This window comes from Chamaea fasciata, unplaced genomic scaffold (genome assembly GCF_029207755.1).
Source record: "Chamaea fasciata isolate MVZ Bird 193981 ecotype frontalis unplaced genomic scaffold, bChaFas1.0.hap1 SCAF_7, whole genome shotgun sequence".
NCBI classification, from domain to species: domain Eukaryota; kingdom Metazoa; phylum Chordata; class Aves; order Passeriformes; family Sylviidae; genus Chamaea; species Chamaea fasciata.
Genome location: NW_027094092.1, coordinates 51,756,647 through 51,863,122, shown reverse-complemented (window position 1 = coordinate 51,863,122; position 106,476 = coordinate 51,756,647). Strand labels below are relative to the sequence as shown.

At 39.0% G+C, this 106,476-nt stretch overlaps 2 long non-coding RNA genes across 3 annotated transcripts; one reads left to right on the top strand and one right to left on the bottom strand.

Moving 5' to 3' along the window:
- Nucleotides 1-7,895: 7,895 nt before the first annotated feature.
- LOC136291823 (uncharacterized) lies at nt 7,896-9,046 on the bottom strand. Its single transcript, XR_010721754.1, has 3 exons — nt 8,944-9,046; nt 8,721-8,821; nt 7,896-8,499 (listed from the first exon to the last, which is right to left on the bottom strand). It is a non-coding gene; the product is annotated as an uncharacterized lncRNA (long non-coding RNA).
- Nucleotides 9,047-19,395: 10,349 nt separating this feature from the next.
- On the top strand, nt 19,396-72,871 carry LOC136291821 (uncharacterized). Of its 2 annotated transcripts, none has more exons than XR_010721751.1 (5): nt 19,396-19,456; nt 22,631-22,750; nt 64,475-64,605; nt 71,379-71,547; nt 71,748-72,871. It is a non-coding gene; the product is annotated as an uncharacterized lncRNA (long non-coding RNA). The 2 variants fall into 2 exon arrangements; XR_010721752.1 differs by lacking the exon at nt 19,396-19,456 and adding an exon at nt 21,701-21,792.
- Nucleotides 72,872-106,476: the final 33,605 nt, after the last annotated feature.

Sequence of the window (106,476 nt, the reverse complement as noted above, 5' to 3'; positions counted from 1 at the left end):
TTATCATGGTGAAATACAAATACATGACATGTACAGACACTAATTAAATTGTTCTAATTTTCAGAGACCATTTTTATCTTTTCCCCTGCTCTTTCCTCTCCAGCAAGCTCCCTCTCTCTTATTAGAAACCCCTGCTTGTATGTTCCTCTAGCCAGTTTTTATCCGTTTTTCCTTTAATTGGTACACATGGTTGGCCAGTTTACCTAATTTTCCAGTAAAGAGTTTATCAGTGAAAGAGTGTTTGGCGTGTGAACAGCACACATTGCAAAAGATGCTGCAGGAGGAAGGGCAGGATAGATGTGTATTACCACACTCCAGCTTAGGTCAGGTGGTCACATCTCTGTGTCTGAGGGGAATCTTCCACCAAAATAAACTTTGACGTTGACTAAAAAAATAAAGGGGGGTTCTCCCACTGTAGAAGAAACAGATTGTACTATGCAGGGAAATGAGGTGAGTCAGTCTCATGGTTTTCAGCATCACTCATAACTTGAAAAAAGAAGGACCTGGGGGGACCTTTAGATACCTTGAGTACCTAAAGGGACTGAAAAGGGAGCTGGAGAGGGAAGTTTTACAAGGGCATGGAGTGATAAGACAAGGGGTAATTGCTTTAAACTGATAGAGGGCAGGTTTTGATTAGATATTGGGAACAATTTCTTCACTATGAGGGTAATGACACACTGGTTGCTCAAGGAAGTTGTGAGTCCCTCATCCCTGGAAATGTTCAAGGCCAGGTTGGATAGTGTCCTGAGCACCCTGGTCTAGTGGTAGTTGTCCTTGCCCATGGCAGAGGGTTTGGGGCTGGATATCCTTTAGGGTTCTTTTCAACCTAATCCATTCTATGATTCTATGATTGAAAAGGGTCAGCTACATGTCATAAACTGCATCTTATTAATGTAAGGCATCTTGGCGTTTCCTGTTTGTGTCTATGTTAGAGAATTTGATGAAACTGCTTTTGTTTGTTCATGATTTTCTTTCTAAACATTTGTATATCATCAGTATATGTTATTTTTTCTGCAAAAAGAAAAAGAGCTTGCACTTTCATTTCCGTGAAGACAGAACTCAAGTTGTCCTATTCCTTTAGATTATAATTTTCATCTTGATTAAATGTGTAAGCATATAGACTTACAACTCCTGACAACAAGGGTTGTAACAGTTTACATGCTGATATTTGATAATTTATGTGTCTGTAGAATTTGATCACTAGAGGAATGTAGTATGATATTAGGCCCTTAATACATTTTGTGGAGGAAAAAGCAATTGTTAGGGTGAGTCCAAGTTAACACATGCACCAGACTTCACTATTTCCAAAGGGAAGGAAATTCTCTACTGCTCTCTCCACAATTTTTTCAAGACATTTGGTGACCTGAGGTAGCAAATATGTTCTCAGGATGAGGGTTGTCTAGACTCTGCTCTCCAGATTATTGTAAGCATTTTATTCAGCTGAGAGCTGGAGCTCTGTAAATGGTTGGTGGGATTTGAAAGGACCTCAATGTGCAAGGGGAAAGAGGAACCTGCTGTAGATCTTTTGGGTCCTCAGCTGCCAAGCGTATAAATATGGATAAGCATGTCCCACTGACTGCAGCAGAATTTCAAATTAGGTTTTTTCAGAAGCTTTTCCAGAGTTGGGATTTTAAGCAGTTTCTGTGTTTAGCTACAGTGTACCAAAGAATATGTGCTCATACAGTGAGCTTCCTTGAGCCAATGCAAAAAATCAGGGAGGCTGTTATGCAATTATTGCTGTATATCTTCCTGTTTGTAAACCTTAATTCTACTCTGATTTTTTTTGGTGTGCTTTGTTTAAATCCCTGAAAAGATGTCATTCTCTAGCTGAATGTGTTTTTCCTCCTAAACATAAGCTGTAAATACATTCACAGATAATATTATGTGATTTTTTGAGTCATCTGCCTGAAGTAATGTGTTTTATGCTAGGCAAATTTAGAAAATTATCAAACCTCATAAGCTCAGACATAAAAGCTCCTTGACTCGTCTTTGCCGTGGAAATTGCAAGTTTTAACATGTAAGTGTACATGTAAAAGAAAAAACCCCAGAGGTAACAGACAAGTAGAATTTTGTTACAGACACAGCGACATCTGGTTTATATTGCAGTTAATGATTCCTAATATTATGTGCCATTTTGTGTTATATAACCATTTATTATTAATCTGCATCTCCTCTTAGAAATCAATTTTCAATGCTTTTTTCCCCCCAGTCATATATTGAGAGATCATGTGGGTATACATTTATGCCTCCTAAAATAAAACTAAAGGTGTTCCTCTATATTAAGAATTTTTGAAGTACTTAGAGATGGATTCTGTGTTCCTTGTGAAGTAACTGTTGTCCTAATCATTACCAGGAATTGAACCTGAAACTACCAGAGTTAGAGAATAGCTTGACAATTTGATCTCAAAAAGGCTAAATCCTCTGGCTAACGGTTGTAGGAGAGTCATGCCTTTTGTGGCTCTGGCAGTAGTTACTACTTGGAGAGGGAATTATGCTTGTGCAACTCAAAATTGTTAGTGAAGTCCAAGGGAATTTGGGGGTTTGCAGGGAATGCAGAATTGGGCTCTTCCAGGAGCTTCCCAGTAAGCATGAAAGAGGTATTTTTTTGATTGTGTGTGTATGAGGAGTAGTGAGAAATCCTAATGTCTGACAATGTTCTGGCTAAGTGTGCTCTTCAGTTTTCCATTAGTGGTGGTGTAGTCCATCAGTAAATCCTTTTGGGAGTAACCATCTGGCATTTCCTAAACCCTTGTCTGTGTATCATGTAAAAATCAGTGTTACCACTCTAAAGAAAGACCTTGAAAAGTTAAATGCCATTGGAATTTAGTAATGTAGGCCACACTGTAAACTGTGGTTAAGTTGAGCTGAGGCCTTCTTTAGAGAAAGAACCTGTAATTGATTAAACCCTGCCTCTAGCTAGATAAAAATGAATTGAAGTAGATTAATATAAAAACAGTTAAAAGCTTCCTTGTTGTTGTCAGTTTTCAAAATTAAACTTGTCAAGAGTTTGGCAGAAAGATGTCAAAGGCAGAGCTGATCCAAACTGAAGAAAACAAACCCAAAGGAGCAAAGAGCAATGTGGACCTTCTCATTTTTGTTTGATTTAAATGAATTTTCTAACTGAAGGCTGTGAGCTTTAAGGTCCTTCCAACCCAAATGATTCCATAATACCATGACTTTATGGCCTTCATTCCAACTTGCCAAGCCATTTTTCTCCAGACTACCATCTTCCATGATTTGTGTCTCATAGCTTTGTCTAACGCAGAAATTTCTTCCATACTGCTTGGCCTATCTTCTCGTGGCCTTCATGAATCTTCTCTGACATTAAATGAGTGTAATTATTATGAGAACATAAACCAAGGGCAAAACTCAAAAGGCAGTCTTGGATTCAGTAAGAAACCATCTGAGAGAGAATTGAAATGGAGACAGCACAGGGTAATAGCTAGAATGATGTCAGGCTTTTTGCTGGAATCTCCTTCCATCTGTAACTTTGCGTGGCATGTGACCTTTGTGTCACACAGTTTGTCCTACTGCAGGCTCACCTGCATCTTGGTGGCAAGGTGGTGCAACTTTCTGTAATTGATATGGACATAAATTCTGTGGTCCCAACGATGAGTGAAAAGTGAGACTATTTCCAACAAATGTTACCAGAGTATTTATCAAAAAACAGCGTTGATTTTACTTAGTGTCACACTGGAAAGTCATTTTAGAACATGTTTGGACTTTGACACCCTTTCTTAGTATTTTTCCTCCATATCCTTTTGTATATACAACTGGGCCATGTTAGTGACCACAGGTATGAGTCTCCATTCCATTGCATTGGTTTTATGCCAGAGTAACCCCACTGTTTTTCACAGCATAAAAGTCTGAAGAAATGTGGTGAAAAATTGATCCCATACATATTCTAATCTCTGAGTGACTTAATATTTAGTGCTAAAACATTTTCAACCTTTAAAAACAACACTTCTATCAGTCATGTTACAGATTTAAAGTCTGCTGTCTCACGACTTGCCAGAACTGCAGCAAATGCTGGGAAGTGAATATGTCCTTAATCACAGCAAACCATGCGATATTTGATCCTTACATTTGACAGTCCTGTTGGAGGGTCAACTAAGTGCTCCTGTATACTGACCTCAGTATTGAAACATGCCTTTTCCCCCATCTCTATTTTAAGGTATAATAATAGAATAATTTCCATAGATGTAGACTATTTTTTGCTTTTTAATCATTGCAGTTACCTTTAAATGGCAGCAGTTCAAAATCTCCATCAGACTTGGAACCTTATGGACTGAGAGATAATTTAAAAGAGGCTTTGAGAAAGTAAACAAGGCAGAAGTCAGATGCAGGATGTTTCGTGGCTCTGCAGGTTGTTTCTGGCTACAGAAGTAAAACTTTAGTCTGTTGTTGTTACAACAGCGTGCATATTGTAAATGTACATATTTCTATTATGATATACACACATATATACATGGTCCTTCTACTGTTAACTAATCTGCTGCTCTATTTGCAATATAAAGGAAGCATTGTGGTATTTTTAGATTTCTGAATTCAGTGAGCCTGTTCCTGTTAAAATTAGTTGCAAATCTCCAGTTGATAGCAATAGGAGCAATCTCATTATTTTTAATGACCATAAGTTAACACTCCTGACAACTAACCTGGGAAACTGAGACAGACTGTAGTCTCGAAGGAGAGATCATTGAGGAGATATCGGTGTGTAAAAGGGGTGTAGAATTCTGTTGGATTTGAGGCTTTGCTACGCCACAGATTTCCTGCGTGACTTTTAGATTACTTAATATGGTTTCCATTTGAATCTATAAACTGGTCATAGCATCACATCCTTATATAAAAAAGAGTGATGTGCTCAAATAGTGATCTGTAGCACATTTTGTGACTGGGAGAGATTTCTTACAAGACTCAGATATAAGTTTGATCTGAAACAGCTGGGTAAATAGAACCAGTAATTATTAATTATTAGTTAATTAGCTCAGTTAATCAGTAATTGATAGAGTAACAGCTGTTGCTCCTGCTTATTGTGTAAGGGAATTTTAGAATCACAGAATGGCCTGGGAAGAGACCTTAAATTAGGGAGTTGGGGGGCTTGGTCTCACGTGGTGCTCCTAATGGCACTGAAGTACCACAGCGAAGTAATGATTCTGCAAATCAATTATGCATATTTTCATTTTTATATATATGTATTCAAATTACTGCAGATTAATGAGAGGTCAGTCCCTTCCAGCTTGAGGCATTCTATAGGTAAAACAGAATATAGGTAAAATAGAAGTATTTAAACATTTAGACTGGAGCATATTTAAGGCAATGAAACTTAGTTTAGCCAGTAACAAAAATGGTATGTTAAACCACATTGTCTTGTGCTACTTAAGGGCTGAGGATGTACAAAGACTCCTTGGTTCAGCTGACAGGTGGTGACTTGTTAAGCCTTGGTAAATTCAACTCATGTAAAGGTGGAGATAAGAAATTGCTGTTGTTCCCTCTGGTATCAACATCTGACTACAGGAAAACAAGTCTGGCGATATAAAGGTCTTGAGAAGTTTTATACTGGTTAACAGTACTCCTCCCTTCTTTCCTCCCTTTCACTTCTTACTGATTTAAATTGGCTGAAGAAGAGAAATTCTGGTTCATGGGAAATCTTGTTTTCTTTAATTTATTTTTGGGCACTGGGGGGAGAGGTTTTTGGTCAAAATTGATCTGGGAAATAAAAAGAAATTTTTCCGCCAACCAGAAAGTTTGCGAAAATTTCCTGCTGGAAACAACAAACATTTCATTTCTGAAATAAATGTGCTCTCTGGTTCCTGCAGCTTCTCAGTTAAAATGGCATTTGACAGGTGACTCTGGCTATCAGCTCTGTGGAGTAGTTGCAGAGCTACACGCTATCAATGGTGCTCTGGCAACCCTGCTCTGTGGGCTGTCTGGAAGTCTGTTGCAGGGCTTCCAAGCACCCAGCTGGCAATCTGTTCTTACTGTTCAGCAATCAGAAAGTCTGGAAAATACTGGGATTTCCATGTTTTCTGTACCCTTAGCAGGAAGTTACTCCTTTTATGCTCAGAGTTTCCAGAACTTCCAGTTTAGGTGGTTGAAACCATGAAAGCTTGGTGTTTTCTCTCTTCGGGACACTCTTGAGCAGATCTGCCTCCTACTGCTAAACTCACCTTTATTTCAAATGAGCCACTTCACACCTTGTTCTTCAGCACCAGAGTGATGTGATGTGCTGTGCTGTAAGATGCAGAAAGACGGGCCTCCTGATCGAATATTTCACCCATCTCTTCTCTCTGGAGATGTATTTACCTGGTTTTCAACTAACTTGCTGGAGTAGGGGTAGCAATCCAGCTGTGGAAATGTGGAATTTAGCGTGGGCTAATTCCTGCATGCAGTTTACCCAGCTTCTTTGGGTGTGTCCTGCATGGCTGCTAGACCACAATGGAAACTACCCACGCAGCTTCAAACAATGCTAATGAGGCGACCTCGCACCCACCACACCCAGGGACTGGAAGATTCTGGCCCATCTTGCAGAATAGCACTGTGCAGAATTACAGCATCTGGCTCTGGGAAGGCTGCAGGCACAGACGGTCTTTGAAACAAAAACAAAAGCATGCACTATTTCTTCCCATATTTACATGACTAAATGCTGCAATGCATACATGTGGGCAAGAGCAGGAAGAATGCACTCCACCAGTGATTGTGGAGGGGCTTTAGTGGCTCAGCACCCTGCAGGATCTGCTGCTTGAGCTGATCCACAGCTTTTTCTAGTCACATCAAGGATTTCACACATCTTAAGCAGAGTTGGCACTTGCAATGTGAAAGCTACCTAAAAGGTGTCAGATTTGGCGTTCCAAATTGAAGTTTATTCTTACAGGCAGATTGCAATTACACCTATGCTAAAGCCCTGAATATCCATACATTTCACCAGAGATGCAACTCTTTTCCAAGTCTCCTTCTTACAAGAGTGATACAGACCTCCTGTAATTGACATACAGGTACAAAAGAAAAAATGGATTTCTTGCAATCTTGCTTGCATTGCTACAAATATACGTCTCATACTGAAGAACTAAGCGCCTTCAACTTCTTTTATTGCCCTCATTACTCTTGGTCTGTGGATAGCTGGATGTGGCGGGAGACAGCAAATATTTTAGATAAAAGATGATAGAAGAAAGCAAGCATTGTTTTCAGTCTTCATTGGCACAGCAGGCCATTTCTGCATTTCACTTTCAGAAAGGCTTATTCTGACAATGTGAACGCTGAATGTACCTGATCTTTCATGGTATAAGTGATCTTTGCATGAATGCATTAAGTTCTGCTTGTGCAAGTACCTGTGTGGGTGAACAGACTTGAGCCCATAAAGACTGTTTTGGCTCTTCAGTTTGTCCTTGAAGATGTCTGCCAACCTTAGACTTTTACAGCAGGAATCTTGCATAAGACCACATGTGGAAGAAAATCATCCATGCAACATTTAAAACCCATTGTTTCTTCCATTAGTTAAAAGGAAACACAGACTAATTTCTTACTGAAAGTGTTTTTATGGCCTTCTCACAGCTTTGATGATCTTGTGGGAGCATGTAATCATAAATTATTGAAAGGAAAGCTAAGCTGCTCAAAGCTAAACACATCAGCTATCTTTTTAAGGAGAAAAATGCATGTGAATGGATCAGTATGATTAAATCACTGCAAGACATCATAACCTTCTGTTGTGATTACATGTAGAGAACCTGCTAATTTTAGTTGTCTCTGTCATAAGGGAGCATAAAGGTATTTTTACACATGCATTTTATTACATATTGAAACATGGTGCTCTAGGCAGAAAGTGGGGCAAGAGAGCTTGTGCAAACACATATGTACATACTTGTGCATACACACATGTTCTTTTGGTACACTTCCTTCCAGATGCACTTGGAATCCTGGCTGCTGTGAGGGTTTGGCAGCTTTCTTGTGCAGTGTGGGTGTTTATCATTCTACTGTGATTGTTCCTGTTGTGATGAGTTTCCCCTTGGGTGCATTTTTCAGGCACATGTTCCTGTCAACCAAGGTCACTGCTGAGCCAGAGAAGCAGTGCACAGGTGCTGTGTCAGACTTAGCTTCTTTCTTTTGGCTGCAGACAGTGACACTTCTTAATTTAACTTATGATTAAAACATTGCCCTGATACAACTCCAAATAGAGTCTTTCTGCATGGATTTTAAAAAAAGGTTCTTTACATAAACAAGGGAAGAAATGAGTGATCTCATATAAATCGACTGTCAAGACCTGACCAAGAGCCTGTTAAAATTGATGGAAAGACTCCTTGGATTTTAGCTGCCTTTAATGCATGCTCTAGTGTTTATAATCCCAGGTGGGAGTAGCTCTTTGTTAAATAGGAGGTGGTTTCTTACTTTACTCTCACTAGGTACAGTGCTGGTGGCAGTGGAGAAAGCTCAGGGTGATGGGAGAGTTCATGACAAAGAATGATCTTTTTCTTCGTGGGCGGCAACCAGCTTCTAAACAAAAAAGCCCTAAGGAGAGAAATGCATCGGGGTCATTACAACTGTCATTTGGCACTTACTAACATGTATTCTTGAAAGAAACTGTTAACACAATTTTGCTGTTTCTTGCCAAGCAGCAAGGGCAAACTGGCAATGTTTTGAAGCTGGAATTGGACTGCAGGCGTTAGAGCTCCTCTCTAGGATCAGCTGATCAAGAAATATGGGAAGCTGAACGTGCTTAACCCTTTTACCTGCAGAAATCCATGCTTGCCCACTCACAAACATGTACTGTGTTTCTGTCCAGCTTCAGATGTATAGTAGGGATTATGGAAAGGTCCATTTGGAATCAAATCTGGGAAGGGATGTCAAGGACAACAAGAAGGGCTTCTTCAAGTACATCAGTAGCAAAAGGAACACTAGAGAAAATGTGGGCCTGCTGCTGAATGGGGTGGGTGCTGTGGTGATGAAGGATACAGAGTATGTGGGGTTACTGGATGTCTTGTTTGCTTCAGTCTTTGCTGCTGAGGCCAGCTCCCAGGAATCGCAGACCACGGAGGCCAGAGAGAAAGTCTGGAGCAAGAAGACTTTCCCTTTATTAAGCAGGATTGGGTTAGAGATCATTTAGGCAAACATGACACCTGCAAATCCAGGGACCCCAAAGCGGATGCACCCACCCATGCTGAGGGAGCTGCCAGACGTTATTGCTAAGGCACTCTCCATGGTGATGGGGAATAGAAAAGGTGCCTGAGATCAGGCCACTCTCCAAGGTCATGGAGCACAGGGGAAACATGTGAGGATTGGAAAAAGCCAATGTCACTCCAGTCTTCAAAAATGGCAAGAAAATGGATACAGGAAACTAAAGGCCAGTCAGCCTCACTCTCACCTCCATCTCTGGAGAGGGACTGGAAAAACTCCTTCTAGAGGAAAGTGGTGGATGTTGTCTACCTTGACTTCAGCAAAGCTTTTATCACTGTTTTGCCTGACATCTCCATGGACAAGCTTAGGAAGTGTGGGTTGAATGAGAGGGCAGTTGGGTAGACTGAGAACTGGATGCATGGCAGAGCTGAGAGTTCTGTGATCAGCAGCACAGGGTCCAGTTGGAGGCCTCCAGCCTGTGGTGTTATCCAGGGATCAGCACTGGGTCCCATCTCATTCCTCTTACTTATCAGTGCCCTGGATGAAGGGGCAGAGTGCAGCCTCAGCAAGTTTGCCAGTGCTACAAAACTGGGGGGAGTGGCTGGTACCCCAGAGAGCTGTGCTGCCATCCCTCAAAACCTAGAGAGTTGTATGGAGAGGAACCTGCTGGAGTTCAACAAAAGCAAATGCAGGGTCTGCTGCTGGAGGGGAATAACCCACTGTACCAGCACAGGCTGGGGACTGACCTGCTGGGAAGCAGCTCTGAGGAGAAGGACCTGAGGGTCCTGGTGGACAACAAGCTGCCCATGAGCCAGCAGTGTGCCCTGGGGGCCAAGAAGGACAATGGAATCCTGGGGTACATTAGGGAGAGCATTGCAAGCAGGTTGAGGGAGGTGATCCTGCCCCTCTACTCAGCCCTGCTGGGGGTGCACTTGGAGTTATGTGTCCAGTTTTGGGCTCTGTTCAAGAAAGACAAAAAACTTCTGGAATGGGTCCAGACATAAAGATGGTGAAGGGAGTCTGGGGCATCTCTGTGAGGAAAGACTGAGGGAGCTGGGCCTGTTAAGCCTTGAGAAGAGATGAGGAGATCTTAGTGCATACAAATATCTTAAGTGTGGATGCCAAGAGGATGGGACCAGACTTTTCACTGATGCTCATTGACAGGACAAGAGACAACTGGCAAAAACTGAAACCCAGGGAATTCCATCTGACCATGAGGAAAGCTTCCTTGCTGTGTGGGTGACAGACCACTGAAACAGGCTACCCAGAGTGGCTGTGGAGTCTCCTTCTCTGGAGGTATTGAACATTTGCCTGGACATGGTTCTGTGCAACTGCTATGGGTGCTTTAGCGGGGGGATGGACTAGATGATCTCTGGTGGTCCCTCCCAACCCCAACTATTCTGTAAGAGTTAACCGATTTTTGCCTTTATTTGAGTAACAGTAATAATGACCTATGATGTGGTAATGCTTTAAGATCAAGGATGTTAATATTAATTGACTTGAAAGAAATTTGTTTATCTATTTAGACTTCATAATGGTTTTGCTTTCACTAAGAGTGGGTAAAAGGCAGATTCCAGTCTTGTTGGTCAGATTTTTCCTGTTAGGCCAGCACATACTGTCCAGAGTTAAGGAGGAGTTGTTTAATCCTCCCAGGACCTCGTACTTTCTGTGTTTGTCCTGTTTTTCCTGGCATAAAAAAGCTAGAACTTGCCTCTCACTGTGTCTAAATTGACAAGATCCACGGTCTGTGAGAAATTCAAGGTCTGAGAAGAGACACCTGTATCAAGAGTCTATCTCAACTTAGGATTTGCTGTGATTCCTGTACTGCTGTTGTGCCATGGCTGCATCAGCCTTTTTAGAAAGGCTGGTAGGTAAGAAATGGTAGACTGGAGCACAAAATCAACAATTTAATTTGGAAAGGGTAAAAACCCTTTTTGTGGTTGTTGTGGTTTAATCCCAGCTGGCAACTAAATATCATGGACCTGACTTTCACCTCACTAATTTCCCCCTTGTTAATTTCCCCCTCACTCTGGTGGGATGGAGAAATTGGAAAAAGATAAAAGCTTTATGTTGAGAAAAAATCCCTTTAATAGCTGAAAGAAATAAGTTAAAATATCATAATAATAATAATGAAAATGAAAGGTAGGATAATAAAATCCAAAAGAAACAAGTGATACACAATACAGTTGCTCACCTTCCACTGACTGATGCCCAGCCCATCCTGCAGCAGTGCCCAGCCCTTCCTGGCCAGCTCTCCTGGTTTATATACTGGGAATAGTATCCTATGGAATATCCCTTTGACCAGTTTGCTTCTTCTGTCCTGGCCATGCCCCTCCCAGCTTCTTGTGCACCTCCTCACTGGCAGAGCACGGGAAACTAAAAAGTCCTTGACTTCAGGTGGGCACTGCTCAGCAACAGCCGAAACATCTGTGTTATCAACATAACTCTCACACCAAACCTAAACAGCACTGCGCCAGCTACCAGGAAGAAAATTAACTCCATCCCAGCTGAATCCAGGACAGTAGTGGCAGGAGTGATTACAGTGTTTCACTAAAGCTGAATATAGAGATAAAATTGCATATTTATGTCAATTATATACGAAAGGATATATATATGGTGGGCTGGAATCTAACTTGCTATTTTCTCATTGCTGCCTTCATTCATTTGGGCAATTCTGATTTGTATCACTAGGTTATGTAAACTAAATATTGCTTAATGCCTGACTTCAGCAAGTTCAGTGCAATCCACTCCAATATATTAAGCAACCTCCTTGAAAGCTCACAGAACAGTTTTCTAATTGATCTGAGGGACTAGTTTTGTCGATATTAAGTTGGTACTTTTTAATGTGCTTTTGAATTTATTTGGAGCATTTGACTGTGCCAAGCTTTGCAAAACTGTAAGAAATGTAATTTAGTAACTGTACAGTATAGAATTTCTTGTATGTGCTGTGAATGTTGGCACAGATGGAAACTGGATTAGGTGAACAGTGCTGAACTCAGAGTATTTTGGATTTTTTTCTTGCACACATGAAGAAAATTATAATGAACTCATTTACTTGAGGTCATTCTGGAATAAATCCACTTTAATCAACGATGTTAAACTACTGAGGTGTGTTACTGATACAGCTGCATTTTATTACCTGCTTCGTAAACCACAAATAGCAGAGAGAACCAGGTAAAGGTTTTCAGTTTCAGATGCAGGATGTGTGATGCAATCCACTACAGGGCTTATGAATGTATGCACAGAGCATTTTTTTTGAGCTACTGTACTTTGAAATCTGTGCCAGACATCCATGTAGCCAGACAGTAAACAAAGAAAAAGATACCTTAGGCCAGGAACCTTCAACAACACAGAGGATTTTCCTCAGAGACTGGAAGGGGAAGTGTAGCATGTGTAAAGTCACAAAGGTTAGTAGGCCAACCAAGAGCAGCAGTGTGCCTGTGAGCTACATGTATGGGATCTGAAGTAATTGTGAGTTTTGCAACTAATTTCAAAAGAGGTAAGACTGCCCCAAGTGTTTTGACAGCAGTTTCATTCCACTGGTATTGACTGATTTACTTCAGATTTGGTCAAGGATGCAGAAGGTGAATTTCATCTGCTGTCAAAGAAGGTTGTGGAATTTTATATGTATTGCTTAATTCAAAAAACATTCTCCTTTGACTATCAAATACTTCATGAAAATTTTCCTCAGTCTATGTAAAAGTGCTTTGTAACTGAACCATGTTCCGATGCCATCGAACACAGACTTCACTGCACAATAAGGAATTCTAATTGCAGTAAATATTAACTGCAGACTCTTTCAGATCCCATCATGGAACTTTGTAGTTTAAAGTTTTGATATGTGTCTTGCATGTTTTTAGAAATTCTGTGAAATTAATGAAAAGATTAAAGAAAACACTGCAGTATTTTGAATTTTTTTCCTCCAAAGCCAAATATAAGGTTAAAAGCAAAGCTGCACAATTGGTTTTAGATTTAAAGAAGGCTTGAAGGATTATTTCCCATTCTTCAGTTGCAAGTGAATATAGCAGCTAAGTAAAAAATATTTCTGGAAATGGAATATTAAGCATAAAATGTAGTCATAGAAAGCAAGGATGCTGGAATAATGGTAATACTTCTGCTGATTTTGATTTGGCTTTTAAGGTGTGAAGGTTTTTTATTAATTTAGTTTTCAGGTGATTTATTTTTGATCCACTTGTAATGATGGTTATTATGACATGAATAGACTAATGTAGTGGCCGGCTAATGACAGTCTTCTGCACCATCAAAATCAATTTGTCATGCCTATTGGGAAATGTAGTTCCAAGTCTTTTCTTCCCATCATAATGAAAAACACCCATAGTGTCAAAAGTTGTTTTCCTTGTCTGTCAAACAGTACAATAGAGAAATTTGGAGAGGTTTTAGAACTCTTAACTTCTTTCTTTGGAACATCTGAACACTGGCTCTACTGAAGGAAGAAAATTAATGTTCTGCTGGAGGTAGAGAAGAGACTAAGTAGCAGAAGACGTTTAATTGCAAAGAAGACAAAAAGGAGGAAAACTGCAAAATGGGATTTCTTCCTGTGGATATTTGTAATCCAGAGGGTTCAATCTCTGAACATCATCCAAAATCTGAGGGGACTGGAAGGAAGTCTGACAGAGTTTGTACCAGTGATATGCTGTCTGGGAAAACAACGAGTATTACCAAGAACTGGTCCTTGTATTTTGGTGGCAATTTTGCTGAAAGAATACTCAGAAGTCTAACTGATCTATTTAAAGGTCTTAGACACAATGACATTGTCCTGTCTTCTTCTCTTTACTCCCTATATACTATCACTGCCTGAAAAGTAAAGAAAATAATAATCATTTATTGTTCCTGCTTCAGTGGGTAGGGGTGTGCTATAGTTGAAGGATGGGTGCAGTGCTGTGCAGAGTAGGGAGAAACCAAGTTTACAGTATAATATTGATCTGCCAGCTCTTTTCTAATATAGAAACAAAAAAGGATTTTTGCTTTAGAGTGATCCCCCCAGATGAAAGGGATTTTTTAAACAGAGTTTTGTGTTTGAGATTCTGCGTTTTCCTCAGGATTCATCACAGGGGTCACACGTCAACAGCCTTCAGCAGTAAATAGCTGGATGAGACCTGTTAAATCCAAGAACTGGGCTTTTTTTCGGAAATGCAGTAGATCATACCGTGCTCAGGACAAGAGAGGTGGCTAACCTTCCCAAGATTTTGCCAGCTGCATGGGAGCAACTGACCCTGATTATGTGAATAAGACATTTTCATGCCAAGGGCTGGATTTGCTCCCTTCCCTGCAAGGTAGTGGCCAAAACTAGTTTTCTAGTTTGGGAGCAGAGTTAGTCCTGAATCTGCAGTGTCCCTGTTCTTTCTGTGTTTGGGGTTGTATGGTGGTCGTATGTCTGGGTTGTAAAAAGATGATTAAGGTTCTTTAAGCACAGTACTAATAACAGAAAATTAAGGGCCCCCATGACTCTTTACAGGAAGCCTATTGAGCTAATACAAACAAAGCTTTTTTTCCCATTTTAACTAACATGGTTTTCTTAGTTTGTTTTAGCTGCTTTTCTTGTAATTCACTCTGGCTTTTTCTCAACCCTTGCATTTTGCCTCTGTGATCTCTGTTTTCTTTCCATCCAGAGTTTCCTTTTCTATGCTTCTCTCAGGCGGATTCCTTCCATCCACTACAAGAATAAGTCTCAAATCAATTGTTGATTGAAATCTTGGTTCCCTGGGTGTTTCTCTCCACTGCCTTTAGTAGTGTCAGGATTCAAGATACATTTGTTTTTCTTTCTTGCCATTACACAAATAATGCTCTCCAGTAGGACTTTGAAGTTCATATTGTATCCATTAATAAGGTTTTAAATCTTTTTGAGACAGTGTCTCCTAGCCCTTCTTCACCAGCAGGATGCGTATTGCAGCCCATTGCATATGATTTGATTCTGGGAGTGGGGCCAGGGAGTAAGGGAATGGGGCTGGGCCAGGCAGCAGGAATAACTGCTTCCCTAAGTGTAGGAAAAGGGATTTCTGAGTCCAAGCTTGTGAGGGTTGAGGACCTGAGAAGTGCTGTTGTCTGCGTTGGGCATGGCAGGGAGTGGGGTCTGCTAGGACCCTAGGAAGGTCACAATTTTTGAACCAGCTGTGATTTCCAAAGCTGGTTTGACCGAACTGGGATGAACGGTTTCCAGCACAGTTTTGGCTACCCACAACCTCTGTTGGCTTAGTCCTGTATTCCTGATGCCAATGCATTGCCCAATGATGTCAGTGGGTGTTTTTGGGTTTGCAAGGAATGCAGGAATGGGATCTCTGAAAACAGAATCTGTATGGTAGAAATGTTCTAAAACAGAAAGATGTTTTGCAGAAGCTTCCCTGAAATACTTTAGCAAGAAAACTGGGCTCCTTCAGGCCCTTGGCTATTGTTTTTATGAATTATCCTTGCAGGTAGCTTGCCTTCTTCCATGCTGTCATCAGACACTTTTGTGAAATGCTTCTGAAGGCAAATAATTCAGGAGACTCTTTCTGACCAAGGCACCAATTGCCTGGATACCACCGAAGTTTGTGACATTTCAGAAGTGCTTTTCTGAATTATGCCTTGCCAGATCATCATGGGTATTCCAGTGGATCTTTTGTGCAGCTGATAACATCTCTGAAGTGTTGAAGATTTTAGCTTTAATTGACTTTTGTCCTAGAATTTAACAGTATGCTATTGTGCCTTCATTGGCCTTTGCCAATGTTTTCTTTAGTTGTCAAAGTGGAGTGGAGTCACCACACTTCTTCCAAGAGTATTTTCTGCCAGAGCCAATAGTATGACTGTCTTTAACATTTCTTCTCATTCTTGGCCAAGGAGTAGACTTCCTTTTCTGTTTTTTGGTTTTACTCAGTGGCATGTAAGGTCTGAGACAGGAATTTGGTTCTTTGCAGTAGAAGTGTCACACATGGTATGAAGCAATGCCTTTGTCAGTGGGTCTGTAATGGACTCATTTCTGGATCTTAAAATCTGCAAGTTCTTTCCATGCCCTTCTGCAAAGAGCTGATTATAGTTTGATGCAAAGGACAGTGTTACCTTTTCTAATGCAATGCTCTAAATATTCAGGGATTCCTTATTAAGCGTCTGATATGCTTAATAAATTCACCAGGTTTATCCCTAATTACCTTTAGGATGAAAGGTTCTGAAGTGTGTCAGCTAGTTAGATGTTTTTATACCCAAGATGTCCTGGACACCAGACAGTTCCTGCTGTAGCAGTGTGTTGAATCAATTTCCATGTAGCCTTCAGCCACTGCTGTGTGTTGGTTTTTGTCAGACTGTGACAACCCCAACTGTGCTGGGGTTTCCCTACCTTCTGAGACAAATGTCATTGGCCTTTTCTGACCTCGCCTTGTTGTCACACATGAGATTTTGAAAGGTCTTTTGAAATTACTTGGCTTCTCCCTTGGTACGGTAATATTGCAGAGTACTACTTCCTGGATTTTCCTGCTAGGACATAACAGTTTTTACAGTGGTAAAGATTTAAATAGAATTTGAAATACTTGGCATCAGGATAGAGGTTTTTGCATGCAATATATCAATCAATGTAACTTTCTAAACCCCTAAAAAGAGTGGCTTGTACAAGAAACTGCATATTCCCTAGTAAATCATAGAAGTGTAGGAATGGGAGGGAGCTCAGGCAACCAGTCCATCTCTCTGTTTTGTGGCTGAGCCAAGGACTATTTTTGACAGTGATGTGTCTAACTTTTCCATAATGGACTCCAGTGATGAGGATTCCATGACCAGCCTTGGTGAGCTGTTCCAGTGTATGGCTGTTTTTGTTAGTTATTTTGTCCTAATAGCCAAAAAATCTTCTTTTACCACACGGTAAGTGGAACTATTCTTCTAACCTCGCTGAACCTGAAGAACAGTTGATCACTGTCATATTTATTCCAGCATCTTGCATATTTGAAGACTTATGTCTTCCCTCAGTCTCTTTTCTAGACTAAACAAATCCAAATCTTTCAGCTTTTCTTCCTAGATTGTATAGTCCAACCTTGTTTTTTTTTTTTTTTTTTTTTTTTTTGTACTTTTCTGGACTAAGTCTGCATGAATCTTGAAAGATATATTTCAAAACTGGACTTTATTTTTGATTTCAGATATCACAAGTGCCTAAAGGTGTGGATATTAGTTACCTCTCATAGAACACCATTTCTGCAAGAGAATTATACTTCTAACATAGTTTTCAAATGATTGTAATTAAGATTTTTATACAGCTCTGTAGCTAACTTGCTTTTTTCTGCTTTGTAGTTATTAATTTAATTTTCCTGCTGAAGTGCTGAACTTGTCTTTTTAATTCCATCCCATCAATTTCACAGCCAATGGTTAATTGACAACCCTTTCAACCTGTCCTATGAAGGTTTTCCTACTTTTCACAGCCAGATGCTCTGCACATTTGAAGTGTATCTTAATATTCCACCATTCTGCTTCTAGCTGGGCTTAAGTCAATCTTTTCAAAACAAAGTGATAAAAATACAGTTTTCATCCAGGAATGTTATGGTAATGTATTTTGAAGAACTTTCTTCTACTAGTTTCCTGATGAAAATGCTGGGGGCATGTTGTGCAGCTTGTGTCAGAATCTTTCTAAACTTGAGATCCTATTTTCTTTTTCTCCCTTAACCTGTGGGCCATAAACATTTAACAAAATAAAATGGTCTGAGATGATTTATTTTTCATCTCTATTAGGAAGGTTGTCCAGAATACTTCCTGTGTCCCTGTTTCCCCAGCCCTTCCCTAGAGCCAGTAGTCACTTCTGGTTGGTCTGGTCTGAGTCACACCTGACAGTTTTATTAGTGCTCATGAACAGCATTGGGCAATGGCTGGATCACTGGCTGAAACTTGGCAGAATGTCTGTAATATCACGGATTTGGGCTTCTGGCAGGCAGGCAGCTGACACCCTGGGACACTGGTTTGACAATGGACGTCTCTGTTCATCTCAGAAATAATTGTAACAGAAAAAAAAATCTTGCTGTGATAGTCATCTACAAAGTAGGAAAAAAAAAAAAAAGAAAACATAGCAATTTACCTAGTGTCTGGTCTATTCACTAACAGGTTTCTCAACACTGAAATGGTTCCTCTTTTCTTCCCAAATTATTTAAGAGCAATAAACATACTCATCATCTGACTTGTCCTCCAGCGGCTTTGAGAGTTTTTAAAGAGCTGCTTTATTTCCTCCCCTTCATTCCTGGCAAAATCACAAACATCTAACTGAACTCACATTACTTAAATAGAAACTAATAGAAGAGATGGTTGTACAAGTAGTTCAGGGTCTGGTCACAAACATGCACTAAGCTGCTGGTTCTCCTGGGTGAATTTCACCTTGAACAGAGAAAACAATTACACCTTGTTTGCTCAAGAAAGGTAACCATCTTTCTTGTATTTTAGTCAATCCAGCTATAGAGTGAAGTGGAAAGACAAAAGAGGAATCTAAAGAGTGTCAGCCTGATGGCTCAGTGGTTATTTATAGCAAAAGAGGATAACCATAAAATAAGATGAAAATATTTTTGTTTTAGATTGTTATCCTAAAACAAATCTCACATCCAATCCGAACCAATGAATAATGGAGAGAAGTGTTTAAAAAGAAAAATGCTAATGAAATATAACAGTATAACAATACTAATGATTTTTTTTTTTTTAATATTTCTTCTGGAAGCTTGCTGTGCCAGGTGCAGTAGTAAACACACTTGAGCTTAGATGGTTCCTATGGGTATATAACTCTTCTGCCTTTTGAGCATTCCGGAAAATACGGCACACAGATTTTTAAACTATGATTTTGGCTACAGAGGCACAACACATTCTTTTCTGTTTTTAATAAGTCTCTCTCTTTGTGCAACAAATCCTTCTAAAAAAATGGTACCAGCAGTGCTAACCAATGGGTAGCAGCTAGAGGCTGGGGGGAGAGGAATTGCTTTGGCTGGACAGAGACTAAGGGATTTGTACACCCAAATTTCTATTGTCCTCAATAAGAATTTGGCTTCAAAAGTCATAGCCCTCATATGTATTCAGTCTCTGAGAACTGGAGGTCTCCATGCATGCATTCCTATCTTGCTGGATCCAATCCCCCACTGGCTGGTGCACCAGCCAGGGAGGCAGGTGTGGCATTGCACACATCCCCTGGCAAGGCTCCTCCCTTGTCAGGTGCACGTGGCTGCTTTTCTGGTTGAGTGCATCCACCATCTGCTGGCTGGAGCTTACAGCTGGGGGGAGGAGGAGCCCACACCCCACCAGGAGTGCAGAGGTTACTTAACAATCTTAAGATTGTTAAAATATGAATTGTTTTTTCTTACTCTTTCAGTGGCTTTTCAGGAGATTAGGAGAGACTTTATGAAAATACCAGGTACTTGTGCACTCTTCCATATGCTCTGGTAAATTGTCATTCTGATTATCCCATGCATATAACTGAAGGAAATGGAAAAATAAACTTCAATAAAATCCTTTTAATAAATTGATTACCTCTTTTCAGTTCCGATGGGAAACCTGAGTAGAAATGTGGAAGTATTAAGTATATAGCAAGAGGATGCTGATTTATTTTCTGAAGACTTCTGTGATTATTGAAAACTCTGTGATTTAGGATTATTTACAGGAGGGCTAAGTGTTACTGCTATTTTCTTGTAGTTGGTTCATCAGTGGCTGATAAGTAAAAAATGTAACTTGGTAAGGTGTTGCAGGCAAAGGGTATTTTTGCAATAATGTTTGCATGTTCACTACCTTTTCAAGGGACTCTTTAATTTGTACAGAAGAGAACTAGCTATACAAGGACAGCATTCACTGCTACATATGCTGATTAAAAAATTTCAAACGAGTAGATTCTTGAGCAGAACTTCAGTGGTGGTGCATTTAGTTTAACATATGTTCACTGTAAGTTTGTTAGTGTGGAAGATGTCAGAAAAATAAGAAACTTAAAAACCTTGATCAAGGCATCAAGACAATGGGAGGCATCATTTTGACACAGGAATTTTTATGGATTGCATGAATCGGGCTGTACTCCAGAATTAGTTCCAGGCTGAATTATGGTTCCATTCTGTATCTTCCTTCATGGTAGAAACCTGAGTAGTGAGTGGTTATTACACTGAACTATATTACGTGCACTGTTTAAGCACACTGAGTACAGTACATAATTATGACCCTATTTTTAAGTACACTTCTCTTTTATGTGTTTTTACTTAGAATGGTTCTGTAGGTTAGTGTTGGACACAACCCTTAGACACAGTGTGTGTGGTTCTAGAAGGGAACTCACATTATCTGCCAGTGCTGAGCACAAAGAAGAGGGGAAGTGCTCTCCAAACTGTATGAAAAGAATGTATGAACAAGCATAATATTTTTACTTTTTTGCCATTACAGCTGCTTCTTTTATCCCAGGAAAATAAATGATCAGTACACATAAGGTGATGGTTGAAATTCTCCATGTTTCCATAGATATGCAGCTTTCTGGCAGAATAGCACAATTCTTTGTACAGGCAACTGAATCACCAGAACTAATGGCCTAGATTAATGTCAGGAGATATATTTAAATGTCTCTTTAGTACTTAGGAAATCTCTAGGTGTCACTGGCATTTGCCTGCCTTCCCATCTACCTTTTCTTCCTCTGTGCCAACCATTTCTGGGCCAGTTTCTGCAGTGAAATACCCACAGAACCTATCAGTCTATTTCTGAGTTTGTGCCACCTGCCTGTGTCCTGACCACATCAATCCCTGTGGGGTTCAGCCCACATCTTAAAACTGAGGGAAATGTGTTCTCATCCTCTTTCTTTTCTGTCTTGCTTGTGGTTACAGAAAAAAAGAAAAAAAAAGGTATGTGGAGAATATGTATAATTTCATCAGAAAAAGGCCTGTTTAGTGGTGTTGAATCAAGCATTCCTTAGGCTTCTTACCTTTCAGTCAGTAGATGTTGAGATTTTTTGCCTGTTTTGGTGAATTAAAAAATCTTGTCTTCAGGAGAATGATGTAACAATATCCAGGGCTGGAGTTTTTGTACTTGATGCTCTCCTACTTATGTTCCTGCTGAATTTTCCCTATGCAGTTTCTGGAGGGGTAAGAGAAAGAAAGATTTCCAGAAAATCTATCTTAGAATACTTACTATGGAGGAAGGAGAGGTAGGTCTACTAATTGAGACTAATAGACATCCAGAAAGTGAAATAGTATGTTTTGAAAAGGAAGAAAATAAAAAGGTCTGTGTGTATGGTGGGCAGGACAGTGAGAACCTGCTCTGGCATCTTGGTGGCTGACTTTCTGGGCAGAAATAGGTTAAAAGCCTCTCAGTAGAGGAAGAACAGAGAACCAAGGCTGAGATTGAGCCATCTGTGAGCGTGTATCTGCGTGTGTGCAATCTCATATTGCACTTGTCTTTGTGTTTCCTAATGGCTGGTTTAAGCAGCTTCCTCCTTAGTTTGCTGGTGTCTGTGTCTTCCATTTCAATGTACTTAGAGGCCTCTGATTGATTTATGTGTTGCTGCCAGCTTGAGACAGCTAATGTGGTTATCACCACTAGCTGTTTACCCCACCCTCAAAGAGCTAAATAACTTCAGTGGCTCAGCACTGGTTTGTGACCAGCTCAAATATCAGCTCAGGGAGGGTGAGGGGGACACTTGGGCACAGTAACCTCACCAGCTGTCTTAGGCTGAGCCATCTCGTCTTGTTCATGTGAGCCAGGGTCCCCTCTCATGGCACAGAGCAGGTACAAAGCAGTTCTGTGGCCAGGTGCCCTTCTGAACACAGCTTAGATAAACAAGAAATAAATGTTATAGTGCTGAAGGTAGCCGTTCTAGTATAGCTCATCTCAGCTGAAGCGCCTAAACTCTGTGTTTAATGAGGAGCCTCATTTGCAGATGCTAGACTGGGAAGCACTGTTAAGACTAGGAATACCTGTTCGGAATATAAATGGAAATGGGCTCCTCAGGAATGTCAAGTGGAAAGGAAGACATCAGAGACTGGGATTCGGTTACTAACTTATGTTTCTGTTTCTGGACCTGTTTTTAAGAATCTTTTCCTAACTCAAACTGGAGAAATGGATACTCTTTTACAGTATAGAGTATTTCTAATGACTCAAATAGGCCAGGTAATGGGGCATCCTAACCTGTTTGTTCCTGCCCCGTTTTTGCAGCTGCCTCCAGCTCATATAGAAAAGGACAAAGTTAGTTACCCAAATAAAAGTTAATTTCTCAAAGTGCTCACCTACTTCCTAGTGGCTTTTTGCAGTGTGTCCAGAGCCACTTGACTCAGGGTTCTCATCATACTATTGCGATTTAGAGAGAGAAGAGAAACTTCTGGGTAGAGATGTCGATAGTATCAATTGCTCTGGGTTTCTGGGAAATGTCTAGCTGATACAAACTGTGTAAAGAAATCTCTGTGAAAAGCTATTTTAAATTAGAGTTTACACAGTTGAGGAAAAAACCTTTTGTTTCCTTCTTCTGTCCAGGTTAGAATTACAAAGGTAGATGCATATAAATTATGTTTTTCCTTGAAATTTTAATCTAGTTATTTTTCCATTTCTGTCTCTTTTTTCTTGTTTACAGTCTTCATGCTTATATAACAGCTCTCAAGAGGAAGCTGCTAACAAGCCCATCTGATTGTTTGTGCCAGCTGTTTTAATGGAGGCATGCTGGATGTGACTGAGCTCCGCCTTCTTTGTTGAGGTACATCATACGAGAGACACCACAATATATGGTTCAGTCAGAATGATAGCTGCTTAACCTCTTGGTACTCTTTTCATTAATTCTTTCTTGGATCAGTTATTGTGTTTTGTCTGTCACAAAACTGGGTTGAAAACTGCTCTGGGCATGGAATGTGTCATTCATTTAAACAACATCAAGGCACACTGTTCATGTTTAATTATTACTTTAATGCAAGTGCTAAACTGTTTTCAGTTACATCTAACAAACATGTTTTCTGGGACTGGTTGCTGGCTGACCTCAAGTAAGGGCATGTTAGGCTAAGCCTTGAAATGCTGCATCAAGCTGTCATCTCAAATAGGAGTGAGCTCATTCATCCTCCTGTGAACTATCATATAGAGGAACCGATGGAAGCAGGATATATTAACTGCCCACCACAAAGGACATTGCAGTGTGCTGACTTATGATGAGCAAATTCTAGAGTAATCCTACTGATGATGCTTAAAAACATCTGTTCACAGTGTTGCAGTAGCTAAGCTAGGAGGAATACTGTGTAGTAGATGAAAGCCACCTGTTGATGAAATCTTTAAAAATGATATGTAAATATTTCTGTTGGTGCTGTTGCATCAGTTCTTTTTCAGGATATCCATTATGGCATGACACATTCATTTGGAAATGGTCAACAATATTTATAGGCCCAGTTCCAGTAGAACATGACCATGTGACCAATGCTCTTACTTTCAGTTGTTCAAAAAACCAGTTTGATGCAATGTTAGAAGTGAATGTCATGCTAAGTTAGCTTTAATGACAGAGAGGAAAAAAAATTTAAGTAGATTTTTTTTTTAGAATAAGGTACATGTAGAAAGCAAGGTCTGAGCTGTCTATTTGAGAGATCATTCTAAAAGATTAATAAGAAACCACCACAATACTTAATGCCTTGGTAATGGTAGGATTTGCTGGGTTTTGACATGCTCCAAATAAACTAATTCTGAGCAATGGGTTTTGGGACATTAGCAATCACTTCATAGGGCTGATGCATTCCAGTCTGAAACTAAGTCAGAGGGCACATCCACTTCAATTGACCTAACATTCACCCTCATATCATCATGACTCTATCTCAGCAGTTGACTGGTATAATGACAGCACTCCTATAAAGGTGCAGGCCTGACTTAAAACTTTCTACAGGCATGATCCTAAGGCTTGAGAGACTTGTTTGTTTCTAAGTAACATCTGTTGGGAAAATCCATTACATCTGTCAGTGGATTTGTTTTGACATCTAAGACCAAACTTTCCAGGGTTCTCCTTTTTATTTTCTTCCTTCCTGCCTATCTTTCCTGTTTCTTCACTGAAATGATGCTCATCACTACCCTTTCCTCCTGCCAGTGGCAGTGGGAGCAGCCAGCAGAGCTTGGCTTGACAAGTACCAAATGAAGCTTATATGTGCCAGGAATGTCTGCCTGTGTTAGTGACAGCCACTAGCTTACCAGTTATTGTACCAGAGTCTTTTGAAAGGGAATTTGTAAGTGGGAATGACTGTGAAACCAGTTGCCTTTTGCTGCCCTTAATGTAGAACCATTAAGAGCTTTAAAATTTCAACTCAACTTTTGAGTTTGAAGAAAGCTCTCTTTGTAAATTTCCTGGCCCAGAGTGCTCTTACTTCATGTTCTTGCCACGGTACTCTGTTGGTTTGTCGTGGTTCTAAGGAATAAATCCTGTTTTAAATTTCCTTGGTTTCTTATAACAAAGGGCTCTGGAGGAAAGAAAATCTTTTAATCCTCCCAGCAATAACCTGACATGACCTTCTAAATACACTATTAACTCAAAAATATTAGCAATATTTTGTAGCTGTCTTAAGAAGAGCTTACAATAGAGATGGACCAAATATTTAGAAGAATAATTATACTATGTTCTGAGGAAATTAGTATCCATGACACAATTACACATTTAAAAAGGGCTAAATGTTAAAAACTATTTAAAAAGCCAGGCGGTAGGGTATTGTTCAGTAGCACTGGCAAAATACAGACGGTTTTCTGCATGGTCTTTCTAGGCTTGTGATTTCCTGACTGCCTTAGCACAAATTACTTGCCACCTCTGTGTTCTTCAGTTACTCCAATCTGGTTTTCCTTTCCTTCATAAATGCTTAGCTTTCAAAAGATGTTCAAAACTTTTTAAATATGCTCAATATGAGATACTTCTTACAAGATCTGCAGGAGGAGACAGTTTTCTGCAAACTTGGCCTTTCTGCTATGTCAGTAGGCTGCCACAAGTTGCACACAGCTTAAATATCAAATAGGTGTTCTATAAAAAATGAACACCGTTGTACTAGTGTAAGTACATTAACCTAACTAATCTGGAAAGAAAATTATGGCAGTAAAGTATCACAAAGGTAACAACTTAAAATTGGGTATCCAACACTATACTCTGACTGGGGGCAGAGAGATGAATCTCAGCGTGGGATGCAGAGTAGAAAAATTTGGAGAAAAGTCGATAGGAAAAGCTAGAGAAAAGAAATTCAAGCTTGTTTTCTGTCTCATTGGTTAAAATTCCTGAATTCAGAGATAAAATAGGGGTTTGGAGCCTAAAGAATTTTTGTTACTTTTATGATTCTCAGGTATGCATTTTGGTATGCAGCAAGTAGCAATTGTGCATTCCCACATAAAAATACTTGCTAAATCCTGCAGCATTTAGTCAGCCATACTATTTCTATTAAATATCTGATCTAAACGTAGGGAAGTCAGTGAGAGTCTTTCAAATGCTTCAAGCACAAATTGCAAAATAACAGCTAGATCCATGGAGGGACATAGGGGATATGGTGCCCCAAAGTAGGATGTACACAGGTATCCCCTGCTGCTATGTGCCAGCTGGTTGCCTTGGAGCTGGTAATAACCATGCTGTCTCTCTTGAGAGGAGAGTATTCCAAGGGTGGAATTCCCACTTTGAGTTAAGATTTGAACCCAGATGAGCAGTTCCAACAGAAGCATATGCTTGGTGCCAACTCCTCCCCCTGGTGTGAGAACATTTTTGAGCCCAGAAGTATAACACAGAATCAGTAAGGTGGGAAAGGACCACTGGAAGTCATCTAGACCAACCTCCCTGTTCAATCAGGGTGCCCTGTGGCACATTATTCAGGATTGTGTCCAGACAGCTTTTGAATATCTCCAGAGAAGGAAACTCCACATCCTCTCTGGGTAATCTGTCCAACACAGTAAAGAAGTTCTACTTTATGTTTGGGTGGAACCCCTTGTGCTTCAGTTTCTGCTCATTGTCCTATTACTTGGCACCACTGAGCAGAGCCTGTCTCCATCCTTCCTTATAGAATGGGGCAGGATCATGGGAGGAGAAGTGTGTCAGGAGCAGTCAGGTGTGGATTACCTGGGTCTTTGGTGTCCCACTTTTTCAGCCCAGGCCCTCTGTCATGGCAGAAGAGAATGGCTGGCACTGTGGAGGCAGGAGCAGCAGCTCCACTGGCTATAGTACTGCTGGCTCTATCACAGCATGTCCCTCTTGTGACCAGCACAATGGCTGTACTGTCTCTGGTCCCAGCCATGATCAGTCCTCGAGCAACTATCACTTTTCCCAAAAAGCTTTCTGCTTTTCTTTGGGGGTTTGTACTAATGTGTTCACTAGCCTCTGCAAACCCCTCTCTCGACTGCCTTGTTCCTCCTGCATGTTATGTTCCTCTGACAAGAAGTAGTTATAACAAGCAAAGTCCAACTCCTGCCCTGTGTTTGATTCTGGAGGAGATCCCTCAGGCTGCACTGGCCAGCTCCTTCTCCAACCTTGTCATGCTGATTCGTGTTTTAGCCTGTAGCTTCTATTGTTATATTTATTGCTAAACAAAAGGGGTATTTTCTTGCTCCCTCACTTAGCCTGAGTGGAAGCTAGTTATGTCCATCAGCTTCCACGAGCTTTGTGGCTGCTGGCTGCTCAGAAAGCTTGCTTGCTGAGCACCACCTCATCTCCAGCAAGGCAGGGTGCAAAAAGCTTGATGGCCTGGCAAATTCAGTAATTTTATCCAAGCCCATATGGATCTTATATTATTCATGGCTTCTGATGGGCTGTGTATTCCTCACTGATTTAGTGGTTGACTTGTGATGTTTTTCGATGAGTCAAATCTCTGTAATAGTGACACTACATCCATGTATGTGGTAAATGTAAAAGAAAACAGATGTCTATAAAAATCACTGAGTTTGATTTCAAACGATGAACAGTATTGTGATTAATCATAGCTGTACAGCTCATGTGTAGTATTTCTACAGGATGGGATGGAAATTGCTTGTTTCACACCTATATGATTTCTATCTTAATATTTGGACACATTCAAATAAAGTTAAGTGTTGAACTGTTTATTTGGGGAGAAATGGCACAATTACTACTGAATTTTGAGATTTCTAGTACAGTCATGCAACCTTGAATTCACTTCAACATTGATTTTTTTTCTGGCAATATCTGCACTGTGCTCATATGTAAAAGTAAATAAACAGTAGCCGATGAGTAAGTGTCATCTACAAATGCAGAGAGTGTAGCAGTTGCTCCCCAATAGATTTCTCCCAATAAAATTTAAATGGTTCTAGTTTTGTTCTTACAAGTTGCCTCAGACCAAAGCTAAAACATTTGCTGAACTCTAGATTAAGGACAGAATCCTAATGCAGATTTAATCAGACACTCTGAAGCACAGTTACAAAATTCCTGAGATCGGAAGGCAAAGAATTTCGCAAAAAATAAGTATCAGCCAAGTCCCATTCCTGTAAGACTGGAGGTTGAATAATGGAAGAGCAGTGGTAGAAAGTAATAGCTGAACACAGAAAAATGAAAGGTCTGACCCTATGAACTAGCTTTAAGGTCATGGACAGGATCTTACAAAATCAACACAAATTCATTACTGGAAGAAGCTAGAATAAAATCTTAAACACAGGGCAAGTGTGATGAGTCAGATCTGGTCAAGTGGTGTATACGTGCAAAATTCTGAATAAAAATAATCAAATTAACATGCAGTGAAGAGAGAATTTCCATAATGAAGCCTGTAGTTTCCTGAAGAGACTTCTCTAGATTGCTAAGCATGGTTTGGACAAGTCACAAGACAAAAGAACTCCTGTTTTTTGCAAGGCTCTGTGTGCTCTGTAACAGGATTTTGGGAGATGGAGAGACAGTTTGCAGTGCAGACATATTCTTTTGTTGGATTACTTTGGTTTCAGGATTGAGGAACTCTCTTATTCTGTGGAACCCTCTTAAAACCTTGTCCTCCAGCTAAAATAAAGACTATAGAATGTTCTAAATGCGGCAATGAAGGTCTGGCTTTTGTTTTACAGAAGTACATGAGGTGTGTGTTGGTAAATGGACACTGAGCGTAGGTGTTAGATATCTTTCATTTTTTTGTACTACTTTTTGAAAGATGATATTTCTCAGAATAATGTGAGAAGGAATAAATCAATGTTCTGATTTATTCCTCTTGGAAAAATCATTCTGCAAATGACTCCAAATTGCAGTAATTTAGAAATCTCGAGGTTCTTTCTATATTTGGATTTGTACATTCTGCAAGCTTTTAGTACAAATATATGAATCTTTGGTAATTACTTTAATTCTTGAATAGAACTTTAACTGAACTAAATACATGAATGTACCTTACAGGGCTCAGGCTTTGTGAGACATTTCTGCTAAATCGGCTTATGAATTTCCTTTTGATGAGCTTAATTGTTGACAGATTTTTCAAAAGCCAACAACAGCTTGCTTTGCTAGCTAGTATTCACATGAACTGGATAGTTTTGTGAAGTCCTTTATGCAATTTGCATAATATTTTTCTTTTACTGTAAGATGAAGTGAAATCCTTTGTAGTGAACCTAACAATGTTAGACATTGTAAAGACATCAATCAAAATAAAACTTAAAAACCAGAAAAAATTACCCTCCCTGTTCTTCAACATCTCAGAATATGCAGAGCTAGAAAAAATAGACTTTTTTCTTAAAAAATAATTTTCCCCCAGAGGACTATTTAGAAAAAGGTCCTAAATAATTATATGTGATATCCTAATGAAGGTATTATGAAGATATTTTGCTAGTTTCTTCAGGAGTCCTGTAAATTGAATTTTCATTTGGGATCCCTCAAGTCAGAATGTATTACATATGCAAATCTATTCATTAAATCAACAAAATAAATAAGCCATTTTGTCCACCCAAGTGAAACAGATAGATAAATTTTGCATCCTACCTACCCAGAAATTTTTGTTGTTGGTGGCAATTGTCTGTCTGTCTGGAATTTCTGTCTTTGAATTTTACTGTCTGGAAGCATAGGTGGGAAGAGAATGAAATGTGAGCTAAGCATTAGAATCTCTATCCATAATGATGGTTGTGGATGTCTGAGTGAAGTGAAGCATGTAGAAGCCTCAAAAATAACTGACCCTGTTTTTCTCCAAACATTTCTGAAGAATTCTGTTCTGTTAGTAATGCCTTAAAAGTCATAAAGACTGGGATCTGTGGATTCTAGCCAAATGAGGCCACATCCTACAGTCCTTGCTTTGTCTTACAGGAGTGAATTTCCCATGTTCATGGTAAGTTGAGGACGAAGGATTGAGTAAAGGTGGCAGGATGGGAAATGGTTTGTCACCTCCGAGACTGCAATTGCAAACTGCTGGAACCACAAATGAGCTCAGTGTTTAGCAAGATGGTGGATGCCAGCATGAAGCTTGAAAGTGCCAATTTTAATTAAAAAACTGCATTTTCAAATCAAGTTCCGAGTTAACAATGGGTGGGAAATTCTTCCCACCATGTAAGCTTTCTGAATGCTGTATTGACTGTCAAGATGGGTACAGCTTCTCCTTCCACAAAAGTGCAGCTACCATCATCTTCCCCTTCACCTCCCCCTGCCAGAAGAAAAAGACTACATTGTTTGTGGAATGTCTCCTGGCTTTGTCCTGCATTTAGGCCAGAATAGACAGATTTTATTTTGTCTTCCCCATCCCCCTTCCTGCATTGTTAACAATGGAATGAGCACATGAGATTAACATGGCTCTTGACATGTCTCAGTTGTTCGCCATTTGGAAACTACTGTTTTTTCAGTTGTATAACTGTAAGAGGAAAAAAAAAATTGAAAAGATTCAGTCATTTTTTGTTTTTTCCAAAGACAGGGAGAACAGAATACTAGGAAGGGAGAACAGAATACTAGGGGAGAGATGGGAGAAGCCAACAACAAAAAACAAATTAGTTTAAGAACCAGCATGTTCCCCTTACTTTAAGGAACACAGTAAACATTTCAAAAGTGCGTGCCAGCTCATTATCTAACCCAGTCTTCATTGACTTCATGAAAAACAGCAGCAGTTAAGCAATGTTTGCCAAAAGCAAATTTGGGTACATGCATTGCTAAAAAAATGTGACATCCGCTCTGTACAGGTTCCTTAATCTGCCATGCAGGGGCAACTCAACATTTATCATTATCATTTCTCTCTGTTGTTTAGTCCTTTCATGATTGCTCTTCTTGTCTGTTTTGATCATTGTTTATCCAAAATTCTGGTATGACGTATGATTTGAATTGTTAGCCAGAAACAAACCTCTGCAAGCATTTAAATTTGCAGAGATGGTTTTTTGGTTAATATAATCTCAAGTGCAATATCTGTTTGCAAGTATCTTTCTTGCAAATCTTATTATTTAAAAAAAATCTTAAATGGATGTGGAATATTTATGAAATCCTTTTTCAAGGTTGAAGAATTAATTTGTCGTTAATTTCATGTGTTTTTGAAAAACTAGCTCTGTTTTTTAGTTCAGGAATAACACCGGTATCTTTCTTTTTCAGTCAGTTTGGTGTGGCATATGCAGTTTACAGTTATATTATTAAAAATACTGTGAAAAAACATTTGAATATGCTTTATATTCAGGTATTGCCATTTATTGTGATATGGCAAATGATACAGCATATTTCATTAGTTGTTCCTTATAGATAAGCTCTGACAACATTCCTCTGTTTGTTCAAAGTATATAAGTTTACAAATATTTTGAATCATATTGAACTTTGTTTCCTTTGGGAGCAACTTACTCATGAGAAAGGCAAGCATCTATTGAACAATTGTTTTATTAAATAGCTTAAAGAAAAGTTCCCTTCAGAAACCATACAGAATTTTCCCCAGAGTTCTCACATTTTCTGGTGTGCATTTTGGGTCCTGTGGGCATTGATTTCTTTCATCTTAAGTCTCTGCCTTCAAAATTATCAGGTCATTTTAGTAAGTTTTATTTTGCTTTGGAATCTATGAACTCTTCTGCCGTATCTTTAAAATTCAGAGTTGCTGTGCAGCTGTGATCATTAGTTTTTCTATTCCACATACAGTATATCATACTCTTACATTTTTATGAGCAAAGAAAAATGCTTGTTTGCTTGTTTCTTAAATATAAAGTTTCTGATTTTTTAATTTTTATTTTTAAAAACCAGAAACCCTCTGATTACGAATTTCTTAATGAAATGGGTAATTCTGTTGGTAGAAAATAATGCCACTTGCTTATGTTTTTGAAACATTTATCTCCTTTTCCCATGGGGAGAAAGAAAACAGCTGGTGAAATTAGGATTTCAGAACGGGAGAAAAAAGTTAAATAAACACCCACTTGACATTTTATCAAAAGCTGGAAAATGCTGGTAAAATTTATCTTTGCTAATTTTCCCTGTCCTCAAAAATCCCTCTTGTTATTGTTGCATTTGCAAATCCTCATGAGGACCAGGTGACAGAATGCAGATAGGATTTTCTTCTTATTCTTTTTTCTTTGTTTTTTTCTTTTTTTTTTTTTTTTTTTTCATGGGGGGATATGTTCGATTGTTTTAGGTTATTTTTTTAGTTATGTCAAAAACCAGAGTATATCAATATATTCCAATATTAATTTCAGGCTTTTCTTTATGAAGCAAAGATTGCTTCACTCCTGTAGTGTGGTTACTCCAGTGCAATCTGGGAAGGACGCTGACATGGAAAATCAAAGTGTTGCCCTTTGAAAGCAGTTTTTAAACAGGAGAAAGGGCATTAACGTTGTCACTCAAAATAACTGCACCTTAGCTATTAGTATTGATGGGGGAAATGTCAGAGGGATAGTAGAAGAGGAGGAGTATGTGCTTGTACCAAAGGTCTCAGCACATTTTTCCTGATAGCAGGCAGCAGAAGGTGCTCAGGGAGAAACATAAGAAGCAGGGCAAGTACAGAGTGATTCTTCCAGCTTCTGACACTCGGCAGTTTTGGGACTCCCTGTGCTGAAGTTGCATCTTAAGCATTGTTTTTATGAACCACTGAGTGAGGAAGCAACAATAGGAACAATGGGTCACTGTTCAGCATCAGTGGCAACTGCGCTTAGAAATAAGTAACAGTGCCACTTTAAAACGCTTGACATGGACAACTGAGACAGAAGAGCCAGGAAATTATGGTAGTGCTAAAGCCACACCCATGGCCAGAGGCAACATCTCACAGCTCCTCCGAGTTGTGACTCCTTGGGAGCTGAGAATCCCTGCCATGCAGAGAGGTAGAAGCCAAGCTCATCATTATATAACGCAGCAACTTCTGCCCATGTGGTATCTTAATGGGATATGGCGTCCTGTTCTTCAGTGTAGGGTTTCCTGCCTGTGTGTTCCTGCTGGGATTTTTGGTGAGGGCTGTCTGACTTTGCCTCATACCAATGTATGATGACAGCAGTCACCTGATCTCTTGAGGTTGACTTCTGCATTCTCTTGGAGTTACTGTCTCATTCTCTGGTTCAAGGATCTGCCTCATGTAGGATGAAAGCAATCCCATGTCTTTTCCTCTGGCAGGCCTCTTTGTGGCCTCCCCAATAAATCTCTGCATAAGACTTCCAGCACAATGCTTCCCCTAATATGTGATCAGATGTTTCTTTCTACAGAAAATAATTTGGAAAATGACACGATCTGGAGAATAATGGGAACTCAAAATCTGGCTCCAAATTTCCTTGTGAGCCAGTCTGCTCCTCTGCATCTGCAGAAAGGGACAGGTGTGTTGCTGCAAAGAGCTTGGGAAGCCCCTCCTCGGTGAGCCCCACTGCTACCCAGTCTCTTGACTTTGAATGAGGCAGTGACTCCTGCCGAGTTGCTGCAAGTATTTTGCGTGCAGCACTTCTCCCTGCAGAGTGGCAACATGCTGGGACACAAAATAGAAGGTCCTGTCCTGGTGTGAGCCCTGCACAGGTCAGGAGGGCAGTTGTGATGGATAGGAACTGAGCTGTATTGGTGTTGTGGGTTGTCCCTGCTGTGTTTTGGAGACAGCCTGTGTATGTTTGAAGTTTGCTTGGGCATGCAGGGCAACATGCCAACACAGGTTTTTGAATAGATCCTTGGGGCACAAATAGCCCCATTCATTGCAGCAGATGGCTCTGAGTGTAACCCAGCTGCCGGACCATCGTCATCTGCATGTGCCGCTCTTCCTACTTTTACTTGATTTTGGTCTCACAAGAATGTTACTGAACCCCATGTAAACTTTGCTTCTGTAAGGACTGTGTTAAATCATCAAAAAATGTCAGGAGCTGAGACTAAATAAGAATGAAAATGGTAAGAGTATCTATATTAATAACAAATGAAATGAGTCTTTTTTCCTGTCACCTGTCTCCCTTTTCCTGAAACTGAGATGTTGTGAATGGCAGGCCTTGTTTCCTTTTGCAGTATGATTGTTTTTACTACATCCTTTATATTTGTCTTTTGGAAAGAGCAAATAAAAACAAAGCTTTCCTTCACCTTTTTGCTTGAAGATAAACTGGGACATTTTTACAGAGTAACTTTAAATAACTCTTTGCTTTAACGTTGACCACAGCCAGTTGTTAGGGCTACAGCAACATGGCTAAACTCTCATACTTATTAATAAGAATTTAGGGGTCAACATTTTTGAAAGTGTGAGAAAGATGGCATTGGTGCAAAGCAGTGGGTATGCTGCCCACATTGCCTGAGAGAACTGCAAGACTGAAAGCCCAGATGACGTAGGTCAGTCCCAGGGAAGTGGCAGGATACTATCTGTGAATAACACTGATGTACACAGTTACATGAAGAGAGTTTTTCAGTTGTTTTTTTTTTCATGGATAAACTTTTACTACCTGCTAAATTTAGACTCTTAGACTCATTTCTGCAAAGCCAGAGCTGAGACACACCCTTCAAATGTGAAGAGCTGTTGCATTAAATCATTGTTCTTCTCAGGGGGCTCAGTCAAATGAGGACAAGATTGCAGGCAGGTGCAATTTCCCTTCAGAAAATTGATAGATGATGCTTCTGCATTCTGTAATGTGTTGATTTTAGTCTTTACAAAATACAGCTTGCATTCTGTTATAACTAGTAACAAATCACACATCTGGAACAAAGAGGAATGTAGCTGAGCAATATATTATATTTATTTGCAATCTGGTTCTGTTCCCCTGGTTCCTTTCAATTTTAACTGTGCAGCAAATGTACTCCCAGTGTTCATTTTATCACTTGTTATAACGTTTAACAAAGGTCACTGTGACCCAGAGGAAGCTTAAGAGGAAAGTGTTATGGTGGATCTTGGAAATGGAGTTTAACTATGATGACGGTGGGCATGAAGCCAAGCCCAGCTCTCCTGCGTGTATTTAATTTGTGCTCTTTGTTTTTCCTTATGCTGGGCTGGATTCAATCATGGAGCCACATATATGGATGAGGCAGAAATGTTCAGTAATTAGTACATCTTTCTTCTCTGATGCCTTTTTTCAAAAGAATATTTTAAATTGTTTACTTTTTCTGTGGTTGGATTGTTGAATTAATAACAAAAATGCAGCCACTGTTGAAAAGAAGTCTTCCAGTGAATGCCTAAAATATTTAATTCAGTGCTTAGTAACCACCATCTTGTCAATCTGCTGACAAACTTTCTTTTAATGGGGGCTTATTTGCTCAGGTCACTAAATTCAACACCATAATGTCCTTGTTTTTTTAATTTGTGGTTTTATCAGTTTAGATTTTGTCTGCTGAAAGTCTGTCTGATTAGGCTGGGGCAAAGGAAATTATTTTTTGTGGTTCAGAAATGCCAAAGATATCCTTATTTCCAAAATATTCAGATATAAATAATTGCTCATATTATTAAAATTTATTATGGCTCTGTAAGACAACTTGGTGCTGTGTTTATCAAGTTGTTTGTGTTCAGATTTTACTAATTTATGGATTACTTTACTGTCATATTGATTATAATTTCTGTTTCCTCTGAGGAAGAAATAACATGCTGTGCCTCAAAAGTCTGTGTTCAAAAACATGGCATACATAAATTATATTGTGTCCAGTGAAAAATGTTCATGTCTTTGAAATCAATTTTTCTGCCTTTTCTCCAACTGCACTCAGAGCACTTGCTCTATTCTTCTTTTGTTGTTCCTGTGGTGAAGTAATATTTGGGAGAGGGAGTGGCACTCACATGTATTTAATACATTCAGGTTTTTATCCTGTCCCATTTGGTGTAAATATCCTGCACTTCTGTGTTCTTTCATATTTGCAAATATATGTATATCTATATATATATATGGATTACTGTTTTTTCCATGAGTTCTTTAGTGCTATAAATAATATCTGAGGCTTTACATCCATGCAAAGTCAAAAGACAAGATCTAAAAAGTCAAGCATACAAGCTCAGATGCAGCAGCTTATTAGCTTAGCTGCTAATAAGCCAGTTTCAATCTCTTCTCTTCTCTTCTCTTCTCTTCTCTTCTCTTCTCTTCTCTTCTCTTCTCTTCTCTTCTCTTCTCTTCTCTTCTCTTCTCTTCTCTTCTCTTCTCTTCTCTTCTCTTCTCTTCTCTTCTCTTCTCTTCTCTTCTCTTCTCTTCTCTTCTCTTCTCCTTCTCTTCTCTTCTCTTCTCTTCTCTTCTCTTCTCTTCTCTCTTCTCTTTCTTTCTCTTCTCTTCTCTTCTCTTCTCTTCTCTTCTCTTCTCTTCTCTTCTCTTCTCTTCTCTTCTCTTCTCCCCCCCTTCCCCTCCTCCTTCCCCTTCCCTCTTTTTTTGAAGGTAGGAGTCACTTTTGAAAGAAAAGTCCTTTTGGTGATCGCGTAGCTCAAAGTACATAAATTTTTGTTCTAAATGTAAATATTCTTGTTTGGCGTCTAAGCTACATCACCTAACATCTTGCAAATTGTAGATTTCCATGTCTTTCTGTGATGATATTCTTCCTATCATGCACTTAGTTCTGATCATTATTGTATATTCAGTCAATGGAAGGCCAAATCCCTTTGAAAATACATTAATCACATTTAAAATTTGTTACCAGGCTATTCACAACAGCTACAGAACATGTGTATTAAATCACAATATATTAGTAATGCATTTTCAGTATGCTTTCATTTCCTACCTCCCTCCTACCATTGTGTATTGGGCTACTAAAACAACTGTTGTCTCTAATCAAAGTAAGAAAAATGTAGTATTCATAGTTTCAGGATGCTATGAGCAATGCACAGTACATTTCCTGTGGTTCTGTGATAAGTTTTACTAAAGTGTATTACTAATGTAGCTCTAACATTGTCTCAGGTTAAAAAAAATAGGAAAATGTATCAGGCTCTTTATTTGCCGGAATCACAGTGAGTAAAAGTTTAACTGTTGTGTCAAGGCTATGTCCTCAACAACACAACAGACAAACTGAAATGAATTAGAGAACAAACTACAAATGTGTTTGCAACCAGCATTTCCATGAGGTAGTTCACATTTCTCTGTGTATTTATGGGATTCCTCTCTGACACTAGGCTGACGTATACAAGCAGAGTAGGCAAGGGAGGGGGAATCATATTGTAGCTATACTTCCCTCATGGACTCATGGCCCTTTCCTCACATGTTGCAAAATCCAAATCCAGCTAATTTCTGCCTGTTTTGAGTATGATTACCCCTGTTTCAAGCAGTGCATATGATTAAAAATGTTAGAATTTCACTTACCTGTGGGCGAACTGCCTAGTGTGTTGGCCATTCTGACCATGGTAGTCAAGGTGGCCATCTCACAGAAGTCACGTCTGGTCAATCAGCAAAGTCACTGTGTAGTGAAGAGACTTTAGAGACAAATCTAGGCCCTGTTGAAGTTAATGATGGTTTTGCTGTTTACTCTGATGGCTTCAGAATTTATAAAAATTATTTCAATATGTCCAAAGATCTGTTTTCTCAGAGCATTATGTACAAATGGGTCTCTTCTGCACTGGCACTGTGACCTGGGACCCAGGATGTGGGAGTTTGCAAAGGACCAAGAGCAGCTCATTGAAAACTTCCTTTCTGGACCATAGAAACCAAAAGGCATTTCTGAAAATACCAGTAAGAACATGAATCATGTTATGTAGTACATCTTAGAACTTCTGATTAAGTATTAAAGAATTTTTCCCTAAATATGCCAATTCTTTTAACTTAGTGACATATCACCACACTGGTTTAGTAGTACAGTCATATTTTATTAGCTTGCATGATTCTGTGGAACAAAACCATTAAAAAACTTGTAGGATTATTATTATGCAATTATTAAATGCTATTATTATTTGAAGTGCCAGAGGAATCACAGAAGAATTTTAATCTTATTAAGGAAATACATATTTAAAAATTTTAATACCTGGCTTGATAAGACAGTATTAAAACAAGGTGTAAACGTGTTTGTAGTTAACTCCCAGAGGACTTGGTGTCAGAAGAAATTTCACCCTGTCTTGTCCTTTTTAGGAAGGTGGCCACTACCAGATGTAAGCTCAGAAATGGCAATTGACATTCATGTAAATGACTAGCAGGTTTATCCTGGCTTTCTCTGGGGTCATCTTGACTTTTGGCAAGAGGCAAAGAGCAGGACTATAAGAAAATAGTAGTTCTCATGGGAACTGTAAAAATGTTGGTATTGTTAAATTCTTTCATAACATGCTAAATTAATTTATTTGTTGAATCTTTTAAAGTATTGTGCCATTGGGGAATGTGTTTTTCATATATTAGTCTTAAAAATATATTAAAGTTTTAGGGAGAACAGTCACAGAGTAAACATCACTGGTTATCCATGTTGGGTGACTGGGAGACACAAGGCTTGATTTTTTGCTGCTTTACATGTTGTGTGGTAATCGGCACTGGTGCAAAGTGATCTTTTTTTGCAATCTTTTGCACAGATGTAGACAACTGTAAAACATTCAGGATTGTGGAGTAGCAGATGCACGTGGTTCATAAATTCCTGCAAAGTACCCTGTTATAACTCTTATCATTTAGAAGATGCTTTTGATTAGGTAGATACTTTTGACAGTTTTCAAGTTTGATTCAAAAATGTGCTGTTCAACTCTGTTTCTGTTGGATATGCTTGGGACTAGACCTTGAATTTTGAGAGACAAAAGAAATTTTATCTTCAGTTGGATTATTTTAGTAGGGGGACATTATATAAGTTGAAGGGAAACACATTCTCTATTCAATATACCATGAGTAAAAAAGAATATCTCCATTCTGTTCCCCATTGCTCTTATAGATCATTCATAAGGCAATATCTTTAAAATGCCAATACTGCAAGAAAAGCTAGCTTTACAACTGTTTGGAGAGATACAACACCAGAACCATGTGTACTATAAATGGTTCTCTGTTGTTTATATGGAGCACTTTTTGATCTCTAAATCTGTACATGTTAAAGAGGAAAAAAAAGCCAAGCCAGATTTTTCCAGATGGTTCAATAGCTTTGCCCATTACCAGGATCCTCTTCTGTTTTCTGCCATACATCCTGATAAGTATTTTGAAGAGAGAAAAGGAACAGAAACAACTGAAAGCCTTTGGAGCTCTCCAGTACATACCCTCATACATATTCCACATACCCTCTGTCTGTCCGTTTATTGTTTGTAAGATATTTCTGTCACTTGCCATACATATCTAGACATAGAGAAAGCTAGGATATCAAACATTTTGATGAATACTGCAAATATCTGTAGGTCAGAAACACTTCATTTATTTGGAAACAGGAAGAAGCTGATGCTTGGACACAGATTGGCAGGCTTCCCTTAGAATCAATGGATCTCTGCCAATATATGCCATGCTTCTCATTTGCAAAATCCCTCTTACTCAATCTACTGACTATCATTTTCAACAGACATATCTTTTATTTCTTCTTCTTCTCTTTCATTGTCATGAGTTGAATGTAGCAATGATGAGAGTCACAGAATGCAAGTTATATACTTTACAATGAAGGCCAAAGAATCTTGTAAACTAACAGACTGAAATTAGAAGGACCTATGCCTTATGCAGGCTTAAATTTAACTGCTGATTTTCCCCCCCAGACAATTAGCATACTTATTTTCCTCTACCAGAGCTGATAATAAGCATGTTAGCCTGCATCTAGAAATTCTTGATGATAATCACCATGAGCACAAGTCCACCAAGGCCAGACTTGGGCTTTTAAATTTTTCACCCAAGTATTTTCTTATGTATCCTTACTTGATCACCACCTTTCTTGCTGTTCAAGCTTTTAACCTGGAAAGTCATATCCAACAGAAGCTTTCTTCTAAGTCATCACTTTCAGATCTTCATCCCTTTCTTTGTAGAATTATCTAAGATCAGCTATTCTCCTTGATACACAATCATCCAGATATCTTCTAACAAATGTGAACTGTTTTGCTTTGGTTTTGTGGTCTTTTGTATTTTCAGCTTCACGTTTGGATGTTATCTCCAAGCTGACCTTCCACTGCAACTTATGCCAACCTTTTCTAGTTTTTTATTTCAAGCAATTACCTTTGTGCTTTTCTTTCTATTGCTCCTAATACTTGAAAAGAATTTCCTGTAACCAGCTGCTAAACAAATATATAGTCTTAATCTACACTCTAAGACTTTTCTTTTTAGTTTTTGGCATAGCCAAAGGAAACCTTGGCAAAAACTTGGTCAGTAGTGATTGTTCCTTACGGGTTGGACTACCTGGTGCTGTGTTGTTGCCTTTGATATCAGTTTTTCAACTTTTCTATGCCCGTAATGGAATTTCATTGGAACAGAGTACGTATGTTCTGCTTATGCTACCACAGCGCCCAGCACAAAGGAATCTTCATCCCTAAATAGTGTTACTAATCATGAAGCAAGGTTAGATAAGCCACAGCATTTTAGGAACTTTAAAAGTATCAGTCCTCACTGATTCTGGGCATGTGCTCTGCAGAAGACATCAGCCTAGAGGAAGCTCCAGTGAACATCTGCTGGCTCAGCTTCTGTTGGAGGGATGATAGATAAATATGCCCCAGAGCACTTGTATCATGTTGCCGATCTTCAGCACTAGGGTTTTAGGTCATACATGAAAAGAAGTTCTAAAGGACTGTGGAATGGAAACACACTAACAAAATCTCTGACAATAGAGTTGTGGGTTCTCTGAGAGACAGGCATCTGAACATCTGGGAAAAAAATGGTAGTGGGATTATTTGCAACTTCAGGAGGAGAAATCCTGCAAAAATGTAGGTAAATATTCAAAATATAAGAAAAAATGGAGTAAAATTAGGTTTATATAATCCTTTGCATGACTGGGGATCACTAGTTCAGCTGATGAAAAATATGTGCACTAAAAATAACAAAGCTAAACTCAAGATCGAGCTATGCTGCAGGGAACCTGGAAAAAAGTCCCCATTTTAAAGATATGAGATGACAAATTTCACGCCAAGTTTTCTCATTCCTTGCTTTGGAACTGAACTCCAGATCTTTATAATAGGAATGTTACCTGCAGATGAACTTTGTGTTTTTGTAAATAATAGATATTTTTATGCCCAGGTTTAGTGGTTTTTTGCTACCCAGACAAATGTGCACCTGGGGATAAAACCCTAATGCTAAGACCAAACTGATTCAGGTGGCTGAAATCCTAAGGCAGTACAACAAGAAACGTGGAGGTGAGATACTGAGAAGAGAAGCAATGGCCAAAGGATGCTGAGAGGAAGAAAGAAAATACAGGAGATATAAGTTAGAAAAACTGATAAGTTGAGAAGCTGATTTTCTGAAGAAAGGGGGCTAAACAGAAGGTTGAATACAGATGGCAAGATGTTACAAAAAATGGGAATGAGTGATAATGGGAGAGAGAAATGGGAAGATTGTGGTGCTTATTTTTATTTTCTAAAATGTCTACTTCTAGTCTTTCAATAACCATGGTAATGAACTTCTGTTTTGGGTAAGCTACTGCAAGTCAACCCCTTTCACTCGTAGTAAATCCTCATCTTTAGAGAAAAATGTCACTGTTTCCACAAACAGTCATAAAGTGTGTAATCAAGCTCTCAAGCAGTAGCATACTTGAGATCATAACAACATGTATACTTCTTCAGGAACTTGAATCTTAAATTCACTGCTGGTATTTTCCTGTGGTCTGGAAAAAGCAATGGCTAAAAGGAGAATTTGTTTTTTCAAACTGTGGAACAAAGCTTATGATGTTGCAGGGTAAAACACATTGCTTATATTCAAGAAACTTTAAAAATACTGTAAAACACAAAAGAAAACCACCCTTTCCTCAGGACTTGCAACGTCTTTGCATTTGTTCTGGTTTATAATAGAATCATAATTTTTTTTAAGATGCAAAAAAGTTTGAGATCATTGAGCCCAGATGTAACCCAGCACTGCCAAGCTGGTTGTCCCTAAGTAGCACACCTACATGTCTTTTAAATACCTCCAGGGATGGTGACTCTACTACTTCCCTGAGCTGCCTGTTTAAATGCTTGACAACCCTTTCTCTGAAGAGAATTTTCCTAATATCCAATCTTATCCCTCACTGGTACAACTTGAGGCTATTTCCTCTTGTCCTATCTCTTATTAACTGGGAGAGGACACCAATCCCACACCTGGGTACATCCTCCTTTTAAGTAGTTGCAGACAGTAAAAGTTCCCTCCTGAACCTCCTTTTTTCTACACTAAAAATTCCTCACATCCCTCAGCTTCTCCTCATTAGACTTATACTCCAGACCCTTCTCTGACCCCATTGCCCTTCTCTGGAAATGCTTCAGCTCCTCAATGTCTTTCTTGCAATGAGGGATCCAAATTTGAGCATGGAATTTGAGGTGTGGCCTCACCAGTGATGATTACGGGGGGATGGTTACTGCACTGGTCCTGCTGTTCACACTGTTGCTCATACAGGCCTGGATCCTATTCTCCTTCTTGGACACATGGGCACACACTGGGTCATTTTCAGCTTCTGTTAACCAGGACCTCCAGGTCCTTTTCTGTTGGGCCATTTTCCAGCTGCTCTGTCCCCAGCCTGCAGCACTGCACAGGGTTGTTGTGACCCTTGTGCAGGACCCAGAACTTGGCCTTGTTCACCCTCATACCGTTGAGCCTGGGCCATCTATTCAGCCTGACTACATCCCTCTGCAGAATCCTCCTGCCCTCCATCAGATCACATTCCTGCTTGGTGTCCTCTGCAAACTGAGGGTGCCCTTGGTCCCCTCATTGGTAAAGTTATTAAACAGTACTGGCACCAACACTGATCCCTGGGGAACACCACTGGTGACTGTCTGCACTGGATGTAAATCCAGTCACCAGAAATCTTCGAGCTTAGCCATACAGTCAGTTTATTACCCGCTAAAGAGCATACCAGTTCAAGCCATAAGTGGGCAGTTTTTACAGGACAATCCAGTGGGAAATGATGTCAAAGGCATCAGACTAAAGTCTGGGCAGACAACATCCACAGCCTTCCCTCATGTACAAGTGGGTCACCTTGTCATAGAAAAGATCAGGTTAGTCAAGCTTGTCAACTTAATTTCCTTTAATTTAATGCTCCTGTTATTTATTTTTACTCAGTTTTTATTAGAGCAATACATTTTTCATGGACTTAAGAATTAATCAACAAGTCTTAAACCAACTAATTCTTTCTAAACTGTTCTTCTGAGAGCCCGGCCTTGACTTAGCTATGAAAAGCATGAGCAGTCCTTAGAATGCAGAGGGGAAACTAACAACCTTGTGGCTTATCAGTTTGTGATGTACTGAACACCAGTTAAGTTGGCCTGAATGGCTTCTATGGTAATGTTATAATTTAAACAGAAAATAGTCAAATACTTTGGAAAGAAAATCCAAGAAGCTGTAAAATGCTTTATTAATGTTGTCAAAACTCAGCCACTAGGAACCATCAACAACTCAGCTTTTGCCTTGTGGTATGCCGCTTGTGAGAACAGTGCAGACTGTCTCAAGCAAGTCTGAATCACAGGCAGTCCACACAACATGATATGGAATTCACTGTCCCAATGACACCTTAATCTTTAGCTTTCATATTTTCAGATTCTGTGCTGCCTAGGAATGTAGATCCGGGCCTCATATTAAGTGCTAGTAAGCTCTCTTCACAGAGTAGGTAGACAAAACAAATCTTTTCCTGCTGAGGACCAAGGACAACTTTCAGCCCAACAGCAAAACAACAGTGGACTGAAGAGAGAAAGCAAGAAGGATGGCACCTCACAACCTGAAGCTGTAATTGGAAAATTAAACCCCAAAATGCAAACGGACCAAAACTTAAAAAAATGTAAGATCTTGTGACTGGTCAGCCATTTTGTGACCATTCGTAAGCCACCCTGGGTGTAGCCCTAGTCGGGCTCCTGTCCCGCTCAAGGTGGATCCTGGAGACCTTTCAATAAATATCTACTTTATCCCCAAGCTCTGTCCAGTTTGTTTCAGGTCAACTTTCCCAAGGCATCACTATACCGGCCTTTGAGAAGGATGAATGCCTTAAAGGTCCTTTGTCTCCAAAGATATTGCAGGCAATGAGTCTGGGTGGGTCCTTTGACTGAAGCAGGGAACCTGTAAAGCTTTGTTTTTTGTCTCCCATTTTATTTGGGGAGAACTTCGGGTTCTTTGAGATAATCTGGAAATACAAGGGAGCAATCTCTGTAGCCTTGGGGATGTTGACAGGTAAGACCAAATTTTCTAGCAGTGTGCAAGAAAAAAAAAATGGCAGAGGGAAACATCTTGCTCTCATCTCCCCCCCCTTGTCAAAACCCACTGCCTAAACTGAGAAACACTGTACATAGGTCAGGGACAATGTCACTGTTTATTTCAAGCTACTGTTAAGAAGCTTTTATTTATTTAAAACTTCAAACAGGATTGCAAAATCATGAGCATCACTATCACGAAAGGATGTTCTCTTTCCCCTTCCATAACATTAACTACAGTATGACAAATTAGCAGAAGCCTGCAGCGATCAGAAAAACCGAAACCTTTGCTTTTCACAAAGGTTTTTAAGATAGATTGCATAAATATTGAAGCTACCCAGGACAGTGGATGAAGGAGCTCACAGTGTCACTGTCAGAACCTGGCTTTCCCTTGACTACCCTCATAAACCTTTTTAAGTTGGATGCAGAGAAGTCTTGTTTATGCAGAAGATTCTTTCATTTTATTTGGTGCCAGCCAATAGTGGGCAAAGTACTTATAATATGACAATGGTAGTTTACACATTCTCCTTCATAGTAGATGTAGTGCCTGTAACAGTAACCTAATTACAAGTGTAAGGAAAGGAAGAATGAAAAAGTAGTCTATTTTGTACCCTCATCCTGTTTGTCTTGTACATTCATATGCATTTTGGGTAGAATTCCGTCTTGGAAATGATGTTTCGTAAAAGGCAAGAAAAGAAAATGGTGGAGCTGTTGAAGTCCTGTAGGACTTCAGTAACAGTTTGGGAAGAGAGGTGAAATGCCATTCTCACTTTAACAGTCCTGCTGGTTAGAGTCTTTAGACTTTGGTGAAGAAGGGAAAATGCCATTTGGTTTAAATAGGCAGTTTCTCTGTATGCCCTTTGGTGTTGGTTTCCCTTGTTTAGTGTGTGGGTATCATACATGACAATGGGAAAGAGAGAAATACTTTAGAAAAACAAACAATTAACTCCTCCCTCTCAAAAAAAAAAAAAAAAAAAGGAAAGAAAAAACAAAGAAAAATAAGAAACTGTGGTTGTAAAACCACAAAAATTGGCATTAAGGCTGCAAGGCAAGTGTAAGCCTTGGAATTTCTTTTAGCTCTTAAAAAAATAGTCCAAACCAAAAAACCCCAAAGCACAACAACTCTCTTTCCATGGAATCCAACTTAATGATGCTCCCCCTACCCCCCTCTTTCTTTAATGAAGATTTGAAAGAATATATTTTAAGCTTTGGCATAAGTCTTCTTTGCTGCTTTATGTTCTATAAAGCATGTTGATATTTTTGCTGTTTGATTTTTTTTTAGAAATTTAAGAAATGCCAAGTCTGCTCTGTTATGGTTTTCCCGGTGATTTCCTGCGTATCTCAGAGGATAGGTATTAATTTCTTTCTCAAAAGAACAGCAGGAGTGAAAATGTGGATTCTTTAACAAAGAAAATCTTAATCAAAGCCTGTGTTAGTTGCTGAAAAAATAAAAAGTAATTTAAAACAAAAAGAAGAAACAAAGACTTCAGAATAGTCTCACTTTTGAAAGAAACAAATAATTTCTTTTTGGCAGTTGTTCAGTTTTCACTCTCTTGAGTTTGTAATATGATGTGGTCACTCATGAGAGTCATTGACAGCAGAATTTCTAATACAAAGGGAGAAAAATAAGGGGAAAGAAAAACATATGCAGAGGGATAATATTTGGAGGAGCTGTTCTTTGTGCTTCCAGCTCTGTGTGGAACACACCTGGTGACCCTTCTGCACTTCAGTTCCTTGTTAGGTGAAGTATGCCTGAGAACACTTGTGCTATTTTTTGTCAAAGTGCACTGAGATACAAAGATGTAAAAATCTTCACAAGTTATTCTTCCTTTGTGTTGGAGAAGTGGTATTTCATTTGATTTTGTGTGACACAACCCTATTAGCCCTTGTTGGCCTTTGAAGTATACATAGCAAACAAGTTATTATTTATAATATATTGCTTGTATTAATGGGAAAAAAGAAAATCTGATGATTTAAAATGGTGTTCATTAGATAATCTGGTTTGACTGTAGTAGACTAAAAAAAAAAAATAGATTCCTTGTATTTAGTCCCTTGGAAGCACCTGATTGTTGCAGGTTATCTAAGGGGTGGAATATAATATACTGAATTTTCAATTGCAGCTTTGGGGAAGAGGACATCAATGATCAGTTTTGGAAATCTTGGCCAATAATCAGTTGTGGATGAGGGTGGGCATGGTAGAAGGGGTAATGCAGGGAAAAGTGCATTTCTGACTATTGACGATACTGGTTTTTCAGTGTGAGCTGATGAGAATCTGCAAACATTGAATGGGGCAACAGTCACCACTGGAGGCCAAACAACAAAATGATCCCTCATAAAATGTGATGATTCAACTGCATAGATACTCTTTAATGACATGGGTCTTTAGTACAAGTGTCTCAAAGAGACTGATTTCAAGCTAATTACAGGATAACTACCATGTAATTAATGCCTCAGGAATCCAGAATTCACTGTCTAATGTCTGAGACCAAGGGTTAATTATAAGCACAGCAGACGTTAAGGCAACTGCTGCTATATGGTTTTATGATCTTTATTAAGATTAAAAAAAAATCAAATCTATTTTAATTAAAAATGTCAAAAGCGATCTTGAACTTTTTCTTCCCTTTCGCCCCCATCTGAAACTGGTCCTACATTTCATGGTCACTGATTTATGACCACAGTTGGATTAAACAAAATGGTGAAATGATGGACATTCCAGCTGACCCCTGTGCTTTAATTTTCTCATGGAATTTGTTGTCCATCTGGACATTGGAAATGGCTGAAGTGCGTAGGTAGTTTCTGTTGAGGAGCCAAAGGTCATTTGTGAAGCAAGGCATCAGAAATTTCCAGGTGTAGATAACTACAGTTGAGAAGCTCCTTCATGGAAAATTTGAGCATCTCTGCCAATATGGGCAGCCATTGATTTAAAAACAAGGTGGGTGGAAATGAGCAGTAATAACAGAGGATTTCTGCCATCCAGCTATGACTCACCATCATCCAGGGATCAACAGTCGTGGACTGTCTTGTCTACAGTATTCCTCAGGAGCCTGAGTGTTGGCACCTTAACGTGGACAAGAGAAAGCATCTCAATATCTACATCACGTGCTAACCTCAAAGGGATCTAGCAATAGGGTATTCCTCTGCTTATGTCTTCACATCTTAGTATAGAATATAAAAAAGTAGAACAGTTCTGTGTGTGGATGGGAACATAATATCTGGTAACTGTAAACAGCAAATAATGTGTTGTGTATGGACTTGCTGAGATGCTCTTTTTCATTCCAAGCTGAAGCACGGCAAGCCCATTAGTCCAAGTTCATGCTTTTCTCCCCTTTCCCTGTGTCTTTTTGGTATTCTTAATAGTGAAATCTTGACATGGTTGAAATGAATATGGGTTTTGTTGACCACTTTTTTCTGGGACAGGGAAGAACGTTTTGCTAGTTTCCAGAGATAAAAACCAAGCATGTTGAAGCAACATATTTTGGAATAAATTAGTTGTTTGAATAAGGTCAGAAGACATGTAAGAAGACGTTTAAATTAAAGAGGTAGATGATATATCAGTGCGGGAAAGGCAAAGCTGGGAAGTTTGTGAATTTCAGATGGGCTTAATCTCTATGAGATATTCACATGCAGTCATTTCACTAAAAAAACAAAATAAAAAATTAAAAAGAGTTGGAGCTGCTAACTTATTTCTAAAGGTCACCACAAGGGGTTTCTCCCAGCCTGAAGATTGAGATATTTGAGAAGAATGAGTGAGAATGCTTCAGTTCCCTTTTTTCTAATAAGATGAAATTTATGTCTTCTACTGAATGGGTTGTACCTGGCCTCTAGGCTGTCATTTAGTCTTGCTTTGTGTGGCAGAGCATTCTCCATCTTACTCCATGAAGCTTTGCCTTTGAGTAGGCAGTAGTGAACTGCGTTGTTTCACTGTTCACTTGAGCATGCAGGTGAAGAAGAGCTCAGATTACACAGACATGTTTCTTCTCGCTTCTCCCTGGATATATGGTGCATTTTCTATGGAGCTGCTGCTTGATGAAGTAAAGAAAAAGTCCTGGTTGAAGAGGAAAAGGGATGCCTCCTTACAAATAAAGCTACTGATATGTTGTGCTTCAGTTTTTGATCTCTGTTTTGGGCCCAGAACTTCTTGACTGTGCTTCAGGGATTGAGCATACTTGCAAGTAGGAACGTTTCTTTGGAGATGTGATTTTGAGCCTTGAGCTGAGAAGAGATGAGTTCTTTTACTGCCTGGGCAATTACTGGGTGACTTTATGAAGACAGGAACCCATCTGCTTTCCTAACCTCTTTTTAATAGGAAAGCATTAACCATGGATTTGTTTGTTTGTTTGTTGTTGTTGTTGTTTGGATTTTTTATTCCCCCCCCCTTCCCCCCCTTTTTTTTTCTTTTTTTCCCCCAGAGATAGATATGTAACATGAGTGGACGCTTCTGGGCTCCGGAGACTCTGTAAATGAAACTACTAACTGAAATGATTGGGATTTAAAGCATAGCACACATCTAGGTCACTTCTAGGGAGTTGCCTCCTGAATATATAGCCATCAGTTGCTTGCATGGTATGTTCCCTGCTTTGGATTAAGTTCTGAGGCATGAATTTATCCTCTGAATTGAACAGAGAGCCCAAGACTCCATTTCCTTTTAGAATTTTCGTGTGGGATCTGAGGTACTGAAAGATAGGTGTTATAGTGCCTAGCACTGAATAGACTAACTCACTTACTGGATCTTGCCCAATTTAGCTACAACGTAAATTAACATTAACTTTACTTTTGAATCATGGCTGATAATTTTATGCATATTTTTTTAAAAGAAAAAGGTCTTAGTAATCAATATGCTAGCAAGATATTTATTCTGTATAAGGTTCCTGAAGGATTATGCTTCAGAATAAGCAAGAGAACCCCATTAAAATGTCAAAATGATCATATCATGGAGCCTTAGCATGCAAATATATAAAAGCAAAACTCTCAAAGGAGAATCAACAAAGCACAACTGTTATTTGCATTATTCCTGGGATTTTTTTCTTGCTTTCCTCATAAAAACAATGATGAAAGAAGGACAAGTAACTTACCAGATTCAGTGGTATGGTTTGGGACACCTTTATGCTAAGCATTATAGTCTCAGGAGCATGTAAGTGAATCCTCCTCACACACAGATGCGTGCTGTATGAATTGCTATCTGGAGATCTGTTTTATCTTGTTTTGGGCCTCATATTTTCCTCCCTATCCCTAGAAAAAGCAGGTAAGTAGCGAACATTAGTAATTCATGTACCAATGTAAATGACTTCCCAGAAAGAACAGGGTGATTTTGCAGTTGTGATACCCCTAGTGGAAATAATTATCTCCAGTTCAAACACCATAAATCGGTGTTTAAAGAGGTGCATGTTAAAAACTTTTCTGTTTAGAGCCAAGTCTGCTTTTTTTCTGGAGTTAGTGCCTGAATGATAGGTTTTCTTGCTACTGCTTTTCTTCATTGGTCATGTATTACTTCTTCCCAGCTCGCCTCCTGCTGAAATAATTGTGGTGCTAATAACAATGTGTGGGGAAATGACCAGACGTGCTAGTTTTTTTAGACAATTATACCAGTTTTTCCAATTTTCCAGACATTTTTTCATTTCTTTATTAACTCACCGGTGCCAGGAATTGGATTTTCCAGTACATAAATCCTAATTAGCAAGCCAGAGAATTGAGTGCTCCATTTTACTCCTGATGTGTCATTTCCCCTCTGTTCTTGGTTAATTGGCATTTTAAAAAGCCTGCTCTTGTGTTTTTAAGGGTAAAAAGAAATCCAGGAGTATTTTGGGACAGAAATGAAAATCTGGTAAAGGGCCAAAAGTTAAAAGAAGTTGTAGTTGGGTTCAGGGCCTTCTGGTAGCTCTGGGACTGCAGGACATGGCGACAGATCTGCAGAGGGGCTAAGCTGCTTGAGGTTCAGCTCTGTCCTTCTGGCACTAGGGGCGACTGAACCCCATCCTGCTGTGCCCCTGCTGCTCTCTGCTTGCTGTGGGTATGGAGTGATTTTATCAAATGGTGCCAGCCCTGAGGAGCATATAGGGACTGATTTGGTAGAGCAATTGCAGTGTTTGGTGCACTGCTGATGCGAGTTGCTCTTACAGGCTTTCCTTGCAGCCTCCTTTTCTTCTTATCAAGGACCAGAAATAGAATGGAGTAGGAGGAGGAGGCAGAGGCTTGTCAGGAGTGAGGGTATCCTCAGATTTGAAGTCTAAGGACTCTTTCAGCCTTAGTATGTGCTTAGGGATGCCCTGAGCCTGTGGGAGGGGTTGGTGGAGGGTTGTCAGGGCAGGAGTGGTTGCGAGTCTCAGGGAGGATGAAGCACTACGTCGGGAGAAGGGAATGGTACTAAAAGGTGCTTTTCTGGGTGGAATAGGATTACAGGAAACTGAAGAGGTTTATGAGGTTCTGAGATTCACCTCGGAAGAAGGAAGTAATTCCATCTGTGAATGAGGTAAAAAAGGTTGTGCGTTCCTGTTGGCATTGGTATGTTGTAGTTTGAGGTTAAAAAGGATTCACTCTAAAAGACATGATGACAAAGTGGAGGTTCTTGCCACCTTGTGCTGGACAGTTTGAATTCAGGGAGGAAAAAGGGGAAAGTGTGGGTAGAAGGTGGTGCCCGTTTTTAGCTTCTACCAGGGTGTTATAAAGGACAGAGGGAAGGGAAGCAAGCCTGATAAATGTAGTTCCACACCTTAGATGGCAGTTGGTAAGAAGGGAAATAAATAGCAAAACTTTTTGTCAGCTAGGAAGGGGTAACACAGTTCAGCCCCATCTCCATAAAGGCCTGTCCAAAACTTAAATCTTTTGAGGTTCAGAAAAGGATGATTAATTTTTTTCTTTTTCTTTGCTAATGCATTAATTGGTTCCAGGCAGACAGGGAACAGCAGAGCCAAGATATTGCAAGCAAGGCTGCAGTCCAGGTAATTTGAGGGCTGTCAGGAGACTGAGAAGCACCAGAGGTCATGATTAAACCTGGAGTCTTTCATTTTCTAAAATGTTTCATAGGTCCAAGAGGTCTGAACAGTGTCATGTTTTTGGGTGCTCAAATAGAAAGGAAGAAAGGAAGAAAGGATAGAAAGAAAAAAAAAAAAAAAGGGAAGGAAGGGAGGAAGGGAGGGAAATGTCAGAGTACTTTGGAGTTATTCCAGCACTGCTGTGCTGCCCTGAAAGGGAATCTCAGGAAATTGTCTCCTAACCCTGGGGACCATATTTCTGTCTTCTGGGATCATCTTCCCAGCTGGACAAGATCAGTCCTTAGCACTGCATACTGCACTCCCTGACCTGAGACACAGGCATTACCTTTGCTGATGACCCAGTTGGGTGCTGGGATTCCTGGCTGTGGGTGCCTTTCCTGACTACCTGGGCCTGTTACGTATTTACTACTCACTTGGGTTGGTCCTGTTTTAATATATGTCATTGCAGAATTCATGCCTAACAGGTGCCTTTTGCTTTTAGCTGTCCAACTTGGTATATTGTCCTAGTGTGAGTGCTGGGGAAAAAACCAGCACAACAACAGCTTTTGGGGGGCTGCATCACCAAATCCTGCCCTGCCAGTCAACAACAGCACACTATCACCAAACCACAAGAGCTTTCACATGAGGCTTTTATTTAAAGGAAGTAAAAAAGCATGCTTGTTTCAGTCATAATTACTTCTCTTTTTTATTAGCTTTTAGGGAATGAGCAACAGTTCAGTGAGTTGTGTTTGTAACAAATACAGGTTATGAAATAAATGTATTTCATTATTGAAATTCGCTCATTTTGCAATGAAAGACTCTCCGAATCTGTTTCCTAAATGGTTTAACTGAACATTAGAAACGATGCTGCCAAATACCGACTGATTCAATACATGATGAGTTTCAAATTCCTCTTGTACATGGGGAATGTGATATAGAACAATGACCTCAATTTTCAGCTGTGTCCTCAGATTCACCTCCTTTTTGGCTGTCTCTTTTTCTTTTTCAGAATCTTATTAGTTTTTTAAGTCCTGAGGGTCTTACGAGGGCACTAATATTTAATAATTAGACGCTTTATCTCTGATGGCTCTTCTAGTGACATCTTTTGCAACTAAAAAGTGTTTAATAGAATGTAATTAGAAGCTCTGATCCTTAGACCTTGACCTGTCTAGACCTTGTATACAACTAAGTGACTAGACAGCCCTTAACACTCATTAGGAGTTATCTGCACCCCACTTTACAAAGCTATGTGAGGAAACTGTTTAGATTTAGCCTCAAGCCACCTGCTTCATAATCTGTTGCTGTGCACTCAGTTGATCCCTCTGTCCTTACAGTAACTGGAAAGCTACCAATGATTTAATTTTAAAGCAAATATTCTAATTCTGGAAGCATAGGATAGAAACCTGGTTGCTGTATTTGACAGCATGAGATCTCCAGAAAGCATGTAAATAGGAGAATTGTTTTGATGTTGTGGAGAAACATTTGCATTTTAGAATGAAAGAGAAACATCCAAAGATAGTTAAGGAAGTTAGCAAAACGTGTTGTGATAGGGTATATTCTTCTGGGATATATTTAATAAGGCTCATTTTACAGGTAATATATTTGTCTTCATAATTCTGGAAGCCCCTTTTATCTTTAAAGCAAATTAACTCTTTTTGTTACTGTTTTGTTTTTTTTTTAATTAAAAAATTCTATATATGCAATTCTGTGAAGCAGTATTTCTATTCTGAGCAGTATTTCTATTTGGCATGCCACCAAGAAACACAGGGAGCAGGTTTCTTTCTTCTCTGTTAATTTTTGAATGTATATATGCCTATATCATCAAATATTCTTAAATATCTTCTACCTAGCCCATATACCTATTCTGTCTCTTTGTACTTTTTTCTCACTTCAGTTTCACTCTAATTGCATAGACTAGTTACTGTCTGAGTTTTTACTCAGACTTTGGAGACCATTGCCATTTCACTTCTAGGGTTTTTTAAACGTAAATGTGAAAAATCATGTAACAAAGGAAAGGAAAAATAAAATTCTTAGGTTTTCTTTGATAAATTTTCAGTGGGTTAGGAAAAGGATCCAAATACCTCCTTAATACATTTGATCTTGATCCTTTCTGGAAATGATTATATGTAACCAAATGCATCCATATACAGAAGACAGATTTTTAAAAAGAAAGTGTCCAAGTGATCTTGTTAATGCTGATACAACATTTAAATTATTTGTCTTTTGAAAAGGGTTCTGTTTTGAGATGTTAGTTGCAAATAGAGGAAATGAAGTGTTGATGTAGTAAGGAAAAATTTACCATGTCTGGAGAGTTCTAAAGCAAAACATCTGGATCAATTTGTTTACAAAGTCCCTGTAGATAAAAAGCACAGTCTCTCCAAAGGATCAGTTTGTGCCCTTTCTGAAGAATCATAAAAAAAAAAAAAAGGAAAATTTGCTATCATCATACACAGAAAGCTCCAGGGAATTTGTTAGTAGGGAATCCAAAGATAGTTTGAAATCCTGTTTCGTAGGAGATCAGTTAGTTACTGAAAATGTGGTGTGATTGTGTGATATTAATTTAGTCTGGCCTTCCCTATTTTTCTGCTTCCCCTACACCCTTCATTGTAAAAAAAAAAAGAAAAAAAAAATTTTAGAAGCCAAGAGTAAGTACAGCATGTTAGAGGTATGGCAGAACAGGATGTGGAATAGAAATGAAACCTTTGGTTTTATATGGACATGAACATCCTCTCATAATTGAAGTTTTTTGAAGATCCATCTCTTGGTGCAATTGAATTTAGTGGGAGGTAACCCCTGACATAGACATAAATAGTTGAAACTTCTGCTTGAAATGTTCTTTAGCAAAAAAACCAAGAACTTTTCAAGTGTCACAACCTGGAAGAGCACAGGATGCTCTTTGTTGATATTTCTCCTGCTATTGACAGGTATTTTTGGGTCCTCCTTTAAGAAATGTAGCCACAGCAGTCAATATCATGTTAGTGAAGCTTGCAATGACTTTATCAATAGGTTAAATTACAGTAATGATTTATTTAGAATGTTGGTATGGTTTCCTCATGGGACTATAGATGTTCTGCAGGGTCTTTGAAAGTCTTTTGTTATATTTAGTACAAGCAGCACTTTAGCTGTGTTAGGAGTTAGTTGGTGCTGGAGGTCTGTACCAAATACTTGGTGTTTTCAAGAGCTGCTTCATGCACTTTGCTGTTTTATGGTTTTTTTTTCAGATATTCTCTTCATTTACAGGAATTTTCATGGAAAGTGAGGCTGAGCCACGACAGATAAAGACTGAATGGGTATTTCCCCCTAAGAGGACACTTTTTATAGATCTTGTATATTACCTTGATATTTTTTTTTTCTCTTCCAAGTTTACCTTTTATGTGTGCTTTTAGTTAAAACATTGAAATTTAATTTTGTGGTTAGAGATTTGGCATGCTCACCCACTTCTGTTACTTTCTTGAAAAGGTCAGAAACACGGGCTGATAATGTCTATGTAGCCAACCTTTCTCAGCTCCAAGGGGCATGTCTCTCCTAGTATTATGCCTTTTCTGCCGTTGAGAGAAGCAAAACCTCCATCCCTCCTGGGGGATGTTTTACTTGGAGTGTTAAACGAATGAAACAACCATGTAGAAGAAGAATGGCCCTAGGACAGAACATGGGTCTCATTCCATCCTAAGTTTAGTCATGAATCTGAAGGTTGTGGTTCAGAGCCGTTTAAATTCAATTTCAGCTCAGCATCGGCATCCACAAAGCCCAGCTGAGAGTCCCGTTGTTGTTGACAGTATACTGAGCTCATGAAAACAAACAGGATCATTATATAAATCAAAAGATGAAAGTAGAACCCACATCTTCCAGCTTGAATACTAAAAGTCTGCCAGGAAGAATAAAAGATACTTCCTGTGAGGGTGATGAGTTGAAAACCTTTCGAGTTTTCTTGTTTTACATAGTAAAGAGAAGGGGAGAATCACCTTATTAAACCCTATGTATATGGATGTTTTATCATTCTAAAAGTTTTATTTGATAATAGCAACCTGTCCCTAATATTTTAATTAATTTTATGACACCAACCCTGAGAAGTGATGCTGGTTATCTCCATCTTGGGGTTCTGAAAGGATGAAAGACAGTATTTTTGTTTCCCAAGAAAACACAGCAAAGTCATTATACTTGCCTGGACTAGACGTCCTGCTGTTTCTAGATCATGCAGTATTTATTTAATCCTGTGTTCCCTTGCAGAAGGATTTTGCATGTGTTTTCATGCAGATGCTGAGTAATCTCTCAGTAGTGTGGAAAACATTGCAAAGAGTTTTGTGCAGTGTTTGTGTTTCTTGGTGTGGGCAAGCAGCGTGTGCATATAACTGGTTAATTAGGTGTCTTTATGCATTTGTTGATAGCAGTTAGGCAATAGATTTTATGATCTAACAACAGTAGGGTCTCAGAAGTCACTACATGTTATTTTATTATAAAGTGGTTTAAGCACTCAAACCAGTGTTTTAGGTTTACTTTACAAATGTGTTTTCTTTCATAGTTCGTTTCAAACCAGAAAAACAATTTAATACATTCTTTATTTTGTTGTTAGTGAAATAATCTCATGTTCTTTTGATAATTGCTGGAGAAATTAATGGAGTTTTTGGAAAAGGTTTTATGATATGTTAGAATTTAGAGTGAAATCCAAAAAAGCACTTAGGTGCACAAAGAAAAACTTAGGCAGAATCTGGATATCCAAATCCAAGGGAGTGATTCAAATGCTCTGTGCAGAGACCCAGAGACTGCACTGCTGAGGCTTCTTATGTTGCTAAGAGCCCAGTGCTCTGCTAATTCTCGTTCTCCTCAGAGTTGTGTCTGTAGCACAGAGGATGCAGTGTCATGCAAGGGTGGCAATACAAGAGGTATGAGAAAATGAGCTGCTGTAGCTAATGAGGTGTAGAAGACCTGATACAACCAGCTTGTCATAGTTGTGCTCTTACAGACCTGGGATGCTAGAGAACATGTGCAGTCCACAGAGAATTAGAATTTGGTGCTGCTACACCTGAATGCAGTTACTACTGTTTTATTTCAAATTGCAGAGGCTTGTGCTTCTGTTGATGCAAGATCTATTTCAGCCTTAATGAAAATGAAAATGTGATAGAAGGAGAATTTGAAGGAAGAAATGAGTAAATGTTTCATTTTCTACCTTCCCATAGTCAAGAATCCACAAATAAATTAAAATTCATTAATTAGGTTACTTGCAATTTCTAGAGACATACTGTTTTTATGCATTAGCAGCGGGAAGATGCTTAAAAATGGTATATGGAGGTTAGAAACAATAGCAATAGTGTTTCTAAACTGCACTGAGGTTCAAGTTTTGTGTTTTAATTCTAAATGCTGCTAGTTTAAATTTTACCTATCCACTTGGGGAACCATCTTGGCCAGGCTCCACTCATATATAGAGTTTCATTCCACCCTGTAATAGTTTCCACAAAATTCTAAGTGGTGTGGTACTTTATATTCACATCTTTAGTGTTCCAGACAAGGAACTATATATTTTTGTTTATTGCAGATTGATTTATAGTTTAAAAAAATAATCTAAATTAATCTATATGTTGGCTGGTAGCAAAAATGTAAGAAAAACTGGTGACATCATTGTTCTTTAACTGGTAAGCTATTCCTTCTGCTGTAAAGTGGATAGTTTGGAACATCCCTGAATCAGATGAAAAATCCTACAAGATTTCTAAGTGGAAATGGGCAAAATATTAATCGAAAACTGATTAACTTAAAATAATTTTTTTAGACCCATAAGATGAGCAAGTGGTAAGACTAGAGGATTCATAAGGCAGCTGACAGAAATCAAACCTGTCTGATTTCATGTGTTCTAAGTACATTTAACTGACTATCAGGTGTTGCTTTCAGAACATGACAAAATACAGGTGGTTCATGGCCTTCTGTGAGCAGCTTTATACATTGTATTTTCTGCCTCCAAATGTCTGAAGACCAGATGAAATCTGTTTCTTCCAGAGAGGCCAAGATTTTCTAGGGTTTTCACTGCTTGTGGTGATTTATGGCATGGGCCCAAGTGCATTTTTTGGATGGGAGCAATCCCTGCTCGATGTTAGGAATTACACATTATGTCTCAGTGATGTGTTGATTGCATCTCATTCATATGTGAGAAAGTGGTTAATTATTTTACTCAAGTGTCTTCTTGGAATTGTGTTAACTCATGTGCATGAAGTTTGGCTGTGAGCTGCAAAGAGATCACGGATTGGTGAAAATGTGAGTGTGACCCTCTGCACAGTGGAGCCTCCATCACACTTTTGCTTTTCATTAGTAGAGCTGGGGGAGCAGGATCTGGTGGAGCTGAGCAACTGGTGCAGATGACAGCCCAGTCAGGTGTAGAAAAGGACTTGAATGTATAGACCAACATCATTTGAACAGGAAGTCCTAGGGAATTTGTTACAGAAAATTATTCCAAAGAGGTTCCTTTTGATAAATTGCCTCAGGTTAATTTTCTGCACAAATTCTCAGGCAAGTCTGTGCATGACAAATCATACCAGAAGTTGCTATCTCAGGGGTTAATCAGGAAGATTTACCTTTAAATTTGTACTCTACTGTAATCCAAATTAGCTTCTCTGTGTAGGTCAGTCTTCACATCTGTCAAGATGTTGGAATTTCCTTTTCTAGTTATTCTTAAAAAAACCCAAAAATGTATTAGTGAGCATAGTTATTCACTCTGCCCGCCATCCTAGGCAACTTGAAATTGTCACTAGATGGCAATTTCTGCTTTTAATACAGATTACATGGTACCCAAAGTTTTGAATAAATTACACTGACTCTTAAATTAACTGGCACTGGAAGTCAGTGGCAGCATTGTAATGAACTGTTGCTAGGTCATTTACAGTCAGGGAGCAGCCATATAGTTTTTACGTGCACTTGCCGGTCTATTGACATGGAAATTGGTTTGACACACTTGGCCTATGTTAGCTGTGGAAATTCTAGACTGAAGCAAATTTCTACTCTTCCCAAATGCCACAGGAAAACCTGCACTAATCTGGGAATCCCATTCTATATTATAGACCTCCATGTACTTTGGAGCACAAAACGAGAACATATCGTGCTCTGTTAAAGTATTTAAGTTGCTCTTTAATTGATGTCTTCACTGCATTCCAGATGCAGAAGAGAGGAATTTGAAGATGGTTTACTTGAGCTAAAATTTGCATGTTGAATTGAGCAAAATATTCAAAGGACAATATAGTTCAATATCTTTTCTCTTTTCCAGTTAATTTAGAGTGAAGTGATAGGCAGAGTTCTTCTTCTGTCATGTTAATTTAGGGAATAGAACAGGTTTACTTTCATAAATTACCTTCCCAGATCTCCAAAACATGTATTATTCCATGGGAATTAGAAGAGAGTTCTTCTATGTGCAAGAGAATGTCTAAGACTAACAGTGATCTTGTTTTGGAACACTGCTGGGAGTCTATGGATTTCAAGGAAACACTTGAGGACAGCAGCACATACTCATAGCTTTCTCCCACCTGCCCTCCCACTCCTTGACAAATACCTAAATCTGTCATACTCAGTGCATTTTACTCCTCATCTGTAAATGCTTTTAGGCAGAAAACCATGGATGTTTTTTACCAAATCCTGAAGATTGGGGTTGAATTTTGGGTTCACTTAATGTTCCTTTAAAAAAATTTAGAGAAAACAAAACGGTAATTAAACCATCTGCATTAAGCACTGTTGATAAGTCAGAAAAGAACTGGGAGTAGCAGAGCCTAGAACTTTTAATAAAAATTCTTTATTTATAAAAATAAGGACAGAAAACATTGCAATGATGCTTTTTACAAATCATTGTTTGTAGAATATAATTCCTGTGAATTACTATGGATTAAAAATCTGCTTTAATGTTATTTTGGGCATGTTTGAAATCACACCTCCTCCCTTTGTTCTATTTTTTTCTGACAGATAAGCAGCAAGGTGACTACATTTTGAAGTCATTCTTTTACTGATATAAAAATAATATTTTACATTACTGTGTCTTGTTCCTTACCCCCGAGGATCTCAATGTGTATTAGATATAATATTGTGTCTGTAGCAAGTGGTTTGCTTCCTAAGGATAAATATCCACTTGTGAGGCAAATGCAGCAACACATCACAGTTTATTTGAGGGGTCTATTCTAAGGCCCAAGGGGAATTTCTTTTGGTAAGAAGGGCAGAATTTCTTATGCAACTGAATTTGAGCATGAACTTGAGGATACAAGAGAGGCAAGGGTCTGACACCCAGCCTCCTTCTGTCACATGCAATGTGACATATTCACCAACATGCCATTTGCTATGCAGACGAAGTTAGCTGTGTTGATTGTTTGACGCAGAAGTTGGAAGGTGTCAGGTGCTGCTTTTTTAGCTTTTTAAGAAATAAAATGTGAACTCTTTCTTTACTTTGGCTAAAGTAGGCACAGGGTAGAAGAGTGGTAAGCTTCGTAGTTCAGCCAGTTTCTGCTAATCAGCAGGATAACAGATGTGCTGATAGCATCACATGTGCACTGTCTATCTTAACTGCTGATTAAAATGGTTTAGATAAAATCCCCTCTGTCAGGACATGTATCCAGTACTGAATGAGCTGTTGAGTGTGTACAGCACGTCAAAGTGCTAAGGATAGAGCATTTTCTACAATCCAGGTAGAATCATGTCAACCAAGACTGTATTGGGCTCAGTAGTCCTCCTGAAGGGTTTCGATGTTAAATCAATCATGTATAATGAGTGGAGATCTAGTGTGATGTGAATTTAGGTTCCTCTGAGTGATTGGCAGGGAGGCTATGAGCTGCAATAGTCTTGCTCTTGTGGAACAGAAAACTCCATGACTAATAGCAAGGCTTTGGATTCTGTGAATGCGAGGGCTGAAAATTCCCAGGAAGCAATTTGTTTGTCTTCAGAAAGAGTACATGCTAAGCAAGGGTTCTGGCTCTATTTGTATTGATTATGTAATAACAGGTTGTACCATCAGCAGTGGTCTATCATGCTGCTTGCTTCTCTCATATATTTCTTCTGCTAAACTTCCTTTTGGGTTTCAGTTTAGATTTGAGGTAATGGATGTTTCAAGTGAAAAATGAGCCCTGATTTTCTTCCGGTCTCTCTTATATTTTCTTGAAGTGTCTTTCTTCTATTTGATGGGTGGACAACAGCATTTTCAACAGATGTTTTTCACAGGCTATTGCATAATTATTTTTCAAGTGGCTTCTAAAAGCAGATGTTTCCATGTCTTTGATCTTTCTCCTCCTGACACTTTAACACAAACAGCAGATTCCACTGCTGCTGCCCTTTAGGTCCAGTGAAAGAAAATACCATAGCAGTGATGTTGATTTTTTTCAGCCTATTTGGCAATAATAAACATGTACAGGCACAATTCTCCTCCCTTTCCCCCTTGTCACTAGAATTGCTTACAGATACTATCTCAGGCTTTCTCTTTTAGAAATGTTGCCTTTCTCCATGACCTTTGTCCAAAATTTAGTGTTTGATCTTTATTTTATTCTACAGCTTTGTTTCTAGTGACATCCTGAGTGTGCAACTGTGACTCTTTTACTCTCTGGAGCTTTGGTGTATAACTTTTTACCTCATACCAAGGTAGATCACAACATCACTGTGGCATCTCCATTGCTGTGAAGACCTATTGATATGGTTTTTTTTTTTCCTCAAATGTCCTAATTTTATTTTCCTCTTGTGAATAAACATTTAACAACTGGACTTTTCCATTGTTTGCAGAAATAATCCTGCTTTCTTGTAAACCATTTTGTAAAAGGACTTCCTAATTTGACTACTTGTTCCTCAAAGACTAAGGGAATGCAGCTAAGAATGAAATAAAGGGCAGGCCCAGACAAGTTTCATCCAGCCATAATTTATCATTACAAAAGATGAACTCTAGCTGTTAGTCTAAAATTATGATAAATGCTTGAATCAAGAAAACAAAAACTTTCTAGGAAATCTACTCTGTATCTCAATTTTTTGCCTCCAGCACGTAGAACATCATCTGATGATGTCACATTACAGCTACCTGATTGTTTCTATGAAAATGAAAAATGTAGTGTCTTTCCTATATCAAGATGAGTGAGTTGGCCTTTTTGATGTACCCCGTATCTTTTAGTAGCTGGCCCACTTTCCCCCTGGTCTTCCTTTAGCTGCCACAGTACTTGTAGAGGCTTTTCTTGTTCCCTTTCCCATCCTCCAGCTGTTGGTGGGCTTTGGCTTTCCTAATCCAATCTCTGTATGATTAAACTTTTGTATTCTTCCTAGGTCCACCTCCCTCTCTTTCTACATCTTGTATACTTTCTCTTTGTGTATGAGTTTTTTCAGGAGCACCCCTTTCATCCATTCAGGCTTCCTGCCACCTTTGCTTGAGCCCCTGCACGTGGGCATAGACAGTTTTGGAGCATAGATGAGGATCTTTGAAAATTAACCCTCTGTCCCAGACCTCTCTTTGCTCTAGGACTCTCCCATAGGATTCTTCCTGAACTGTTTCTGAATCAGGCCAAATCTGCTTTTCTGAAGTCTAATTGTTGTGGTTCTGCTTCTTGCCTGGTTCTCTCTCCTCAGGATCCTGAATTCCATCTCATGGTCACTGCAATCAAGTCAACCAACCCTGAGGACTCTGACCACTTCTGTATTTACTCCTTCTGTTTGTGGCACTGGGAGGACAGCTTGAGTGAATGACAGGAGTTTACTGATATCAGGAATCTTTGAGCCTTCTTATTTTTCTCTTTCCCAATGAAAAGTTTGAAGCTCCATGAGATCTCTTTCTTTTCTTTACTGGGCTGGTGATTATCTTAGTGTTTTAATTTCCTGGCAAAGTTAGTGATCACTTCTCCAACTAAAACAAGTTTTATCAGTTTTATTATGACATAAAATTCTGATGGAGAATGAATTTGTATTTGACTTTTCATGTTGTTTTTCTTTTCGCTGAACTATTTATCCTGTATCTCATTGTTTTTCCTGCTGTGTAATAAGTCCTGATGACCACAGAACGGTGGAACATGACAGAACATGTAACAAATGAAGATGCTCTTTGTTTCAATTTTTCTGTTCTCCAGGTATCTATTGCATTATCTACTCATTAAGATGTTCTACTTTATCTGGTCTTTCTCATCTGTTTTTTCAGGCTCAAATTTCTTTCTGAAGTGCTGCTAGGCATTCTTAAGCCAAAAAAAAGAGGCATGTTTACTTCAGCAAGTAGAGATATAAATGTGGTCTTGCAAAAAGAACCAACTGGTCAGCCTTGTAAAACCATGGGAAACTTTCTTGCTGATTACAGAAAATGAAAGAAAAAGGTTTTCTAATTGTAGTATATTTGTTAACTATGTGGAACAGTCTAACCCTAATCCCAGCTATACAAAAAAACCAAAAAAACCCAAACAAACAAACAAACAAACAAACAAAAAAAAAAAAAAAAAAAAAGAGGGGAAAAAAAAAGCCAAAAAAAAGCTAGTGGCTGCTACAGTGTAGTATTTCCTTCTTTTCCAAAGCACAATCCAACTTTTTCTTGAATTAATGTACACAAGTCACTTTAACTGCTGGCTGCAAAACTTTTGGCAGTTCGTTTGATATTTTAAGCAATCTTCGTATAAAAAATTGTCTGAATTGTTTATTGGTTTGTTCTCCTGCCCAGAGTTTATTCCATAATCTCTTATTTTGAAAACAACTGTACTTACAGGGATGCTATTAGGTAGTCTGGGCCTTGCATTGAAAGGTTGTGGTTAGTGGGAAGGAGATTCATAGAAGTTGGTATCATTAGACACATGTTTATCAACAGTTGAATAAAATAAATGAGGCAATTCCACCTAAGTATTCCCATGTAGTATTCTTATTATGCAGTATGACAATGATTTAAGTTTTCACAATGAAATCTTTTTTGGTTTTTAAAATTCTTGGGAATATAGAGTCACGGAGAAATAAATGACTTGTTAATTACTCCGCACTGAATGTAGGATGGAAAGGGACCTAACTGAGTATTAGATGAGGTTGATGATGGTTATGACTATTTCTGCTGATTCTTTTTCCACTTTCAATGTGTGGGTTGTGTTGCTAAGGTAGGTAGGAATTTTTGGACTCTCATAATTGCACAGTCATGGAATTTAGTAGTAAGCTGGTGTCAAGACGGTATACAAGGGTGTAAGCAACACTTTTATTTGCTTAAGAGTATACTTAGATTAACCTTGGTTTTGTATTTGCTTGAGAGGGAGGGCAGTAGATGGAGTGCATTGCCATTTTTGAATCTGACCTGGCTCTGGCTGAAGTCAGGATGCCTCACTGTGCAAAACCCCCTCTGTCTTTGAAGAATTTTATTTGCCATCTAAAAGCGCTGATACTTAAAGACTGGATAAGGCCCTTAGTGCCATGGTTTAGTTGATAAGGTGGTGGTGATAGGTCAGAGGTTGGACTTGATGAACTCCAAAGTCTTTTCCAACCTGACTGCTTCTTTGATTCTGTGATTTTTTTTTTTTTTTTTTTTTGTCTGGGATAAATAGCTCTGTGGAATAGGTTTAATTAGTTCAGATGCAGCATTTCACTGGTATTTCTGCATAGTGCTATAGTTTTTGGGAAGGGAAGATGTGAAATAATTTTTTTTAGTCATCAGAGAATCCAAGCAGGATATTTATTCCTCATAGCCATAAGACTAAATCTGTATGAATGATCCAGCTTTGTTCCAAGGCAATAAATAACACATGCTGCTAAAAATAACCAGCCATTTCCCCCAATTGTTTAAAAAGGGGAGAAAGGTTTTATTGAAGGGGCAATTAAAATTCCAAAACAAAACACTTAAAAAACTCAGGAAATTGCAAAATGAACCTTCTTGCTTCTCTGTGTACTTTCATTAAGGTTTTAGCTGCATGTTATTTAACTAAGTTAACGATTTCAGATTGTCTGGACTTTATGTAGCACCTTTAGAGAATTTTAAAGAAAGTGAGGTTCATAATAATTAGTAATTGATAACTCACTGAAGATAGGTGAGAAAAATGGAAAATGTGGTGACTAGGTTTAGAAAGGAGGGGAAAGAAACGTTAGAAAGAACAGACTGATCAGTATAAATACAATTTCCCTCTAAATGCTGGAGAAATTGCAAACAACCTCAATTTAAACACATAGAATACACAGAGAACAACACTTAATGTATGAAGAACAGTCAGTAACAAATTATATCAGTTGTCTGTTTTGAGCCAATCCACAACAGGGGAGCAGACCTTGGATACAGAAGAATTAGCAAGTCTATGTAGATTTTAGTAAGATCTTTGGTATTGCTTCATATAGCATTCTAATGAGAATCAAGGCAAAAATTAACCTACTGTGGAGTGGGTGCAAAAGAGGCTTATTAATTGTATCTGAATAGTACTTTTTAGTAATTCTTTGATGTATTGGATGAGTATCTGTTCAGACCTACCAGTATTCAAGGTTTTAAGCCGTGTCCTTTATGATGGTATTGAATTGACTAATAAAATTTGCAGTTGCCACTAACTCTATATGCACTAAAGAAAATACTTAGAATTCAAAAATACATTTAGAAATGAAGTTAAATATTTTTTGACAGACAAGTAGAAGTTATTGCACTTAGCCAGAAATAATCAACCATGTAAATGCAGAATGGACAACCCAAGTAGAAACTTAGAAAAATACTAAGGTAACAGTGGGTCTGAAGCTGAATGTCAGTTGGCAAGACAATTTTTAAGGAGAGAGCTGAATTTTTTTGGGTTGATTAACCTAAGGAAGAGAGGACCAAAGAGAGGACGTAATGAGAGAAGAACTAAAAGGACTGTATTAGTTGTGTAACAAGAAAGGTCTGATTAGAAGTACGGAAAACAGTTTTAATGACAAGGGAGGAGAAGTGCTGGAACAGATTACTTACTGTTAGCTTGGAGCATCCATCAACAGATGAGACAAACAGCTGTTAGGAATGACATGGTTATAACTGAGTCTGCTGTACTGTGGGATGGGGGAAATGGATAACCTCTGGAGTGAATCTGTGTTTCTGTTTATGAAATTTTCCTGCAGAATTCTTATTAGAAAAAAGAGTTGCAAGTGGAGCACTTGTGATTCCTGCCTTCTGCACACTAAGAATTTTTACTGCAGTATATGGAATCTCCACGAGTAGAAACACAGTGGCAGTTCACTTCATTTAGCAGGTAACCTTTTTACTACATTCACTCAAATATCATTCATATTGTGTGGTGTGGGTTTGGCCCAAAATTCATCAACAGGCAGAATGGGTTAATAGAAAGGGCAGGCAACCAGTTTTCCTTGAGTTGCCACTGACTGTTTTGGTAATCCAGTTTAAATCCCTTGGGGTCCATTTGGATTTTTTCCCCGTCTTTTTTAATACATTTTTTTCTGTATTTTTTTCTGCATTTTTCTCCCCCTACATGATTCAAGGTCTTGCTTGATGGAAACATTGGTAGAAAGGGATTATGCCACTGTGGGTGTTTGTGTAGCACCTTGAATTACAGGGCTTGAGCTTAACTGAATATTCAGTATGCTACTGTAACCCAAGTAGTAAGCCACAATAAGAGATGTTGAAGACCACAAGTCTTCCTGTTGACTTCAGTGGAAGTAATTGAATCAGGCCTTGAATGAATGAAGGGGGATCTTAAAAGGATATTCTTGGTCAGTTGTCTCTCCAAACATCTTCACATGCTTGTGCCATCTTATTCTCCTGTTCCCATTTGCTTGTGTGAGCTGTCATCTTACTCTGATTTGATGTGTCCCTGCTGTAGCATTTTGAAATACAGAATGCATGAAATATGCCTTTCATAAGAGCATGAATTTTAGTTTTGTGCAGACATGTCTGTGGTCAAAATCTGATATTCTCTGTCTAGTCTTATAGTTCAGAGGCCACTCTTTCAACTTATCTAGGAAAGCATATTTTCCTAGAGAAGTGGCTTGTACATGAGGTATATAGAGAATGGAATATTTTAAAAATCATGAGTAACTCTTACAAAAATGTTAGGCTAATAGCACAAGTCATAGCATTCTACATTTCAGAATCTATTTTTTACTTTTTCTGTCATTTAAAGCCAGTATTTCTTTAAGTTTTACATAATGTATTTTTTTCATTGGGAAAAAAAATCAGAGTCTAGCTAATGGTGAGACAGCTTAAAAATAATTGTAACTAGGAACTGGGCCATGATTAAAATTGTTCAGCTGTTCGTTTTATTGTTTGTTCCCAAAACCTTAAATGCACTCTCTGAGAACAATAACAACAGTTAGCATGTAACTCCGTATGGGCCAATTCATGCAGTCTTCTCTCAGCCCTTTCTTCCTGCAAAAAAACCTCCTGTTTAGGGGACTTTGTAAGGAATTCAGGGCTGGAACCATCTCTTCTAACTATTTCATAATAATAACACAGAAACTACCAAGGAGTAAGGAGAAAAAAAAGCATAAAGAAGAAACAAAACAAAGTCTACCTTACCAGCATAATTGGATTTGAGGGAGTGAATAGAACAGAACAGACTGTGATATCCCCTTTGAATAGTATCTGCATCTTTTTCAGCCTCTGTGAACTGTGTGGGATATTTGCTATTGGGTTTCCTACAGGAGGGATGAATCCCTGCAATGAGGGTTATAGTGGTAGAAACTGTAAACAAAAATATACAGAAAAAAAGATGATGGTCATCTGCTACAGTAAAACAAACTGGTTTCATGAGGAAGAAATCATATTTGCTGTTGGTTGACTTTAGCTGAGTTGTGGAAGGTGGCAGTTTCTTCAGGCACTGGCTGGTTGACCTTCTTGGTTGATTGATTTGGTCTCTTTGAATCTACAGTAGCTAGGCACTTTTGTTGATAAAAATTGACTATCCTCCTACACATATGAAATCTTGGTCTGTGTTTCCACATGCAGAAAAAACTTTTAAGACTGATGGTGAAATGCAGGGAATGGTAACTTGTGGCTGAGCTCAGAAGTGATGAGCCACAATTAGGGTGGGATTCTCAAAACTCCATTGCTCTTCAACAGCTGCTGGAAAATAGAGTCATGCAGGTACCCATGAAAGCTGCACCCAGAGTGCCAATTTATAGCCAGCTAGAGTATATACAAAGACTATATAGTTCACAATGCCTTTCCACTATGAAACATCTTATGACATCATTAATATTTTGATTTCACTGAATTTCAGCTGGGTTACCAAGTGTGTATGTGATGCACAGTTGGGTCTGTTTATTACTTAATTTAGGAAGAGCTACTGTAGGCATAATTTGAGCCTTTTCTCTCAAGAGAAGTATTGAAACCTCATTCACGTTTTAGGATGAGTAAGGATGTGGTGTCACTCACAGCAGGAACCTCATTTAGAGCCCATTGATGTCACTGGAAACACTTCCCTTTGCCTCAGTGGGCTATGGACCAGGAATATGCAAGAGTAAGAGAACTAAGGATTCTGCTGACTGTATAATATAGTATATGCTGTAGAGTTTTACTAAAATAAACACATTTACTTAGCCAAAATACTTAATGTTTAATTTAAAAGGCATAATATAAAAAGAATGGTTTTTGCTTTACTGATGTTTTAAGATTTAATTTAATGTAACATAGTGAAAAAGACACCAAATATTCTAGTTTTGTTTCATTAGAACCAGATGGTCCATGAAAGACTTTTGGCTAAATTAGAGTTGGGAAAGCTTATAAACTCTGACAAGTCTGAAAATGTGCTCAAAATTGCTATATCAGATGATATGCCCAGTTTTATAAAGTGAAATTCTTTGGCTATTTTACTAACATCCTGGTAAGGTGTTGTACAATTTAGGCAATTACAAGAAACTCTTTTGGATGCTACTGTCCTTATTGTTCTGCTTTGGAATTGGAAAAACAACAAAATTGCTCTAATGCAAGCGAAATATCCGAGAAAACATCATAGGGATGTTGTTAGTGGAGGAACTAATGAGGAAAAAGAATTGTTGTTACTCATCATCGATTTTTTTTTAATATGATGAGACAAATTTGTTTGTCTCAGAAAGTTAACCCCTACCACCTCCCCCTGCAACAAAATGCCCCAGCCCAAAACCTCATGCCCTTCATCCTGAGAGAACAATAAATTTTTTCTCTTTATCCTAACAGCACTGCTGGTATGGTAAATATACATTCTCAGCTGACAATGATCAGACAGAATATTAATTCCAGAATGAAATATTAAAGGAGTAATGACCATCAGGAATGACACATGCAATTTGAATTTACTTCAGTATTGTTTTACTGCAGTCCTGTGGTAGTCCTTCTGTGTCCTGGAAGGTATCTTTTGTGTTCTGATGAGTGGAAAGCAGAGGTAGTTTTGATGAGGTGGACAGGTAGGAACTGAAAAAAAAATGCTCTGGAGAAATACATGTAACCTGAAGTGTATTTCCTCTTGGCTAATAGAAATTGAGAGAAAAACAAATGCCCACAAGGGGTTACTAGGGTTCAACTCTGTTTGAGGTCGGAGGTAACTTTTATGGCATTCTGCCCTGACTTATATAACAGGTTGCCCATTGCAACCAGTAATCTGCAATTGAATCAGAGCATATCAAGTGTCTTTGGTTGCTACTCTTAAAGGTCTTGATTATATTATACAATAGTTTCATACCTTGGGCATTAGGAATGGATTTTCAACACTTTTTTCCTGTGATTTCCTACTAATCCTTCTCAGGTGAGAACTTCTTGCCTCCGCTGTTTTAGTGGTTTCATTGTTCTAAGTAAGCTGTTTTCATGCAGGAGGCAAATGGGATCAGGTTTTCTGGGTAGGTAGGTCTTAATTTCAGTACTGAAACATGGTTTTTCTCTACGTTTTGCAAATACAGATCAAACTGATTTCAATAGGGCTACTTACCGAGTAAGGGCTGGGATGGAAAGTCCTTTTAGGAAGTCAAACTACCTTTAAAAGAAAACTCATTTTGCAACCATGGCAATGTGAGGGCTACAGTAGGTAGCACAAATGCTCAATTCAGCAGCACTGTATCTCTGAACAAGTCAAAGTTGTAATTGTTTTATGATATTTAGTTTCTTTCTAACTTCTTACGCAAACCCCTGGTAGCTTTGCTCGCCTGATTTTTTTTCCCCATGCACCTGTATATGTATACATATACATTTATATATAGGTGTCTGTGCAAACACATATTTTGAATATGTCTGATAGGGGTTGTGAATTTATATCACTGATTTGCACAACAAAGTCAGGTGGGTATATATAGCCCAGCAAATATTGACAAGTCTTTTGGTCTCCTGTAGTTTCACAGTAGGGTGCTACCTTAGGATTTTCTTTGCTTTTAATCTGTCTGGGCTTAGGACATTCCTTTTCCTTTGAACATTAAGGTCTAGTGAATCTGGCAACCCTGACTTCATACATTGTAATTGACAATTTTCATCTATTAGGGAGTTTAAATGAAAAGTTTTATTGCCTCTACATGCTCAACCAGACCCTTTCAGAATTAAAGATAATGAAAAAAACCTTAATAATCACTAAAAGGCATGACTCGCACAATTCTCTATACAAAATCATAGAATTGTTTTGGCTTTGCCTTATTAGGCATTAGCACTAATTTGGAAGATAACTTGTATCTTAGTGAGATTTTTGAAAAACTACTCTGTCTATCAAGTTTGTCAGAGAACTTGAAGCAAGAAAAACTTAATGTGACTTTGGGTTAATATTTCTCAAGAGTGCCTATGTCATAAAACCCAAGACATTCATTTGCATAATTTGGCCTTGGGGTACAGGGAGGAGTGGGGAATAGACAGAGGGAAATGTACTGGGGGAGGAGTAGAAATTTTGATCAGAGAGACTGTCAGAACCTTGTGAATTTGCACAAAACTGTACGTCTTAAAAAAAATTAAGCGGAAAGAATCTTGACTCAGATGTCTATAACCGTTTCTTAATCTGTGACCTGCAATCTGTCCTTTTAGAAAATACAGATTCTTCAAACTTCACATTGTAAAATCACTGTGGAAATAACAGCTTAGGCAAAGATTTAACTTTGGAACAAGCAATGAGTTTATATTAAAAGATACCTGATTGTTGCTCCACTGAATGAATTATGCATCCAGACAAGTCCTGCAAAAGATGAAATCCTTCCCTTTAGAACTGATGTGTGCCTTTGCATCATGCCCAAAATATCTGGCACCACTGGTGCCAGAATAGGGACCTAGCGGAGATACTGTGTTCTACTTTCCTCCCTGGCTTCTGCTCTTGCTTTAGAGAGTAATGAAGGAAATTCTGGTCAATCTCTTCTCCCAGGATATCAACTCAGTGCTGCAGGTCTCTGTGGTTCCAACATAAAACCAGACACTGCTCAACTAATTTTAAGCTTAAGTGTTTTTGCTGGACCATGTGCTGTGAAGTGGCCCGTGCACGTGGAGCAGCTCTTGGAAGTCTGTCAGCCAGTACCCGCTCTAAAGGTATTGACCTATACAAGGAAACTCAGATGCTGTAGAATGCCAAACACTCATTAGTCTTCCTGATAACAACCTTGGGCAAACACAAATGACTGTATACACTATGCTGAGCTGTGTAATTACTTGTATTTGTTTTAAAGGAGATGTCAGAACAAGCATCTTGTGGCTTCAAAGTACTTTGGTTGTAAATATGAAAGAGAATATTAAAAATGTCTTAAAAAACAACTTGTGAAGTAGGTAGAGACCATTTTTTCTTCTTCCCCACTCACCTTATAGCTTCCTCTGCAATATAAATAAAATTAGAACTGGTGGTCTGGCAACTCTGACAGTTGTAAGAAACAGTTACTGCAGAAGAGAAGCAAATAACATAATGATTTACTTGTGGCCCCATTGGGAATTTTACATTTTGCCCTTAGGTCAGGAGATATTTGAAAGCTGATGCTACACACACCTGCGTTTTGGTCCTAGAACTAGCAGATAAAACACATGGTAAATACTGAAACCCCAAACAGAATAAGCTGTTTTGAGAGTTTAGGTTTGAGTCTAGGAAGTCAGAGTCTAGGAAAAGGGAGAAGAAAATACAGATTTTTTAATGATTGCTTTAAAGTTATTTTGCATGTCAGCTCACAATGAGATTCTGTAGTGCTGCATAGGAAGAAGGAGTATATTGTAATTTCAAAGCAAATTAGAGAAATATCCAATAGTCCCTCAAACTGTTTGAATCCATTTAGTACCAAGGAGTGAAGAAGCCAGACAAATCCATGGTAGTGTTTTAGACTGTATGACTCAGTTGAAGGCTACTTCATAGGTGCTTAAGGCCACACATGAAGTAGTAAATGCAAAGCCCCGTGAATGGGCAGCCATGCGCACCCTTGCAGGCAAAAGAAAAGTGCAATTTATTGGAAACTTATTAGCCAGCATGGCCATACTAACCAGGAATTGTCAGGATGATGTGAGCAGAAATTCTTGTTCTATTTTTCATTAGGTGACAAGGTGACATCATGCAGTGTGTACTATCTCTGGTGTTGACTTTGTGCCTTGGAGAAGCTGTTGGAGAAGAGCACATGGAGGAATTTTTGCGCCACTGCATTCATTTGGATTGGGAAGCTCAGTTCATGTGTTCAAGTCGTAGCTTCTAAGGGCAGAAGGGAGCACAGTCAGCACTTCCCAGTCCTGGTGTAGCACAAAATTTTGAAGAATCATTGCAGCTCCTGCAATCTGTTATGTGACTCTGCAATAGCTCCTATGCCAATGCGTAGCCACAGACAGGATGGTTTTAACATGAATCAAGCCAGCCAGCCAGCCAGATATTTTGAGGCACATAATGTAATTATTGATATGAAAATCAAAACAAGGTACCATATAAAGGCAGTCACTGTTAGATCATTGCAGACGGGACCATCAGTCTTGTTGCTGTAACAAACTCTGTATTCATTATTTTAGCTCAGGATATTTTTTTCTTTGCCTGAATTGGCTGTTCTCTTAATGAATATTGCAAATCATAACCCAAATTATATGCCTTGGGCTGTCTTGATTTTTGATTTGCAGTGAAGGTTTCAGGAGCTTGAGTTGTGCCCCGGCAAAACATTTCCTGATGGAGGAAACATGCCATGGAGGGCTGCAGAATTCTGTGTGACCAAGCAGTGAATCAGACCTCTGGTACAGAGTAATCTCCATGCTGTGTTTGGACTTCACTCTGGACTCTCCTTCACCGGAGGTAGTGCTGATTTTGATAGTGTTTTCATAAAGACTTGAAGTGTTTCAATGAAGAGATTGAAGCTTTTACTGCTAATGATGTATGTCAACTCTGTTAGTGTCATAAATGGAAAATTTTGGGGGAAGAAGTGAAAACATCCTGAAATTTTGTTTGCAAGTTGATATAAAATAGACTTATTTTACTTACTTTTTTCTCTCCAGGTGATGTGTTTTACCTTTTGAAAGATTATGGATTAACTTCTGGTTGAAAACCAAAGCAAAATAGAAGAAAAATCAGAAGGGAATCATCAAATCAGAAGGGAATCATCATCATGTCTGTTAAAAGCTACTGAGAAACATTGTTTTTTTTTTTAGTTGAGATATTTCTATTTTTCAGTTAAATCATATGCTTTATACATATTTGACCTTTGTGCAAAAAAGCCACAAGGTTTTATTGACTGTCACAAGTTGCAATAAAAATGGAGTTCCAGTAAAACAAATATGAAGAATTTTAAAGACAAATTAATTAGTTCAGAATCCAATTTTGTCTGCACCATAATGTGTAGCAAACATATATGTCCCATGGCAATTGGGAATAATATGCAGACACCTGTTAACATCTGTTTTCTGTGTACCATTTACTCTCCAAGCGGGACAACCTCATTGTCACATTGACCTTAAACTAAAGTCAGTCATGAAATAAGAACAGTGAGTCACAATAATTGCTTGGATCAAGCTAAGGACCAAAAGCTCTTGGAGCTGTTCACCTTCAGGGCGTGCTTTATAGCCTAGCTTCTTGAACAGATATCTAGGGAGAATTGGGATGGGTTGGCCTCTCTGAGATGGGGAGATGTTGTGCAATAGGATCTTCTTGCTGGCTGGTTCTTTCATGTGGGTGGAGTTTTGTTGTTCTTGTTTTTATTGTTATGGATTGTGAGATGGGGAATTGTTTTTCCATTAGCAAAGGCAAAACAACTGCTTTCAGTGTAGAGTGACCTTTTTGATTATGTACATGAACCACAGACAAAAAGAACACAATAAAATACTCCATGGGCAAACATAGTGAGCTTGACTCATCACTATGTCACTCCAGTTCTGTACCAGATCAGTTCAACCGAACAAAGATGGAACTTTACCATCCATACTATCTGAAGCAAAGGGGTCTCATTCTGCCCCAGACCAAAATGCTGATTTGTAGAGAATGAGCACTGCTCACTCTTTGTAAAGAGAGAATTATTATCCATGGGGATCTACAATGTGAAGAAAAGCTTGACCCAGAATACTGAGGTGGAGGATGTTTATCATGTTGTACGTGCATCAGATACACAATATGATGTATCCTGACATGGTGTGTTTTATGAGGAATGTTCTGAACAATTTGACTAAATAAAAAGATCAGTAGAAGTTGCAATTTCTAGTTCACAATGACCTCCACAATATCAGAGAAGATGTCAGCACTTTGACTGTTTTACAGAAAATACTTGCATCTATGTCAGTTCTAGGAAACTGGCCTTCTAATGAGTAGTGGCTGACATAACACATATGTCACACTTATCCTTGTTAGGATGTTTTGAGGCTTTCCTTTGAGTAGCTCCCTACCACAGAAATAAATTGTCTCGTCATAGAGAGCAGCAGATGAACAACAACATGTGAGAAGAGGATTTATGGTTGTGGCTGCTTTCCTGGCTGCCGTAGGTGCCCTGCACTGCAGTTCCATGGTGCCTCCTAGAGGCGCTGGGTCCAGGCGGGAAGGCCGGGAGCTGCGCTATCGCTGGTGTGTGGGGACAGCCCGCAGTGCCAGCTGTGTGTTTACCAGCGTGTTGGCCGATTTCTCCCGCAGCTGTTGTGACTTGAGACTATTTGATTCGTTTAATGCAACGGAAATGTTCGGTTCTTGGCCTCTGAACTACTGTAGCGTGTCTGCTAAAACGAGATAGTGCTCTATGGTTTCTGGCTTGCCTTTATTCCCTCACTGTGGATGCTGTGCTAATAGCTACACCTTCCAGGTGTAAAAAAAGGAATCCTTGCTTTCCAGGACGTGGCAAATCTATGTGAGAAGTATGCAATTCTGTCAAGGACAATCGCAGAGCAGCATGTTGATTGGCAGACTTGACTGCATTGTAAACACTTTTAATCTCCAGCCAAGTTGATGGCTTGCAAAGCCCAGACAAATTTGTTTCAGATAACTGATTCCAGTAGGCTGTACTCCTGAAAACAAAGAAAATTGTACACTGACTATGCAAACCATGGCTATTCTTACAATCTCTAGATAGATGCTTGTTGGAAACCTTTTCACCCATGTCGACACTGGGTTACTTCCAGTAGTATAGAAAAGAATGTAGAATACAGATTTAACAGAGGATAGAAAAGGATGAGTTTGGATATTCAACTTACCACTTCTTTTGGCACTTGGAATCCAGATGGTATATTTCTGGCATCTGCATTCTCCAGGCTTTTTTCTCTGTAACTTGCCTCATTCAAAGTGGTTAGGACTGATATTACGTTTCACTTATGTGACATTTGTACAGACCATTAAACATTTCTGAGATGGGTTAAATCATTTCAGTGTGCTGCAAGGTTTTCAAATACTTTCAGAGAATGACCCATTTCTCAACAGAAAATCTTCCTGATGGACACATCCCTTCTGTTTGCAGCTGCTTACATCATTGCTTCCCATCTGTGATCCTGTTGTCCATTTGCAATCACATTGTCTCCCTGTTCAATGGGGAATGTCGGATAGGACTACTAGGGGAAGCAGAAATATTTAATATATCTTCCAGCAGTCTTTACTGTGACAAGTGTTTTATTCTTTCTGGTCAGAGGCTAGTCATTCTGGATAATGCTACAGCTGATTTGGCCAAACCAATGAACTTAAAATAGTTCACCATGCAGTTCCTGCTCACGCTTCTATGCTCCTTTCTTCCTGTGTGTCTTGACTCATTGTACCCACTCATGATCTGAGCTCCTGTGGTAAATCTTGTCTCTTTTTTTGTTTTCCTTATGGTTCTGGTATTGGGATAAGATGTTTTTTTTCTTGTCTGTCCAGAATCAGAAGAGGCATCTGGACCTTTATCAGGCAATTAAGCAGAAGTGCAAAGCAGAAGCAAAATCAGTGTAACTGGACAGCTGTAATGTGTAATGGGAATTCTTCAGCTCATCAGAACTGATCCTTGATGAGTGGTAGTTGTAGTAATAACAAGGATATAGTACTAGGTAAAATATCAGAAAATATGAAATGCAGGGGTTTATCTCGGTGTTGCCTTGCTTGCTATCTTCTTGGATCAGGATGAGAAGGGTGCATGTGTGTGACACTACAACTTTCTGTTAAGAAGTCTTGAGGCATTATAGCATGGATTGGATAGGCTTAAAAAAATATTATTATTATTTTAACATTTAAATGGAGGTTTGACCTGGAGTAGAAGGAAACAGATGGTGTCTGATGGAAAAGCTTTGACCCTGATGGTGATATTGTATTTGGCAAGAGACCAATTCTGTCTAGGTTTGTGTGGATGTACCAGACTGTTTTTTTTTCTTCAATGAAATCATCAATTGTCACTGAGACTGAAGGGAAGACTAGATAAACCTCTGCATTGTCTCTGAAAAAATAATTCTATTGATCATATAAGTTGACATCCAATTTTGTGCAGGCAGACAGTGTGGCAAAGCGGAAACAAATGGGCAAGAAAGACTGTATATTGGGTGAAAATAGAGACCAAATGCAGACTGTTTCATATATATGAGCAAAACTCAAAGACTGTTGGGAATGTGTAGTGCATCAAAGCTGGCTGTGTGTGAAACCAGATGGGTTTGTAGCTGAAACAGTTCTATTTCTGAGGATATCGAAAATCTGCCTTGACTGAGTTCAACCTACTCCCCAGGGGTGTTCCTCAAGCAATTCTAGGTCTTGGGACAACCTCAGGATTCCCCTGGAGCAGCTTGCTGCTGAACAATGAAATGCACTTACTTTTCTAAGACAGAATGTTGTTGACATTTCCTTCTTGCTGCAAACTTGAAGGTCCCATGTTTTGACTTCTGTTTAGAATGAAGATTTGTTTGGAAATGTGGGAAGTTCCTCACTATAGAGCAGAATGTCCAAGTTTTTATCAGCTGTTGCAGAACACTGGTGCACTCTGGAAATGGAGACCTTATGCTAGATCAATACCTTCAGTGCAAGAGAGAAATATCATTAAATCACTTAAGCAGACCATCTCACAGATTCTCCTTGCTCTTCCTTGACAAATGACTGCATTTTTAAAAACGTTGGTATTTTTTCCTTTCCTAAGGCATGTTAATGATCATACAATTATTATCTTTTCATGGTATCTCAAGCTGAAACAAAGTGTCTGAAAGATCTGCAGGGTCAAGTCAGAATTATGCCCTGAATTGTGTTTTGTGATCCCTAATTTATAACGAAGTGTTGAATGGTAGATTAACTAATGGGAGTCATTCATTCTGTAATAGAAGCGTTCTTCTTATTCTCAGATAGGACGATTTTAAGAATAGTCATTTGTATCATTCCCCTTACTCTTGGAGAAGGCTTGAACTAATAATAAGAAATGTTGGTTGGGCATTAATTTTTTTTTTTTATTCTTTGAAATTGGATTGAGAATGACATTTCAAAATTGGATTGAGGATGGCAAACTTTTTATGCTGAAGTGTGTCTGAAGTTGAGAGTGGCAGGTATAGACTAACACCTATGAGACACCTGTAGCAGCAGCCTAAGGACAGGTGGAATCTATTCCTTTACTGAGCCTCTGCAGATGTACTTTTGCTGTGAGACTGCTGGTGATGTACTCTTGGTCTCCAAACTGGAATTTTCTATTGTTTCTCCAAACTTCACAGTGCTGGTTTTGGAGAACTGAACATTAAATCATCTGCAGTCAGCTGACTGACGCATCATGTGTTAATTAAATCACTTTAGTCAACAATCCTTATGAACAAATTCCATTTCTAAATTTTCTATTTAGGAAATGTTGTCCATGTAATTTCAGATATTTCACTCAGAGATAGTTTCTTCTTTATATGTCCAATTGCAGATTTATCTGTGATAAAAATTGTATTACTAGCATCCAATATCAGTATCTGGCATGTTTTAGATTCCACCATTGAGGCTGTTGGCATGAAAAAAAGCAAGCAAACAAAAAACCCAACAAAAAACTGTTAAGAAAGAGTTAAGAAAGAGAAAAATAATCTCAAACAAGAGAATGTGCATTTAGGCTATTTATGGTGCAGTTATGCCCTTTTAGAAAGAATCGATCTGTTTTTCTCTCTATGAAACAAAGTGATGAGGCATATCTGGGACTTTTGTTAACAGAACTTGAACAGGTAAAAGCTCTGTGTTTTAGGGGTAAAGATTAGCGTTTATGAATAATTTTTCTGTGAACTGGTACTTTCCCACAATGAAGCAGCTGGCTGAGAGCACAGTTTTCCCTGAGTTAGATGAGATCGTCTGTATCCAAGAAGATTTTCCCTGGAAGTTTTTCAGCACTGCAGGAATGGAGAGGTCCCTTGGAAGCTCTTCCTGCTGATACATAAGTCAGGCTGTCGGGAGCTCTTTGCTGTGTGTTTCTGTGACTCCCATAATCTTTAAACCATACTTGTGTGGTCAAAGTATAGCTGAAACGGAAGGGAGTGTTTGTGAGCTTATGACTGGACTAGCTGCAGTTTCACAGAAGAAAACCAGCTTTATCTCTCTAATCCTTGTGCTGGCAGGCAGGACATGAAAAACTAAGGTAAGACACTGTACCTATTTACTGCTTAATTTCTCTCCATAAATTCTAATCTTGTGGTTAAAAAACCCAACAAAATCCAGTAATTCTCAAATGTAAACAAGTAGAAAAAAAAATACTCCAGAGTGCAGGAGTTTGTAAGTATCCAAACCCTAAATATGTTAACACAGCTGCATGTCATGTGATCTAATGCTGTTCTAACACAAAAATATGTGAAATGTTTGAAAATGTCTAGAATACTGCAAATTTCTGATGATCCCCTAACTGTACTGGAGCAAAGCAACTTTAAAAATCCAAAAGGAATGAATAAAGAGTTGTGCTGAAATTATATAAACAGGTCTTTTCCTTAGCTAATATTTAAAAGTTCCAACTAAAGCCCTCCCACAGTAAAGCTGTGTAAGCTAGAGGTCTTGCAATGCTTTCTGAATGTATTACTCTGCCTGTGAGCAATCCAGCTGTGTTTTAAGGCATTCTCATAATCTGTTTGGGTTTTTTGGGAGGTCAGTATGCCACAGTTCAGTGAGAAGCAGTTTCTTCAGATGTTGCTGAACAAGGTAGCACAGAACAAGAAATATTCTGGCTGTGCCAGTGTGGTATTTCAGCTCACGTAACTGCTGTTGCTGGTTTCTGAATGTCTTGTCTGTCTTTATGCAGGGTGTTCTGAATGCAGCTCCACGACTTGAAATGTTTCTGTCTCCTGGGCAATGTCTGGAGTTCTGTCCACTCCAACTATGCCCTCAGCCATAGCTGGGTTCCTGTGGCAGGTAAAGCATTGGTGAAAATAACAGCTGTGTGCAACATTTGAAAGCTAAAAGTCATCATTGGTCAAGAAGCTAACCTGTACATTTTGAATGCCTAAAGTGGAGTGAAAAGCACACAGAAAGTCACTAAAACATGGCAGAAAGAAAAACCAATTGCTTAGAGAAGTATTGTGGAATTTACTAAGTCATAAGTGTTATCTGCCTGCCAAGACTTCTTTCAAAGACATGTGTTTTTTCCACATAGTAATAAACCTAATAACCTTCTGGAAATAGCTTGTTGCCCCTGAGCAATAAATGCAGGATTCAGCTATAATGATAACTGCAGGAGATTAGAAGTTAAGCCTCCATGAAAAAGAGAACAAAAGAAATTAAAGTGTATTCAGTAACATTTACAAAATAATTATAATTCCGTGCAATTTCAAAAGCAATGTTTCCATGTGTTAATAATGTCAAACAAAAAATAACATTGCTTTCACTTTTTCTTTTTTTTTTTTCCTTTTAAATATATTTCCTTCTCATCCCCACTACTTGAGTAAAAGTGTCATTTCTTTGTTTAATCCAGCTAAACATATCTTAAAAGGTATTTTGTGAAGCAAACCTTTCTACTTCATAAAATTTCTATTCATTGTATTTTCAACCTCTGATGCTGAAAGAAAGGTGTCACCTCCTAATTATTCAAAGAAAATATTGCCAAAATATATGGTGGTTGGTGTTGGTTTCGATCAGATTTTAACTGTCTCTTCCTGGAAAAAGCATACTTGGAATTAAATTTCAGCAAGCTCAGGTATATAGTTACAACATCTTTTCTTAGGATCTGTCTTCTGGGACAGGGTCAGCTTTGATTCATCCCATTATTCAGCAAGTGTGAATGACTAGTATTACATGAAAATGTTCGATATTGATTCTCTGTCATATTAGAAATAATTTCTTCTGATAAATGTATTTAAATATATATTTATTCACTGCTATCACTGCCAAGAATCCTGGGCTGAATCAAAAGGAGTGTGGCCAGAAGGCTGAAGGAAGTGATTCTTCCCCTCTGCTTTTGTGAGACCCCACCTGGAGCACTGCGTACAGTTCTGGTGTCCTCAGTACAAGGAGGACATGGAACTGTTGGAGCAAGATCAGAGGGGACCTCGAAGTTGTTAAGAGGACTAGAGCATTTCCCCTTCAGAAATCGAGAAAGTTGGGGCTGTTCAGCCTGGAGAGGAGAAGAAGAAGGTTGTGTGGGGAACTCAGCAACCCTCCAGTATCTGAGAGGGTCTGCAGCGAAGCTGCGAGCAACTTTGTCTGGTGGGAGATGTCCCTGCACGTTACAGGGTGGATTGGGACTAGATGGTGTCTAAGGCCCATTCCAACCCCTCAACATTCCGTGATTCTGTGATTATGGCATCTCTATAGACGTACAAAACTCACCCAGCAGAAGGGCCGTTTCTTCACAAGCCTTCACAATTTCAGGTATTTCATACTACGTTTTGCTGCTTGTCCAGCCAATGCCTTGTGGAAATAGCGCCAAGATGCAGAAAAGAGCGTAGATTGTAGAAATGAGTAGGAATGGTGTGAAGGCTGGATTTTCTCCAGAACTTTTCTGTAAATCAGGCAGCTGATCTGAGATGCAGTGCCTTGGTTCTTCAGGTATACAAAGATTTACAAATACGTATACTACCATTTGTGGGATCAACTCAATGCATAATATATAGTAAGTCTTATCTAGAAGAGTTTGGTATTATATTTTATATAATATTATTATATATATCTTTTATTATATAAAGACTCTTTGCTTTTCTAGAGGCAGGGTATTCCTGTTTGAGGAACTATTCTTTCTCAAAAGTGTGTGTATACCTTCTAGGAAAATAAGAGAAAAATTTAGTGTCAAAAAAGGTCACTTCTGGCATTGAGTGAATTATTTAGGATAATTTGATTCTTATCTACCAGAAAATTTAATCTGAGAATACTGGCAGAGGTGGAAAAGAGGTAGGCTTTCTACCTCCTCTCTTGGTGGTTAAGCTGCTCATCTGCAATGATGGATGCTGTGGTTTAATTCTGCCTTCTGCTCTGGAGATTTAGATCCTGCTGTCCTGTCTCTTAGGATAGGACATGAACAACAGCAGCGGTGAGGTCTGCTGCAATGTGTTCTCATTTGTTCCTCTTTACACTTTTTTGCTTTAGAGGAGCTGTCTGTGAGTCTGATGCCCTCTCTGCCAGGGGCTTGTGCTAATCAGCTGGCTTTAAAGATGTTCGGTTTGGTGGTGGCCACTTAACTCCTGCATGCAAAGTGAACTGTTTTCAGTACAAGGGGTGATAACTTGCCTCACAATCCTCCAGTAAGTATTTACACAAGCAAAATCAGATCATAGCTCAAACCCATGCTCTGTACAATCAAGACAGGAATTTGAATTTATGTTCCTAACTCCTCATAGGGGTACCTCAGCAAGTACTCTTTGTATAATTCCAAAATGGAACCGGTTCAACAAGCCACTTCATGCAAACTACTTCAATGATAGTTGAGAGTGAAAGACCAGTTGAGTAAGAATGATTCTCTAGCTGGATGTTAATGGTACTCACTTTTGAAGCTGTGGCTTCAATACAGTAGGAAGGCTTCTTAGTATAACAAAGAGTGAACTGTATATAAAAATTAAGAGAGAACAATCCCTCTGCAACGATTTTGTAAATCTTGTATTGTATTTCTTTGTCTTTTACGTTGTCATTTGCCAAATGTTTGCATTTTTCCAAAATGTTTCCTCTTGAGACACATGGAACATTTCATGTTGAACCAAGTATAGTGGGCTGGGTGGGGCTGGTAGTGGTTTTGGTGTGGAAACCTGGAAAAACTGTGAATTCGGTTCACTTTGAACCAACATTCTTTTTCAACTGTTTGTCTTGGCAGCTGAACTGAAAAACCAGTTATTTGACAGCCCTAAGCCCTCCTTTGCAGTTGGACCCTTGTGTTTTACTAGGAAAATTGTAACATTAGTCCCTGGAGCTGTTCATGCCTGGCACAGAGGCATGAAATGGAAATCCCAGTAAAATCTAGGGTTGTATGATTTTTTTTGGAACTGGGGGAACTCTGAAGTGAGATTAAAAGATGGCATCCACAGTATGTGCACTACTGGACGCTCCAAGGACACACTGTTGTTTTCACAGATTCCCTCTGTCGTTCAGTTGTCAAAAAGGTACCTTTGATCCTTATGGGAAATATTAGGAGGAAAACTCACAATGACTTGTGTGCATTGTTAGCTGGGAACAGAGACATTCCTTTTTTTTTAACTTGTTCATTCCATGATGTAATGAGAACATTTTAAATGAGGACAAGCAAATTGCAAGTGCCAAGCTTTTTCCTAGATGTTGCTTATAATCAAACACACCCAACCACGCTTTTAAATAACTCATAATTAAACATGCAAAAATGGAGACTTAATTTGAACATGTAAATTAATCACATGTTGTAACAATGGAAATTCATAACTGAAAATCCATTAGCAGACAACGCTGTTCCTCATTCTTTTGTTTACATGTTTATACTAATCACGCAATAGGATATTCAGTGCATGTCACCCTTTGAAAATCAATTCTGTATCAACTTAGGAGATGTGTTCCCATTTCTATTGTATAGCTTTGCTCTATAAATGCAAATAATTGCAAATTAAGCTCCAAATGTCTAAAGAACAGCAGGAGTGACCAGTATTTGATGTATGATGCACATCATGTCATTTCTGTGTCACTACTCTAGGGGTTAAATAAGTATCATGTTTTGGACATCTTAGGAAAATAATAAACAATGTAGCTCATCCAAAAAACATCTGCTCATATTTTTTTTTGTTAAATAGTAGACAGATATATTTAAAATGTGTTTTCAATTGTCTGCTAAGAAAATAAGTTTGCATAAACCCCACGCTTTTGTCCTGAAAAAAATCGCGAATTTACCTTCTCTCGCAATTTAGAAAAAACCAAAATTTATGCACAGTGTGTATTTAGCAAGTAAAGAACTCAGTTGCTGTGATGGACTACATTAAACATAGATGGATGAGAATGAGGTCAGTGGTGTGAACACAAGCTGTACTCCTTAGAGCTACTGTGCATACACATGGCCTTAAAGATGTTTACCCAATGGAAGTCTGTACTTGCCTGTGTATTTCAGTGCCTGTGCATGACAGGCCATGAAGCTTTGCCTAAAAAGCAAACCTGTGAAAGAAATATTGTTTTCACATTTGCATTTTGGTTGAATGCTAGCAGCACTTCTATTGATAGGGTGTGCCTGACTGTGAGGATCTGAATTCACTGGAGGGCTTGGGCTCTTTATGACCTGATGGCAACCATGGTCAGTAAAGCCTTTTTCATTAACTTGGATCAGGCCTTGGAATCCCCCTCCATCAGCTAGTGCTTACTCAGCTGTAAATATTGCCTTGAGATTTCTCACTCAGGCAGGAAATTTTCTTCTCAACTGAACTTCTTCTCTGGTTTTATTGTATAAATCCTCCTTGATCCTCAGAGTCCTGCTTCCTAAGGTTCTGCACAGGTGTCTTGTGCTCTTGACTTCATACCACCCTCATGTTACACCTCCCGGTAGGTCAGCCACTTCCATTCTGTTGTTTTGTTAATCCCTTTAAAATAACCACTTTTTTATAGTGCTACTCACAGGAAATACCTCTCCAGTAATTCCTCTGAATCAATTACAGCCTAAAATGTTGCCAAATGCATCTTAAACTTAAAAACCCCGTTTTGCCCTATTCTATATGCTGACATTGTGTCTACAGACATTGCAGTGAGTTATGGTGAAAATAAGGAGGAAATTCTTAAGCAAAATCCTTAGAAAGAGAATGCAAGCACCTCTTGCATAGGAGGTGCTAAATTTTGATGGGAAGCACTTGGACTGGTCACCTGTCAAAGTACAGTCTAAATAATGAAGGGGAGCTACACTGCAACAAAGTGTACTAAGTGTGAAGGTAGGGAAGCATTTATAAAAATGCAGTAAACAGCTTTGTGATAATTAGTGGAAATGAGGTCACAGCCTGTCTTTCTGTCCTGCATGAACCTTTTCTTTATTATTGTGGCATCACAGCTTATGACTCTGAGTTTTTAGTGGACTAATACCATTTCTCAGTTGTTTTTGCTTTCTCTTTTCTCACAGTAAGATGCAACTTAAATTCCTAAACTCAAAACCCCCAAAAATTCAACCCGCAAGCCTCAGTGGTATTTGGAGTTTATGTATTCTTTAACCAAAGGCCTTTGCATAACCAGATACTGGTACATTTTTTAGTGAAATTCTTGAAGTTTTGAGCTTAACCACTGCTTCTTGCAGTGATATGCTTGAAAATATGTCAACTATGTAGCTGTAATAGAGGGCTGTGGAGTTGAGGTGTGTCCATTTTCTGGAAGTGGTAGACTGGTGTCAAGGTTTAGCTTGACCTCCATCAGGGTTCTGGCTCCATCTTGGAGAGTCCCATGGTGACATCAGAACTTTGGCATCTGTATTTAAAATTTTCTTCTGATATTGCCATTATTTCAGAGAAAAGCTGTTGATCTGGCATGAATGAATCCACTACAGACATACCTGCTGGAGTAAGCAAAGTACTTTAAAGCTTTATGAGTTAAGAAATTGCCTCACTCATTTTTCATAGGTTATTAAATCTGAAACTTTTCTGTTGCCTACAGCAGTAGACTTGGGTGAATATGGGAGAAGTTCTTCAAATTGTAGACAAAGAGACTTGATTTCTGAGAGAACAAACAGGAAAAATACAGCAAAACCCTTTTTGGAATGAAAGGTACAAAAGTGCTTAAAGAGGTTGAGAGTGAAAGAAGCACAGAAAGGGTTTACAAGGCTGGAGTTAAACATAACTAGGTAGGATTTAGGAACGTACTTAGAAAAAAATGATCCTCAAAAGGAAGAGAACAGCATCCCTTTCCACCCAAAATCAAAAAGGAGCACTATTAAAATGTTCTTAAACTTGTTCTGAAAGTATTTAGTTTCTTGTAATAACACTCATGATATGTTGGGTAGTCCAAAAAGATTGTGTGTGTATTGGCAAACCACAGTAGCCTTTTGGATACTCAATCTTCATCTAAGTGTGTTTCAGATCTATGTGTGATTTTCTAAATATGGGAGGTTGATCTATTCTATAGCGCAGAAATTGTGTGTGATGTAATGAGAAATCTCATTGTCAGGACCTTTTTACTAAGATATTTCTGAACCTTTGGGATTGCTTTTATTCCGGATCCCCTATACAATCTGCATTGCCATTCATTTTATTATGGAGCACTATTGGGAGCAACCAGAAATAAATTCCAAGATCAGGGCTTTCTGTCCTATATTTATTTTTTTGGACAATGTTCTTGTTCAGGTACTGTGAGTGGGAACATCATCAAGAAGCATAGGGTTCAACAGCCAGTCTGGAGCAAAGTAATCTGGCACTCCTATTCTGGGCAGTGGATCATTTGCGGCTTCAGACAGACAGAGCACATGATCTTTAAATCTCAGTTTCCCTTTCTGTAATATAGAGTGATGAGAATAATTTAATTCTTATCTGACACAATATTTCTATTTACTACAGACAGATGAAATGGTATGTAAATAGCCTTAATGAACATTGTTCAAAATCAGAGCATATCCATCATTCGTCATTTAATTGTTTCAGGTTTTTTTAGTGAAGAAACTGAGTTCATAATTGAAGAGACCAAAACATTTCAAGGTTGGATTTGTATTCTGGAGAGTATTCAGAATTTCAAGAAAACTACCCCCCCACTGTTTCATTATGAGAAATATTCTAAAGGCTTTCCAAAAGTTTTGTCTTTATGCAGAACCACAGTCTGTTTATTTCTTCATGCCAAAGATGAGGTTTGGCACAGGATTGTCCCATACCCTTGCCAAAAGCTCTCCTAAGAGCACACTCAGTTAGTTTATATTACTACTTTTGAGAAAGGAAACATTAAAGAACCCATCTTTTTAATACAGTATAAAGGTCCTCTGAAGGCTGAAAATGCCTCCCTCTGGCCCCACCTCACTGCAAAGGACTGGGGTATGTAAGGGAAAAAGGAGTCCTACAGTCGAAGAGCTGCCTCTGTGTGAGGCCTGGGAACGAGGACAGCTTTGCGCTAACCCTCATTTCCCTGCAGGCTACGTTTTCAGAAAGTGCTTCTAAGTGTGGTTGCCCAAGTGGAGACAACCATGGCTTCATTTTCAGCAAGTCTGGGTACTCTGAGCACCTGTTGATTCAAGGGAAGATGGACCTAGGCTGCCTCCTGCCAGTGTTTCCAAACTTCTGCAAGTGTAGGGTACCCAGTGTCAGGTCCCTCTCCCTCTGTGTTACTGATGCACAGGTGCATTGCCTTTGCAGCTTCTGTGAAAGGTCACTAAGCCAGACAAGGGCCATGGTTATTCTATTTATACATGTAAATATAACTTGCATATGACTAGCATTTTCTCTGCTCTTAAATTAGTATAACCTGTAACTGATGTCTGGAACCCTGGGCCTCTCCCTCCTACCTAGAATGATGCACCAGGCATAATTTTTAATTTTGGCTTTGGCCTTGTCTTATGTATTTGGGAAAGAGAGACTCGAGGGATCTGCTAACTCTGCTGCAGAGAGACTACTGATCACAAAACCATTTCATTTAAATGCAGAGGGTTTATTTTTTTACACTTCTATGAAGTCTTGAGATCTGAGATAATACAAAATTTGAACAAAGAAGGCTATTGTCATAGAAATGACTGCGTCTGTAGACATATTATGCACAGAATGAGAGAGCATTTTAGGTGATTTTATGATAATCTACACATTATAAAAGAGAAATGTGTGTACAAGTACCTGTGCATCTGTGTATCCATTCCTCCACTCAGAACTCAGACTGAACATTTCGAAATGGAAGGCAGCTGTTAAAGCTGTCACCCAGCTGTGCACCTGCCTCCTCCTGGGGTGTCCATTCAACCCCACAGGCTGCAAGAGGCAGGCACAGTCAGCTATCAGAGAACTCAGCTGAAGCATGGAAGACGCTTCTTTCCATTTGAGTTCCCCACACCATATGGCAGACAAATTTAAGTTTCAAATATGCTTTCCCCCCCCTCTAATGTAACTGCCACTTCCAGAATTTCATGTTCAATCATCTTGTTCAACAACAGTGCCTCTTCCTCCTAGGGATGAGTCCAAAGAATTTTCATTGGGTGGGTGAATATCTAAATATTAGGGATGTCTGTGCAAAATCTACATATTAAATCTGAGTATCTAGTCTTGCATGGGTAGGATCCTTTTTCTTTTCTGTTAAGAATAGCTGTCTGAGATCTATCAGAGTTGCACCAGTGTGAATCAACCTTCAGTGTCCAGGCCCCTAACACTTTTTATTGAAATTTAACACTTGAGTTACAAAGCATTTCCAGTATGACATGGAACTGAAACCCTGCTGAAAATTCTTAAAGTATTCAAAGAGGGATTTATTTTACAATCTGCAATCATGATCAATACTGGTGTTTCTGGACAGAGTAGAAGTGGAAAACTTTAATGGATAGATCCTCCTGTCATAACTTCACACTAATACTCAGATGTCAGTCCTTGAAGAACTTCATACTCTTTTCTGCTGTAAATAAATATTTTGTTTAGTTAACCTGCTGGAGGATTGAAAAGGAAATCAACATGTTCTGTAGACTCAAAGAGTGAGGACTGTTTATTTGTACATTCTGACTGCCTGCATATTACAGGCCAGAAAATATTCCTCTGTCACATCAGCACTGAGCCCAATTCCTTCCACATTTGATTAAAGTGTTACCTGTAAATGTAAACTTGTGAACACAATTTCTTTTGTACTCATGTTGATTTTGAAAAACTGTTGCTCTGAGCTTGAAATGAATAAGTGCTATATCATATGGCACTGGATTATCTGGTTTTCTCACAAGGCACAAGCTTTAGTTTGAGCCTCTCTAGTGTCTGGGAAATTCCCAATGGCTCAATCCTAGTATATTCTCTGAAGCTTAATAAATTATGTTCCTATTAAACCTTTAATTATTTAGGGTTAAAGACCTTATTAACACCATTCTGTTCACCCATCCAATGATTTTTTCTGCGTGTTGTTAAGAATTTAATTGTTTCTGAGGTGTCTGCTTTTATCAGATGTAGTTGGAATTGGTGATCATGTCCAAAAGGTTATTGAAGGGGTAATACGCATGGGACCACTCATGCAGAAAAAGCTTGACTGCATAAGATTTGTTTCCCTAGGAAATCTGGCACCTATGCTATTAGACATATTTGAACTTCTGTGGATTTTTGGTATTCTTACTTATTTATTAGAGAAGGAGAGATAAGAAAATCTCATCCGATGCAAATCATCATCCTCGGAGGATACCAGCAATGACCAATGGAGCAATTTCTTTCTCACATTCTGGCTCTTTCTGGGGTTGTACTGCGTCACGATGGGTCTTTGATAAATGTATTTGAAATACACTGGCCTGATAGACTGGAAATGACAGTTAGTAAACACTTCAATTTTCTGTCATATTTTCAAAATACTTCCTCATGTCAACAGCCAATAGGCAAGATGCAAATGAAATGTTGAGACTCTGTTTGCCTTCACTTCTGTTTGTATTTGTTATATCTGAAGATGCTCCTAGATGTTGTTACAAAAATACTTTTCATTTAGAAATTTAGACCTCCTCTGATGTAAGCCCCAAACATTTCCATTTCTAAGTGCAAGAAGTTGATCCCTATGTAATTATGAAGTGGTGCCAGGTTTTAACCACACTACCTTACCTACCCTAGTCCTTTGGAAATGTTTTGCTTGCAACAACTTTATATACCAAACATGTTTGTTTAATGAAAATGTTGTTATGATAACTATAAACAACATATTTTTAATATGACTAATGTTTTCATGAAGTTGGTTTCATTTTCACAGGTCACTGCTTCCTTTTCCAGCCTCACAAACAGTTTTCTCAATCATTTTGGGCACTGAACTGGTGCCTCAGCACCTGGATCTGTGTCATATGATTTGATCTTCTTTTCAGTGTCCTCCTATTTGTCCCTGTCCATGTGCTGTTTTTTTCTGACACTTTTTTTTTCTTCTTGTGTCATTTTTATGACAGTTTTTCTCCATGATGTGCTTGTTAAAAGAGGTGAGATATCTGGAAAAATTTAGACTTTTTGTGAAATAAAAGAAAAAAAAAGAAAAAAAATGGAAAAAAAAAAAAGAAAAAGAAAAAGAAGGAAAAAAACCCCAAAGCAACTGACCAATAAGCTACCTAGAAAGTAATTTTACTTTTTCTAATTATTTGTGTGCATGTTATCTTAAAATCTACATTCATGACTTTATCTACAACGTAAGGCATATTTTGTAAATGAGTTTAAACACTCTATCAAATTGTAATTATTCATGAATAGTCTCTCTTTATTGCTGAAGATATGCATCACACTAACAGAGTTTGATATACTGGTTATACAAATAAAGTTCATCTGAGGTAACACAGTTTATTCCTTTCTCAGGCATCCAGCCTGGATCTCAGCTGCAAAGTAAGTACCTCTCCACATCTCATTACCAAAATAGCAACCTTCTTAATCCTTTGCTGTGAAGAACAAAGGTTCGATTCAGTCTCTGGAGCAGAAATAGGATCTTATTAATGCACTGGCAACTACAGTGTTGTTATTTTCGTTAGAAAAGAGAGAAACAGGAATTTGCTGATATATGTTAGATTAAGGGCTGTTATTGTTTTGAGATTAATTGGATTGTTAGCTGGACCTTTCTGATGTCAGCTGAAAATCTACAAAATACATTGCAATTTAATATTCTGGATGAGATCAGGAGCTACTTCCTGGAAATTCACATCTATTCTTTGTATTTTTTCTGAAAGAATCACTGAGGCTATCAGTCAAATGGTGTATTGTTTACTGTGTAGGGAGAAAAGTTCTTGTGTCAGTCTTGCCTGGAGTGCTGGCCTTGCTGGGCTCAACCCACTTGTCATCCAGTGGATTAAAGCTGAGACCCAAGATACCAGCAAGGTACTTCCTGCTCAGCCTTTGGGGAGGTCTGTGCATTGGCTGAGTGTTGAGGCTTGAACATGTCACAGCTGATGTGTGAATTCACATTTTAGAGCGTCAGAGCTCCAGTGATGTTTTATGGAGTCCTTTCTTTCTTTCAAAATATTTGCTGTCATGTAGTGTTGGGCTGCAGTGGGCTGTAGCATTTGGGATCCCTGTGGAGTAGACTCTGTCTCTGGCAGCTCATCAGGATAAAAGTTGAAATTAGGATTGCAGAGAAGAGCCAGAGAAATTCCACTTGCTGAATTAAATGTTATTGAGCTTGAGGACCTGGAAAAGGGTGAGTGATGTGTCTGGGTGAACTCCCAAATTGGTATGAATGACAGGCATAGAAGGTATTGCTTAGAGCAAAAATAAATGCAGTGTAACTGATCTGTTGAGACCAGCTGTTGAAACAGTTTCTGGAAATGACTGGTGCTTGATAACTCTTAGTGATAGGCAAACGGCATACTCCAAATTACGTGTGGTCCATTGTGTAATTCTGTGTGGGTGTGGACCTTTGCAGGTTATTGGCCTATGCCACCTGGCACAAAATGTGTTTGCTTAAGTCTTAGCATGTAGAACTTTGGGTGTTTGTCTTCATGTGTATGTGAAAGGTTCAGGGTTAAGTGAGGGAGAACTAACCAGAAACTGAGATCAGCAGAAGCATTCTGGATAACTGTTCCCAGACCTGAGTAATGAAGACCAGTAAGATGGCATTTGCATTGAACCTCAGCTCTCTGCTTCTATTCCTCATGATTAGGAAAAACACTGTATTTGGCCTCTAGGAGAAATGACAAAGAGTTGTCTACTGACTGAGCATGTAGTCCGAGACATGTCTTAAGTATGTGAACTTCTATTTGTGAGTTGGAAGAGGTCTCTGAGCATAGTCTAAGGCTATTATGTAGTATTAATTGCTAATTTATCCTGATTGTCCATGTCACCAGAAGGTTTAAAGAGTCAAGTTTTGATAGAACAAGAATGTTTGAAGTACCAATAGGATATTTGGGCCCAAGTCTGCTCTCTGTTCTACCACTGCAAAGTTGGGATACTTGTATTGGTTTCTGAGTGACAGGGCAAAGCAGGACTGGACCTGAGAGACAAAGCTGTGAGTTGCCTGTCTGTGCCTTGGGCAGTGAAACAGCTGACTGAAGAAACAGCTCATGTACTGCTTGCATTTCTCCTTGATGGTTTCCAGCTGTCCTCTTATCCCTGGCATGCAAAACATTAATTACTTTCAGCTTATGAAAATAAGTAAGAGGCAGCGTGTTCTACCCACCTTATAGTGCTGCACATGAACAAGGCACTGCAAACAATGATCCATGATCACAAATGCTAAGTGACGTTGTTATTAAGCCAGGGGCTGAGTAAAAAGAAAGTTCCTTCGTTGCTAAACATAGCCTAGATGGTTTCTCAGCCTGTGCAATAGAGGAAGACATGCTTGCATGCAGGAGATCAGTGTGTATTGCACTTTACCATACATCAGAGTGTCACAGACGTCATGCTTTCATCTCCACAGGTATTTTTGCATTAACAGGCAAGAGAAAGGAAAGAGCTAAATAGGACAGTAAAAGAAGAAGGCAGTATTTTTTTTTCTTCAGCCTGTAAACACATTTGTAGGATATTAACAGTTTGGGGAGTTTTCATTATAGTTCTTGCACATTTTCAGATTAGGGTTCCTAGACAGCTTTGTCAGAGAATATGAATAATTTGAAGGTATAAAATGTATTCAAGGTATAAAATGTATTCACACTTTAATTTTCAGACTTGTTAGTTTATTGTTACAACACGAGACTGAATAAGTGATACTTTTCTGCTGCAGCAAGACGATCTGTCACTACCTTGCTGTCCAGGCTGGAAGTAAAGTATTAGCAGAAACTAAATGAAATCAAGAGATGCAGGAGAAAATGCATTAAGCAAAGCTTGAAAATCCCAATGTCTTTACACCATTGCTAGTCCTAAAGAAGGATTTTGCTGAATTGGATGGACTGCTATAGACTCTGTTTAAAGCAAATTGAAAAGGACAAATTGAAATCCAAGTGAATACTAGAGACAGTGGACAAGGTTATGCAAAAGTTGGAATATGTATGGATGCTGCAGTCATGATGGAAGAATTTCTGTGAATAGGAAAAGAAGGTGTTGACAGGTTGGTGTTGCCCAACTAGAAATGTTGTATAAGCCTGGAGAAATTATCCCTATGATTATAAATATAAATAATAAATGAAATACAGATACTTTTATGGACAATAATGAGTCTGGACAAATATACTACTGAAAAAACAATGATTACTAAGACTGCTTGGAAAATGAGTCATACTGGGGTCATCAAAGAGCCAAATTAGATGAATTGTGGTTGAAATGTTAAATAGGTTTTTTTGATTTCAGTCATAGAATGTAACTGTGATGAAGTTCTGATATGATGGTGGAGGAGAAAACTGAGAAGAAAGCAGAAAATGTGTTTGGAAGGGTAGGGAGAAGTGGCTTGTATGAATTCTCTGTCTTACATTTAACTCCTGATGCCATCTTAGATCAGAAGTACTGCGATCTCCAAGGAGCTGGTTTCCACTTAATTTATTGCATTGACTCAGATATATAGTGGGTAGAGGTGGCAGACAAACTTACATTATGTGTTTTGCTATAAAAATGATGATTGAAAAGTAGCCCGAGATCTAGAAAGGGCTGTAACAGACATGGTGGAACTGCAGAGTAGACTGGGGCTGTAGGTGAAAGTGAACAGCAATCGAAACCAATCCAGTTTTTATCTCTCATTTATGCATTTTACTATAGAAAGATAAAGCAATAGGATTTGTGTGGTTTGAGAAAGTTTAATTCTATTGAAGCACCTGATGTTTATCTCATTTCTAAGGTGGGTGCTGTTGTAGGAAATCTCATGTGTTGCCTAATTGCCATGATTTTAACCAGAGGATTTTCAGAGTGCAATCCTGCATTTAAATATGTTTATCTCATCCATTCAATAATACTTTGTGAGCTGCTGGTATTCCCTAGGGACCTGTCACCCTACAGAATATGGGAAATTAAACTAGTGAAAGGAGTTTGGTAGAGCACATGTTGATTTTATATTTCCTTGAGGAGGCAAATCCTGAAGGAGCACATGCTTTTGAGCAGGAGATCACTCTGTCTTCTTAGTGGAGTAAGACTTACAGTGAAGTTAGGAAAGTGTCAGCCAGGAAGAGTTTTGATACTCAAAGTAAGGAATAGTCATATCAATCCAGCAAGCAAACTACCATGCTCTGGCAGGCTTCCTAAATTAGTGAGCAAAGCCAGCCTATACGGTATATTGCTCAAGATTCATCCTGTGTTTCTACTCTTAACTGCCTGAGTCACTGAAGGTATGTCTACTCAGGGTTTGGCAGGCAGATATAAACTCACTTTGTCCATGCTCCAAGCTGGCTGGATGAAAGCTGCCTGGGAATGGGAATCTGTGTAGCCATCACTAGTATGTGGCTGAGCCTGAACTGATAAGTTCTGCTGGGAAGCAGAGTATATTAGTTTGGGATCAGAATTAGAGGGTTTCAGTTACAAGACTTTAGGATCAGAGGTAGCTTCTATCAGGGCATCTTGGAGCATTTGCAGATGGAATTGCATCTTTTTGCAAATCTGCCATGGAATTGCATCCTTAATATGTTAGAAGGGTTAGCCAGATGTGATCTGGAAAAATGGTGCCCTGAAGGCAGCACATTCTTTTAAAGGAAATCTTGAGTAAAAATCCAGTGCCAAATTCCAGCTTTGGCAATTTGCTTTCAGATACTTTCTCTCAGGTCGGAGGATTGATGTATACTAGTGTTTGCAAGGAAAACTTAAAACTGTATATTTGAATCTAAACCAAACTGGTCTGTGGAAAGGACTGTGCACAAATGAGCACCTTGCAGTAATAGCTGCCTGAATTAAATGTCCCTCCCTACACAGTCCATTACACAAAACGCTTGCTCCCTTGTCTACAATGAATGGAAAGTGCTAATGACAGCTGATTTATTTGATGTCTCAGGCTCCTGAGTTACTTAGGTACTTTTGAAGATGTTCTCTTTCAAATTACATTCTGTAATTTATTTCCATGCCTCTGATTTTCAGAAAAAAACCCCTGTTCCTAAATAAATTAATGAGTGTTTAAAAATTATTTTGCCCTTAGCCTCAGGAGATCGTTAGTTGCTATGTTCTGGAAGCAAATGAAAACAGTGCATTCTGTAGGATATAAAACTATTCCTAACTGTGGCAGTGGATCACTGCAATCATTAGATTAATACCAACTATTATCATCCAGGATGCTCATCTGGTTTTACTGAGCTTTGTTAACGAAATGGAAATGATTAAATTCATCCTGTCTGTCCCTCTAAAGCTGTGCCTGTGAATGAGTCACTGTTTTACAAATGGGTGTTGCCAGACACTGATATTGAATACGGCTCCAGCCCTCAGAGCTCTGGGTCCAGCACCGCATTCTTGGAGTCCAGACTGGAACACTGAAATTCCCATTGAAATCTGTGGGAATTCTGCATGGCCAAAGCCCAGCTACCTTTATGGCTGGCTGAGGCAGCTTTGACAGAGCTGTAGCTCTATGCATGTAGTAGCTTGAGGACTCAATATGCATCTCTTCACTTAGTCACTTGAAACCCAAGATGCAATTGAGGATACCACATTCCACTTAGGTTTTGTTTGCTTGAGGTCAGCTGATTGGCCACTGCTGCCTCTGGACGTGACACCTTCCACCCCACTGGCAGAGCTGCAGCTGTGGTTTCTGTGCTCCCTGGGCACAAGAAGTATTTGCACAGAGCAAACCCCAGTGTGTCAGTCAGCTGGCCTGCCCTGCCTGCTCCAGTGGTCCTGGCTGGCTGCACCAAGGGTGGAATATGCTTCAGCCTTTTTGCAGTCATGGAGCTGTTTGCATGTCCCGAAAGTAAACAGCTCCCAAAGATCTTCTTGTGGAGTTTCTCGCAGTAAGCTGTGTCTTATGGACGGGGTTGACCCAATAGTTAATTTTGCTTGTTTGCCTCGCAGATGAGACAGGGCTTGAATAGTCCTGGCTTTGGGGAATTTCACATCTGGATTCAAATTCTTTATGGCTACTGTTCCCTAATCTGTGCCATGGGCTGTTCCCAAGTCATAGTTCTGTACTTTTCCAAGCTTTGTGTCTCATATCATCCCCCCAGGGTCATTTGTAAAAGTGGGAGGGCCAGATTGGTAGTTGCAAGAAAGAGAAGTCTCATCACTGACGTCAATGCAGCTCTTCCACTTTAGCAAGGGATCAAGCCCATCCACCAGTGTCACGGTCTGCTGGGGAGGAGGGGAGGCAGCCTCAGAAGTGTTGGGTTTGCAGTTCGCCAAGTGACAAACAGAGAATCTGAGTGCGGTAGCCAGGCGTGTTACAAAACACACTGTTGGAGAGACAGCTCTCTCTGGAGGCTTCAGTCTTGATTTACTTACTCCTGGTCGTTGTCCTGATATTCCATGGCTTTCAGACAATTAAAAAAACCCCTTGATATATGGACTTCTGTGAGAATAATTGGCTGAGACCCCTTTGGGATTTCTGGGTGGTTTTATGTGGTATAGCAGTTGTTGGCATAGCTGCTTTTGTGCAGCTGGGTAAGGCTGTAGTGGAAAATCCAAGGCTGGTTGCTCTGTGTCACCAAATGTATGACTACACATAGGTTTAAAGTAATTTAAAGCTTCCAAATATTTTACAAATCTTCATGTAATTTAAATAATTTTGAAACCATGAATTTAAGGGAATAATCCTGAATTGAAAGGAAGGGAGTCTGAAAGCTCTAAGGAAGGCAGAAAAGAGCTAAGAGCTTTCTCAGGTGCAATGGGGAGTAGAGGAGGGGAGAAAGGCCACAGAGCCTTTCAGAGATCCCCTAGTGCTGTTGCCAGAACTCTGCCTGTTTTGTGCATTTCTTCTCCTGTGCTTTTGCTCAACTGAACAGTCTCTCCAGAAATCAGCAATTGGAAACACATAACAAGTAATTCTCTTTGCCAGGTAAACGGGAACAATAGTTGAGTGGGAAAGAATGAATCACTGCCATTAACAAGAAAACTAGGGTTGCTCTCATCATCAACACAATGCAGTGTCTATTCTCAAATGTCAGGGCTAATAACTCACCATTTACAAATTAGACTTAACCCCCTCCCACACAAACCCACATAGCCCTTGCTAGCCTTCAAGCTTAGGTTATAGCTGCCTTTCTCTGAGGGCTACCAATAAAACCTTCAAAATACATATCCTCCAGACAGTCTGGCTTCTTTCAAGATCAAATACTCTTCCCCTTTTCCCTCTGGATTTTGTTTTAATTACAGCTACATCACTGAAAAATGTGGAAAGCCCATCTAAGGCCCTAATTATCCTTAATGTAAGAGGACCATTATTGTCTACAGATGAAATGAATAATGCAACCAGTAAGAAAAATTCCAAAGTTTTGATTACCTTAATAAATTCCTAAAAGTGAAGGAACTCACAGATCTTTATCCAATGCAACCACAAATTATTAATGCAGGTGGGAGTATCAAAAGCTAGAGGGTTTCAGCTGGCATCTTAACAACATCTGTTGAGATGGTGTTTTTCATCCAGTGTACTGATGGATTATAACTATAGCCACCCAGAAAAGGTGTAACAAGGATGCCAGTTTCCTAGATAACCATCATGTAGGTGTAGAACATGAGATGTTGCTAATTTCAGATGCTCATCGGGATATTAATAACCTCCATACTTTGAAAGTAATGGGCTTGTTTGAATTCCTGGTCCTGAAATAAGATATCCAGGATATGTTTTTCATTCAGGATGGCTTTTAAAGTGAAGTCAAAACAGGTAACTGGAAAAAAGGACACAGAGACAAATTTGGGACTTGTTAGTGGAGCCCACTTAGCAAATTCTGATTGCCCAGTCTGACACCAGCAGGTTTTTATTAATGAATAAAACATTCTTTCTTTCTCTTCAAATTGAGAATTCTTCAAAGTGATTTACATGCAGTTCTTAGCACAGCTGTTTTTCTGGGGGTGTGTGCGCTGTGTGGGGGATCTATCAGCAGTCTGGCTACCTCTATGTGATCTTGGGTAAGGCCTGGATAAAAATCAAAGGCCAGATTGTTCTGTTTTCCCAAATGTGTTGCCTGGGGCCTGCTAATTAATAGAATGTCTAGGAATGTCATACATCTATTGAAAAAAAAGCGTCACTTGAAAATTGCTATTGTTTTAATTGAATGTTGTCATTTTCACATAGTGACCAATATCTCAGCCTACCAGTCCTCTTGAAAGAGCAAACTGGAACATGGGAAAACTGGACACTCATAGGGAAATGCTGTCTTGTTTTTAAGTTATTTTTTAACGTAAGTCTCACAGAGTCATAAATGCTCTCACATGTTGACTGGGGTCCTTGTCCTGGAATTTAGACTTGTATTTCATTCTAATGAATTATTCCAACATAAGCCAGTGCTGGAGGCTGAGTGTAAGCAGGGTTAGAGAACTGAGCTGATTTTGACCTACCAATGGAGCATAACTGAAAATATTTGCCGGAGATATGGCACTTTGTGTCATGGACAGGTCAGCTGAAACTCTGAGGCTGTGCATGGCAGTAGGCATGCAGGGATGTCTAACAGTAAGTGCTTGCAGGATTGGGTGGTAGGTGGTCCTCATTTATTTGCTGCTTTAACGAAAATCTGGGATTTGTTATGGAGTGAGTTAGTTCCTCTGGGAAAGGTGGGTGTAACTTGTCAGGACATGAAGGATAACTAACCTCAGACATTTGGGAAGTTGTGTGTGTGTGTGTGTGTGTGTGTGTGTGTGTGTGTGTGTGTTTTGATGCATATGATTTTGTTATGTAAAATAGTGAGGCTCACCCCCTGCTCTGCCTGTGGGTTTCTGCACAGTTCTTTTGAAGGAGAAGGGTAGCTCATATGATGAGGTGAGAAAGAAGATGAATGGAAATAGAAACCAGGAGGAATCACTTCTTCAGCTGAATAGTTATAAGTGCTTCTAGAAGTCAAAAATTTTTGTCCTGTTTCCCTGGGCATATACGAGGGAAAATAGAAAATTATCTAAAGGTTAAATCTTGATTTTTGCAAATTTATTTGCCTGCAATTTATTTGTATATGATGAGAGACATTTTGTAGGATATCTGAATGTAAGCATTCCCCAAATGCACCACAAGCTGTCAAAAGAAGGTAAAATCCTTCTTTTTCTTCTCTCTGTAAGTCCTGGTTTGGAAACTGGTTTTCATTTGATTTGTTTCTATCAGTGCATTACAGCAAAAGTGTGTGCTTTGGACCATGGGTATAATTTTGGAGGCTTCTTATGTTGAAAACTCCCTCAGTTGGCAAATAGATCATTCAGTGCTATGTTTTCTGGGAACCCAGCAAAGATGATGGCATTTTGGAGGCGGAAAGAAGCAATGGGGAATGAGGGGGAGTATCTTTTTATCTGTCAAATGCAGTTGTGGTATCTCTGCAACACTGTGCTTTAAGTGCAGTGTGCTGGTCTTGGCTTTTATGAGAGCTCTGGAAGAGTTTTGTGCACTGCACAGTCTGATTGACAAAGAGGTTTTCTGTCCTCGTATGACCTTCTTTTAATTTAAAAAAAAAATTCAATAAAAGTTCAGCCACACAGCAAGAGATGAATTTAAAGACTGCACACCATGTGACAGTGGTAAAACTTTCATAATAGCCGTCATATTTGTTGGTTTAAAAATCAACTTCATTGTCATAGTTAATAGTTTGCAGCTGCTGTAGAACAGAGGCAAATTGCTATGTATGTGTCAGCCCTAAATGCAAGTAAGATCCACTGACTAGGACGACTGGGTTAGTTTTTCCTATCTATTGGTAGTATTGCTGATCATCATCTCTACGCGATGAGAGGATTTCATTGCCACATTTCAGCACTGCTGAGCTGATTATGTGAACTTGCAAGTAAAATAAACTTGTTTTCAGTGTCCTGCCAAAATATACTCCACAACATCCCATTAAAAAGGCTTCCAGGGTCATGCATAAGTAGATGCAACCCCCTGCAAATCTATGGGATATCATCAGCATTGATTTAACTAATGAAGGTAAGTTACATGAAAAGTGTTAAAGAATCAGAATTTAGCACCTAATTTGAAGCTCAGTAATAAAAGCCTTTTTGGAAGATCACAAGGTAGGTTCTCTGCCAACTTATAACATATGAAAGTAGTTATAATTTGCACCAGGTTCATATCAGATGGGAATGGGAAGTAGATGAAACAACTCTGTCTCCGTCATGCTGGTGATGTGCAGAAGGTGTGTAAAGTCAAAACAGCCCAGTGCTCGAAGTGTAGCAAGCAGGCTGGGCAGGCAGAGGAATACGTGAAGTGTCTGTTGACTATCCTGGACTGAAGCCTATCCAAAAAAGCCTCTGTATGGCATCAGGAGTCGTGGCAACCATGGGCAATTATGTCTAAAGGGATCTTTTGTGCTTTTAGGCTAGGCAAATATAGTGTTACTGAGATTTAGGAAGATCCTGCTTTACTTCTTCTCCTCCCTACTCCATCTGCTGTTAAAATAGAACTGAATTTAAACTGTGGACCTAAAGCTGAAGAATGATGTATGAGGGGTATCCCTTTGAAGTGATGTCAGAATGAATGTGGTTATTTAAAGCAGAGCATCCCTTGATGTTTTAGAAAACTCACTGAGTTCAATAGGTGCAGGTCAGGCTGCCCAGGATGCTGTGTTCTCATGGCTGAGGGTCAGCTTCTCCTTCAAGAAAGTAAATTGTAGAGGAGCTAGAAAGGCTTAATGACTGAGCTTACAAGAAGACAGTACTTTTAATGCTGAAGTCAAAGACTCAGAGCCTAAATGGTGGGAAAACTTCCCCAGGGAAGAGGCAGCCCACACAGTCCTGCACTACATTACTGTTAGTGCTACTTCACTTATTTGGTTGAGATTTCTCATGTGTTTCCTGGGCCAGAACCTGACCCGCAGGTCTCATTTACAGTTCAGAGAATTTCAGTTTGGCATTTTTGTGAACATTGTGTAATTGCAATAATTTCAACTTTTGTTATTCCTTCAGACTTGGATAATTTCTCAGCGTGCTAGTTTATTTTATTCACATAGAGACCGTCACTAGCACTGAAGTCTAAAGTAAATACATGGGATATCTAATTAATCTGTGGTTTCTTTTCTGCTGGCCTTTGGTCTTTATCGGTTTGTGGAGGTTGCTTTGTTTTACAAACAAAGGGAAGTGTGTACAAGAAGATGGGTGGAACCTTCAACGCACCCTGGTCAGTGTGTGAGGGCTTGAGCAGAAAATGCCACACAGTAGGTACCTCCCCCCATTTCTGAAGTATATTCCCCATCCTCTTGATGGAGTTTCCTAGCCCTGAGGAGTGAGGGACATCTGGACTGAGCCCTGGTTATTTGTCAACCAATTCACAATTAGACAAAATGTCTTTCCACAGAAAGAGTAGAGAGGGAAGGAAGATCATAGAATCATAGAAATGCTCAGGGCCCCATCCAACATGGGGTTGAACACTTGTGGGGCGTCCACAACTTCTGTGGGAAACCTGTTCTGTGCCTAACCACCCTCAGAGTAAAGATTTTTTTTCTAACATCTTATCTTAATATTTCCTCTTTTCATCTAAACCCCTTGTTCCCCCCTGTCACTAAATGACCATTAAAATGTCATTCTCCCTCTTTTTGCTCCCTTTAAGTACTGGAAGATAGCAATGAAGTCTTTCCAGAGCCTTCCCTTCTCCAGGTTTAACAACTCAACTCCCTCAGCCTCTCTTTACAGAAGTGCTCCAGCACAATAATTTTGTGGCCCTTCTCTGGACTTGCTCCAACAGGTCCATGTTTTTCTTGTGCTGGAGGTCCCATAGCTGGGTGTAGAACTCCAGGTGGGGTCTCATGAGAGCAGAGTAGAGGAGCAGGACCACCTCCCTTGACCCGCTAGTCACACGGCTTTGGGTGCAGCTCAGGATGCACTTGGCCTTCTGGACTGTGGGCATACCCAAGATACACTCCTGTTAGAAAAGGTGGGACAGATGTCTGGAAGAGAACAGCTATAAATGTGTTGGAACTATCCCTTTAATATCAGATCTGCATTTATTTTTCTGCCTTTTGGGACAGAGGAACTTGCAAGTTTTTGACCTATAGTTCTCTGTCTTCAATATCCTTGAGTGTCTCCTGGAGGTTGTGGACAAAGTGGCCTATTTTTCCTTGAGGGTAGTCATTCTTTTCTGAAGGAGACTTCGACCTGCAAGGGCGGTTGACCTCTGTGATTAGAGAAAGAGGGTGGACATTATCTGATTAAGTGTAAAGGTATCTGAAATGGAAATGTGCTATTATAGTAGTCCTTGATCACTCTCTCATAATCTGTGGATAAGAAGCCAAAGTAGTCAAGGGACTGTAGGCGCTGACTCTCCTTATCCTGGAGCAGATGTGTAAAGTGGCAAATGGACTCTGTCTGTCCATAACAGTGTCTCTGTCTCTTAATTAGAGGGGGACTGAGGCAAGAAGATTTTTTGTCTTCTGCTTACAGTGGTGGAACAGTTTGTAAAGATGGTGATCTGTATTTTACCTTCCTTCTCATGTTGTCTTCCTTCTCACCTCCAAACATTGACATAACTTTTCAGGATAGGCATGAATTAGGTGTGTTGAACATAAATTTTGATTTTTGTCATTGTAGCTTTGCCTGGAACAACACATAATCTACTGGCATTTTGGATCTGCAGGAGAAAACCAGAATGTTTCCACCATCAAAGGTCTCTTGGAGTTGTTGAAAGAAGGTTGGAACACTCCTGTTTTTCTGACTTTCTTTTCTTAAGGTATTTTTCAACCTATCTGATTTCCAAAAAGAAGTCTGATTTTTATTTTACCTTGCCCCACCCCTGTGGTGTTTTTGACATTGGCCAGAAATGAGAAGCCTTGAGTTGGAAAGGTGTCATCAAAACAATGACTAGATATACTTGGAAGAAATGTTTATTATTTGGCTTCCTGCCTCTGAGAGCTGCTAATTACCAAGCAATTATGACCAGACATAATTTTTCACTGTCTAAAGCTGCCTCTTGGGTTTAATATCTGTCAGAAAACAAAAACCAGAAAATTTTTGAGGAGTCCAAAAATGGCCAAGAGATGTATAAATGTTTCCTCAGGGCATCCTTTGCTACCTTGGACTTCAAGGCCAGGAGTTTGGCTATCACTGCCTCCTTAGAAAGCATTCTTGGCTCCAGTATCCTGATCCATCTTTTCTCTCCTGGCTTTTCAAATAATCAAACCGTAAAAGTAGTTAGGGGAGTACATTATGCATCTGCAACTTCTGTGATCTTTGGATGCTTTAGGAGTCAAAACTCCACATGGATTTACCACAGCTGAGGGCTGTGTGTTTGACTCAGAAATCCTTTTGCATGCAAATTAGAGGACAACCAGTGCAAAACAATGTGGTTATAATGCATTAGCTGAGCAGGAAGCATGGAGATCTGTTTCTGCTCTGTCAGGAAACAGTTTGTCTGTGGAAATGGCATGGCACAGTGCTTGGGAAGACAATGCTGTGAGCAGTGTCCAGTAGGCTGGCGGCTTGAGAAGGTCCTACAGGGGCACTGTCAGTGCATCAATAGGCCTGATTTATCACCGTATTATATTAATTCTACTCCAGGGTAACTCTATTCAAGTCAGTGAATTTATCATAGGGTAAAGCTGGTGAAAAATGGTGCCTCATCCTTCTTGCTTTTTGCATGAATTTCTTCCATAGAGCCCCATCGATACTTTCAGTTCTGTCTCCTTCATGCCCAGCTGTGACAAGGTGGGAGCTGGCAGCTTCTCATTATTGCATAGAGGAGTTGGGATATATTCCTGGTACTGGCAGAAATTTCTGAACCCCAAATTTGCCAACTAATCCTTAAAAATGCTTTCTGGTGAAGACAGACACATGAATCTTACAGTGTGGTTCTTGAGAAGGCACTTTGAAAATGGGATTTACTGTTGAGGTGGAACACCAAAGGCTGTCACACCACTAAGCTGAGAATAAACAGAGAAGAAAGCCTACATGAGAATGCCATGAAAGTGGGTATAAATGAGGGAGGGAGTAAACTCTTGCATCCAAACAGAGTTTGACATTTGCCTGTAACATGCAGGTGTTTTGCCAGCATGAAGAACAGAATTGAGAAGTGAAAATCTACATCTCCATGTTCATCTTTCAGCAGGCTTCCAAGCATGCACATTTCATTCAAAATCACTACCAAGCTGTTTATGGTACATCTGTGCCAACTGCAATGTTTTATGTAGTCATCGAAGCCAAATCATTGTGACCTGATGTGACTCAATTTTCTAAAAGGGTGCATCTTGAGAATTCTCATTTTCTTCAGTTCAAAGAGAAACACTAGGAAAAGTGTTGGAATGGATCTGAAAACAGTGCGGCATTCTTATGCAGAGGCAAGAGTGCCATTCAGGCAAATGCCAGAAGAAAATCTGTCTTGGGTGTGTTTTTCAAAATGAGTCTGAAATATTCATTGGAAAAGTGTCAGGAATATGAGACTTAAATGAACTCATTTACATGCTCTGATTTTGCCTATTTCTGTGGTATTGGGAAGTGCAATAATAAATTCTAAGTGCTCTGTTCCTGAAATTTTAGTTCACTTTTTTTTTCTCTGCATGGAAATTTATTTAAGAGTGTATGTGAAGTCTGGGGTTTTTTTTTCTCTGTTTTTATTTTTTCCTCCATATTTCTCTTATTTCTTCTCCATATTTCTCTTAATATAAGTTTTATACCTCTGTGTGACTTTTATACCTGTTAAGGATATGGAGAAAAATAAAGTGAATTTTTTTTTGTCTTTTCTTTTGCTGCTGTTTTTCTTGGATTATAGAAAAACTCTTGTTTATATATTCAGCTGTTTAGATATGTTCTCCTGCATAGGCCATGGTTTATTATGCGTTTTATCCTTGTTTCCTCAAATACTACTGAATACTAGCAAAATTTTCCAAAGTTCTTCAAGCTGAGGTCAAATGCTTTCAGGCTCATAAATCCTCCTGGTCAGTGTAAGATATTTTGATACTTGAAATTTGCCACCATCTTTCTCTTCAGTAGCACTGCCTGGTTTTAGCTTCATCTGAGATTGAACTGAACAGTTAAGCATTGTCAGAATTTATAATCAACAGTTGGATCTATGTGTAATAATACCAGTGATGCTGGGTTTTGTTTTTTGAGAGGTTCCCACTACACCAGACAACAACAGACACAGTTAAAAATGGCTCATGTTGTTTTTGCATGCAAACCATGAAAGCTGTTTAACTTTTTTAAAAATTATAGTAGTTGATGAGAGGCTTCCTTCTGATGAAATTAGTTTCAGTATCGTAACTGATGAAATAAGGAGGAGGAGATTACCCCAAATGACCTTTGTGTCTGAATCTTTGTTTGGAAGGAAAAAAGACTTTTTCGAATGTACTTCCAGATAGTATCTACATTTCTTAGAAACTTGCAGGGCTTTTTGTGGGAAACCCCCAAACTATTTCTGTGTGGCTTTGGCCAAAATTATTTGGTTTTCTCTTACCAAATTTCAAAAAGTTTGAATAGTTGGCTTTTCTGAAGGAAAGGCAATACTTTCCATATAGAAAAATCCCTATGTTTTTTTAGCATTGCTTTTTTTAATTTTTTTTTATTTTTTCTTTTTTTTTTCCTTTCCACATTTCTGACAAGCAAAAGAGTGCAAAAGTACCTGGAATTACAGTTTTTATGTAATGAAATTTCTAAGCAAAAATTAAGATTTACAGTCTCTGTGTTTTTTGCCTGCTGCAGCACCAGTCAGTCCCAATACATTAGGCTCACAATTTGACAAAAATACAAACACAGATTAGTGCTTCTTCCACTGCAACAGTGCAAATACTTTTATGGCTAATTGCCATTGACACCAGCCAGTGAGGAATAGGGGCTGTAGTTGCCTAAACAATCTGAACTATTACTGAAAGGGATCAGCTGCCCTTTAGGTACCCTTCTGCTGTGATTGCTGGAGTGTTCATGTTCGTGCAAAAGATGTCAGAAAAGGAAACTTTGCCAACTGAAAACTAATAATATGAAAAAAAGGAAAGTTAATGTGGACAGGGGCAGTGGCTTAAACAGAGGTAATGTAATTTGGTTGAAGTCTGAAATTGATATTGCTTTGAAATTGCAGTGCAGTCACATTGCATGCTTGAGATTATGCAGTGTTGGTGCCACAGGGAATTACAGATGTTCAGTTTTGTGGTGCAGTTCTGTTTAAAAGCAGGCTTGGATGCTATACCTGCTGGGTAGTGTGCTTTATGGGCTGTTTCAGCAGGTCTGCACGAAGCAACAACCCCGATCATGCATCTTTCTCCCTTGTAAGTGAAAGAGTCTGTGCTGGTCTGCGTTGCCCTTCCTAGACACATGGAAGAGTTTCTCAGGTGATTTTTTTTCCTATCCTTGTCTCCATAGACTGTGGGGATACATTTGCAGAGTCTGAGACTGCTTTTCAGAATGTGGGAGTACAGTATTGTTGCTGTTCTGTCTATTTCTTATTTTAAACCAAGGGATTGTACCTCCTGACTTCCCTAAATCAGGCTTGGAGCCTTCAGTTATGATTGAAATGAAGATGAAGGCTTAAATGCAGGGATTAGATAGTTAAGATGGGGGTTTATAAAATACCCATTTTTGCCACGAGATAATTTTGTGATATTTCTGTAAAGAAGGCTCTTCAACAAAAACTGGAAGGAATTCAGCCATGAGGAATTCCAGCAGTGAGAATTTGAGATGTTTGGGAAATCAGGAGCAAACTGAAACTGAGGTCTTAGAAATGGTGGTATTTTTTTTTCTGGTGCCAAAAAGCAAGCCAAGTTTTTTTGTCCTGAACAATCTGTAGATTTAATCTCTTTTGAAGTGCCCAAGGGGTTCTCTGACAGAGTTTTGGAATCTGTGGTCCTCCTTGGTACTGTGTTTTACAGCTTCATAACAAAACACTGAAGCTGATTTCTGTAATGGATAAAGTGGAGTTCAGTATATATTTGATCTCTTTCAATAACTAGAAACCTTAACCATTTTGTAAACAAAGACCCAGCCCAGTGTGAATATGCCTAAGAAAAGAGAAATTTTATTGGATTGTGGAAGTAGTGTATCTTGTATCTTCTTCACTTATTAAAACATAAGGCCTTAATTTTAGAGTTAGGAATAAGAAAGATGACAAAGAATAGCACTAGGCTGGAAGCTATGAAGCCTGTGCCTTACTCCAGTGTAAACAGTTACGGCTGAGTCATTTTGATGAAAGTGTGTACAGCCAATAAATTTAATAAATAGATATATTTAAACACATGGAGGCAATGATTACATGAGGAAACTTGAGAACAATATTTTAAGGTGTATAAAGTTTTTTCATTTGCCATGAAAATGAATATCTATTGTATAGATTTCCTTTCTCTTTCCCACAGTCTATGAAAAGTTGAGGCCAGAAACAGCTTGAAGACTGAACATGGTTTGTCTTTAAAATCCAGCCATTCTTGTGCACATCTGCCAGAGGTGGACGTTGTCCTTCTCTTTTCTGCTGCGGGCAGACATCATTCAGTTCAGGAAATATCAGAGAAGTGACACAGCTCTGGTTTAGCACAACAATGACCCTGCAAAACATGGCCTTGAAAGTCTTATTGTGCTGGCAAACCAGGATGTCTGAGCATTCCCACTGCATATGGTCTTTGAAATGGTTAGCAAGGGTAGTGACAGTTTAATCTTTGCCCTTGTCTTTTAGCTATAGATGTGACTAACGGTGGGAAAAGCTAATGAGCAGATGAACGGCTGATATTCTGAACTTTCAATATTTCTGAGATATTTAGGTAAAGCAAGATAGGGCAAAATTTTGTATAGAGAGGTAATGCCTTTTACTAGGGAAAATAATAGAACTGGAAAGAAACAGCAACCCTCACTTGATGAAAGCTTGTCACTTTTCCCCAACTTTTACATCAGTTGCTCCAGTGATGTTTTCAGCTGGGTAAAATCACTATTTTTTAAATTACCATTAGTTATTTACTAAGTTTAAAGACAGAAGACAAAATAACATAACTATCTGCATTGTGTGGATGTTGCAATGTGAAGCAATCCTGAGGAATATACTCTTCAGTAAACTGATATTGTGTTTTAATTTGTGTATCTATCACAAAAAGTATTTAGAATGAACATCAAAAAAAAATTGGAACTGTGATATTTGGCGAGAAATATGTGTACTCAAATGTATATTCGGGTGAGGATGAAATGTATTAACAGTGTGATGTTTGTATCACGTACCCTTATTTTGCAAACTACCTGAAGTTATGTGTCTGACCCTGTCACTATCATATGCCATCATAGCAATCCAGTTTCACTGAAGTGTTAAGTTCACTGCTATTTAGGAAACTGTTTCTTTGAATTCCCTTTTCTCTGTTTCTAATAAATCTTGGTTTTGGCTATGATCACTCTTGCCTAGGTAATTTTGCAAAAATGCCTGTAGAATGCTGAGGAGCTCATCAGCTTTGTGGAGAAGACCATC